Here is a 122,093-nt window from a genome sequence, read left to right as displayed (position 1 = left end):
CTGGCACAAGAAGAACATCTCGTGCGAATTGGGATAGCACAGGAAATTGACGTTCATTGTCTTTCCACCATCCAAGGAGGTCGATCTGGTCATCATCCTGAAGTAGTGGATCATGAGAGACATGATCCAACTCGAAGTAGTGGTTGAGCTCTGCGCTGGGGTTCCAGGATGACTTAGCTGGCTGAGTTGAGGAAGAAGAGTCCTTGCCCTTCACCTTCTTCCACATATTAGCCACCGTAGTTTTTCTTTTCTCATTTTGTGCTGGTTCAGACCTCGGGTGAGGTTGACCAAACTTCTTATGGTACATACCAAAAACTCGAAATATCTCAGATTTAACATGTGAGTAAGCAGCTGAGTAATCAAGATCAAGTGCATCGCCAATAAAACGGAAAGCAAGATCTAATTTCTCCAACTTCTTACGTGGATCAAAGACGAGAGCAAAACAATATAAGTGTGGAATAGCATCGAAATATTTTAAGTATTTTTCCTTCATTTCATTAACAATAGGGACTAGCATTTCTTTTGTACTATGTTCATTAAACGTGTCAACAATTTTCATAAGCCATTCAAGAACTAGAGGAGATGTAGGGTAGTAAATACCAGACAATTGTGTTGATGCATTATAGAATGGTTTTAAGAGATGACGTAAACTTGTAGCAACTTCCCAATCCGTGTTAGTAAGCAATATGCCTATACCTTGAGCATTGATAAAATTGCTGAAAATGGTCTCGTACCCTTTCACCTGTTTTAGCATAGTGTATGTTGAATTCCAACGGACTTTCATGTCTAGGCCGAATTTTCTTGGTTTCAGACCGTTAATCTTGCAGTACTCCTTAAATTTGCTGTATGCCAATGGGGAGCTCGAAATAAAGCGAATAGCACTACGGATATTGTTTACATATTGACTTACCTGCGACATACCTGCCTGTACCATGAGGTTGATGATGTGGCATATACATCTTTGATGGAGGACATATCCACCAATGTAGCTATGCATATATGGTTCCAGTGTCCTTATGGCCGATGTGTTCGCCGATGCGTTATCCAATGTAATAGAAACAATCCTATTTTCTATCCCATATTCTTTGATAACCTCTAGAATGAGTGCGGCTATAGCCTCTCCAGTGTGCGACTCATCAATAACCTTGAATCCTATGACCCTTTTGTTTAGCTTGTACTCGTTGTCTATGTAATGGGCAACAACACTAAGGTAGCATGTCCTCTGGTGTGAAGACGTCCAAATGTCTGATGTCAAGGCAACAGAAAAGCTTATAGCCCGAAAACTTTGTTTTAGAAAATCCATTTTTTCTTGGTACCTTCTCATTATATCTCTCGTGGTGGTTTTCCTAGACACATTACTGTACTGTGGACAAAAGGCTTTTTGTATCATTCTTTCAAAGCTAGCACTTTCGCCCATCCTAATGGGTAGATTTTCCGTAACTATATGCCTAGCAATTTCGTCGCGAGCTATTTGAGGATCATAAACCCATGTACTTACAGAGCCATCTGCAGAGATGTTCAGTTGAGTTTGCACTTTTCCGCCTTGTTCTCGCATGGCAAACTTTTTCAAGCATACCGGATAATGACGGTTTAGATGCCCCGTACCACCACGTGAGCCTGCAGAATATTCTTTTTTGCAATAATTACAAGTTGCAGACACTACAACCAACTTACCATTGCACATTTCTTTATTCTTAGTGAAATGCTTCCAACATTCTGCTCCCCCCGTCTGCGGAGCAAATGACCCAGCAGTATCATTGGTCATCACCGTCTCTGCAACGGGGTAGTTGGTTGTTGCTTCCTCCGGTATGGAATAGCCTTCGCCTTCGTGTTGCTCCTCCTCCTCGTAGCCGTCCACACCGTCCGTATGATAGTCGTCCATCCCATAGTCTCCCATGCTTGGGGACAGACGACGTGGATCAGGAACCTCGGGCATGGACGAACCAGGACTTGGAGAGCTGTTGCGCACATAGCTCCTTATTACTCTTTTTTTTTCCTACCAGTTCTACCACTAGGGAGCATATTTTGGTGTGTGAGGTTTTGATGGTGTTGCTACTTGCTAGTGTGAAACTGTGGACTGTGAAGATCGTCAACAAATGAGCCGCTGACTTGGTGACGAAACGAGTAACAAAAATATAGATTATATAGGCATTATGTGAACGTTAGTTTTTTTTTACCTGTTGTCTCTTTACCTGTTACCTCTCTAGTCATATCTACTCTCTCTTTAAGTCACGTTACCTCCCTCTTTACTACTGCTTCCGGTCAAAAGAGAGCAAAAAAAAAAATGGCGACGTGACTCATGCTCAGCTCATGCTGTCTGCACTCTGCACTGGCGTCATGGCGTGCGGAGCGGGCCGATGCTGGCGTGTGGGCGTGTGGCAGGCAGTCAGCACTCAGGCTGTCAGGCACCACCTGGTGCTGGTGCGCGCCCGCCACCTGGTGCTGGCCGGATGAGGCAAGCGGGTGGCGCCGGGTTGGAGCCCATGGAGTGGTTTCCTGTTTGGCTGTGTGGTGTGATGGGATCATGGGAATGTGTGCTTTGGATTTTGCTTTCTTTTTCTCTGTGACATGAAAGAAAGAAACGATTCTCTGTGAGACTGTGACATGGAAGAAAGAAATGATGGGATGCATTACAGTATTGTCTCGATGCTGCACTGCTGGTAATTTCTTTTTTTACTACTCAAAGCCATCAATGCTTAAAGGCTGCTTAACCTCTAAAGTCTAAACGAATTTTCGTTGGTACTTGGTACGCGTTCAAATGCGAGCGGCGGGCAGTTCAAATGCTGACGGGCCATTTTCGTGCCGACGGGCCATTTCCGTGCCGTGCCGACCCAGGCACGACCCAATATTTGGGCCGTGCCGTGCCGCCCACCGTGCTCAGACCATGGGCACGGCCCGGCCCACGTGTCCGTGTCGTGCCAGCCCGGCCCAGATTTTCTCGTGCCGTGCCGTGCCGTGAACAGTGCCAAATCTTCGTGTCATGGGCCAAGTCAGCCGAACACCTTAGCAGATCTGCCTATGTGGAATGCCATGTCAGCTAACCTAGCCCAGTTAGCAATTCAATCTTTTCTAATACAAAAATAATTCCAAGAATTCCAGGAATTGGTAATTTTGCAAATCAGCCCCTGTACTTCTCTGAAATTACAAAAAGCCCTTGTCTTTTTACAGTTTAAACTCTAAACTTTTCCAAAATTACTTTTAGGTCCCTATTGTTTTTACAAAAAGGACCCTAACCTTTCTTTTTTATTCAAGATAGGTCATTTGCCTTTTCTGATTAATCCTAAACTTGTTTTTAGCATATCTTTCTCGTTCTAGCTCCGATTTAGGTGATTTTCGCACTCTCGCGTTCGTAGCAGCGTGTACTATTGTTTAGTACATTTTTCTTAGATGTTAGATATTGTTATTGTACTGTTCTTAGTTAGTTTTATTGTGTATTTTTCCTGTGTTTTTCGAGAGCAGACGAGGAGCAGTTCGAGAATCTCCAGAACCAAGTATTTAAAGAATCTGAGTAGCAAGTTGGAAGAGACAAGTGTCCTTGAATATTTTGATCCCAGTTTTCAAATGCATTCTTTATTTCAAACATACATACTGTTAATTCTGAATCCTATTTACTTATAGTATCATGTTCCATATATTGTCTTGTTGCCTAGTTGTTAGAAATGGATATGATGGGTAGTTATGCTTAGCTTTGCATAAGGGGATGGAAGGGTTAATGCTTAAATATGACTAATAAACTATGCAACTATGAGTTGGGAACACTAGAGATGGTATAGCAACATGAAACCTAAGGTTTTGAGCAAAGTAGTGTTGTTGATGATGTTAGTTATGATGTTGGCTTAGTGTTTGCTCAAGCAACTTAAGTAAGGACCGGTTTGTGGAGCGACAACCTAAGAAATATCATACCAACTATGAGACCTGGTATGGGAGAGGTCTAGCCTATTAATTAGTGGATTCCAGTTTTATGCGTGCCAAACGAAGAGTGGATGTGTGGGGATGGCAAAGGCCATAACCATTTGGTTAGCGGTATGAGATGGGTAGTGGAAGGGAAGGGTGAAATTTTCTGGAGACTACAAGGCGCAAAAAGAGACTTCTGGGTGGTGTGAATGCCACTTTGACGGTGGTGAAACCTAGCGGACATGCACATACTAGATGAAATTTTGTAACGGCTTTGTAGTGGCTTTCTGGACGACACACCACTGACGTGTGTTAAGTGTTTCGCGGACACGATAACAAAAAAATTCACGACTCATAGGGAAAACTGGACAACCTCTGCAGAGTGTAAAATCTGATATATCAGCCGTGCTCACAGATATGAGAGACTTGGATCATCATATGATTAGTTGGATGGGTTTGTTTTGGTTCGGTTGGTTTGGGAACCTGATGTGGGATTCAGGTGGTTGGGAAACATGTGGAGATGTTTCTTGCAGTTGAAAGTCTAGAGATGATTCACCTAGTCAAATAGGATGCTTTTATAACTCTTCGTTAGCATAGTTGGCTTTTATACAAATTTAAACTGTTACAGGTTGTATGATATTTATTTCCCACACTTGCGGAGTATGATATGTACTCATTCTTGCTGTTTCTATCCAAATGTCCACCAGGCGCTACTCAGATATTGAAGGAGAACCAGAATTCTACGTCGATGAAGATGAAGATTGCTAGGTTGGTGGTTCCCCCGGTCAATTGCCTATGGAAGTTAGAGCTTCACCGTGTTTAATTTGTGTGCTTTTGTTTAAGACTTTGAGGTATTTCTGTTTCTGTTTAAGTTAAACATTGTAATAATGACACTGTGTGTGATACATTGATAAAGTTACTGCATGTATAAAACTTGATCTTGACATATATGTGGTTTACATATGGTTTTTTTCCCTTTATAAAACCGAGTGTAACAAGATGCGACAGCAAGATTGTTCCTCTGCTCCGAATGTTACTTTGAGAGGCATTGAGACGGCAGGACCCCCCCCCCCCGCTCCACGATCGTTGCACGGTGCAATCCAACGATCTGGAAACTGATCCATCGGTTGGATCTGCGTGCGCATCCAAGATCTGCACGGGGGAGGGGCGGCGCGGTGTGGAGAGGGCCGAAGCTGCACCAGTGAAGGATGTGATGGCGGCGTCCTCGGGTACGGTGAGGTTTATTCCTCCAACTCAGATACTAGGAGATCTGTTCCTCGGCTCAGTCCTCATCCTCCTCGAGTGCGTGAAAGGGAATGAAGAATCTGGTGGGGTTGCGCGGAGACGGAGCATCGGCGAGAGGAGAGGACCGGCATTGGGGCTGGAGGCACAGGGCAAGCGTGTGGTGCAGCAGGGGGATGGACAGGATGCACGGGCGAGGGAGGTGCACGGTTGCGGAAGGCGAAGTAGTGGGTGGCATGCCGGAGGGGCAGGAGGAAGGAAGGAAGGGGAGAGCGAGATCTTTGGGGCACGTGGATCGCGGACGGGGTGGGAGGAGCGGAACGAGCGAAACCGACAGGGGAGCGGAACCAGATCGTGGCGGAATGGATGGGAGCGGAACGCGGACTGCGGGGGAGGGGCGAAACACGGAGAGGAAGACGAAACATGGAACGAGAATGGAGTAGAAACAGGAATCGGGTAGCGAAACGGGAATTGGGAGAGCTAAACGGGTTTGAAGTGGAACGACAACGCTCTATACATTTTTTAAATAGTAAAGATAATCATGGATATGAAAAAGAATTAAAGAAAAAAATAAGTAATGAATAAGAGGTAAATAGTTGAGATAAGCTATGTGTGCACATGCCTATACAATTTTGCATTATCAGTGTTCATGGACGGTGACAGCATATCAGCGTCAGAGTTTCGTAGATGGAGAACCCGTGCACCCCTGGACATTCCTTAGGCCATCTTCAACGGAGCCGGCTTTCATCCCGTAAATTATTGTGTCGACAACTTTTATGTCCTTTTGCCGATCCCAGCGCAAAGCACTCCAACAACTCCCGTATCAACCTCTACAGGGATACGGGTTGGGGTTGGAAGCCGGCAAATTTGCGGAGGAAAAAAAGATTCCGTATTACTATAGCTAGAGTATACATGTGAGTTCGAATGGAGAAGGAGAGTAATAGAAGGTAGGAAATAGAATAGTTGTTGGAGATGAAAAAATAGAGGATGCTGTAAGAGTATTAGGGGATGCTGTAATAATGTTATATAGGTCAATTTTTAAAGTATCTGTTGAAGATGATCTTGACCCGTTGGGTCACGACTCGCGAGACGAGGAAGACACCCACCGTACGTGGAGAAGACAAAAGTTGTATGATGCCGCGCGAGCGTAACATGCCAACATGGCAACTGTGGCAGGAGCGACAGTAAGACAAGCGGAGACTCCCACCCGCCCTACGGGCAGGTTGGACGAACCGTGCGACGGTGACGGCGGCTCATGTCGTCTAGCTCGCTTGCGTTGTCGAGACGGGTCGCGCCCGCACCGTGCAAGTTGGCATGTGGCCACATGCAGCGGGCAAAAAAGCATCTATCCGGTCGGACTCGGACCGTAGCGCATGTAGGGCGCATGCATGCATACGCTTCGAGGGGAGGTTGGCGTCGGCGTAGCTGGAAGAAAAGGAGATGGCAACAAACGGCGGAACGTGCCGAAGACCAGCAGTTGGTGTTGGGATCGGAGGGGCCATGCACGGGCGAGCACCCTGCGTTGGCGTTTATGTCGCTCGCCGAACCCTGTGGGCTAGCCATGCCAACATGCAACCGTGTGGGCTCGCTCGACTTATGCTAAATATTATTGGCTTCTCTGCGGAAACTGAGGAATTTCGTATGTTTTCAGAATGGGATGTGGAAGGATACCTCATGGATTTGGAGGCGAGTCATTCGTAAGGGTCGGATACGAATCGAGTATTCTATTTTTCATATTGCTATTTATATTTTAATACGAGTATGTATCGGATTATTCGAAGAATCTATATCTGAATACATATTAGATTCAGTTGTATGTGAATATCCTACGGCTTTAATAACAAATTATAAAATAATAAATTTATTTGATACTAGCATGATACTAATTCAATATTAGAAAGTTCATTTTCAGTGGATTGATCATCTACCGTAAGACAAAGAGCTATTTTTAATACAATGTCATGATTTTAAATTATTTTGGACCGTTGGATGGGAGATAAAAATACCATATTTATTGCTACAGTATACATAGTATAATAATACCAAACAATAAAATAATAGGCATAATCAAAAGAATTAATTAAGAGAACAAGATAAACGAATAAAATTGACAAAATTAGGTGGATACCATCGCAAAAGTATCTATATTAAAAAATAACATCGGCTGTGAGGATAACATATGAGCCCAAAGCACACATATCATCCTTACACCGGTGTTATTTTTCAACTTATGCGATTTTTACGATAGTATCTAGCAAATTGCCATAATAAAATTTTATGTTACTCATATTTATATTCTATAAACATATACGAATACGGATATTATCCATATACATTTCTGTTAAAACAGAATCTGATATATATCCACATCCATTTATGAGTGGAACTAGTCGACAGGTCATAAGTTACTAATGTATGGGCTCAAATCTCTTGCTCAGGTTTGAATGGATTTTGGGCTAGGCCTGATTGACTGCCTGAGTGGCCGAGCCCACTAGTAAGTAGTAACTATCGGATTTTTCGCCACTAAACACGACATAATCAACTAAATTAAGTGTCAGAAATCACATGAGCAACTAGCCCATCATTCCACCACCACCACCACGTTGATCGCCACGCCTGCCTCAGGGATCTAGGGTTTCATCCTTGCTCATCGGAAGTGGTCGTGATGGCCGATGGCCGGAGCCGGACTCGATCGAGTTCGTCGAGGAAAAATAAGAGACTGATGTCGTGCTCATCCATGATGCCAACCTGCTGACCCCAAATCCTATACGGGTCGCGTCGAAAAGCTGCTGCCTTCCATACCCGTGAGCACCAGGACAATGACATTAGAATATATTAGTTTAACCCATTATATTTAAGTAATTTCAAATAAATTTTAAAGACTTATTAAGTCTCATCTTAGTAGTGAAGATGAAGAGAGACCGATTTAAAATGAATTATCTTATCCACCTATTTAATATGTGCGGATTAGAGGATTACGAGAACATACACGCTTGCTTGCCTCGTAGGGACGGGGCGAAAGGTGCTAAGACACCTACGTGAATAGTCTATTAAAATTAGGTCCAATAGCTTTGCGTATGTTAGCACGTAACCGATTCCGTTCATAACATATCTTAACCACGTAATTCTCTCTCTATATATTTATCTGTCGATCGTCACAAAGTATCAAAGTATATACACAATTAGGGTCGTTATTTGGATCTTGCATCGGGAGATGACAAATAAGATTTTTAGAAAATACTCGACACGATTGCTCATGATCTGGTTCCTCTAAATCATTGCGGCCTGCTTCCTCTACGTCCTCTTCATTATCGTTTACTGCATCGCCATTACGAAGACTTCTGCCACTTGCCATAACAATATTTTACAAGATTAGCTCTAGGTCCCGATTATACAGTGATGACTTGTATCTTTACCAATCCCGTAGAAATATGCTGATACACTTATATTTTGGATGATAATATAAATATTGGCATATAACTACCACATCAAGATACGGATTTTTTTATCACTCAAAATATTATCTTTATCTCCACTTTTTCTTCAAACTTAAATCATTCCAATAGATTACCTCTCACCATGCCTGTTCGTGAAAGACTTTTTAGTCCACCAACACTAATTAGGCCATTGAACGAACGAATCAGCCTGGATGTTCGTGAAAGACTTTTTATTCCACCAACACTAATTAGGCCATTGAGCGAACGAATCAGCCTGGATGTTCTTCAGAGACTCGAGTACATAGGCATCAGTGCTCAATTTGGATGTCTTCCTCAGATCTGGCAGTCAAAGGCCCAAAGACCAATGGACATTGGGCCTAGTCTGATCCAACGTATACGCTGGATTTGGACGTTCCCATCTTGACTCTCGAATTCTTCCGCTGCATGAAAATTCCATATGCTCTATTACCCACAAGGGCCGATTTAGATAATGATGAAAATTCCATATGCCCTATTACCGACTAAGGCCGATCTAGATAATGACCCTGATAATATAGCTTCCTTAAGTACTACTACGTCAACAAACTCAAATCATGCTAAATATTTCCGATCTTTTTTTATTTATTTGTCAAATATGTTAACACCATAAATGTCTCTGAACTAGTACATTTCACCTTAACCAGTAGTTTTTTTGTTTTTTTATTCAGCACTTGAGGACTACTTCAACATCAATCCCACCGAATAGAGTCAACATGTTGTGCTGTGAACACTAATTTGTCTTTCTCAGCTGCTTTTTGGAGGAATATTTAAGGACATTTCTCAGTTGCTACTTCAACTCATCTTTCTGTTGAAAAGTATAGTAGCCTTTTTCTCATTCTGACCATGAAAAGTGCCTTTTGTTACCTGGACGGATCCTCGGTGCTCCAGTTGAAACGGACATTTTCTTTTTGCAGATTCCCCGACGACTCATGAAAAACGATGAATCATTATCCACACACACAGTACGTTTTTATTCGTTGAAGGAGCAAAGGGATCACAGTTTGTAAGTTCAGTCTTCTGACCGCTGGAGGGGAATTACTGCTTCATTTCCACGCGATCTATTTCGTCATAGCTGAGATCTCAGTCTGAACATTAGCATGCCTAAACCAATAATGTTTCTTTGATTTAAAGCACAGTTTGTCCAAATTGCAGATTATTAGTTTGACATCTGCAGTTTGTTAGTCTAAATCAGTTTGACATCTGCAGTTTGTTAGTCTAAATCAGTTTGACATCTGCAGTTTGTTAGTCTAAATCAAACTGGAATAAAGTAGAGTCGTGTCTTCCCGTAGGCTCTCTTTCATATGTGCTGTCATTTTGCTGTATGTTCAGACTGCGTGTCTTGTTGAAGAGAGTTGTATTGCTACTCATGTAAGACTGGTAACCCCAGACTTAGGCTTTCCAATAAATCAGGCCGATGAGCCTTTTTACAACCTAATGAACAGCCCACAACCTAATGAACAGCCCATGGAGCTCGGCCTATGCGCTTTGTAAAACTAGGCTTATTTTGAGCCACCCTTCTATAAAATTGATGCACAAAGCTTTTAAGTGTTCGAAAAAAAAAAAAAGGCCGATGAGCTTTTGGTCTAAAAACATTTTTTCGCCGCAACGCTTCGGCCGACCTCGCCTCTGTCGAGCATTGCCGTGACTACATGCTGAGAGGGTTGCAGACTGTCTCCCTCAGCTTCACTGTCGACTTCGCTTCTGGCCTTGCCTAACGCTTCGGCCGACCTCGTCTCTATCGAGCATCGTTGTGACTACATAATGAGAGGGTATTGGATTGCCTCCCTCGGCCTCCTCATCGACTTCACCTCCTGCCTCGCCGCGACGCTCCGGACGGCCTTGCCTCCATCAAGCCTCACTTCGTTTGCCATTGAGGGGGTCACGGACTGCTTCCCTCAGCCCCGCAGTCGACTTTGGTTCCGACCTTGTCATGATGCTCTTGACGGCTTTGCCTCCGTCGAGCCTTGCCGCATCTACCGCTAAGGGGGTCGTGGACTGCCTCCCTCAGCCCCGCTGTCGACTTTTCTTCTGGCCTCGCCGCAATGCTCCGGCCAGCCTCGCCTCCGTCGAGCATCGCTGTGACTACATGCTGAGAGGGTCACGGATTACCTCCCTTAGTCCCGCCGTCGACTTCGCTTTCGGCCTCACCGCAATGCTTCAGTTGGCTTCGCCTCCGTCGAGCATCGCCGTGACTACATGCTGAGAGGGTCTTGGACTGCCTCCATCAACCTCGCCGTCGACTTCATCTCCGGCCTCATTGCGACGCTCCGGATAGCCTTGCCTCTGTCGAGCCTCCCCACATCTAGCGCTGAAGGGGTGGCAGACTGCCTCCCTCAGATCTGCCGTCGACTTTGCTTTCGTCCTTGTCGCGACGCTCCGGATGGCCTTGCCTCCGTCGAGCCTCGTCGCGTCTACCGCTGAGGGGGTCACAGACTGCCTCCCTCAGCCCTACCATCAACTTCGCTTCCGGCCTCATCGTGACGCTCTGGCCGGCCTTGCCTCCATCGAGCCTTGTTGCGTTTATCGCTAAGGGGGTCGCAGACTATCCCCCTTAGCCTCACCGTCGCCTTCACCTCTGGTCGTTGCCGCGCGACTCTAGGCGATCCTGCCTTCGTCGAGCCCTATCGCATCTACCGCTGAGGGGGTCGTGGACTGACACCCTCAGCCTTCGCCATCGCCTTCACCTCCGATCTCCGCTGTGAGATCCCGGACGATCCTACCTCTATCGAGCATCGCCGCGTATATCATTGAGGGGGTCGCGACTGCCTTCCTCTGCCTCGCCATCGTCTCTGCCTCTAGTCCTCACAGCTGTGTTTCAAACAACCCTGCCCCCATGGAGCCCTACCGTAGTGGCACTTCGGGTGATGCAACTCCGTCGAGCTATGCCACCGTTGCTCTTGGCAGACAAGCCCGGTGAGATTTGTGGTGCTTCACTCCTTGTCAAAGACATCCACGTCACAATGACAGAGAACGATCTGGGATGGCCTGACTTTAAAAGGGTTGGAGCTAGTTCTATATACATCCGCTCGCCTCTCGGAATCTCACAACTGACGAATGAGGGTGTACAATTGGGGGAACACCCCAGCCTGAAGGTATTTAGATAATGTACTATGACGTTACTATAGCGATCGTAGTATCTTAGTTACCACGTCATATGTAAATGGGTGAAATACCCAAAATACTCCTCTAAGCATATGATTGTAACATAATATCCTAGAGATACGGTGGTAATTTCCCCCACCCCTCTTTCTCTATAAATAATCTCTCAAAGGGCAGGGGGAGGAGGACTCCCGATTCCCCCCCCCCCCCTCTCACATAACAAGCTCTCACTCTCTCTCTTGACAGATTGACATAGCTCTCTTTCGGCTTCTTCCTCTCCTTAAGGCTATTAGCAATACCTAAGTTTGAGCCTCCTCGTTGGAAGAGGCTCTCGCCGCACTCTGTTCGGGGCACGCTGTTCTTGCCCCAACAAGGATCCTAAAAGAGGTCAAACTATAATAATCGAAGAAGTAGCGATGCGCATCAAAACCATGCAACGCGAATATCCAACTATCCAGGGATATAAACTATTTTGGAGCAAGGATTCTCCTGTCAATTAGTGACCCCAGAAGGCCAAAAGTGAAGCTCCCAGTGAGCTACTTGCGCGCCATAATGGAGCTAATCCATCCATCCGTGGACGAAGAGGACATGGCAATGGCATTCTTATGTGCCCTGGTCAAAGGCATCTAATGTACTCCTTCTAGCGACGTGGTCCGGCTAGGAGCTCGCTCGAGCAATCTATCTATCTATTATCTTAATATTTAAGAGGAAAAGAAGACACCATGTTCGCTTTTAAGGTCATGAAATTACCACATAATCTGGAAAAAAAAGGATCTAGACCATTGATTTTCATGGGACCAAGTTATAATGGTGGATACTAATGTGATGACGATAGAGTTTGAGAACAAAAACATATGAAGATAGACTCTGAGAACGAATAGAACTCTATTTCTATGTATATAGAGCTTGAACCAAAAACTATCTGCTAGATTAAAATAGATTCATCAAAGTTAGGCAATGGTAGCGAACGAGGGCGATGAAGGGTATGCAACGACTACAGGAGAGCAGTAGTTGCAGCAGGCAGGAAACACCAACAGGCAGCTACGAAGCAGTTGTCCATGGCTAGCCAACGAAAGATATCGTAGAAGAAATAGGCGACACCAGACCTATCCAAATAGGTCACCCAGCCCAACATGACCCGAGCCTGTTAGCCAAGCAGGCCGTGGCATGACAGCTTGCATGCCGAGCCATCGGCCCAGGCACAACCCACTTAAGGTCGAGTTGTGGCATGCCATCCCATGGCACGTGGGGCAGGGTGGCGGTAGGGAGGCTCGGTAGGTGGGGTGGCGGCGGGGTAGGGCAGTGACGAGGCGAAGCGAAGTGGCATGGTGTGGGCGGGCAGAACGGGCTGCAAGGGCAAGACGAGATGGCGGGGCGATGGGGTAGCGCAGGGTGGGTGGCATTGCTAGGTCGGGACGTGCCGGCATGGCGTGCCATTTCCTCAGCCTAGGCACGGCTTGATAACACGTGCCGTATCGGCCCGACCCATTAGACCTTGGTCGTGCTGTGCCTACAGTAGCGATCCCATACTGACCCAGTAGACATGTCCCAGTTGGCCACCTTTAGGTGGAACTCTGTGACGAGGATTCCGGGCAAGGATAGCTAATAGATGTATCCTATAGGCGCCCAACACTGAGTGCATGCGATGGCATTGGTGCATACACCGACGATAATGACGCTAGTGAGTATGAGGGTGACATGCACGACACTGATGGTCTCGCCCTCGGTGACGCAGCGCATGAGCCACCACATGAGCGGGCGCACGACACGTAGAAGCAGGCGAGAATGAACACCCATAGGACAAGAACTCGAGAGGTCCAAGCTGTTCACCTCTAGCGTCTGCAGACTCTGCACTGGGAACATAGTGATTGCCTAGATCTCCACCTGCCCCATTAGTCCATCACTTACGGCCCAAGGTTCACGCCCATATACATAGCAAAAACGATGTGTCGTGATTAGGCAGATGCATGGTCCTGCAACTTTCATAGGAAATTAGCGGACGATCATATTAGCGCATCAATTTGCCCCAATTCAGTGTCTCCAAAGCAGTGAGGTTGCTGGACAGTAGGAAGGTTATGATCATAACATGTTCTATGTATTAAGTGTCTGTTTGTTTCAGACTGTTTCTGGCTTATGTTTCTGTCAGAAGACTAGAACCCTAAACAGACGAGTTTGCTAAAAAGTGATTTCTCGAGCAGTTAAAAGTCTGCTTCTGAGGAAATGAACTAGAAACTAAGAAGTTCGCTGAGAATAGCTTTTCTGAGAAGTAGTGTGCTGATAAGTAAAAAATGTTATAAAATCCAAAAGTAGTTTTTCAGAAAAAAAAAAACCATAGCTTTTTAGAGAAACCAGAAACATAATTTTTTAGAAAAATCAGAAACACAAATCCAAATAAACAGATCCTACTAGAAGTAATACAACTCTGACTCCACGCTCGGTCGAACTCTCACCGCGACCGCCCATGGAGATGCTCGATTATCTCCACACAAGTACCGATCCAAACATCAAAAAGGGTAAAATGGAAAAAGAAACGGAGAAGGGTAAGAAAAGAAAAAAGAAAATAGAGGAGATCGATCAAAAGCATATCAAGTAATCTATTGGAGATCTAAGTCTAAGCTCCTGGAAACAAACGATGGAAGAGGATCTCTACCGATCCAAACTTGGGCCCTTGGATTTGAAGGGCAGCGAGAGGCACGCTATTAGCATGGAGATTTTACGACAACAGGACCGATCTAGCGAGAGAAATGAGGAAGGTGAAGGAGACGACACTGACCACGAAGTGCCAGATCGAGCACGCGGTGAGTGACGACACAGAGGGGTGGGTGGCGCAGGGAGCACAAAAGTGATAGTGCGTCACCGTGAGTCGTGGTGCACAAATACGTCAGGTATGAGCATGGGAGAAGATTTACGGCGAAGAATTAGTGTACGTGGGTCTCATGGTCCACGGTAAGAACACTCTTCCGAATGACGTTTCGATGGCTGTTCTGGCCAAAGGGCGATTGAGGGCGAGGCAGCTTTGTTGCCTGGAGATCGACACAGGGGTTGAGGAGAATGTAGACACGTTTAGTGTGGCTCACATGGACTAGATGGCAGCACGAACCAATCTGGACAACAGTGAGAGAGAACGAGCGGCAATGTCGATACGAGATCTGGCGGTAGTGTCGAGGCAGGCCGGGCTCACATCTCGCCAAGCCTGAACAACAGGTTCAATTCGACATATCCGGTTGATGACAGCATCAAGGGCGAGAGAATGCGACGGTCAGTCGATAATTTAGTACTATCTGAAACTTAAAATTATGGTACTATCTGAATATGTATTGTTCTATCGTATTTTAAAGGTCAAAACATAGTAGCAAACCTACCAATGCAGTTGCGTCGGCACGTTGACTAATTAATCTATGATAAAGTCCTAGAGGTATTAGACTTCAAACTTGAGATTACTAATCCTAATACACATTTAGATACTAATCCTTTCCATGTTGGCAAACAAACAAAATCAAATCCGGTAAACTTTCATAGAAAAATCATATGGATACGTTTATCTATACATATGAAAAATCCATTAGCGGTAATGCAAATTTAGAACGTTTAGACACAACTATAGCCCATACGATTCACTGAGGGAAATACTATTGAAACCAACTTGCAACTCTTAGAGCTGTAAAAGATAAAACTGACATATTTTCCATCAGGTTTAACACCAACATCTCTTCAATGGTGTCAAATACCTACTAGCATTGTTGACCATGGAATGCATCACCTCCAACGTTGTTTGATGCTTCCAATGTGGCTTTCAGTGTATTTGGGACCATATAATCTAACCTAGCACTCTATTATATGCACTCCCTACTCACACACTATGATGGATTAATTTGTCTTTTAGAGTGCCAAAACAAAGTGTTAGGTTTCTATGTTGCATTGAATGGAAGGGATGTTGGATGGCGTGCTAGAAGCCATATAAACGCTATATGTATGGCCACCATCTCCGGGGATATGAAGAGAAAAGAAGAGAAAAGAAGTAAGAAGAGGCCTACATGGAGTGGTCAGCTTTTCATATAAAAATACATGCCATCGATGAGCGAACTCTATACTTGCACGAGCTATTCAAGCCCGAACAAATATGACATAGGCATAGATACAAGCCGGAACAAAAGTCCAATAAATTCTAAACAAAAATAGTGTAGATGCAAAGATATGCAAAGATACGAGGCCCCTATGTTTGAAGCGTTAAAATGTTAATTTGATAAGGTTGGTGCTTATTTCCCATCAAAAGGAATTGGACTTAGATTGTTTTATCTATACACTTCAAAACTATATCAACTCTAGTCGTGCTATTTATGTGGGCCACTTCGCTAGTTATATTATTATTTGAGTATTAAAAAGAGTCATTACGTTCGCTCTTAAGATCATAAAATTATCACGTTAACTGAAAAAAGAAATGTATCTAGACAACTCAATATTATGAATATCTGACAGTCTAAATTAAAAAAAATCTAAAAAAATAACTGTTCGATTTTCATATAGTCTAAGAAGCAAAATATATAAATAAAAAATCCAAATAAAATAAAATAAAAAATAAAAAAGAGACTAATTTTTAATTAAATATGACTGTAACAAAAATAGTATGATAAAACTAACCACACTTTTAGTGTTTACCTTGTCTCCAAGCTAAAAGGAGCATGGCTGATGCCGAGCAAAAATCTAAAATTAGACAATATATATGAACATTTTTGCTGAAATAGATAACATGTTGTAGTATTTATAATTTTAGTATTCTTATTCGGCACATCATTTACCGAAAATAGAATTTCAATACACCGTACGTCAAAAAACCGCGAGTCCAATCATATTCGGCACACCGTGTACCGAATATGGCACTGTAGCTTATATTCAACATATCATGTGCCGAATATCAACAGTATTTGGCACACCGTATACCGAATATGACAACAGTGTCGTATTCGGCACACGGTGTGCTAAATATGGCATTTGACTATCGTGCGGTCACTAATTCGGTACACATCATATTTGGTACATCGTGTGGCGAATACGGCACTGGTACACGGTGTGCCGAATACGGACTACAGTGCCGTATTCGCCACACGGTGTGCCGAATATGGATTTTTCGGCGTACGGTGTACCAAAAATTCATTTTCGGTAAATGATGCTTCGAATACGGATGCTAAATTTGTAAAATACGATAACATATTATCTATTTTGATAAATACGCTTATATATTTTTTCTAATTTTATATTTTTGCCCTGATGCCGCTTCCATGTCAAGCTAGCATCCGGCCGGCAAGCCCAAGCTGAATGCATCTTGGCCGCGGCCGCTTTTGCCCGTGCGTGCCCTCGCTTTGCTACTCGTCAATTCGTCATCATAAGTGCATCTGTACCGTGCCGCCTTTTCGTCATCCGTCTTTCTTAGAAACCAGAATCGCTTCGTCCTCCCAGCACGTTGTTCTTCTTGTTCCAATGAGCTTCAGTGTTAGACCTGATCCTGTCGGCTGTGTTCTCTAGTCGTTAGGCCATACATTTTTCTTCCATGAAGGATTTCATACTGCATGTCGTGCTCGTTTCTTTTTACTGTGTATATTTTCAGAGATATTCGAGTTCCTTTCCTGCTTTACTGCTGCCAGTGCGGGGTGGGTTTGTTTGAGGTTCGAATGGTAGATTTCAGTTTTTACAATCCAAAGTTCAAATAAACAGACAATTTTTTTTACAGTATTTTATAATCTGTTTATTGGATTATGGGAATGTAAGAAGTTAGTTTTTCTCAGTTTTTTTTTATAGATTGTGAAAGTTTATTTTATTAAATTATATATATATATTTTTTAAATCTACAATCTAATTTTTTTTTCAATCTACAATCTACAATCCACAATCTACTTTTCACAATCCATAACTGAAATAAACAGGCCTATAGTCATACTGCGTGATACGTCAGGAACAACTTTCTCAGCTAAAATTAGAGCAACAAGAACAACTTTCTTTAGAGCCAGGGAATGTCTGGTGGATCTAGAATAAAAATAATTCAATATACTGTACTATTTATTTGGTTAAAACTCTAGTATCTTATTTATTATACTAGAAAATATCGTATAGATTTAATATATATGTATGATGAACCATTAAAAAATGAAAAATTACCCAATACCCCATACAACCTCACCCATAATGTAGGTCCACCTCTGGTCTCAAGTTCTGGATGTAACAACTTTCACCCCTTAATAAATGCACCCTCACTCGTAACGTAGGTCCGCTCTGGTCTTGAATCCTGCATGTAACAACTTTCACCCCTTAATGACAAAGTTCAGGTCCGCCCCACGTCTACGGTGTCGTTCCTCGAAAAAATGTCTCAAGTCTGACTTTCGCAGTTCGGCATCACATCCTTCTGAGCCATGTGCGGAAACTCCGTTTCATCCTCCTTTTCTCCTCCTCTTGAGCTTTTTCTGATTCGTTGAGATGATCTGCTCAAAGATATCGCACTGTTCGCTGCATGCATCTTCAAACTTGCAACATGGGATAAGATCAGCCGAGTTATCAGTGACCTGAATCTTTGGAAAGAAAAAAAAAGTTGTCGGTGACCTTGAAAACCATGGAGCATTGCAGCATCCCGGTTTGACATCGCCACCTCGTCGGTTTGAAAGGTTGCGGAAAGCGAAGACGCCGCACAAACCGCACGCACGTGTACGGACAAATACATGCCGACTGCAATGGCGTGCAGTTCCATCAGCTAGAGATACGAGAATATTATGAATATTTTTTGTCTGATCCGATCGTGATGTTTGGCCGGCAGTACTCTGAATGTGCTGAAGGTGGCAAAAGAGGATGAAGTCAGGATTCTCAAGAAATCTGCTCGGGAAGATTGAGATTCTCGACTGGGATACAAGTCGATCTTTAATATCCAGCGGAATATTGGATCACGATCACGTCAGTGCCATACTGATTTTGATATGCTGAAATTTTGCAATGTTGCCATATGCTGAAGGCCGGGCCGGGCCGGGCCGGGCCGGGCCGACTGTAAAGACGTCTGGCGGCAGATTCTTAACGGAATTCTGAGAGGTTTAGTGTAACTTCAAAAGCAAAAAGGTTAAACAGAGACGTGCTCCGACATGCTGATCGATCCATTTCTCGTCGAATATGAGAAAATTTCGCATATTTAGTTTTGAATAGTGCTTTCTTCAGTTTCAGATAACCATGCCTGAAGTTTCTGCATGCCTAGCAGACTTCGAAACGAACAGCTGAGTCTGCAATGAGATGCGTACCTAATACATTCTTATATTTACTAATTGGAGGCTTCTTTTGGTGCCTCCATATTAATCCTAGAAAAATCTTAAAAATTCTCATAAAAAAACAAAATATCCGACCGTCGAATTGATTGATTGACTAACTGTAACCATAGATCAATAATAAAAAAAACAAAAGATTAAAAAATAAATCATAGAGTCCAACTCCAAGACTACTTCTTGCCTTACTTTTTCTTCTTTTTTTTAGATACCCTTTGTCCAACAAGGTTACGTTAGCAAACTCCAACTTAGTTACGTTAGCCATCAATATATTTTTCCAAATCAATTAAAATATACCAATTAAATATACGTATAATCAAACATTACAAAATTAAAACAACAGAACGCAAACATATTACGGATTCTCACATAAAAATAATATCAAAGAATTTATAATGTATTTCAAAAAATAATATGAGATTCGGTGATGACATTAAAAATAATAATAATTTCAAAAAATCAAGAAACAAATAAAAATCAATTTGCATAACACATAAAATGAAAATTATAAATTAGATCTATTCACAAATAATAAACATGATTCTAATATTATGAACAAAAATTACATTATATTTTACATTCTAATATTTAAATATAAATAGCTGATGTATCTTAGCATACAACTATTATTAACATAAATATCTAGAATTCAGCTGTAAGCTAAATTCCTAGCCTGTGCAGTCGCACAGATTGATACGCTAGTTAGCTTAAATAAGCCATCTTGTAATGTGAAAGATTACTAGAACTGTGACATCGTTTACACGTCTGATGAAGCAACTTATTACTCTACCTGGTGCAGATATGTGTTGCTAAATCTTTATCCAGTCATGATCGGACATGATGTTTGGCCTGCTTGCACGCAATCAGCTGCTGCTATGATGGGGCTGGTGGCGACGGGTTGAGCCCGGCAAAGTATTCGTATGATTTGATTTTACTGTAAAAACGTGAGCGAATAAACAGTGTCATAACATTAATACTTCTAAACCATTAGATTCGAAACGAACGTATTCAAACTTAGATTACTATATATTTTGATGACTTTACTTTGTAACGTCAGATACCAGTCCGCCCGGCAAATGATAGGATCACTGCGTGCACTTCAGCTCACATGCTGCCGAACACATGTACTCGAGGTACCCTCCAGCACGAGCTCGACAAGCCAGGATGATGCAAGTGATCGAACAGTTTGTCTGAATTCAGATGCATGCAGCAGCTAGCACTGTTTGTGCTCTGCAAGCCTGCACACCAAACAAGAAAGCAATGATTTGCTCCTGGACATTTTGTCAGTTTCCTTGTTGCGAGCAACACCATCAATCGATGACGTCGAGGAGTTTAAAATAGTATCCGGCTTTGTTGAGTAATGAGCAGTAATCATACATGGCGCGGCGACATCGTGCTTATTATTTTTTCTGCTAGACTTTTGCTTTCCGATAACGCTGCAACAATCCAAGTTGGGTATTGGACGCTTTTTACTCGAGTACACGTACTACTGCAAGTCACACAATTCACAAGCTTGCTTACACGGCATCTACTCTTCAGGATGCATTGATCAAGGCGAGTGTTAGCTACGTAGCTAGTTAATTGCACCGACTACCTCGCGCTGAGGAAGGCCTTGATGTGGGCGAGCATCTCCTGCGTCCGCTGCTGGGACAGGTGGCAGTTGTGGAGCACCTGGAACGCGTGCCCGACGCCGCCGTACATGGCCTGCTCCACGCTCTTGCCGGCCTTGCGCATGGCACTGCACAGCTCCAGGTTGCGGTCGCGGAGGATGTCCGTCTCCGAGACGCACACGAGGAGCGAAGGCAGCGGGAGGGTCTCCAGACGCGGCGCGGCGCGGGACAGCGGGTTGCACCAGGGGTGGTCGCGGCTGGCGCCGGCGGGAAGAGCCAGACGCCAGTAGCAGTCCGAGGTGGGGAGTGACAGGGCGGACCGCGGCGGCTGCGGCATGGTCTTCTCGGACGCGGTGCGGGCCTCGCCGCCGAAGAAGGGCTGGACCAGGATGGCGCCCTTGACGGCGAGCGGCGATAGGGCGCCGAGCTGGCCCTGGCCGAGCCGCGCGGCGACGTGGAAGGCGATGTTGGCGCCCGCGCTGTCGCCCATGAGGAACACGCGGTCGAAGCTGCAGCGGGTCCACCACCAGGAGAGATCGTCGGAGGCGGCGCGGCTGGCGGCGGCCTGGTGCCGCAGCCACCGCACCGCCGCGAGCCCGTCGTCGAACGCGGCGGGCAGGCGGTGCTCGGGCGCGAGGCGGTAGTCCACGGACATCACGGCGCAGCCCGCCCGCGCGGCGAGCTGCGCAAGGAACTCGTGGTAGCAGCTCCACGCGGCGGAGCAGACGCAGAACCCGCCGCCGTGGAAGTACACCACGACCGGGAGCCTCCCTCCCGCTCCGACGGACGCCGTCGTCGGCGCGTACAGCCGTGCCCACACGCCCGTGGCCCGGTTGATCACCACGTCCCTCGCCACGACGCCGCCCTGCGCCCCGGGTGCCGTGCCGCCCCACGTGCATGGGACGTCGGGGATCGCGGGGAGGCGCTCGACGTGGCCGTCCTTGTAGACGCGTATGAGGCCGTGGATCTCCTCGACGACGGCGCCTCGCCCGTTCCTGGCGACCTGCTGCTGCTGGAAGCTGACCCTTGGTTCGCCGACGTGCAGTGCCCCCATCCTCCGCCTCCTCATACAAAGGTGCCGGCCTCACGGGCAACACGGCAAGCAGGCAGATGCGGAAGTAGCAAGCTTTGGCCGTGCGATGTGTCACGTCCCGGGGGCCGGCGGCGAGCACAATTATGCAGTCGTGTGATCGTGTCCGGGACTGTGGGTGCGCTCGGTCGGCGCGTCGGGTTTTATAGCGGGAAGGGGGAGGTGGGACAGGTGTTGGCGGGGCCAAGTGGGCTTGGCCGACAAGTGGAGGCGGGTCATTCGCGACGACGTGCGGGTGGGAGCGGGAGCGCCCGCGGGAGAAGAGGCCGTGAGGACACATTCTTTCGTCCGGGGAAGTCCACGGTGTCGGATCTGGTGGACACTTGGAACCCTGTGGTCGTGTCTAGGTCTATCCGTTCGTGCTGTTGGTGGGAGCTCCAGCACCGCGGATTGGCAGGACGCTATGCGTTTGTTTGCTCCGGTCATGCTGGCTAGTATTTCTGAAAGCGAAAAGCCAGTTTAATGTAGCGTCTTCGACTTTATGAAAGTTTTTTTTTGGTACTAGCACTAGTCAATGTTAAAGGATTTGTGTGCCCGTTGAAATGTTGTAGCATTCAAGCATTATTCAACACTTCATGATCCATGGATCTCCTCAACTCAAGAGCGATCTCGTTTCCTCAACTCAAGACCGATCTCAATGGATAAACGGGTGCATCAGCGACAACCTCTTTGTCTATGCGAGCCAGTCGAAAAGACGTAGCCTCGATGACTGTGCGTCGCTTTGGCGTTCGTGGCTCATAATGTGGTTGCGTCCAGAATTAATGTTTAGGGATGAAGCGATACGTCTCTTGACCCGTTGGCCTATGTAAACCACTGGGTGCTAGAGCTTGGCCGCATCAAACCTATACTCGATCATGGAACCTCCTCCTTCACCTGAATACACTCCTTCATTTCCTGACTATCCCCTATCCTCCCCCAAGTACTTACCCCTTACCCCGCTGTTGTCTCCCACTGAGTCTGGTCTGGTGGTGTAGGTTATCGACATCTTCTCCAACGAGGAGGTTGAAGAGAAGGCGACGACTCTTGGCATCCCTGTTAAAGATGGCAAGCCTCTGACATCTCCAGTCCAAGATGAGGTGGACTGGGACCTCTTGGAGGCGAAAATTGAGGATTAAGAAGCGGCAACTGAGGCGGAAAAGATGGAGGTGTCTGATAGCATCTCTGTTAAAGACGACAAGACGCCAGTCGCAGTCATCCTTTCCGTCCTCGTGTTATTCCGGCGAGGATGGCCAAAGGGAGTAGCCAGAGCAGTGACACAGACGATGAATATGGGGAGCCAATGCCTCTACCAAACCCTATTATCGTTAGAGATGTCGATGATCGGGCGGTGACACTGACGAGTTCGGCAGGGGGACGGAGCGTCGATGATCATGTCCTCTCCGTTGGCATCAGTGGTTGGAGAGAAACAAGAAAGTCTCTCCTTCCTCTTCATCGAGTAGATCTTTAAGGACTTCTTGTAATTCTTTTTCCTTAGTTTATCTGTAAAAGAGCTCAAAATCTTGTTAAATAGAGGATTCATATTTCTACTACAATGTCTGTGTATGACAGTGAATCTTCTTGTGAATACAAGAAAGTTTCAAATAAGTGTTCGACATTTGTTTCTTTCGAGAATCCTTCCCCGATAACCAGTCGGGGGTTTCGATATTTATCGCGATCATCTTAGGTCAAACTCTGAGTGAAAACATCTTAGTTCTAAGGCACTTTGGGGGCATGACAAAGTTTTCTACATTTCCTAAAGACATTTTTCCATTCTTGTGAAAAATATGACGCACACAAGTTTTGTAGTCCTAGTGTATGTGAAACCCCCGACTGGTTATCGGGGAAGGATTCTCGGATTAACAGTATTAGAACTCCGAGTGTGCGTATGGGTGTAAGTGCCTGAATAGCGGCTTATCTCAATTTTTAAGGCATAGTCTCGAAATAGGTAAAAAACATATATTGATAATATTGTAACTAATATTTACAAAATATATCATAAATACTTGCAAATAAAACTTATGAACTTGGTCTATATTCCAAGAATTTTTAATGACTTGACCATCCTCCACAGCTAACATATACAACCCCTGGTTGGTTGGATTTGACCCCACTTCGGAGATAGCTTGTTGTTATTTTTTTTCTTTGTACAATCATTGTCGGAGGATGAACTCCTGTCGCAGGGATCCCGAGAGACCTCTTTTTAGAGATTCGGCCGGGGGGATGATCCTGAATGAGTTCGTCGGAGAAATAAATGGAGCCGGAAATAAATGCAACGGCCGGTGGTGGGGGATGATCGACCTAGTGCAAAGAGAAATAAATGCACCAGAGTTTAGACAGGTTCGGGCTGCACGGGGGCGTAACACCCTACTCCTGTGTGGATGCAATAATCTTCCCCGAAGGGGATCCCTCGGGGATATATCTGGTTACAAGAATGTATTGTCTAACTGAGAGCTTGAGGCTCCCTTGTTCTATCTCTGCTCAAGCTCGCTTGCGGTGTCCTTCAGATGTTTTCTCGTGTGTTCGGGTTGTCTTCGTCTGTCTTCTTCTCTTTTTTTTTTCTTTTTGGTTTACCTTCCGTCCCCCTTTTATGCACTCGCCGGCCACGACATACCCCAAATGGAAAAGAAGGGGCACATGTTCTAAGACGCCACGACTGAGAAAGGCGTTATCATTCCCTTTGGGCGAAGTGACAGGGGCGGTGGAAAAACACGGCGCGCATCCGACCACCCGTCGCTGTGGACACCCTGGCGCCGGGCGCCGTCGAGAGGGCCCACCGGGCAGCCGCAGAGGCACTCGGCGCGCCCACCCTGTCTTGTCCCTCTGCCAGGGCAGGGTGGCAGGCGGAACGCTTTGATCCTGGCAAGGTTATCCCGAGATACACCAGATGATACGGGACGGGACCCGTGCAATTAATGGACCCACGCCCCTCTGCCAAAGCATGGCAGGGACTGACACTGCGGCGGGAGCAATTGGGGATGTCAGGATGTCAGGCCGTACGTGCCCATTAAATGCGGCCTTGGACCTCTGACTGGTTGACGCTTCGTCGGTAGGCCCCTCTGGGTCGTCGGGGCTTCGGGTACCCTCGCGCGAACCTTCGGGGAACCGAGTACTCGGGGGCTGCCACGTGCAGCCCCGAGCACTCTCTCCCGAGCACCTCGGTAGAACCTTCGGGGAACCGAGTACTCGGGGGCTGCCACGTGCAGCCCCGAGCACCTCGGTAGAACCTTCGGGGAACCGAGTACTCGGGAGCTGCCACGTGCAGCCCCGAGCACTCTCTTCCGAGCACTTCGGTAGAACCTTCGGGGAACCGAGCGCTCGGGGGCTGCCACGTGCAGCCCCGAGCACTCTCTCCCGAGCACTTCGGTAGAACCTTCGGGGAACTGAGCGCTCGGGGGCTGCCACGTGCAGCCCCGAGCACTCTCTCGAAAGCACTTAGCTCTTCTGCCCATCGGGGGACTAGGGTACTCGGGGGCGAGCGGGTACTTCCCCGAGCACTTTCTTCCCGGTACTTGGACTCTGCAGGTCATCGGAGAACTGGGGTTCTCAGGGACCAGAGGCTGTGGCCCCGAGCATCTTCTCCCGGAACTTAGATTTTCCTCATCCTGCAAGAGGGACCTCGCTGGATGGTGACACGTGGCGGACGGCTGGCCTGATCTCGGGACTCAGGGACCCCCGATTCTTGATACACCGACAATCATAGAACCAGATCTCCGAGTTTGAAATATCTTTTGTGGATGTTTTAGTCATGGTAGCACCGAAGAATTTGCTGGTACCGCGTTGATTTTATCAACACTTGTGTCATTTTTTCTTCGAGAACATTGATGTCATTCTATCTTCTCGGGATTTCATCCTTGTCGACATATAGTTTGACTCTGGGAGATTTGATTTTTATTTCACAGGGCAGCATTGTTTCGGTCCCATAGACTAGAAAAAAAAGGTGTTTCACACGTTGCCCTATTGGACGGGACATCATTCGAAATGCCCAGAGTATGTTAGGCAACTCGGAAGCCTAGGCTTTAGCATAGGCGAATAAGCGGTTGAAGATACATGTTTTGATTCCTTGAAATACTAAGCCGTTTGCCTGCTCAACCTATCCATTACTTTGTGGATGTGTTGCAGACGCAAAGCAGACTGTAGTACCTAGTTCCTCACATTAATTGATGAATGCCGTGCTGAAGAATTGATTGCCATTCTCGGTGATGATCCAACCCGAGATGCCGAATCTTTTCATGATGAACTTCTTGACCGGTTCAATTTCAATCCATTTGATGAATGTATTAATTGCAACGAATAGGAACTTGAAGGCCCTGGGCGCAACTGGGAAAGGCCCCAGAATATCCAACCCCCAAGTCGCGAATAACCACGAGAAGGGGATCATCTAAAGGGCTTGAGTGGGTTGATGTACTCGTCTGCTATGAAACTGACAGCTCATATACTTTTTTTACTAACTCGCTCGCATCATGGAGAGCCATAGGACAATTAAAACCTTATATAAATGTCTTTCCGACCAGGGTTCGAAAGGAAGCATGAGCTCCACACACCCCTCCATGGATTTCTTCGAGTAGTTCTCTAACTTGCTTTTGAGAGATGCATTTAATGAGTACTCTGTGAGTGCCTATTCGGTAAAGAATGTCGTCCACCAAAGTATACATTTTGGATCGGTAGGAAATTTGCTCTGTTAGTGCATCATCCTCAGGCACAACTCGATATTGAATGTACTTGCAGATTGGGTCCATCCACGAAACTTTGCTTTTGAGCTGAGCCACGAGTTCCACCGTGACTCCTTTTGGGCCATTGGTTCCTGGAGAGCGCTCGAGCTAGTTATATTTCTCGTATATCACCACTCATTCGGTTGTATCCTCTAATGATTTCATAGATAGCTTCGAAAGTTTCTCTATGAAAACCTCGGGTTGTCCTAGAGATCGTGAGGATGCTAGGCGGGCAATACTATCGGCAAGGCATTTATCCTTCCTTGGGATATACTTGATTGAGTTCGATAAATTTCTTTTCCAGCTTCCTCACCTCTGCAAGGTAGTTCGTCGGGGTCTTATCCGAGGTTCGATACTCCTTGCTAACTTGCTTCACCACCAACTGTGAACCCCTTCCACAAGTAGGCGACGAATGCCAAGACCAGAAGCTACTTAGAGATCAGCGAGCAGATCCTCGTATTTGGCTACATTATTCGTGGCCAGCAAATCGATCTGCAAAGCGTATTGTATGCTTTCTCCTATTGGAAAGATCAGTAGAATCCCAGCTTTCGTGGCTTGAAGCGTGAGTGATTCGTTGAAGAATAAACTCTATACATCTGATAAGTTGTTGCGGTCATCTTGGGGTTGATCTGGCTCTGTCTATTTGACCACGAAGTCAGCGAGTGCTTGCGACTTGATTGTTGTTCGAGGCATGAAACAGACGTCAAATGCTCTGAGTTCAACGGGCCACTTAACGATTCAGTAGATTGCATCACTGTTGTGCAGAATCTTGCCCAGTGAGAATATTAATGGTATGATAATCTTGTGAGTCTGGAAGTAATATCATAACTTACAAGAGGCCATCAACATAGCATATAGTAGCTTCTACGCATGTGGATAGTGTTCTTTAGGACCATGAAGCACTTCACGTGATGTAGTACACCGGTCGCTGGCATTTCTCTCGTTTGTCTTGCACTTCTCTTTCCACCAGCAATACCCACCTTACAGCATGTGGTTCAGTTGTAACGTATAAGAGCAAGTCTTCATTAGGGTTGGGAGCGATTAGCACTTGGGGGAAGAAAGATACCTTTTCAAATTGTTGAATTCCTTATTTTCTTCTTTTGACAATTGAAACTTGTCATGTTTTTTTAGTAACTTGAAGAAGGGAAGTCCTCGATCTCCGAGCCAGGAAATAAGCCAGTTGAGGGATGCCATGCATCCGGTTAGTCTATGAACTTATCGCACTGACTTGGGAGGTTGCATCTCTTAAATGGTTTTGATCTTCTCAGGACTGACTTCTATTCCTCGGTAGGTCACCAGGTAACTGAGCAGTTTCCCCATGTTAACTCCAAACGCGTATTTCTTCGAGTCTAGCACAACTTGATTCTTGCGCAGATTGTTGAACGTTTCTTATAGATCAGAGATGAGATCTTCCTTCTTTTTGGTTTTGACGACGAGATCAATGACATAGGCCTCGACATTCCAGCCGATTTGATTATGGAGTGTTATCTGCATTCCTTGTTGGTATGTAGCACCGGTATTAAATCTAAAGGGCATTTTAACATAGTAATAGTCTCCAAATGGAGTAATAAAGGAGGTCGTCTCCTCATCCTTTGGATGCATGCTAATCTGGTGAAAACTGGAGTAGGCATCGAGAAGCCTTAGATAGTCACAACCAGAGGTGGAGTCAACTACCTGATCTATCTGTGGCAGAGAAAAATTGTCCTTCGGGCATGCCTTGTTAAGATCAGTGAAGTCGACATACATTCGCTATTCGCTATTTGCCGTTTGACTTTCTGACAATGACGGGATTTGTGAGCCACTCGGAGTGATCCACCTCCTGAATAAAATCTTCCTTGGTGAGATTTTTGATTTCCTCTTTAACGGTTTCTTTCTAGTCAGGTGCAAACCAGTAGAGTTTCTGCTTAACCGGCTTTGTGTTGAGCCGGATAGCTAGTTTGTGCTTAATCACCTCCGTAGGGATCCCGAGCATGTCTAACAGTTGCTAGGCGAACACGTTAGTGTTTGCTCGGAGGAAGGTGATGAGCGTGAGTCTTATTTGGGATCCAGGTTGGAGCAGATCCGGACGGCCTTGGACGACTTTATTGGGTTCAGAGGAACTGCTTTCACTTCGCCATGGGACTACATGATAGCCTTTGGTCTCGAGTTTTTTGTCTCCTTGTTGGGTTGACGCTGTGTGGCTATATTCTGACTCTGTTTGTCACAGCGTAGGCCTGCTTTCGTGCAAACCTGGACGGTAATGACTCCTCATGTCCCAGGATTTTCACACACCAATAAATATAATACATGACAGCCATGAATTTGGAGAGAAGGTCTTCCTAAGATGACATTTTATGTTGTCTCGAAGTCGACCATGTCAAACAAAAATTTTTCTGTCCAAAAGTTGTCATGCTTCCTGAAGGTAATACATTGTGATATCTGGCTAATAGGAGTGACCGAAGATCCAAGTTCTATACCTTGGAAGGTTTGAGTAATCGGCTTGATGGCATACTTGGATATCTACATCCCTTCGAGTGCATTTACGAAAAAGATGCTCAAGGAACTCCCTCCATCAATAAAAACTCGGCACTGATAGTGATTTTCAGTACCGGTTCTATACCCAGCACTGATAGTCAGTGACTATCAGTGCCGAGTAATCAGTGTCGGTTCAAAATCCATCACTGATGACGATTTTGAACCGGTACTGATGAGGTGTTTTGGTATAGTATGTACGTCCTTTGAAGTTTTCCTTTCTATTTTTTAGATAAATCTTTTTGTTAAGGGATGCCCCGGGTATCTTCGTTTCATCCCGGGATCATTTTCATACAGATAAATGTATATCTCAAAAATTATGAGAAATATAAGGTCCCGTAAATAGTTAATGAGCCCAGCCTCCCATTGTCCAGCACTTAATTCTTTCTCGCCAACCACGGTTAATGAGCTAACTAATTGATAGGGTTAGCTGGGGCCAATCCAAACAAACCCTTAATTGCCTGTCTTCTTGTACGCGAATTTTCCCAATGCCGTTGCTAGTCCCAACTTAGCTTTCCTCCTTGCACCACCCATTACCAGCTGCCACTCAGCCGAATATTATCATTTGCATTTGGGAGAATCTGAACATTGTTATCTGAATTATTACTAGCACGTGCAAATAAGCAACCTGAGAGCTAAGTTGGCCACAGACGAACAAATATCTCAGATCGTTTAGAACGTCAACACGAGAGTTTCGACATTGCCGTTGACTCTAGCGTTTGATTGACTTGTGTGGCAGTGGTTGTAGAGGATCCAGCACTCGGTCATCTGCCGATAGAGGCAAAGTTGAGGCGGGTGGGATTGTGGTCTCTTGAGTGCCTTTTGGCTTCCAATCGGCTGCGTCCCTTGCACTTGCACACCAACTTTTTTCCCCGCGCTGTACACGGAAATCGCACTGTAAAGCACCAAGCTAACAAAGGGGGGAAGGTTCGTGTCTAGTTGGTCAACATTGCAACAACTGCACGAGCGCGAATAATAATCCTACTAAAGATTTGTCTGCTGCCTGTACAGTGTGTGAGAAAGACATAAAAGGCAAAGGTGTATCGTGTCATTAAAAATCTCTGTTTCTTTTCATCCATCTGCTGCAAATGCAAGACTCCCTTTGATGGTCTTTAGAATGAATTAATCTTTGATCACGAGTTCCTCATGACATGTTGTTGACATACATAAGGTGATAAGAACAAGCTTCCAAATAAAATCAAATTGTACGTTCAACGTCTATGTCACCAAACAATATTGTACTATACCATTTTAATGGACAAGCCGTTGGCCAAAGTCCAAAAATGGACTTTAGGAATGGACAAAGGAAATGGTGCTTGCTCCCATATTAGTTTTTGTTTTATAACCCTATTTTTCCAAACATATCCCACTACACCTGTAGCTTAGCGACGGTTCTCCTACCCTGACATAGATTTATGAGATCAATGACAGTCCTCCTACCCTATCATTAACTTATTTAAGGTAGCTCTCTCAGTCCTCATATTATACTAATCCTTAGCATATCAGTTCTTAGCTAAACTACTCTTAAGGGAGTAGGAACCGGCCTAACTTTGACGTCCCTCCAAAATCCAAATCAAGCTTAAAAGTTAAACCTTCTCCGGCTCTCACCAACACTAGAAAACACGGTCATTTAGGCTGGCACGGGACGCGCGATCATCGCCGTCGTCGGGACAGCCGATGGCGACGCCCCGAGTTCCCGCTCCCACACGCAGGCGACACCACCCACGAGCCCACTTCCTCACCGCCCCCTTCAGGCTCAGCTCCCGTCTTCTTTCAGTTCGGCGTCGCATCAGAAAGGCGAGCGACACACACGGCGCAGCGGGAAAAGGCTAGCTAGCTATACGCTGCCCTGTGTGTAACCCTCGCGCGGGTTCGTGGTTCACCAAACCAAACCAGGGTGTGGCACAGTGCTGCTCTGGACTGACACCGACACTGTTGTTGTCCAGGCCCGGGCGAAAGGAAACGACCATAATTAGGAAGCATTTGCAGTGGCCCAAGCCATGGCTAGGCCCCTACCGACGTGGTTATCCGCTTTCTGCGGCCACATCACAACTTCTGATAATTTGTAGGAGCAGACAGAGAATATCTTGAAGAAGTAGTGGTGCTACCCTGTAAGTACCAAATCGAATGAACGATGCTCAGTTCCTCCGGGACAAACAAGGCCGAAACATTCGACAGCCATGTGCTGCTAATAAGTCAAAAAACTAAGGCGTAATGAAGCACCAAAGCAAGTGCAGAGACCTATACACTCCAAACCACAACCAGCCAGTTTAGCCAGGCATGCAGTCAGATCGGCGTCAACTTCACTCACCACCTGCAAGTTGCAATTGACAATGGCAGAAATCATTGGGCGGCATTCATGTTGTCCACGGGTTGCTTGCTTGCTTGCGCGCACGGGGGAGGGCTCGGCACCCCCTGCCGGAACCTGTCGCCCGACGTGACCTTCCCGACCAAATCACTCGCCCGGGCCCCGGCTGCCTCGCATCAGCTGGCGTCTCTCCAAAGGCCACGGAGCAGCAGCGCTTGCCAACCATTTGCGACAGCGGCAGGCCAGCGACACCGCTTCGAGCTAACGTTTCGGTGATCTCAAGTTGGATCGGTGTCCAGTGTTCTCCATCGAGGAATTCCTTGCCGGCCATAGCAATTAGTAGTGATCCGATCATAAATGTCGTCGTGCCTTTGCGCCGCGGCATTGCTCGGTCCAAAAGGCTGTGGGCTGGCTGACAGTCCGGTGGACAGGACAGCCTGACGCCTCGATACAGCCCCCCCCCCCCCCCTCCGTTTTTTTTTTGGCTTGGAACCTGAAGGATTAAGGACCTTGCCACGGCGATTAGGGAGGGGATCATGTCCACATCCACGCACTAGGAGAGGATGAAGGGCCCATCTCCAGCGAAATTAACCAACTTCTATCGATTTATGGTAAATGGTAACGCTAACCTGGCACTCAGCAGCAGGGCACGAGTACGCAGGTCAAAAGGGCTTGCTGCTTTCTTAAGAGATCTGAGTGGCGGAACCATTAGGCCTGTTTAGGATGGACCTCACCTATTTAAGGAGACCAGCTATATTTCCACTCAGCTCGAAAACATCAAGCACCTCCAGAGAGTCATCTGGAGATTTCAGCGGATCTTGGTCAAATTTCGAGGCGTTCTTGTCCTGGATTTCCATTTTGTGGCGAGGGAGGGAGATAGAAATTCAACCCAACTGTAGCGGTGCATATTAACTAACCTAAGGATATCCACTAACGCTCTTTAGTTCAACTAATAATATTAGTTTTATTAAAATTACTCAAACTAAAAAAATAGTGTTATTGATTAAACATAAGAGGGCCGACAGATACTTCAGCTTTACCAATTTGCAACCCTACTCAACCGGAAAAGAAGGTTAACGGAGCATTGTTGTAAGACTTGGGCCGGCCTTCTTGTCTTGGGCCTTACAGAAGAACTTCGACTTTTGGGCCCAAAGAAGATCGATGCCGTCGGCGATATGTGTCGCCGAATTTGTCATGTCTGGTCTTTGCAATCGACATATTCTTCTTCTTCTTTCAGAAAAAAGAAAACAGGAACGACAATTGACATGTTCAGTCACTGCGACGTCTGCATCAATGATTCTGTTGTATCAGGGCCAATAAAAAGTTACTTGGTGCAACCAAGTGACTACAAACTTCCTTTCCAAAATCCAAACAGAGCAGACGAATTCAACTTAACGTCGCAGATCATAATCTTATGCCCAGTCATGGTGTGAAATCTAGACTACTTACCTATGGGATGAATCAGTGCAGCTTGCACTAGTAAACAACAGCAGAGAGCAGACTCTAGTCGCCAGTCAAGGAACGTCACTACCCTGATCTTACTGGAACTTATTAAGGGCGATCACCAACCATGAGAAAGAAGCCGTTGACGAGTTGGCGAACACGAGAACGGCAGAACTAGGATTCCGCATGCATTCTTGCTCTAAAGTAATGTGGAATTGTGGATAGAGAAAGTACTCCAACTTGTCCGTCTCCACCGGTGAAACACAGCAAACTGTACCGCTGTTATGAATCGGTACTTTTTAGTGTTATCATATGATCAATTATTAAGAGTAATATCTATTGAGAATGAATTTCTTCCCGATAGATATGTTCTTTCATCACTTCTACTCATCATGCATAAATATGTAAACACTCTATAAATCAATACAAGATTATCTTTCTCTACTTATTTATCTCTCTATAATTACTTGTAATATATTATTAGCCACTCATAATTCTACACTGAGCGATCGCAACAAGAACACAGAGGCACGAAAGCCTATGCACACATCACGTAGAAGAACACTTCCATGCCTCTTATAGAGAGATCTACCGAGCGACGCCGACGTAGAAGAATATGAGCATGGCGCCCGATGGCAGATCAGCAAACCGCACGACGGTGGTGCCCATAACACAACAAGAAGCCACTCGATGGTGGTGCAGAGGAGGAAGAACACCTACATGCTTTTACACTACGCTGAGAAGCCAATGGCACAACAGAAGGTTCTGGAGCGTATATTCCTCGGTGGAAATCGCACGAATAGCATCGACGGCCGGCCACTCCAACATCCAGGCAAACGGCGCCATCCATCACCATCGAGCACAACGAGGACAATCTTCAACAAAACCCTCGATTGGACGAACACCGCACGGTAAGCATAATCATAGAGTCCTCCAATTTGGCAGAACACCATCATGCAATTGGGGATGTGCTTAACACAACGATAGATCCAGTAAACGTCGTCCTCCATCTCCTTCCTCATCGGCTTTCCAATGGATGGTCGACTCCTTCATAAAGCCAATCCCTGTGCATCTCTATATGAGCCTTCAACGGCTCAGTTCCCAACCACGGCGGCCACAAGCCCTACGGTAGCGGCCTCCATGCGGCGGCACTCAACGCGACGCGGTGACGTTTCTGCTTCGGTGCCGCACACCCGGGGCTATGACCCAACAACGGCTAGCAGTCTGCGCCACCCAACGACGGTCGGCGACCCTACAACATCCAACGGCGCTCATCACAGCGCGGCGACGCGCCCGCAATGGCACCACACATCACGGCAACACGGTCTCCTTCCCGGCAGACGCGATTGCTCCGCGCGAGATCCGGCGGCCCACGGTCGACAACCCTGCCTCCTCCCACATCGTTCTTCGGTCGGCGCCTCGCCCCATCCCACGGCTTCCACCAGGCGGCGGCAGCATCTCGGCACGGTGGTAGCGACATCTCGGCATGACGGCTCCATAGGGCGTGGGTTGGTGGGGGAACAGTAATCCTACCCCCCCCCCCCCTAAATTTATTTTATATGGGGCGGATCCCCCCCCCCCTCACCAGGCCAACAAGGTCAAGGCCCATTTGGCCGGTAGCTTGAGGCCATTGGCCATTTTATAGAAAACACTTCAATTTTGTAATACAATATTGTATCAGCACTGTGATACTAAATAAAGTTTGTATGTATTCTATATATCTGATAAGAATTTCATATTAAATTCTTTATTTTTATATATAGATTTCTGCGAGAGTTAATCCGATGGAGAAAGAAATGTGCCTAGTGGACATATGCACCACAAATTCTATACTTAGGGAAACCAAAATATTTTCAAACTCTTACTAAGAGATAATGATGACAATTGCTAGACGCAATGCGATAATTGTTGGCTCTGGTCAGGCCATAATTACTTTACCTATGGGTAATCAAGTCAAAATCAATGATACTCTATTATATCCTGATTCAATCCGTACCTTACTAAGTTATAGAGATATCCATCAAAATGATTTCCATATTGAAATCTACGAGGAATTTCTCATCTTAATCGATGAATATGTCAAACTTTCCTATACACCATCTAGATTGTACTATACATATATCAAATCCGTAACACATATTGCGTACAAAATAATTTTTCTATCTTGATCAAATCAAGACTCGACATTATTGCCTTAGTAACTCTACCTTAGAGATGATAAGAAAAATTATCAACAATTCTATTGGTCACAATATCAATTCCCAAAATCTTCATATTTATGTGCACCACATGTGTCACAGAGAATTTAATTTTAAGACCCTATTACCTTAAAATTCATAATGCGCTAACCATTTTCTTGAACACATTCAAGAACTTACATGTAACTCTATTCAATAATTTTATGGACCATCTAGATACTCAATAATACTGATTGATGTATCTATAAAATAGTCCCACATGTGTTCTTATCCATAAGGCACCACACTTTTACCGAACTCATTGCTCAGTTAATAAAAAAAATAGAGCAAATAGTCATGGACGCATGATCAAATTCATTCACATAGATAATATCGTTCCTTAACATGCATTAAATTAATATTTAGTTGTGGGCACCATTAGATTAAGTACCCTATGTGCACATTCATAATCTAGCTGAATCTCTCATCAAGAGAACCAAATCATTTACATGATCAACCATAGAATTACAATTTGCCAACATCTTATTGGTGACATGCGATTTATACACCGCACAATTAAACTAAATTCATCAAACTGCAATCATACGGCTCCCTCTGTTGCAATTAATATGTGGAAATTTGGCATCAACTAACTATTTTCCATCTGCGAATCAGTTACGCTCTACACATACAGATATTACCACCCTACAATATACATCAAAGGACATTGGAGATCTATATGAGGTATTATTATCCGGCAATCATATAATACCTTGAGTTCCCCAAAGGGGATATATTCATTGCATGTATACTCATAATATTGTGAGGACAATTCCCGAAATTAGGGGGAGATAAATACCACAAAGAATGCCATGAATTATAAGAGAATGTCATACATGTTCACATTCAGTCCTCATAACCACGTAATAGAGATTTGAACCCTTATTCAAAACATCTTATATTTGCAACATATTGCAAATAATCTGCTAGATGTATTTACTCGTCATCAAGGTGTCATCAAATCTGATTCTCACTATTAATGTGCCAGAAAGAGTGAATGTACCTAACAAAAATCACTCGACTCCCAAATCAAAATAAGATGGGAGAAGTACGACCACAAAGGATAAAGCTTCTTGTAAGCTACCGCAGAAACAGAGAAATCCCTCCACAATAGTAAATACAAATCAACATCAAGTTGATAGACACTTTATGGATATTCATTACCCAAATGCCTATGGATGCTCAGCATCCAAATGCCCGCACAAATATGTACACAAATGCAGACGCTGGCTCATAGGAACACCCTAACTCTATTATTTTAGAAAATACACGGAGTTAAACCGGATAATGATTCCACAAACTATATTGATTCCATAGAATCAATCAGTACAAAGACTACAAATTGTCAACATATATTTCTCCTCAAAATAGCCGAACATCTTCAATTGGATCCAGACCAAAAGTTCTAGGCAGAGTGCTTCAACACTCAACTTGGTCAAAACAAAGGTGGTAATTGAGGAGAATCTCTTTCTCTCAACAATACAATGTCTTCCCTATGGAAACAAAATAGAATTTTATTCAATAAGATGGTGAAATAGCGAGGCATGCAGTATAAGGGTCCACGCAGAGATCCGATATCAATTACGATGCTACATACCCTATAGTATGTGTGAAAATTATGTTATCATATTCAATATCATTGGCATATCAAATGAATTGGATAGGTTTAGACATGTAAGTCCCTAATGGACTTCGTATTCTGAATCTAAATACAAATCGCAATATATATTGTGTACAGCTTAAAGTCACTCTATGACTTTAAACAGTCAAGTTGATTGTGATACAACTGATTAAATGAGTTCCTTCCATATAATAGTTACTCCAACAACAACGTTTACATATGTGTGTTCATAATGAAATCCTAATTAAATTTTGTATCATCTCTAAAACACACACAACAAAATATGTAATCATCTTATGACGGAATTTGATATGAATGATTTGGTTAAAACCAAATTTCGCTTAAATCTACAACTTGAGCATATTCCTTCTAGACTATTCATCCACGAGTCTACCAATATCCAAATGATATTGAACAATCATATCCATCAAAACACTTACGATCATTCAATCCCTAAATATGAATCAAGATCAATTCATACCTTAGGTTGACAATGAAAAGATATTGAACCTAAAGTTCTATATTTTAATGTCATCAAAGCGCTCATGTATCTTGCAAATCATAACAGACCTGATATTGTATTTACAAATAACTTGCTAGCTTAAATAGCGCAGTTCCAACAACACCATTATGTGAGAGTCAAAGATGATATCCATAAATATCTTTATGCCACCAAATATCTTGATTTTCAATCAGAAAAATCAAGATATGATCATAGTGGGATATCCAGATACTGGCTATATAACTAATTCACATAACACTAGATCAAAGATTGATTTCATGGTGACATAGCCTTCTCATATGAGTCATCAAAACAGATTTAGTGGCTAATTCCATCTATCATTCTGAAACATTACATACATATATATAGCTTTGCATAATGATAAACCACATATAACTATCATGTGGTATTAGTTCCATTGAACACCAACCATTATCTATGAAGATAATTCTGCATGTATTTTTCAAATGCAAATAGGTTATATAAATAGCAATATAACCAAACATATTGTCACTGATTTATTCTATCCTCATAAATTGAAATAATAGGGAGATAGAAATCTTGCAAACTAAATCATGTGATAATCTCATATATTTATTCACTAAGTCTTGACCAACTTTCATATTCCAAAAATATATTCACGGAATTGGTATGCTGACAACTATGAGGTTCAAGGGGGTGGATCCCTGATTAATAACATGTTCATATTATATCACAGTATTTTCCTTTCTGGTTTCTCATATAAGGTTTTTTAATAAGGCAATACCTACACAAGATTATATGACATATCTCTTATTTTTTCCTCTTAGGGTTTTTAAAAGGGATATCAAAGATATATTTATTGTTCTCTAAATTCTCTTATGGGGTTTTTCTTTTAAATATTTTCTCATATTAATTTACAAAGAGAAAATAATTAATATATAATGCATCATTTTCTCCTTATTTTTCATTGGGTTTTAAATGAGTTTTTAACAGTATATCACTATTATTCTTCCTATTTTTCCAAGAGTTTTTTTTTTGAGGTTTTAATATGATCCATAGATCATAATTATTATTCTCTACGTTCAAAACTGAGTTTTTCTTATCTAAGTTTCTCATATGAGCTTACAATGAGACAATAACGAATATATGCCATATCATTTTATCCTCATATTTTTCTATTGGGTTTTAAAGGAGTTTTACTGGCAATTAACATATTAATATATTATTTTTTATCATATTTTCCCACAGGGTTTTAAAGAAGTTTACAACTAGAATAATTGATCAAGGGGAGCGTCATGAAGTGTTAACATATGATCAATTACTAAAAGTTATATCTATTGAAAATGAGTGTCTTCCTAATAGACATGTTCTTTCATCATGTCTATTCAGTATCTATAAATATGTAAACACTCCATAAATCAATACAAAATTATCTTTCTCTACTCTTTTGTCTCTATACAATTACCTGCAATACCGACAATGAGACAGACTAATGACTAGCGAGACTTAGGAGGTGTGGAAAGAGAAACGCTAGAGTGTTTCAAAGATCTGTTTTATTGAGGAAAATAAAGGACTAAGTGAGAGCGTGGATCTTAACAAGGGCATGGAGATTAGATAACTTGTTAGACCCGGCCAGTAGTGTTCTCTTTGTTGACACGGTGTAATTTCCCACCGCTCAACATTCGCAGGGCTTTTCACTTTGTGAAGAACTCTCTTTTGCTCCCCTGCTATATAAATTAAGAGGCATCCCTCTTGCCTCTGTTGGAGGTGACCTGTGGACGGAGGTCACTGGAGGAGCATGACCTGCAGGATAACCAGGTTGTGCTGTTGGATTGGGTGCTCGATCACTGGAACAGAGGAGGAATTCTTGATACAGTGGATCCACGACTCAGTGGCGAGTACATGGCGGAGGAGGCGAGCTCGGTGCTGAAGCTGGGGCCGAGCATGCGCAAGTCTTTCATACCTCCACGGCACCTTGACAGTCCCGGAGATGGCAATGACGAACCTGGACTATAGTACTCTGATGTTTGTGCAGAATGAGAGGTTCGACTCGTATGCCATGTTGGACGCATCATCATTTGCAACGAGCATTGGTCCTGGGTCTGACCTCTCAGGAGGACGGTGATGTGAAGTGTGAACTTGATTTCCTATTGATGGTCAGCTTTTGTCTGTTGTTTCCAGTTCTAACGAATTTGCTAGCGGTAAGATAAATTGGACAGAGCACTGCAATTTGCCGCCTCTGCTTAACTTTGTACGAAACTCGTGAATTCAAATATTCCCAATGATGTGACTCTGAAGCTGAACAATGTATCTTCCACACTAATGTTGAAATTAGAACTGACGAAACATTGGAAACAAAAAGCAACTGCATTCTCTTCATTCATACAAAATCTATTTGGGGGTGAAAATTATAGCAGAAGGTAGCATCTGATATCGTACATTCAACAGAAACCTTGAGATTATAACAGGTTATGCATGTGGGTAAAATCAATGTTTGCAAAAGCCCCCATGAATTTAGCATCAATCAAGCAAAGGTAACCAGTAAACAACTGCCAAAATTCAAAGGACTACAGTGTACATACTAGCACGGAAAAGCTCACGATGCCCATTATCCATTGCATAATGCTTATTGGTTCCTCTCCTTGCTCTCTTGCTCAACCATGTAAGCCTTCTTCATTTCTTCCAAGATTGCATCATTAGTGCTGCCAAGGATACAAAGCGCACTGTGAATACTACATGGATGTGGTGTCTGTCATGCTGATGGATGATAAGTTAACCAATGCAACAGGCAACATCCATAAAAGAAAATGTAAAACGTTAGCATCTTTCGATATAGTTATACTTCCCCAACAAGACGGAAACAGAGCCCTCTCAACCAGTGAGCAAATTCTCTAGCACAGCCCGTAACTGGTTCTAACCCTAAACCAGAGAAAGATAGACAAAGCATTAATGGCCTTTCTAGATTTACCCCATTTTGAGATCAGCAAACATGTTTAAATATGAGGATCCTCAAATTGCAAATCTATACCCCATGCAGGTCAGGACTTAGAATCTACACTGCACTCAACTCAATCAAATTCCCAACACATGCATACAGATTGACCATATCAAAATCCAACTCAACCCAGTGCCTAATATTGTAGGAAGGACCACTGTATTAGCAACAAATACCAGCTAACTGGCACCTGTCACTGAGACAGCTTCTAAACTCAAATCAACCTCCAGAAATACAAAATACAAATGACTAAATGAAACATGTTACTGCCAGTAATGGAAATTTCAAAAACCTAAAATAGGAACAACCTTTAACGCTTTATTTCTATAAGGAACAACTACAAATATATAAGGCAGCATATTAAGTTTTCCTGATTAGACTACGACACTACATGTGACATTTTGCTTATATATCTTGCAGAGCATTGTGAAAGTCTTCAATGCTGAAAAGTGCTACGTATATAAAGAACTTTAAACATCAACTGCAAGTGCATTTTTACCTCACACAATGAAATTCAAACAATAAAAGATGTGTCACACTGCCGTTTGGATGATTTGTCCACACATAAACAAATTACAATACTGACACACTGAGCACTTACTATTGATGAAGGCAATTATTCAACTCTTTAGCTTGTTTGCGGCATTGCCATACAACGGAGAATGTTCTTCCCCGGGCACACTCGGCATATTTTGAACAGTAGAAATCACATTCCTTAAGGGCCTTTTGTTTCATTTTGCTTCGCAAAGCTGGAAAGCAAAACAGGTAGCAGGTCAATTTAACACATAGACATAAGGACAAGAATCTTTAATGAACACCTATAATAAAAACAGAACAGAATTTCCCCATAAGTCGGACCCAAATCTACATATTATTGTCAGATAATACTGAACAGTAAGATTTGATTGAGAGAAATCTGTTCACATGAAAAAGCATGCCACCAAATTTGCAACATGCTCTTTCTTTTCATTCTTATGCACATCAGTATTTGGGAGGTCTAGATATCGAAAGGAACATGTTCTTCGGTTGGTCTTCGTTCCTTCAGCTTCAACAATCGCTAAACGGCTCGCTGGGGCAAAAATCACTAGAAGTAATTCTTCAAGAATAAAATTCTTCCAGTCCATTGGACATGGAGATATATTTGCACGCTTCCATAAGAAAGCTACCCTGTTATCTTTATTCCCAGAAAGTAAAAATGACTAATACTATTCAAGTATGACAAAATTGGCCTATAAAGGTTGTAATAATGGTTCAATATAAGGCTTGAACTTTCTGCAAATATCCCAACCAGCAAACGCTAAATCAGGTGATCTCCTTCCCTGGCTCGGTGAAACCGCAAACACCATTGTCCTCGTCGCTTGGTGCATCATTTCACGAATTGTGTCCAAATTTCAAGAACCAACAGTGATGGGGAGCACCTTCTCGCCAATTCCTCATCTACCGCAGAACTAATCCGAGCTTTGCGTACTTGAATACGACAAATCAACAGCAGATCAAAAGCTTAAGAAGCACGGATGCTGCTGGACTCACCTTCCTCGACCTTCTTCTTGACGTGATTCTCCCTGGCCTCCTGGAGGTACCCCATGTGGCCCGCCCAGATGCTACCGAATCGGACTGGGAGAGAGATCGAGCAGTCGGGGTTAAACCCTAGCGCCCTTGGAAGGGAACGCGGACATTGACGGCTAGGTTCTCTCTCCTCTTGTTTCGGCGGGTGAAGGCGAACGGGCTATTGGGCCGATGGAGTAGGCGGCCCATAAGGCCCAAATTTTGTTGATCCCACTTCCCAGGTTATACGCGTTGGATGGGCCTCGCCGGGTTCGGTGGACTTGTCCACAACTAAGATCTGAGACTGGCCCAAGAAGTTGGGCCAGGCCGAGCTAAGGCAAAAAAAATTGTTGAATTAGCTGCGCTGATCATCTCCCCTAAAAAAAATGTGCTGATTTAATCTAAAAAAATGTGCTGATCATTTTGTTCTTGAGAACTGTAAGGTGGCTCACGCTAATGACGTAGCTAGTCTCGATGTAATATTTTATCAAGATAACATTTAATTAATTGTATTTTACATAGACTTTTTATTTAGGTATTTGATTTTTATATTAATTTAATTTTTTTCTAAGATTATATTTGATATGAATACTTATTTTCTATATTCTAACCACAATTTCAATTTTATTTTATTTTATTTTATTTGGACTCTTTATTTAGATATTTTGCTTGTCATACCATATGAAAATTGAATAGCTATTTTTTCATAATTTTAATTTCGAATTTAACTATTTATAAATCATATTTGATATGGACTCATTAGTTTAACCTAGACGTTAGATATTCATAACAATAAATAGCCATTTCAATTAATGTGATAATTTTATAATTTTAAAAATGAATATGATGACTCCCTTTAACACTCAAATAATAATAGATATAAATAGATTTGCATCGTTGTCCCATTGTCCTCTCATGGGACCAACGGTGATCTCAAATTCAAGGATTGCTTGCAGCCCCACTCAATCACACGAGCTTGTTGGATGGATTCTCTCAGGTCGTGGGTGAGGACAATTCTACCGATCCGTTCACCAACAACGACCGAGTCATGAGCAAGTCCTGGCAGGTACGGCTAACCGACGAGCGCGTGTTGCCGCCGAGCTCGACACTTTTGGCACCAACCGGTCCTAAACAAAAACGAAGGACGGGGGCAGACCGGCAATGGCCATCGCCAGAAGGCCGCGTACACCCGTGGAATACTCGGTGCTCACTCCAGGTTCTTAGGTGAAAAGGCGTTTCTTGATGCGCGCGTATTTGACTCCCGCGGTAAACTTCGTCCGATTTTTGGCGCTCCAGGTGGATTGCCCGACGGTACAAGTTGGAGGAAAGAGGTGGCGACGCGTGCACTAGACATGGAGGTAAATTTGTTTTGTCCTTCTTATTTTTTCTGTCTTTTAGGTTATATGCATGGTTGGTGGTACAGAAGTGGAATGAAATTGTATCTACTTGTTACGATGATAGAAATTAATAAAGCTTTATTTATTGAAAAAATCGTGATGAATTTGTGCTTGACCAAGGACTGCGCATCAGACATCATGGTGAATTTGCATTGTGCTGCTCATCACGGATCGAAGGCACGTGAAAGTATCTGTCGTAGTTATCCGTGGTAGGTAATGTTAGCTACTGGCCTCCACTGCTTGGGTTTCCATTTTGCGGAGGATTCCGGCTTTCCCATCAGAACCGAACTGTGGTCTGTGGACAGCCTGATATTGTATCAACTATCAATCCAAACACCATCGGACATCGGTGACACCACATCAGCCGGTTTCCTGCTGTGCACCAGGGGGGACACCGCGATAAGAATGAGGTTTCCCCCAATCGCCTTCAGCACCAGGCAGCACGGATTAGGACGGGGACGACGGCCGGGGTCCGCGTCAGCAAGGGGACGGGCGCGGTAGAAGACGAGCAAATGGGCTCCGCGCATCGCTTTGCACCCATGAACAACGAAGGTGCGCTGGGGCCTTTCCGGTCCCCCTAGTTTTTTATTCTGCTGCTCCGGCGGCGCACGCAGCCACTCGACTCGTCTCGAGTGACAGGTAATGGTCCCTTCTTCGCTTGCACCTATCACCCACGGCTTTTCTAAATATACCTATTTTTAGGCTCGATCTTCTTATTCCGGAGTATTCTTTAGAAATCTTTTAGTAAGGTGTAAATTCGGAGTTTGAACTCTGGACTAGTGAAGATACACCATTGCATCTTACTGATGAGTCACGTGCTCGTTTGCTTTCTAAACCTACCTATGAGTCCATAACTTTTTAAACTTTAACTATTAATAATTTTTAAAATGTTCTAGTTTAAAAATATAAAAAATACATGTATAGATTTATTTTGAAAATAATTTCATAATATGATAACGATCACGCCGCTGTTGTGTTGTGCGCCAAGCCTGCACCCTGTCCCTGTGCCATGCATGATAACGTCCAGTCTTTTCCCCTGACGTGGCATGGCCTCCGCATGGAGCGGTCGGATTTGGGGGCGGTTTGTTTGACGCTTGTGTGCTTCTTGTCCGATTTCAAAGCTTTTATTTTCCGGTGATGGAGACCGGGAAGAACGCCCCGGTAATGTTTTCTATCGAGCAGTAGAGTTCTAGCACTTGTTTTCGCTGCTGTCGGATTTTGACGTGACGTCAAAACCACAATCAGAAGAGGGGTGTCACAGTTAACTGCAGTGCAACGATTAGCCATGGGTATTCCGGTCACATGAGCGAAAAACTAGGATTTTGCTTCTGCAAATGCTCGCTGTTTCCCCGTCGAGCTCACACCAGACTAATAAAGTTACGCCGTGTCATTTTCACCGTTTCACGCTATTGATAGCTGACGGCCGGCTCCAAGTGGACTCAACGACGAGGTGTTCCAAATAGATGCTTCTCAATTCTCAGAGAGTACAACATTTTCGTCGTTCCGGCCAGACTCTCCACGAGGCTACAGACGCACCATCTCCAACTCCTAGCACGTACGTCGTAGAAGATCAATCCGAGCAGGCGCTCACGAAACGCAACGATGAAAGCGGCATCAATTGCTAAACTAAGTGGACACAGGCCATGATGCGTGCATGCTTTGCGTTTGCCACTCGTCGGAAATTCCTCCTCTAACCATCATCGAAAAGCGCTTCAGATTTTTATTTTATATTCTATACTCCGAGCATACAACTGCCTATGTTTTATTAAAAAATACAACTACCTTATCAGTTGTTTTTTTACCAAATCCTTCGGGTTTTCTTTAAAGACCTTTTAATGATGTGTAAACTCGAGATTCGAACCTCAAACCGGTGAAGACGTGCCCTTACGTCTTACCGGTGAGTGATGTGCTCGTTTGCAAAAGAATGCCTTGTCAGTTGTTACTGGTCGCCAAAGGTTTTAGCTGTAAAGTGGCTCGAGTGCTCAACCGAATCCTTTTTCTGAGAGGCATCTCTAAAGGCGCAGTGTAGTGCCATGATGGATAAACTTAGGGCTCAAGCTGGATAAATAGAACTGCGTCGGATGAACGCCAGCCCGAATCGGCCCATTTACGAGAGAATAATCTAATGTTCTATTCCTTTTAAAAAGAAGAAGAAGAACAGGAAATATTCTGCAGTGAGTATATAATAGCGTCCTAGTGGATCAACATTTTGGAGTCAGGATTTAGTCGTGCTCGTGCATCAATCGACGTTTGAACAATGATGTTTGTACATATATATGTCGCTGTACACGTAGTATATAACGGGAGTCTCAAGTCAATTAAACAAAGAAGAAAAAGCGAGGCGTCAAACCATGTTTTCGGATCGTCCTCCACGATACTGTGAACACACAAGTTTCACGATTCGTGCTCCGGCCTGGAAGAAACGACCCTTATGATTGCCAAATGACGAGACACTTTTAATTTTGGGCGTCTAGAGATCGCAAGCGCGCTCGTCTACGACAAAAACGCTGCGCCAGCAATTGATTATTCAGCGTTGCACGACGTTGAGGTGGCTATGCGAAAAACAATCACCTGGACTGGAGCAGGCAAAGAAAGGGTTCGTGGCTTCGTGCCATGGAAAGCTACCAAACAAGGCGATTAGGGACACGTTAGCGCGCAAGCTACGAACGAATTTCTGCGCTCGGCGTCGTGTCTTGTGCACGGTAGGGAAATTTTTTTAGCCGGTATATCCCATATATCTCGTTTAACGGGTCTATCAATAAATCCTAGTAAAAAAACTTATTATTATTAGGAGATAGTCCAAATAGCTCAGGAATAAACTCACGTAGATATTTGATCCAACCATATGTAATAGAACAAGTTGTAGTTCATGTATTCCAGCAAGGATAAAAGGGAGATTTATCTATCTCTCCACTCATATATATAAGACTCCAAGGGGTCATAACCTCTCAAACTCATTTGGACACCATTATATTACCTCACCTGTTGAGAAATTTTTCCTAACATTGGCGCTATCTATGGAGATCGAACCTATGAACATGTAGAGATTTGGCCCGATCATGTGCAATAACATAAGTTGTAATTCATGTATCCCACCAAGGGGTCATGAGCTCCTAAACTTATTTGGACACCACTCCATTACGTGGTCTGTTGGAAAGTTTTCCCCAACAATCATGTTTACCAGCATTTTACTTGTTTTTTTTTATTTTGTCTAAAATTACTTAAATTTTGTTCAATATATTAATAAATCATATTTATTGGTGATTTATAATAAATCTTATTTACAGGTAAAAACCCCCGTCAGATTGGTCATCACGATTGCCGCCCAACTGCACAATAAACTAACATTAGGGGAGTAAGCAAAGCATCAGAGCCTGTACACGAAACGTAGGTGTTCCCCCCTTACCTACTTACAGTGCCCGCTGATAGGGCAAGCATGATCCAAGTGTATGAAATGAAATATAATCTAAATGTTGTGCTTTCTTAGTACGCACATTGAACTAATTCGGTGAAATGGAGGGAGTACTATTTAGTTATTTTTCCGTAATGAATATCTGATTTTTTTTCTTTTTGTTATTCATTTTGGCCGCCAACTGATGCAGAATACAGGTTTCCAAAGCATGGTTATTCCGAGCCTGAACCACACCTGAAATCAACCTCTATCAAACTTCGAGCCTACCCAGTTCCCAAAGAAGAATCAGCTGCACAGCAGCACAGCTCAATGTTGGCCCCTCCAAAGCTAACTCCGTAGTCTACAAGCAAGTCAGGTTTCTTCGCCACAGAGCACCAATCCAGAGACCAATATAAGAGGGGGGAAGAAACAATCCGTCACCACCGCAGCGCCAATAGAACCACCGCCGGCGCAGCCTAGCAGGCCAGCAGCCATGGGTCTCTTCGGCAAGAACAGCTCCAAGCAGACCGCCAAGCTCAAGTCCCTGGTCAAGCTCGCCGCCGCGCGCCTCGCCGTCGTACGCCGGCCGCGCCTCGGCCGTCGGTCCATCGCCCGCAGCGACGTCGGGCAGCTCCTCGCCATCGGCAACCTCGACCGCGCTCTCCTCCGCGTAAGTGCACGTCTGCTCGCGTCGCGTGTCCTTCCCTTTGCCAGTTTGCGGTAGTGATCCGGAGTTGCGTGTGTTCCTGTCGCGCAGGCGGAGCAAGTGATAGAGGAGGACAACACGCTAGAGGTGCTGGACATCATAGAGCTCTACTGCAAAATCCTCATCGAGCAAGCCGCGCAGCTGGATAAGCCCAAGTATGCACGCGGTCTCCTCGTATTCGTGTTCTCGATTTGTCGATTGATTCTGTGTTTCCTCGGTTCTCCCGTCTCACAAGGCAAATGTTGCAACTTTTGTTGGATGCGTTCGGTGGAACCCAGGGAGTGCAGCGAGGAGATCAAGGAGGCGGCGGCCGGGCTGATGTTCGCATCGGCGCGGTGCGGCGAGCTGCCGGAGCTGCTGGACGCGCGGGCCATCCTGGCGGACAAGTTCGGCCGGGACTTCGCCACGGCGGCCAAGGAGGGCGCCCACGGCGTCGTCGACCCCACTGTAGTAGCTTTAACTTCTTTCAACTAAACTCGTTTAGTTTACAAGTTGTCTCGCCTACTGTACGTGTTAAGGGGAGTTGGAATTTAAGATTGTTGTTTGTTGGTTGCGCCGTTTGTTGCAGTTGGTGCGGAAGTTGTCCGGCGAGAGGGCGAGCTTGGAGCAGAAGAGGAGGTTGGCCAAGGAGATCGCCGCCGAGCACGACATCTTGCTGGACTTCCCTGAGACTCACCGGCAGGTTGGTTGCACGACCACACAGATCAACGGTCATAGTGTACAAGCCAAGAAGGCGCCAGCCAAAGAATTTATCGAAGAGAGTGCGGTCAAGACGGATCATCATGAGGTTTGTGCCATGATCTCAGTACAGGATCATCAGAAATTCAGAATATTTTGTGGTACATGATTTCAAGAATCGGTGTGTACCAGGTGCAGGGGAAGCAGAATTCTGTTGATGGCAAGGTGAAACCCAGCCTTGCGCAGCTGAGCGTAGAAGAGAAGGTGTCGAGGGAGTCCAAGAAGTACCTCGACGCAAGGATGGCGGCGGAGGCAGCCTTCGAGTCGGCGTCGTTCGCCGCGATGGCCGCCCGGGCGGCAGTCGAGCTGTCGCGGTCGGAGTCCCAGGGGAAGGGATCGAGGGGCGGTGGCTACGACAAGGTGCATCCCGTGCAGGTGCAGACCTCGGCAGCCACGGAGCAAGGGGCGGCGCCGCAGTGGAGACCACAGAAGTCCCCATCGCCGTCACCGTCGTGGAGTGACAGGAGCACGGTGACTTCGATCGGGTCGGGCCCGGCGCACAAGGGGAAAGGCGTCGTGTTCGACCAGAGCGACGTGGAAGTGGAGGACGAGGTGGTGGACGACGTCGTCTGGCCGCTGCCGCAGCTGCGCCAGCCATCCTACAGGAGGACGGCCTCCGCAGTGGGCACCGGCGGCGCTGCCGGCACGCGACCGTTCCAGGACGGCGCGCCCTACAACAACCTGCAGCAAGCGCGCCCGCCGAACAGGCGGCACGCCACGGAGTTCGCCGGCGGCAACGCGCATGCGCATGCGCTTCACAACGCCCTGGCCGCTCAGCGCGGCCAGTACGTGACCCCGCCGTACCGGAGGAACCCGACAGCCAACACAAGAACCAACGGCGGCGTGGCGCGGGACGGTGACGCGTACGAGAGCTCGGCGTACGCCCACCCGCCGTACTCGAGGATCGTGTCCGCGCTGGAGCGCAGCAACGAGCACATCGCGCGGCACGAGGAGGTGCGCAGGATCGGCACGGACGCGCGGGTGCTCCAGGAGAGGGTGTACGGCGCCGCGCCCGGACTGGGGCACGGGCCGCTGAACCCGGAGAGGAGGGCCAACTCGGTGCGCACGAGGAGATGAGAGGGCTCTTCGGTTGCAGAACGGCAGTTAGTTCAGGCTTCAGAGCTGGAATACTACCCGTTGAGCTGAAGTTCCGGCGCAGGAAATCGGGTCCGTTGCTTCGCCGGCAGAGTGGCGGTTTCAGTGGTTTGGTGCGGAATCCCTGGAGATTTCCTGCCTCTGGAAAATCACACGAGTATAATCAAATAGAACGAGGGGCTGTGCGTGGCGCGGATGATGGATATCTTTTTGTACAGAGAGAGAGAGAGAGTGGAGTACTGAGTGTGAATGTGTGATAAATTGCCAATTGTTTTCTGTAAAAAGTGAGGAGTTTTTAATTGTAGGTGTGCTTCAGCTGCAGATTTGTATGCCTTCCAATGCACAACGTCTTCTGACTAGGTTCACCACCAAGGATGCCTTTGTCCAGAGCTCGAAGACGACTCCAAGATAGAATCGGGCTAAAAAATATGGAGAGAAATTTTGTGAGACTCATATGTATAAGATCCCGGTGAGACTCTCATCCGTATCGTATACACGCGATCGCACGGTACGCACGAATGCATACCTGCACACGCGAGAACACGTGTCAACACGCTGCACATGTCTCACCGAAAAACCTGATCTCATAAAATTTTCCTCCCAAAAATATGAAGCAAGACATGTGCCCATGGCTTCCACGACCAGCTGAGCGGCTCCGTCGATCCGCCTATGGCATGGACGTATGCAAGTGGTACTTAATAGGTAGCTTTTAGATCACTGTTTAGTTTTTTTACTTAGCATAGTTAGGTAGAGTAAATTTATAATTTATTCTTTTAGTTTTAGATCGGCCAAATGAAAAAAATATAAATCTTGCCTGTTGCCTTGTGTCGAGCACGACTGCTACTCGCTCAGTTTGTTTCTCCCACCCGATTGCTAGGCGGACACGCTGGCCCGCCCATTAGCCAGCTTAGCACCGAGGTCGATGCTGGTTGCTCACTCACATATGTGTATAGTATATTGTTTATATTTTCAACCTCGTTTTATGTAAGAGGGTTAATCCAAGTACTATGTTTAGAATGTAACGGTTTATATGCTAATCTTCACCCACTAAATACCTAAAGTGGTATTAGTCCCACCACACCAACACCTAGCCCATATGAGCTATCGCCGCTACTAATAAATTACTAACAGGCTTGAGGTGTTACACTAACATCTCAATTGTCGCCCAAGTGGACCGTCGGAACACAATCGAGCGTAGAGCCACAGGTGGCTAGTCCACCGTTTCAAGTGTTGCAGCATGGCCGAGGGATCAAGATTTGTAGGTGGCCTACCCGACATGTTTGGTTCTGTTTGTGCATCGCAGTACGTTAACACTGCTTGCTCTTACTATACCTCATCGACTTTCATAGCCACTGTTGCTTTGGGGTTCTGTGTCACATCCCAAAATGCTAATCACGTGATTAAGCATTCATAATCTTTATGATATTATATTTATGTGCATTCGTTTGATAACTTGAGTTTAAACATGTTTTAAAAATACTTTGGAGATAGTCTAGAGCTCCTTAGGGAAGCCCTAAATACTTTGGAGAAAAGAAAAAAATACAAACATGAGAAAATTAAGAAATTTCAGCACAAGACTCTTCTAGCGGTCTGACTAGGATTCCCTGTAATGCCTCGGATTCTCACAACCCGGATGGCTACCAACCATCATCTAAAAACCTATCACGATGAACAAATATTCGAAATTTCGGTAGAGTTTCCCTGAAACTGCGCACAAGCAAAAATCTATACATACACCACATGCATGATATTCATAAACGGAAAGTAAGCATAACCATTTACAACTAGGACCGATGCAACACATGAACCAGATACCTTACGCCAAAACAGCCACAAACTGCAACCGACTAAGTTAACTAAGTATGGCATTAGAATGTGATGGAGACAATTACTATGTGATTGAAGTGTGATCACTGTCACTATGTGATGCTATTTCCCCCTTCCACACATGCCACAATCATTGGTACCTACAAACCAGATGACAATCATTGGTACGTACAAACCAAATGATAATCATTGGTACCTACAAACCAAATAAGAACACAAGAATGAGTAAAAACACTCAGCAAGTACAATTTGGACTCGGAAGAACAAACGCATCGGCATCATCAAGGAAGAACGATACATTCTGAATTTTCTTTTTCCTTGAAAACAACAATAAACCTCGTAGTTTCCGTCCAGACAGACATCCTGAATTTCAACAATAAGCCCGTAGTTTCTATCCGAGGCGAACATCCTGAATTTTAACAATAAACCTGTAGTTTCCATCCGAGACGAAAATCCTGAACTTCCTTTGTATTTACCGATAAAACTGAGCAAGTGGGGCTGACACTTACTCATAGGAACATGAACATAAGAACAAAATTGCACAACCGGTATTTCACCGGGAACTTGAATGGAATGTAAAGAAATACATGAACTGAAAACCAGAATCTTGAAACACATTCTTGAACTTGAAACACATGAACATAAGAAATCTAGAATCTTGAACAAACACAATCGGACCAAATCAAAGAAAAACAACCAAATTTCCTGGAACACCGAATCATGAATAATAGATAAAGTAGAACAAGTTGCGAATGGAATCTCGAACTTGAACATGAATCACATGAACATAGGGGGATTCGAATATTTAATAAACACAATTGAAAAGAATCAATAGAAACCACCAACAAGCGAATTGTGCCAAAGCACGGATTCATCATGCACTTGCCTTAACCATGACGAGAAGTTGGTCTCTCACCACTAACACCGACACTTCCGACACCTGAGAAACAAGATTGTACTCAAAATCTATTCCGAAATGACCACGTGAATTTACATTGGATGCTTGAACTACACACTCGAATCGAACTCCAAAGGAAACACGCTTAGAAACACCTTCATCCAGAAAACACCCTTCCTGATGGTCCAACTGCTCCGCGGGCGATGTGACTGTCAGAACGCGCAGTTCCTAGAAAGTCTCTATTCGCAGGCGGTCTGACCACACCGTCTTGTGGTCCGACCATGAACCCGGGCGGTCTGACCACGAGAAACACTTAGAACCCCCAAACTTTCTGTACGATTGGCGATCTGACCGCCACGCTCGCGGTCTGACTGTCGGAACACATGAGGGCATATTGACTGCTTTGCACTATTTTGGGCACAACTTTTAAACCGTTTATCCAAATATGGTAAATAAATACATCAGGATATCTAGAGAAAATTATCTACAACTTTCATGTTGTGCGAAACCCGAATTCTACCTCTATCGCGCCTAGATTTAAAAAGATCTGCTGCGCAGGTTTTCGGTTTCGAACTATGGTACGGTTTTTGCGATAACATCCAAATCGCTTATCCAAATTGAATGAGACCAGCGCCATCGAAAATACATCGGTGAGACCTACAACTTTCATTTTGACGCCATATTGAGATTCTATGCCCTTTAATCCCAGAAATTCGATGAATAAATCGACATAATTAACGTGTACCAACTTGATCTACCAGTTATGAATTTCAAAGACAAAAACCACCATACAAATTAATCCACAACACTCTAGGGACTAATTATAGGTTAACCTTACAGTGTGAACCACGAATTTGGAATGAATCCGACAAAATCCCCAAAAAAATTCCTTTCTTCCTCTTTCTCTCCTTTCTCTTTTCTTCCTTTTCTTCCTTGCTTCTTCTCTGTTCCTTGCTTCTCTGCACTGAGGTAGCGGCCCGTGGACTCAACATCTCCAGCGACGATGAGTTCCAGCCAGGGCAACTCAGGACGCAGTAGGGACAGCTCAGCGAAGGAAGAATTGGAGGAAAAAGTTCGCAGAAGAGGAAAACACTACAACTAAAAATTCAGTGGAGCAAAGGTGACGAAATTGATTGGAACTTACCCAAAACTTCATGCATGCAAGAAAAGCTTGGGTGAATGTGTAGCTAAGGGGTTAGGGATTTCAATGGTGTGACATGAATATCTCAAATCCTTGCTCTTGAAGGAGAGATTTGAGGGAGAATGAGAGAGCTAGAGAGGGAGTAGCAGCACCTTGCTGCTCGGTTGGAGAGGGAGAGAGTGGCATGAGAGAGGGGTGAGGAAGTGGGGTTGCAGCTGAAGAGAAAGAGGAGGTGGTGGGCCAGCCGCTGGGGCCTACTTGCTAGAGATCGGCGGAGGGAGCTTCCTCGAGCTCCCCGAAGGCTTCCTCGAGCTCATCTCCTTCACCCTTGTCGTCGGTGAAGTTTACACGCGAATTAATCCACCTCAAGCCTCTACTCCACCCTAGAGCCTGATCTCTAAATCAAAGCTTCCCCGGTGCGAACCCCTTCAATAGAAAGCTTCCTTACACTAAGGTGAGACATCCCTTACCGATTTTCTCTCATTTTCAAGCTCGAGTCGGTCCCCATGTTGTTTAGACCTAAGCTTAACCCTAGCCTAGGGCTTATCTATGGGATATTTTGAGTTTAGCTCGGCGAATATTGTCCAAATCACTTTAGAAGCACCCCCCACTAGTCCCATATAACATTTTGGTACCTTTTGTGGTCGAAGGCTTCATCGGAGCCTTCGCTGGCAGCCTTGCAAAGTGGCGTCGGCAGGGTCTCACGATCAGACCGACATTAGGGCCGGTTTGACCACTAGATGTCGGTCTGACCACCGACATACCGTCGGTCTGATTGCCAGGCGCCAAAACCTTCTGTAGGCCTACGGTCAGACCGCCACCTCCATGTCATTTTTACCGCCAGCCCTTCAAAGCTGTATGTACTTAGGTTACCTTGTTCAGTGTTTCAAACTTCGGAACCCTAATCATTTGGTGATCTTTTGCAAATATTTTTGAAATACGTCACCTTCATGTTAATTGTCAAGCATGCATCATATGCACATTTTTTTCATCGTTTGATTATTTTTGCAATACATTCTTGATTCGTTTAGATAGCGTTACGCTGCCGGTCTAAGTGGTTGAGGGCGACACTGGACCCCCAGAATTTTGTGAGTGTTACGCTGATAGTATCAGGCAACCGTCAGAGCAGCAAGACAAGCATCTAAGCATACTTAACCTACTATTTTGGATCTCATATTGTATAACTTGATAAATTGCACATTTTATATGTTTGCATGAGTAGTGGGTCCATTGTCGGGTTTTGGTGGGTAGAGCCTATGTTGATGAATTGCATTACCTCTACCTTGAGTTGTTGATTATCCATATCTTTGTAGCCTTGATAACATTGTTGATATCTAACTTAAGAGTTATTTGAAATGTTTAGCAATAGATAGATCCGTAATAGAAGTCAAGCGATGGTGCAACTATTGTTCATGTGCTTACGGCTCACTTGTTGTTTACAAACACAATGACAATGATGACAGTTGTATGAGGTATGAGAATGAGGCGAGATGTGGGCGGTGTTAGGTGTATGTTCTGCACCAGAGGAGTTTCTCGGTGTAGTTCGGGAGAAGAATCCGGATGCCATAGACCGCTTGTATCGGTTAAACACTGATCGTCGGTGTTGTTAGCTCTAGCACTTTTCGATACTTAACATATACTCGGATATGGTATGGGTAAGCCAAGTACTATAAGTTGCTGTGTTTGTTTGACCTATGTGTTCGGGGTATGAGCAAGAGCTTGTAGAGGCACCGAGAAGCACCGGTAAATTGTAGTACGTTTGGGATTTCGATGGCCTTCACATACATCAGGCATGGGGATAAAGATTGGGAGTGGGTACGTGAATGTTTGGTACGTGAATCATCAGTCGCAGCTAACGGGTTGTGTGGGCGGTGGTCTTGTGTCATGTAGGTCCAGGAGTACCCTCCGCAGGGTGTAAAATCAATTCGAATTAACGCGCTCTCGATTATCGAGCAAGCTTCTGTCCATCTGCATCGGTCGTAGAGTTCTGACTTTGGAGTTTTGGTGTGCCATGTTGGTTATGATGGGTGATAGTAGTTGTTTATATGAGATGGTTCCATTTACTTTCTTGTACAAGTGGTTAATTACATGGTAGAAAGGTAATTGTGGTTTAATATATATGCTCATACTTAGGTGTTAAGGTTGCTTATGCATATAAATTTTACTTAACCTTGTGGCCTACTCCTTACTAATGGCTCGATTGCATAATCTTTGGAGCCGAGTTATTATATGTACCTAATATGGATTAAGTCTTGCAAGTACTCACGCTGCTCTTTCAAGTTTGCAGGCGAGAAAAGGTTAGTTGCCGGCTACTTCATATCCGTCGATGCTGACGATGGACAAGAGTAATGTTGTTTACTCGAGTGATGTGCTTTTGGGTGGAGCCTAAGGGCATATGGTTTCACCTAGTTGTTGTTGTTCGTAAATATTACTTTTTCACTGTATAGTATCCCTGTAAATTGTTGTAAATGATATCTTCTAAATATTTGTAATATAATTTAATTACTAGCTCTTTCTTACGCTTTATTGTGATGTTACCTGTTGAAAATGTATGTGTTCCGATATTAGGTATAAACCACATACTGGAACTACCGGAATAATATTCGGATTAAATATTATATTCTTGATTATTTAAATAATTAACTTAACAATTAATTAAAATATTATTTGAACAGTTCCTCGTATTCTGATGCCCCCCTTAGCAAACATACTATCAATCCAACATTTTGTAGTGTTCCAAAATTCCATAAAAAATTATATGCATGTAGCACACGTAGAGTTAGGTATTTAAGAAAAATCTAATTTCAAATTCAGCTTTAATATTTAGATTGAAAATACACAAGTGGTATTGTTAGCACATGACATGCAAGTGGCATTTTGCACACGTAAACATACTGCTTGTTTGTTTTGTCCTTTGACATCTAGGATGAATTTGACATTAAACATATGCAGATTTATTTTACTTTATGTGTACCACATACATGATATTTTGACAAATTTTTTTTTTGAAATATCACAACATGCTGAATTCGCCTAGTGGGATAACGGAACCCCTAGATACTAAATGAACTCAAAGCAATACTCAATTTCCGTTGTAAATATTGGATAACAAACAAAACCAGAGACATAAGTGTCTCGATTATGATCCAATTCACAGTAAAAATGAGCTAAACAAAGAGCACCTTACAAATAACTACATTATTAAAAAAAATCACGTTCAATTTGATTTATCCCTGTTAAATCTTTTGCACGTTTTGTTTGCTTTACCTCCACTAAATCCGTGCCCGTTTAGTCATTCTTCAGGCACGTGTTGCAACAAGGCCTTATCTTGCAAATGAAAAATGAGTTCGTTTAAACCAAACTGACAGCAGAAACACTAAAATTAGACTTCCCCAGGCCACTAGTATGGCCCTACAAAAACCTTTGTCCCTCCAATGCAGACTTCAGATCAATCCACAAGCAAGCCACCTTCTTCCGTCTTCCCGTTCCTCTCCATCAAGCAAACGACCAACAAGCAGACAACATTTCGGATCAGTTCGGCAAGAATCGATCAACCATGGGCTTCTTCCACAGAAAGACCTCCAAGCAGACCTCCAGGGTTAAGAACCTTCTCAAGCTCGCCTTGTCGCGCCTCGCCATCGCCCGCCGTCCCCGCCTTGCTCGCAAGTCAATCTCCCGTGGCGATGCCGGCCAGCTCCTCGCCCTTGGCCACCTCGACCGTGCTCTCCGCCGCGTAAGGACCTGTGATCTCTACACGCACATCGAATGTGGCGCCGTACTCTTCCAATGCGGGAGCACTAACGCTTGCATGCATCTTCTCTTAGGGCAGGCCGAGCAGGTCATAGAGGAGGACAACATGCTGCAGGCGTTCGACATCATAGAGCTCTGCTGCAAGCGCCTCATCCAGCATGCCGCGCAGCTAGACAAGCCACAGTAAGTATATTCCTCTTTACACCTTAGCATCTTACTTGATCTTGTTTCCTTTACGGTTGCATGACTATTCAATTTGGTGTGCAGGGAGTCCGGCGAGGAGGCAAGGGAGGCGGCGGCCGGGATCATGTTTGCAGCCCGGTGGTGCGGCGACCTGCCGGAGCTGTTGTTCGCACGCAACATCCTGGAAAACAAGTTCGGCGACGACTTCGCCTCCGCGGCAAAGGAGGGCACCGGCATCGTCGATCCCATGGTAACAAGAACATGATCGTTTCCAGCGCGTTTCAATGATTCGGGTTTGGAATGCGGGATAGCTGGAGTTGACACTGTTGGATTTGTGTTGCCCTTGCAGTTGGTGTGGAAGTTGTCTGGCGACAAAACAAACATGGAGCTGAAGAAGAAGGTGACCAAAGAGATCGCCACCGAAAACAATATCCTGGTAGACTTCTCCGAGCTCCAGGAAACAATCGAGCAGGACGGCAATGGCAACGGTCCACACTGTTAGGAATTCGACCACGAAAAGATGCGACAGGAAGGAACGGACGAAAGTTCAGAGTCAGACTATGGCCGTCCTTCCCCACACAGGACTAATGCCTTAGCATTGGAGTCTGGAGAGCAGCGAGGAGAATCCACGCTACATAATTTCCAACTCTGATGGACTGGGCGATGGGCAGCTGAAACCGAAGAAGGTGACAGCTTCGGTGCGCACAAGAAGATGAACTTTCAGTACGTTCAGCTCTTCAAATGCGACATTTTTTGCTAGAAACGAATGGCTTGCGCATGGAACGATTGAGGATAGGGGTAGCTAGGTTCTTGATCTTTTTTATACTACTAAACGTACATATGTAACATACGTGATTTAAATCGGATAATGCTTTACGAAGAATGCACCAAGATGGTAATAAAAATTGCAATAAACCAAAATAGACAAATATTTGAAGATGACCAATATCTCAAAGAGATGTTTATATGATAATGCATAGGTTATTGAAAATGGCTAGTCACATGCAATCCAGTTTTTATTTATTTATTACAATGATAACAATAGGACTCTGGATTTTTTTAGAAAAATACACCACGTTAACCATCATTAATTGTGTGTGTTTCTACCAAATACCTGTATGACATAACAAAGAATAAGATGCATTATTTTAGATGCACGATCATTGACAAATATGCAGTTGTATTTTAGATGTATCCCTCCTGCATCATTATACCCATACACAACTAAGGTTGTATTGTCGCTGATGCAATGTCTTATACTTTGTATATTAGAAAAAGTGCTACGTCTCAACTCTTGATTCCTCAATCATCCTTATATCCATGGGAAAATTTAAATTAAAATCAGGAAAGAAAGTGCTATTTTACATCATATCTTTCTTCCATGCTCGTATATCTCTCTTCCCTCTATTTCACCAAAACACATTATCTTTCTTCTTTCCTCTCCCCCACGCCAAGCCAAGCCGGGCAACATCCAAGCCAATTTGCGAGAACAAAATTCATTGCTTGTTTCTAAGAAAGTATTACATCCATTCTCTTTTAGATATCGTTTTAGCCTTCGGCACACAGAACAAGTTGCGATAAATTTTTTCATACATGACATGTATACCTCTTTCGATTTCTCCCACATTCAATCAATGGCACATAAGTTAACAATCCACCACACTCATTAAATTAAAACTCCACTTTCTAATAGCCTTTAATATGAGCACTCTAGTAAAACATCACCTTAAAAATCTAAAACTATATCTATTTGAGAACAAAATCAAGTTTCTAAAATGATATTTATTTCATAACGGAGGTAGTAATAGTTTAATTAGCATCCTTTGCAGTTGTGAACCCAGAAAAGCATTTTTGAGATGGAACAACACCAGATTGAAGAGACATGAAATATTTTACAAGATTTGCCAGTGCCAGGAAAATACTGGTCAAACTCACACTATTTGATATATCATGCTTAGAATCTGTATACACAAAAGAACTGTGGACAATTTACTTTTCAAATACCTGAAGTTGCTGCTGTCATATAATCCAAACAATCCAGGGCATGAAGATGTTGACCTGGCGAGTTCTATCTCATCACAGTAGGATGCACTCGAAACTGAAGCACCTGAACCGCAATGGTACTCATTATCATTTTCACTCTCATGAGCCTCTTCAGAAGCTTCTTTAACAGAAGAATTGGGAGAAAAAGTTTCTTCAAAGGGTATGCCACCAACATGCTTAGGTGAAAGTGTCAAATCTTCACAATCACCCACATCTATTACAGGGGCAGAATTGTTGCTCTCTCTGCATTTAGCTTCAGATCCATCCGTTGGTTTTCAACAACGTTGCTTGTGCTTCTTGTTTTTCTTTTTGCTCTTCCTTCTTGCGGTATATCTTGCATTCACGCTTGGCTTGGTAAATGTGTCGCCTAAGAAATCTGAATTGGACATACTACTGGATGTTGTGGATTTGTCCTCTAGTATGGATTATCTTCTTATCTTCTGTGAGATTCATCTGGAACGTTTACATGAAGGAGAATAATTGGTGGCGAGGATGATAATGATAATGACGGCTCAAGGCTCACTTCTAGAGATATAGGCTCAGATGAGGGGTGATTATTTCCATCTTCCGCAAGCAAGGGCAATTTGAAATCGCAACAGAAATTGAAGGGGATAAATGTGAAGATAATACACAAGAAAAAGCCGCGATCAAAGTTCTTACTCAACAAAAAACGGATTAAAAAATAGGGAGAGGAAAACCTGAAAAGATATTCTGATAAAGGGCAGCATGCCAATACAACCTCCAGCTGGAGGATAAAATTCTTGCAAAAATATGTTTCTGTAATTAATCTTGTAAATGATAAATGAAGGAGAAATAAAGATGGAAAAATCATGAATTACTTTGTAGTATGGCATTGTTCGACATGTATAAACAGGCCGAGTTAAAAAAGAGCATCTCAATACCTATGTTGCTGCTGTCTTGATTCAAGGCGGGCTCAACTTCCTGCCGTTCCTCAAAAGGGAGCCCAAGTCGGAGCCGTCGTCACCGGAGCACGGGCTCCTGCCACTGCCTGCGCCCCCACCCACGTCGGCGCAGCCGCAATAGCCGGTGTCAGCTGCGGTTGACGCGGCCTTGGCGCCTCCACTACCGGCAACGCCTCGACGCCCCATCCCAACTCTTCAACTGATCTAAAAAAAATTGGATGTTCTTGACAAACATGAAAAAAAATCAGTTTGATCCGGGAGAGCACGAAGAGGCTGCGCAGGGGGCCCTCATCGTCGGTGTCCACGAACGACATGGTGGGGGGAGGAGCGTTTGCCGCGGCACGTGGAGAGAGCGCGGAGTAGAGCGGACGCTGGGGAGAAGTGTTGGGTGTGGGCGTCAGCGTGGTAGTCGTGGGTCTGAGCGGAGGCGGAGGCTTCAGTGCGGTGATTTTTTAATATTACTTTTTTCTACAACAATTTCAAAAATATTGCATAAATTCAAAATTTTACAAAAAATAACCCACTGTCATGAGATAGTCCGGCAAAATCTAGTTTTCGCACAATGAAAGAGCGAAAACTAGATTTTTACTCTTTGGATCCAAAAAAATTGAATTTTTACTCATTGAAGAAAATATTTTCTATGATTGAAAGTATGAAAATTATAATTTTTGCAGTTCGGTCAGCAAAAATTTTATTTTCACAAATTGGTTGTGCAAAATTGTTTTTTGTTGGACCGTTATGCGAAAATTATCAATTTTCACTGGACCATTGCATGTCGCGTACCTCACCTACTCCGCCTATCCATCGCGCCCGTCCGTGCCCATTGTGCATTCAGCCAAGAAGAGGAAAGAAGAGGGAAGAAGAAGAGAAGGAAAAAAGAGGAAGGAGAAAGAAGACGGGAGAAGGAGGAGGGAGGAGGAAGCTAAAAGAAATTTAGCATGTTTTTGTTAGTTCTGTTTTTTAGGTTTGATACATTTAATTAGATATTTGTTAGTTTTAGATAACTGTAGAAATATTTGTCAGATTTAGATGTATATAGAAATAATTTATGTTTGGATAAATGAGTAGGGGAATAAATTTAGATGTACGTAAAAATTATGTTAGATGTATGTAGAAATATATGTTAGTTTTAGATGTATGTAGAAATAATTTATAGTAAAAATAATTTAGATCTATGTAGGATGCAATATTTACTTTAGAGGGAAAGAAATTATAGATTCAGTTCTATTATCTTGTAGATGTGCCATTCAATTTGCGATATTTGTTCTGGGTTATGCATATTGAATTATGTATTTTTAGAATATTTGTACTGATATAGACTTAGTCGATATAATTTATGATTTAGTCTAAGAATATTTTTATAGTTCATTGTAAATTATGTCATGTCACATATTGTAATTAATGGGAAAAATCTTAGGTTATGCTGGTTCATTATGTATGTAAGATTGTGCTTTTGAAAGATTAATTGTAGCTTACATTTTAGGTTGCAAATATTTAATTATGGTATAGAAATTAGAATTTTGAAGAATTTTATTTTTAATTAACGGGAAAATAAGTTGATAATTTGTTTTGATATAATTGTTTACATTGCAATTATGTCAAACCTTATAAGTCTCAGAATTTTCTATAGAAATGGTCAAATCCATAACGGTCCATCTGGTGTTGATTTGAGTAATTTTTCTTTTACCATCCTTGAGCATCCAAACCCTAAAAGTACAAGGATGAAGAAGATGGTAATGTGGTTCACCCGATATTTTCAGCAAGCCCTTGATATTTATTATGTTACGGTACAATACATATGAACTCGTACGTTAGATCTAGTTTTTTGGGAGTTATAATCGGTGTATCGGACAGACAAGTGGTTGAAATGATGTAGGCGGCGCGGGGTTAAGTACATTATGCTAGTGTAGACATGTCCAAGAGAAGTGTATGGCAGTAGTAATGCAATGACATTGGTAGAAGAAGATGATAGACAGGGGTACACAGTGTCGAGGGAGGAAGTTGAGCAACGGCAGACGACTAAGCCAGAGGTCGTTGTGTTGGTAGAAGAAGAGGATAGGAAGGTGGGAGAGGTTGAGGGTCAGATTGACACATGGGAGGAAATAAAAAAAAGGTTCTTGAGCTTGAAAACGTAGACCGTAACGTAGTCCATGAGGAGAAAGCTTTATTGCAATATGTAAATATGATGATGATGATGATGAAGAAGAAGAAGATGATGAGTCATCTAATACTATCATCCTAGATCAATGGAACTGACCTCACAACACGATGATGCAATTTATGGAGAACCATGATTCCCCTTAGGAGTATGGTTTAAGTATGGTTCAGCTCAATCAGGTCTTTCCCAATCAGTCTAAAATGAAGGATGCAGTGGTATGGTGGGCAGTGACATCATACAAAGAGGTATGTGTTGTTGCCTTAAGCCTAAAAAAGAACAATATCAAGTGCAGAACTCCTGGATATAGCTTTTTCTATTCATACATACAAACTGAAGCATTCAATCCATTGGGTAGCCTCTAAAATGGTTCAACACAGTTGTAAGCTACAAAACGTAGGTCGAAAGCACCGCAACCTCACTACTGCACTAGTTGTAAATGAATTGTTCATTAAAATTATTCAGAAGCGGGACATGGAATGCTTGTTCATTCAACGAGCAATATTAAGATAATTCAAATATGAGATTACTTATCAAAAGGCTTGACGTGCGAAGCAGAAAGTCTTAGAGAAGTGATAGGTACCTATGATGCTTTTTATTGCAACCCATGATTTTTTGAAGGAAAGAAACTCTAGCATATACACCACTTTCAAGGACATTGAGAGTGATGAAAACCAACCCATGATTTTTGATGTGCTTTCATTTCTTTGGGTCAGTGTATTCAGTATTTTCAGTATTATCGTCTTTTGCTTTGTGTGGATGACATATTCTTGATTGGAAAGTACAAAGATCAGATTCTCATTGCAATTGGAGTTGGTTCGAATATCCAGATACTTCCTATGGCTTTTGCTTTTGTGGATGATGAGAGCAGGTTGAGTTGCCTCTGGTTTTTTTAGCATCTTAAGGTTAGGATTGTCCTTGAGTGACCAAGTGTTTGCATCATATATGACTGACATACTGGGATATTATCTGCTATAAAAACACTACAGAGGATTCAAGTGAGCTATTTTCATGACCTGATTTATAGAATAGGTGGTGTATGCATCACATGAGAGCAAATGTCTACAAATAATTCAAGAGCAATGCATTAATGTACATATTCAAGAGGTTCTACAGTCAGAACCGTGTAGAAACTGGGTAGTGATTAATTGCCTTGCTGTCAAAAGGAAGGAGATTTGTAGGTGTCCTTGAGCTGAGATTTGTTTTTCCCCTCCAACACACGAGACTTTGACTTGTTTATCAGTTGTCACAAAGGAAGGATGCGTTTGACCAGAGCTCAAAAATGGCTCGAGGATAGAACACGGCCCTACCCGCCTATGGCTTTGGATGCCATTATCGGGTGACGCTGGCTGCAGCCTGCAGGCAGACACTCGTTCGTTTCTCGCACCCGGTTGCCATGCGCCGCCCAGGCGGGCGCGTCGGCCTGCGCGTTAGCCAGCTCAACGCTGAAGCCATCTGCGGGGGCTCCGCCGCGTCGTTAACCCACGCCCTGCTTGGCTCTTGCGGTCTTGCCCGCACACCCGGCACAGTTGCAGGCCTTGCGCACGCCGCCTCCCAAGTGCTCCGCGTACCATCAGCGAAGCCGCGCAGGCCACCACGGCTCGTCAACCTCCGCCTCGTGGTCCCATGCCAATGCGGCAGGCAACGTCGAACCCTGTTCCAAGGTGAACTGGTGCAGTTCTCCAGTCTGCATATGTATGCAGATCACCGCGCCAGGTTCCACCTGTTGTGTTGCTACCCGCCGTTCTCTGCTGCCTAGCTATGCAGGCAGCGCAATGAGGAAGTAAATCGCCGGCATAAAGGGACTGGACTGGATTAGCGCAGGAGAAAATAAAACGGGAAGATGCCAGCTTGAGATGGAGAAGGGGGCATCGATGTTCTTTTGCACCAGCAGGCACCTCTCATGTGACTAAACTACCAAACGTATATTCCGCTAGTATCGCGTACTGATGCCTCATAAATAAATTTAAGTGCATCTGGAAATTATGAATTTCACGCTAACCAATGTTACTTCTACATTGACTTTTTTTTTTTCTAGACCGCCGAGGATGTAACACCTCAGCCCCCAGGAACCCCAAAAAAATCTGGGATGCAACCCAACTACACTATAAGAATACTAAGCTATAAAATTTTAGTAGCATATACTTAGGAAAAACAGAGTAACAAGGAAGCAACAACGTATGGACATATTAAGACATGATATTGCTCAAATTGAACCATATGAAACACACTTACATGATTAACCTCTCTAATTTTTTATTTAAACAAGGTGCGAAAACCTGAACCTCTAATATTTTATTACATCACAGGGGAGGTACACCAAGCGGATGCAGATGTGCTTCAGATGTTTGGAACAAGATCGCAAGGGTCATCGTTTTTCTTCATTGATGTGTTTCTTCCTCCTCGTGGTAGGTCGTGTGGAGTAGATAGCTGTGTAGTGACGAATGCAGATGAGAGATGTAGGGGGCTCATCCACCTCTTTCTCCCTCTTCTTCCTTTTCCTTCTCTTCCTCCTCTTCTTCTTCCTCTCTCTTATCCATGGCAAAAAAAATATTGTGGGGAGGTAGGGGCTCAAAGGGGCTTTTATTGGCTACGAAACAGTAGGGGGCTGGAGCCCCCCTGGATCTGCCCCTGACCATGTGTGTTTCAGTGCTGCTATGAGCTCTGAGGTTTAGCTTCCAGTTGGCAATGTAATAACAAACATCATTCTGATATATTCTTAATAAAATACGTGCATTGCATGTTCTCGAAAAGATACTACTTCTACATGTATCCTATGGAAAGAAGCTACATTTGATACTAGCCAAAAGCCCAACAACTGTTTAACGCGGCATAACTATGATGTATAGTTTTTACTTGATTCCATTCGGTTTTGCTCTTGAGTTCCATACTAAAACCAACATCAAAATCAGTGACAAAAAAATATCAATATCAATAAAACAGACAGTAAAATCAAACTTAAGAGTAAAGCCGAGCTAACAAAAAAAATCTGACAACTTACAAATAGGAAAACCATTTTTTTTGCATGTTCCATTTGCTTTCTCTGGCAATATTTTGCACTTTTTATTTTCTTTACCTATAGTATTTTTTTTCCACGTTTACCTCATTTTCCTTCTTTAGGCATGTGGTGCAACAAGGCTCTGATCTTGCAAATGCAAAAGGAGTTCGTTTACACCGAACTGACAGCAGATTCACTAAAATTAGACTTCCCAAACAAGAAGAATGTTCCAATAAAATCTTTGTCTCACCGACAGACTTCCCCATTAGTCCACAAACAAGTCACCTTCTTCTTCCCCATCCTCTCAACCAAGCAAAGGACCAATAAGACAGCTAAGTTCGGTGTTTACATAACATAATAACGAAGCCAACACCCCAGGAACACCTCCCGAACGCAAAGGATCGATCAACCATGGGCTTCATCCACAGGAGGACGTCCAAGCAGACCTCCAAGGTTAAGACGCTTCTGGGGCTCGCCTTGTCACGGCTCGCCGTTGCCCGGCGACCCCGCCTTGCTCGCAAGTCAATTTCCCGCGGCGATGTCAGCCAGCTCCTCGCCTTTGGCCACCTCGACCGTGCTCTCCATCGCGTACGGACCTGTGATCTCTAACCACACATGAAATGAGGCGCCATACCCTTCAACATGGGCTTACCGGCATAATTATGTTTCCATCTTTCTTCGTGCAGGCAGAGCAGGTCATAGAGGAGGACAACATGCTGGAGGCGTTCGACATCATAGAGCTTTACTGCAATCGCCTCATCGAACACGCTGTGCAGTTAGATAAGCCTCAGTACGTGTCTTCTTAACACTCTAACATCTGAGTTAATCTTATTCTCATGTTTGGCTCTATTGTTTCCTGCTCTTTTACGGTTGCATCATCATTCTATTTCGTGTGTAGTGAATGTGGCGAGGACATTCGGGAGGCAGCCGCCGGAATCATATTTGCAGCCGGGTGGTGCGGCGACCTGCCGGAGCTGCCGTTTGCACGCACTATTCTGGCAAACAAATTCGGCAGCGACTTCACTGCGACGGTAAAGGAGGGAACCGGCATCGTCGATCCCATGGTAATTGGAACAGGATCTCATTCATTCTTGGCACGTCTCAATGATTTGGAATTGGAAAGAGGGATAGCTGGAGTTTACACGGTTGGTTTGTGTTGCCCTTGCAGTTGGTGTGGAAGTTGTCTGGCAACAAAACAAACATGGAGCTGAAGAAGAAGGTAATGAAAGAGATAGCCGCTGAGAATAACATCCTGGTGGACTTTTCTGAGTTCCCAGAAGCGGCTGAACAGGACGGCAAAAGCAACATTCCACATTATCACGAGTTCGACCACGAAACGATGTACCAGGATGACATGGATGAAAGTTCAGAGTCAGACTTTGCCCATTCCACCCCCCATCCACACACACACACACACACAAGATGAATGCCTTGTATTTGGAGAGCAGCGAGGAGAATCCGTGCAACATTTCCAACTCTGATGGATCAAGCGATGAGCAGCTGAAACCCAAGAAGGTGACAGCTTCGGTGCGCACAAGACGATGAACTTCCAGTGCATCCATCTCAAGTGCAACAATCTGGGATGGGGCAATGCCATGTGTAACTTTCAAATTTACCAAGTTATGGATATGCACGTGTTAAATGTGTCAACTAGAAATCAACTAACGATTTCCAATTAATTGGGTCAGCAAGTACTTTCATTTCTTCAATTTTTTTTTGGAAAATAAGGCAGGAGCCCTGCTGCTCAATTTACATTAGACAAATACATGGAGCAGGAAGCTGTCCAGCCACACCACAAAATAAACCCACATAAACGAAGAGGAAGAAACACACAACCAAAAAAGATTATCCAAAACAAACTAGCTACTGAGTGGTTATATTTTGATGAGCTCTCCACTGATTTATCTCTTGTTTTGCTAGAATGACCACCTCATCTGCTCTCATTGAAACTGCCTGGAAGATCCGGCAATTTTGTTCCTTCCAAATGCTCCACATTGTGTATATGACGATTCCGTTGAACATTCTCTTTTCTTCTTTGTGGAACAAGTTTGACGCATTGGACCACCATTCGTATATGCTCTTATGGGAAACCATGATGATGTTCTATATCATGCCAAGAAAGGATGATGTCCCAAACTACTAGCGAACGAGTAATTAAGGCACATATGCAAGCTCGTTTCTTGTAAGTCGTTGCACATGATGCAACTTTGTTGGTGTGGCCATCCCTGTTTGACAAGGTTATCCACCGTGGGAAGTTTGTCATGCATTAGAGTCCAAGCATAAAATTTACATTTATTATCCGTTCTTGCTCTCCAAATAAGTTTCATGTTGTATGAAGAGTAGGATCCTCAAAATTGGGCCTGGTAGGCTGACTTGGTAGATTATTGACCATCTGTTGTCCAGTGCCAAAAGATGGAGTCTGCAGCATCCCATATGAGTTGGACGTTCTGTAACCTTGCCTGGAGGGTCACAAATTCTTGTAGCTACGTCGAGGTAGTAATTCTTCCTTGAATGGCTTTGATCCAGTTATTATTTGTGAGCTCTTTACACACAATCTTGCTTTTCCTCCTAGATATTGCGTACAAGGTTGGTGCTAAGGGTTTTGGCGCTTCCCCCTCCAGCCATCTACTATGCCAAAAGCTTGCCTTATCCCCGTTTCCTAAATTCACTGTGGAGCACATATTAAATAGTAGTCTATCCGTGTTGTCGCATAGTAATTCTGTGCCGATCCATGCTTTGTGGGGGGCGGTCCATTCATAATACATCCAAGTCTTAAAGCCCTACCAAATCTCTGTAAATCCAAGACACCAAAGCCCCCTAGGTTCTTCGGTCTACTCACAATGGGCCAATTGACTAGGCTATGCCCACTGTGTGCTATGTCATCTCCTTTCCAAAGGATGGAGCGGCAGATATTGTCCATCTTTTTTTGCCCATTTCGCAAGCGGCAAGATTGTTAGGTGGTATGTTGGAATAGAGGAGATGACTGAATTGATTAATGTTGTTCTTCCGGCTTTTGTTAGGAGCTTCCCTTTCTAACCCAGTAGTTGGGCCCCCATTTTCTCAACCATTGACTACACATGCACCATTCTCAATTTCCTAGTGTGTAGTGTAAGCCTAAGATAGCGACAAGGAAAATTTTCCTCCTGCTCGAAAAGGATTGCAGTACTACGTGAAAGTCAATATCCTCGCATCAGATTGGATATGATGCACTTTTGGAGAAGTTGGATTGGATTAACGAAGATGGCAACATCATTTCCATAAAGGGAGGTGCGCATCTTTATTGCCTGGGACTGAATCATTGTGAAGATGTTCTCCTGTGTGGCTAGATCCATGATCTTTTGTAGTAGATCGATTGTGAGAATGAACAACATCGGGAACAAGAGGTCACCTTGGCACCCCCCTCACCCATGGTCAAAGGATAGCTCCGGGGATCCATTTAGCAAAACTTTAGAGGAAGCAATACCAAATAGGATGTAGATCCACTCGCACCATTTGTTCCCAAAACCGAGTCTCTGCAATAGATGTAGCAAATATCCCAAATGAATTGAGTCAAAAGCCTTGGCGATGTTCAATTTGAGGAAGATTGCTGGAATTTTCTTTTTGCGAAGGTCTCTAATCACGTTCTGTGTATAAAGAAAATTATCTTGGATGCAACCTTTCTTGATAGACGCATTTTGACATGTGGAGACTAAGTCATCCAGGCTAGGGGGCTAATCTATTTGCCAATAATTTGATAAAGATTTTTGCAATACTATTCATAAGGCTTATCGGTCTAAAATCCACCACCCTCATAGCATCTGGTTTTTTGGGAGCAGCACCATGTGTGCTGAGTTGAGGAGATCAAACTTGTCCCGTTGCAAGCGTGCGATTGTTGGAAAGCTTGTAGAAGGTCATTTTTTATGATTTCCCAACATATTTTGAAGAAGAGTCCTGTGTAGCCATTGGGACCCGGAGCTTTTTCTAACGACATCGAAAATATTGTAGCTTTGATCTCTTCTTTAGTAAATGGGAGCTCGAGATGGCTGAGGTCAGTGGCCTGATATCCAAGATAATCCCAGTCCAACGTGTACATTCTAATCGGAGGCCAACCAAGGTGGGCACTACATTTTGATAGAAGTTCTTGTTCTTTATCTTCTTTTGAGAACATGGTCCCATGGTTGATTTACAAACACTATATACAATTCTTCCTTTTGTGCGCTGCAACCCTCAATTGGAAAAACTCTGTGTTATCATCGCCGAGCCTAATCCAAGTGAGCCTCGAGCGTTGTTTCTTCCTCGTCTTCTCAATGACCACTAGGCCCAGATTGTGTGCTTTGAGGCGCTGCAAGGGTTGTTGTTCAGGAGCTGGTTTCTTGTGCCGTGTCGAGCCTGAGGATCAGCTCTTTAACAATCTCCAGCTGCAAGCGTGTATCTCCAATTGTTGACTTTCTCCATTTCTTGAGGGCCTTTGCTGTGCGGGCAAGTTTGATGTGCAGTCTCTTGATGGCATTTGGTGTCTTTACTCGCATGTTCCATGCTTGTGCGCCTGTATCTTGGAAGCCAAGCATTGAGACCCAGAAATCCTCAAAGCAGAAGTCTTTGTAAGGCTGCGAGGATATCTCACCATGAAGGAGTAATGGACAGTGGTCGGACATGAGCGAAGACAAAGGCTGCAGGAAACAAGATGGGAAGAGAGCCTCCCATTGCATAGTGTAAAAAACTCTATCAATGCGGGTGAGAGTTGGGTTGGCCTGGTTATTACACCAGGTGAATTGGCGCCTGTTAAGTTTAATCTATTTCCGTGCTAGATCATCAACCATTGTCTTGCAAGAACCCATTAGCCTTCTATTTAGAATGTTATTATTTTTGTCTTCCGCTTGGTAGATGAGATTGAATCACCCATAATGATCCATATTTCGCAGTGAGAGGGATTGCAGTTCCATCTCGATTGCCTCCAAGGAGCTTGTAGGTTGTCTCGTTGTGCCACCACCTGTGTGCCAAAGGGAGCAAATGAATCTTTAGGTGAATGCTGCTGCTTACCCAGAGGCGTTGGAGAGCTTTCGTCGTTGACGAGGAAAACACGGCGTGCATTGGAGCCTAGAGACGTCGGTGATGCCTCTCCCCCTGCGATGGCGATGGCTTGCTCTGTGCCGTCATCGCTCAGTGGGTCAGCGTCATCATCCTAGCAGGGCCCCCAACTAGCCCCACTTGGTGTGCCATGACTGCGCCCTTGATCACAACGCTGAGGTGAATGGGTGCGTTCGTGAGGGTATCCCCTATCCACTGTCACGGTACGACAGGAGAGGCATCGACACTAGGAATTGGAGGCGCAATCACGCCGCCCGCCCCGGCATTGGTCGTCTTCATCTTCATCCCGACGATTATCACGTGGGGTTGTCAGCAGTCATCGCAGTCGTACCAGGCTTCTTCCCCATCCACTCGACCCTGGTGCTAGACTAGGTCTCGGACATGAGGCCAAACTGGTGGTGCACCTGTGTAGTCCTCCAACAAGTCCAAGTGCACTAGCACCCGATAAGTGAGGCCTTGTCGACCGTACGCTTGGTACGGGGTCATCGCCAGAGGCAGGTTGAAGGTGTCCCGCATGCCCCACCTAGGAGGAGGATGATTGTGCTGTTGCTCTCGCATTTCCCTAGCTCCATCTCTAGGTTGGTGTTGGAGTTGATGAAGGTGCGATCCTCTACCTTCTTGGTGCACGGGTGGATGTAGGGGCGTGATCAGGCTCGTGCTGTTGAGTGGCGCTGCAGACGAGGTTGAGGTCGAGCCGAGGGAGGGAGGCGCTATATATGAGAAGGATCCCGGATCACCACTGGTCGTCGACGGGAAGGAGCAGATCTGGTGGGGCGATTTTGAATCGCACCCCCCCTCACACCGCGCCTAGCTGAGAAGCTGCAGCATTAGGCTAAGAGAGCCGAGAACCGGGTGTAGGGTAGGTGGATCTGGGCGCTGAGGAGATAGATTGGCCATCGGAGGTGGGCAAGGGGCATCGACACCATGGGTGGTGGCCACAGTCACTGGGGCGACGAACCGCGAGAGCGAGGTGGATGTTGGGCCTAACATTTTCCTGATGTAATGTTGCATCCCCTTCATTTCTTCATGAACCACTAGCCACCACCAATTCTATAATCCACAGGACACTGCCCTTTCTTCTTATCCAATCCATCAATTCTCTTAAGACAACGGCCACATTGCTGCACATGAAGTACATAGGGCTGGACAAAAAGCTCGAGGCTCATGAGCTAGCTCGGGCTCGTGGAAGCTTTACCCGGCTCAGCTCGGCTCGTTGTCCAAATGAGCTGAGCCTGAGACACCTTACTGGCTCGTTTCTAAATCGAGCCAAGCCGAGCTAGCTCGCGAGCCAAACGAGCATGTGCCTGTCTTCTAACTTCTAAGTATGTCGGTCTCTCATCTCCCTCCCTCGTCCCTACTGCCCACTCCCTATTCTCAACGAGAGAGATGGCGTCGGAGGACGTGGTGGGGAAGAGCAAGGGTGACACGGCCGTGAGCCCGTGACCACCATCGTCAATCTGGCGGAGGAGGCAAAGCTCGCGCGCGAGGGGGTCAAGGGGCCTGGCCACCAGGTCCTCATCATCTGCAAGTCGCTCATTGCTGACAGCGTCACTAGTGAAGTGTGAGTTCAATCTCCGCTCTAATTCTCTTCCTTATCCACCATCTCGTTGTCGTCGTCGCTGGTGGAGTGTGTCTGGGTGGCTACTGGATTGGATTCAATTTTGTTAGGCCGTCGTTGCCTGCGCCGTGAAGGCCACCGTTGCTCGTGCAGGGGAGGCCCCCGTCGCTCGTGCGATGGAGGTCATCGTCGCCCGTGTCATGGAGGTCGTTGCCTGCGCCGTGCAGGTTGCCGCCGCTCGAGCGGTCGAGCCGTGTTGGCAAGCTTGCAAGCCCTCGCAAGCTGGCTCAAGCCAGCAAACGAGCCGAGTTGAGCCAACATTTTAGCTCAGTTTGGAAACCAAGCTGAGCCGAGCTAAGCCAACATTCCACTGAGCTTTCACGAGCCGAGCTCGGTTCAGCTCGTTTCCAGCCCTAGAAGTACAATCTCCTTATCCAGGCTCTTGATTAATAGTGCCCGTAATAATATGTAAAACATCTCTAATTCATGTGGAGTTTTGTGCTTTCAAATACTGTGTGAATACATATTTGTAGATTTCAATCTCTTGTGATGTACTTGATTTAATGGTCTGACTGGAGAATGTTAAGAGCGTTGATATATTTCTTATGCACTGATCACCAAGAAAGTGTTACTATCACGCAGACCATGACAGATTTATCTGATGAGGCTAGTACAGAAATCAAAGTTATTCAAACAAGACCTGATAAAAATATAAACAGTCGAAGGAGACAAGGAAGCATAAACTAGTAATAGCACCAGCACCATGCTAAGAGCACAAGTTGGCAAGGAGGGGAGGGGGCAGTGACACGCTTCTGTGCAAGACACAATAACGCACATCAGCCTGTCAATTGGCTTTGTAGCGACATGAATACCAAGAAAGAGATATCGAGTACATTTGTGGAACAACATTGGTGGCAAGAAACTAAGGAAGCATGATTTCACAGCAACCCAGTGGCATCTACAATTGCACTGACATGGAAACATGTATGTCAGGAGGTGTTGCTTCATTCAAACAAGGTGGGTTTGGCTGCCTGAATTTGCCCCAGCCTGACTCGGTGGATATGTATAATATCAGAGAGAAACGTGTTTGGTTGTCCGTATCTACTGTTCCAGCTGCCCTGACAAATGCAAATATACACTTGTGAGTTCACTCTACAGGGGCCTGCATCCACTAATGCAGACAGACCCACTGCATCCGCTCATATAGACGAACCCACCGCATCTGCTAATGCAGATAGACCTACTTATTAGTATCACAAAATCATCTTACTGCAAGTAATCAATCACAATTTCAACTCTTGCATCCACTTATATGGCCTCGGATGTGGTCAACCAAGCGAAACTCAGCTCAACCTGTCTAAACAGACACAACCAACTAAACACTCTTCTTTTCAATCAATATGACTTCACTTAGTCTGCTTCTACTCAACCAGACTATACGATGCAACTCTATAAAACTCTATCCAGAGAAACAAACACACCCTCAATCACCATATTGCCTAGGGCTAGAGTTCTTGTTATAAGGGCTTTCAAATCTGGCAGTCGATACAGGTGCGACCTTGTTTGGTTCTAGTCCCCAACAAGCCTAACAGTTGGGCAGCCAAAATTGGGGCAATGAAAATAGTGATTGGTTTGAGACAAAGCAAAATTTTGCGTGGCCAAAATTGGCCTCAAACCACAGCTGCACCACAGAAAGTTTCTGTTTGGTTTAAGGCTAAAATTGGGCCGACGTTTTGCCCAGCTGCACACAGAAAATTTTTGATCAGCCAAAATTGTTAAGGGCATAACAAATTGGCCTCAAACCAAACAGAAACTAAATTTTCTAGGCACAGCCAACATTTGGCTTGGCTCGCTGGGGGTCATAAACCGAACATGCCCAAATTCTAATCAGGGGGAGAAATATTCAAGCCATAAGCAATCTAGTCTGGTTTTGGCTTCGTAATTGAGATCAATGCTTCAGCGCAGAATTTCACCAAACAGTTGATGTGACCCCAATGCAGCCTTGCCAATTCGGCGCTGTGCTCGGAACCAACACCGTGCAACATGCTAGAAGTCACACGCAAATCCGACTCCATTTGCAAAGTACCGGGGCCAGGCGGCGAAATAACCGCAGCATCGTAAGCAGATTGCTTTGCAGGTAATGGTATATGAAAATAAGATATAATGGCAGCAGAATTTACAAATTTATTGCACAAAAAGCATCGATATCACGACAGTCATCTAAGGAACACGATAACAAATCAGTTATAATTGCATCATCATCACATAACAAGCACGAATCCGAAAAGGGAAACGAGAAGGAAGATGGCAAGAGCGCAGCACCTCTCCCCCTCGCCCATCACTGCAGCTTCATCTCCATCACGCTCTTGGCCTTGGGGGCGTAGAGCGAGTACACCAAGGCCTGCCTCTTCGCCACCTCTAGCTGCTTCTTCCCCTCCGCGAACGCCGCCGCCGCGGCCGGCGCGTCGGCGAGGGCGCGGTTCTCGCGGAAGGCGTCCGCGGCGCGGCGGCGCGTGTACTCGCGGATGTTGTAGTCGGAGAACTGCCTCGCTGAGCGGAGGAAGGACCGGAAGAGAGATAGCACCTCCGCTCTCGTCGGTGCCGCCGCCGCCGCTGCCGCCGCCATACTTGCGTGCCGAAAGCTCTCGAGACGGGGAGAGACGGAGGCCTGTTGCGAGCTGGTTTCTGCAGTTTTAGCGGATGCACCCGTGTCGAGAAGTTTATTTTGTATGAAGCCCCCCTGAGTGCCTTTTTCTTCGCAGAACTAGTACCTACCACCTCTTGTCCAATTTTTTGAGGAGGTGATTGGAAAAGTGATTTTTAGCTGAAAATAATTTTTTAGTGATTTTTAGATAAATTTTATGGAGAAAATAATTCTATAGAGAAAGTGAATTAATAAAAATTAGTTTTTTATATTAATAAAAATGATGACCATCATGTGATACTGCACAAGAATATCTAGAGCACCGCTGAATAGAATTTATTTCCGGTCGGCCGACTCTTTTGCGCTATCGATACCTAGGTGGCGCACTGGTGCAGTCGGTGGAGGTTCAGGGCGGGGGGAGCTATGGGTTCGGTGTCGGACTCGCAGGCGAATGGCAATCACCAGCCGCCGGCAGCGGCGGAGGCGGCGGAAGCCGTCGAGGAGGGCGAGACCGGCGAGACGATGGAAGGCGTCGCATCCATCGCGTTGCTGCCTTCCGGCGCCATCTCCGGTCACTTCATTCGTCTCCCGGACTCCATCTGCTACGGTCTCCAGGGCACCCGTATCCATCTATCTCCATTCCCCTCTTACAGTTTTTGTTTATTCATTCCAAGGTTTATGCTCGAGAATTATATTGTTATCTCAAACTGCGAATAGTTTATTTTTCTCGTTTCTGATCTCACCGAGACCCCTTTTTGATCATCGCACAAGGTGAATAGCAGTGGTATATCATAGGAGGGTTTATCATCCGTCGAAATTATGCTCTTTTTTTTTTGTGCGCAGTTCCGAGCAATACCAGACCATTATTTATGCCGTCACAGCAAAGCATTGCAAGATACAGTGTGTATAAAATGGCATAACCTGTTGAATTAGGAGGTCACCTTTTTATGCTACTGAAAATGTTAGATTAGTCTCATTTAAAAAAAAGGTTAGATTAGTCAAGACGATTTTCCTTTGGTAGATATTGGTGGGCAGCTCGGATGATACGGTGAGATAATGTGCTCTTGATTATACCAGTGAATTTGAGTTGGTTGGATTTGGAGCTCATTGTTCTTTACACTAGTTCACCATCTGTGTCTTTGCTGTTTGCCATATGGAAGAGAAGACCTTTGAGTTATATTTCATCAGAAGGCATAGCTAATGTTGTTATTGTCTTTCTCTTTTCTATTATGAAAGCAATATCTTGCGAGAGGGAATGTAGCCGAGGAGAGGATTACCGCCTTATAAAGCTCACCATAATTGATTTTAAGGTGAGACATGTCATATCAAGCATATCTAGTACTAATCAACTATCCTTTTCTATATTTGTTCTATCATAGTTAAGATATAAAGATTGTAAACCTAATCATATGTTTTCATGAAACGATAGAATGAAAGATAGTATGCAGGAGGAAGGAACTACACGTATTTTTTTTTTAGATAAAGAGAATGGGGGCCTTGAAACCATACATCAATTACAACAATTCTGTGCTCTATCAGTAGGCTACATTGAGTGCCTTCTCATAAAACCGTGAGGTCTGTGTGACAGAGCCAATAGAGGTTATCTTTTCTCATGAAAACTATGTGGTTTTTGTGATAGAGGTTAATTTTTCTCATAAAACTGTGCACAGAGATTATCTTCCTCATGAATATATGATGCTTGTGCCTTAGGTTAACTTTTCTCACAAAACTGTAATGATCATGTGACAGAGCAAGAGGGAGAAGGTGCTTGTGGTGGAATGCAGGGGCCATGATGCTGCTCGATTACAAAACATTGACCATTTGCATGGGTAAATCCTGCTATGATGGATGGATTTCATTGGAGTTTACAGCTCAGTTTGGTGCTATTGAATTTACTTTTTGTCAAATAATGTCGAGTGATGTTTTTGGTGCTGATACGTGAGGATCTACATAAATTTCTGTTGATGTACATGAATGGAGAATTTAATGGTTTTGCCCCCATTGTTTCTTAACTTGTTCTTCTAGGAATTCTTATCTTATTTTTTCGGTTTTCTAGGAACATAATTGCTTTCTGGGAAATAACATAACAAAAACAATTGCACTACATTATTCTTTCAGCAAGTTCTTTTGTTAATATTTTGAGGATGGGGACTTCTAGTATTTGCGTGCTGGGGTTATCAAGTGCATTTCTTTACCCGACATTTAGAGTAATCCAATCTAGAAAAGACCGTGTTGGTAAGTCTTCTGACCCACACTTGACCTCTAGTATCCAAGCTGCATAACAGATTAACAGTAAACTCTTCACATTTCTGGTGGTGCATCCACTCCATTAGCATCGATGCACATCCCAAGTTGCTACCACATCTCAGTCTCGATAGCGGCAAGGCACGAAGTAGCAAGTGGATGCTAACGGTGGGGAATCCGGATGCACCACTAGCTATACATAGAGTTCGCTGTTATGCAACTTGGGATGCTGGAAGTCAGGCATGGGCGTGTCACAAGTGACAAGACTACCAACGCACAATCTTTTCTTGATTAGATTACTCAGGATGTCTGATAAGACATGCGCTTGATAACCCAGCACACACACTGGAAGTTCTCTACATGTAGAATGTAACAGCTTATTTTGGGATTTTTTTTTTCCGATTAATTTCGTACCAATGTATTATTCAAGCAAGCAAAGAGCTATGACTATAGTAAAGATTATATTTTAGTCTTACTGGAAAAAGTTCTACTACTGCTATAACGCTTTGGCATAGTTTATAACAGCTTAATAGGTGGTGTGGCATCTTTAAATGCACCATGAGTCATGACTGGCACTTCAAAGGCAACAAGTTTGCTTCTACATAGTGCCACATTAATCAAACAGTAAAGCAAAGCTTCAGCTGCACTAATGGACAAATGCTTAAGTCCTTTCTTGTTCACTTAGCTCAGGTCTCTACTTTCTTTTTTCTAAAGTCTAACTTATGAGGATTTTATGAGAAAAGGCCCTTCAAACAGTTCTTTTTTACAAAATAAAAACACTCAGCTTTTACAACTTAAAGAGGTTCATGGTGGTGCCTTTTCGTAAATTAAAATCACAGTGTTAACTCTGATATTTCTGCTGTGTTAGCAATCTCATGTTCAATTCTCTAGCATATGGTTGGCACGTGCTGCTTTATATTTAAGATGCATTTCAACAAGACTGTTGCTCCTGATGCTGTGAGTCATTTCTAGTGTGATTTCAGTTCTCCTAATGCAAACAATATATATGCAGGTGGGAAGATGACATTGTTGGTTTGGTTGAAAATAAACATGGAAATCAGAAAGTCTTGCTCTCTTTCGAATGTGAGACGCTGAAGGCTGATAAAGATGCAGAAGAGCATATTATCAAATACATGCCAAATCTATGTGGACTGGATGCAGTTGGTAAGCATTAAGGCTACAATTTCTGCATAAATAATGTGAAATGTTCAACATGAATATCACTAATTCCATGTCGATATGACATGTACGTGCAAAATCTGTTTGGATGAACAGCATTAGTTAGCATGGATAATAAGTTGTTCTGCACCAAGTGTTGTGCAGTGCGCCTCCCCTTCCCAACAGCACAAGATTTCCATTTGACAGCTAGATTTTCCTACTTTGTGGGCAGACTCTTAATGCCTGATATTAATTCATTCTTTCTACCTTGCACTGCAGTAAATATAGGAAAAATGAGCATCTCCGGCATCAATCTCAATGAGGATGACGGACCGAGAGGAGACAACTGAGAGCAGAAACACTTTGTCAGAGTGCGTTAACAGCGGCGGCTGTTCTCCCTCCTTGTGTTGCTTTTCAGAGTCACTGATAAACATGCAGCAGCTAGTTACCATAAAACGCTTACGTTGCACTAAAATCAGTAGTCTGATAAGTTTATGCCTCAGTACCAATGTTTGTGCTTAAAATGACGTGGTTGTGGGCAAGACGTTTCAAGTTAAATTAGCTGCAGTCTGCTGCAGCTGCAGCTGCATCAGGCACTAATCCTGAGGGGTTGTACACTAAAATTTGGTTGCTGCTGCTGGTGCAATTCTTGTCCCTGGCGGTACTATTTGTCACGCTTGTACGGACGTCTAGCATTGCTTGTCTGTTCATTAGAGTGGTACTGTGGTTCTTCAGTTCTATTGCGACCGTGAAGAGGGCCCCGGATTCATCTGACTCTCACATGGCTTTGCATGGGACATCAGGTACTAACTTATCTGTAGACTGTAGGACTGAAGAGTCTCTGCCCTCTTGCTATTGCATTGCAGTGGGGTGCCTGAGCCGTCCGAATAATTTAAATGGATCAGATCAGGCAGGGGAGCGTTTCTGACGGAGTAACGCCAGAAACGGGGTTGGTTGGCTGGTGGAACACATTTGGGGTTTTGATGATGCTTCTGGATAGTTGCTCGCACGTTTGTGATGAAATCATTTTGGAATCATAGATTGATCATTACCCAAAGAGAACATATACTGTACTAGATACTCAGCAGCGACAGGTGAGCAGAGGAAAAAAATGTGGCGTCTGGAGCCCACGCACCAAGACAGTGGAGAATAGTAAATATAAAATACGAAAAATCTCTACTATATAAAACACAGTGATTTCTTATGTTATTTTTTCTTCCTATTTTTCTCTCATCTAATAAAAACCTCTAAAACTTGATAATTTATTTACTTTTGTCATCTATCTTCGTCTCATTACTAATTATAGATATAAGATCCGTTTTACTAATAAAAATAAATAAAAGAATAATTAGTGCATAATTTCCTTCTACTTCTTCAAATCTTATTTGAAATCAAACTATAGCATCGTTCTCGATATATTCATTCGATAATGTTCCTACGACATATCCACATCTTTATACTTAAATTTATATTTAATATTATCATATTCAATATTTATATATTTTTTTAAATACGGACACTTAGCTAATTAAATATTAATCATTCAGGCGCTTTCTATGGGTCCATAGCACTGCCACGTTCACGACATGCTTCCAACTACGCCCGCACGCGAAATCTCCCCGGGATCCCATCATCGGTTGTCACGTGTCCCCCGTCCTCACTCCAACGGCCCAGATCGCTTCATCCCCCTGGGGATGGGACGGGGTAAAGCGAAGGGAATCGGAACGTTGCACTGACACGTCGGGTCCCGGAGTCCGCGGGCCCACGCTGCAGTGACACGGCCCGTCAGCTATTTCCTCGGACTGCTCGGCCCGTGCCATAGGAATTGCCCGGAGAAAGTGCGGGGCGAGAGGGACGAGGCGGACGAGCCCGAGCGGCGAGCGAGGAGAGGAATAGAACGGGGTGACCAGAGAAGAGAGATCGAGAAAGGCGCGGGAGGAGGAGGTGTTGGTGGGATCGATGGCGCGCGCTGCCGTGAGATTTCGAGCGCCGCAGGTGAGACGCATTGCCGCCTCCGCCTCTGCTCTTCGATCGGTGCGCATTGCACATTTCGGGGGGCCGGTGCGCTGAATCCTTCTTAGGTTGGGGGATCAAGGCGGAAACGGATGGCGCGAGACAGTTGTGCTGTCGCGTGTTCATCTGGATTTGGGATGATGTGCAGGCTACATTCGTTTTGGGGCACACGTTTGTGTGTCGGAAGAGCCTTCTCGGTGGTGTTGCATCCGAGAGGGTGCCTTCCTGATGTGATGTATTAGTGCTATCTTGTGAGCTGCATGCGGATCGTTTCGTGTGTACCTGAGGAGTTGATCCACGAAATGTTTCCTTACCTGTTGAATTAAGCGACCCGGGGTGGGTTGATTTCACTTTTATTAGTTTGGGTGCAAATTTCTCGGAACCGATCTGTTCGAGATTTGAAGGGGAGGTGGATAATGGTTTACCATCGGATGTCTTAGCATAGCTGTATGGTCAGTTAGGAGGCGTGCTTTGATGCAGTGCAAGTCGAACTCTCTGTAATATTTTCAGCTGGAATTCAGTCAGCCTATTGATGAAGGCGAGATATAGCAATGCATGTGAGCGAAATGTTGCTTCAGTGTCCCGCAGTTTTAGCGCTATGAGAAAGAGCGATATGTTATTTTCGTGCATATAAGCACCACTTAGAACACTAATGTTGTTCACATTTCCACATTACTACTATGAAGCAAAGTCCGATTATTTGCGGGCTTCATGGAATTGGAACTCGAGCTCCATGCTACCAATCTATCATTTTAGTGTAGTTTTTGTTCTTGAAAAAATAGTACAGTATTATATATTAGCAAGTGTCTCAATAGTTTCTTGAATTTTACCTCTCTTTGTGACCATGCTTGTGCTATATAATACCCCAGGTCCAACTAATGGCTTAAAAAGCTCAAGCTGATACCTAGTGTGGTCGCTGAAGCCAACTGAACAAATCTGAAGCTACTCCATGGCGGATGTAAATAAGTTAGCATGCTTCAGTTTCTTCTGGTAATTCCTGTGAAGAACTAGCTTCGGGTTCATAAGCTCACATCACATTTTCCCTTCCTTAGCTGATGGATTATGGGTTTATGATATTATACATAAACTGGATTAGTATGTCGGGAATTGGGCGAACTGGATAGTTCATGCACATATTTCTAGTCACTGAGCACAATCATAACTTAGTTAATGTAAAGAAAAAAACTCAATGTGGCTCTGAGTTGAGTGAAGTCTTCATCTGAATAGTGAATACTGTACAAATTAGGGGGTGTTTTGTGAGGAGGATTACTCCAAGAATTTTATGGATTTAGTTCGAAATTTGAGCTGATTCCTAAGGATTTGGATCCAGATCCCCCTATCCAAACAAGCTTTAGTAATTTCCTATTGAAACCTGGTAACGTGGTTGTGCCAGTTTCTTATTTTCTATTATTCTTATAGAGAATGAATCTCATGAATTTATCACTAGTAACATTGTACACTGCAACTTTCTGTTGTTGGCGAACATCAACTCATCGGTGGGACAGAAATTATCCTGAGGTCTTCATAAGTCAGCCATTTAGAGCAAACAATGTCAGCTTCAGAATTCAGGATTTCTTACCAGCAAGTAAGTGGGGCATATGTTTAACTTACATTTTTATTTTGTCTATCATCTCCATGTTTCTGATCCTGTTTATCCATTTATCTGAAGTTTTTATTGGACTTCAGCACTTCATCATTCAGCCAATTTGGTGAAGTTCAGCTGATTTTGAGTTATAATTTCCCTATTTTGCAATATAAAGCAAGATTATAGAGCTCAGTTAGGTTGTTCAATGGTTTAATGGCAATTATGTTATTCTTGTAGTTTATTATAGTACTGGAATGTGATATTGTTCTGTCTGAAGGCTCTCCAGATTGTTTGTATTAACAGTATGTACATACATAATTGCTCATGTAAAAGCTTGCTCTCTTCCTCTTTTTCTTAGCTAGAGTGAAGTTCAACTAAGTCTTAAATCACTTGATTGTTGCATTTTCCTAAGTATTCACTCCACTCTGTTTCTGAAAGCAAATGAGATTGCGTGGAAATTGTAGATTAATGATTGAGAGACCGGGTATGCAAATATATAGGGGTGAGGAGATCTTGTGGTTTATGGAAACAGCACCATCAAGATCTCCTCATATCTCTCTAACCAAAAATACACAGGGCCGGCCGGCGGCTAACGCCTGAGCGCTGGACCCATACACGCATGCCATATATAGCTGTCTAACAGTTTCATACTCTTGATAGGTATCATCTTCACAGCCCGCTGAGAATATCGGTCAGTTCAAGATCTGCCGATGTGGGGTGGGAGACCCTAACTTCCAGATCAAAAATACATCTGAAACTGGTGGCATTTCACCAACTACTTGTCCTAACTGTCAGGTTTGTGGGATCTTCTTGCACTTAAATGTTTTTTCATGAAGCTGTGCTTGGTAGTACCAAAAAAAAAAAAAAAAAAAGATGCAAAGGGCATCCTCCAAATGACCTTTTCAGTGTTCTATTATTTCCTAGAGGAAATGATACTTTGCTTGATTCATTGTCGATTTGTTAGCTTAGCAGACTGGCTATCTATACATATTTGCATATGTTGTCGTTCTATGCATAACTGCAACTTCAGATTTACTGTTCCTAAGTCTCAGTTGTGCTTCATCGAGCATATAGTCAATATGGGAACTGTTAAATTGCTGTTGCATAATCACACTATTAATTCAGAATTAAGTTGAGGCAAAAAGGAAAGATATTTGGTTGTCTTCTTCATTTACTCTGATGAAATTTTTCACGATCGAATCCACATATTCTTTTACTGCAGATTCTTAAGAGTGGAAATCTACTGCTCTCATCTAAAGGTATATTTTCCTGCTAATATGTGTTAGATATGCATAAATTCTGTTTTAGCATGGCTATATTGACTTGTGGTAAGGTTCATATATCTATGCTGTAGGAATATTAGTGGGAAAATATTTGGTGGGAACCACCCCTTCAGTGGAATCACGAAAACCCTCCCAAAAAACTTGTTTAGAAGTTTTGAGAAGTTCTAAAAAAAAACTCATACATGTAGAGGAGGTGGTGATGTGATTAGAGAGCTTATTCACGTCGTTAGGGTGGATGTGTATATATAGCCATGAGATGGGCCAATATGGGCCTAGATGATGTATGGGCCTTACCCCCCCCCCCCCGGGGGGGCAAACTCAAGGCGGATCTGAAGCGTTGAGTTTGAGCAAATGAAGCCGATGTTACTCTCGAGTTTGTGCTTTAGTGAAAAAATCTACGACTTGCAGTTCGGATAGTCAGATAGCACATACTGAAGAGCAATTGTTTTCTGATGACAATGAGACCGGGTGAAGGAGGCATAAACACCAATATGCTTTGTAAGTTCATCCTTCACATGATTACTGGCAATCTGTATGGCTCTAGTATTATCACAAAGAAGAGATGTGGGAACATCACAAGAAATACCAAAATCAGCCAACAACCATCGAAGCCATACAATCTCAGAAGTGGTAGTGGCAAGTGACCGAGATTCCACTACCTGTTTCTTGAACTTCAATGCAAGAGAAGAACCAAGAAGAATGCAATAACTAGTGACAGAACGACGATCTGTCGGATCACTCGCCCAAGTGGAGTTCGAGTAAGCATGAAGCTGAAGCCGATTATCACGGGCATAAAACAAACATTGAGATGATGTCCCCATTAAGTATCTCAGCGCACGAAGTAAATGTCCAAAATGAACCGAAGTAGGAGCGCTCACAAATTGACTCAAGATATGGATAGCATGAGCAATGTCAGGTCTGATTACAGTGAGATAAACAAGGTTGCTTGCCCGCAGTATGCCTATATCGAGAGGGATCCTCAAGAGGTGTACCATCAGTAGGACGGAACTGCAAGTGAAGATCCATAGGTGTTGCAACGGTCCGGTTGTCAGTAATGCCAGAACGAGAAATAACATCTTGAATGTATTTGGACTGAGAAAGATAATAGCCCTTGGCAAAATGTAAAACCTCAATCCCTAAGAAATAATTGAAAGGACCCAAGTCAGATACCAGAAATTGCTCACTAAGTTGCTTCTTCACATGAGAATATGTTCCACATCATCACCCATGATCAACATATCATCAACATACAGAAGAAGCAAAGTATGTGCACGTGAAGAAAGATGAATAAATAAAGCAGGATCATGATCGCTAGGCGAAAAACCAGTAGCTTGTATCACAGGGACAAAGCTCAAACCAAGCACGAGGGGCCTATTTAAGACCATATAAAGCCCGACGAAGACGATAAACATGTCCAGAAGGAGCATCAACACCTGGGGGTGGCTGCATATTGTCGGACCCCTCCTTTGGGGTCACCTCGTGTAGCTCATACCAGTTCCTGGATCAGTATCTGGTACGCACGAACTCCAACAGAAGTAGACATCATAGTCATACATCGGATAAATACGATAATAAAGCACAATACATAGTTCATTACAATAGAAGCCCGAAGGCATAATCTTACAAACTCTCAGAACACAGCGGAAAATACACAAAAGCGACCCAAGCCCTACAGGCAGCTTGAGTGCAGACGAAACCGGCTTCTCTAATCTTCATCTCCTTCTTCGGCGAAGTCGGCCTCTGGATCATCTGGATCCACAATTAGCAAGTATGAGTACATAAGGTACTCAGCAAGTCCTACCTCAAGGGGAGAAATTAGATGCTTAAGGGTAGTTCAAGGATAAGGCTGTAGAGTCTTTTAGGTTTTGTGGAAAGCTAGTTTTATTGATGCAGGGTTCATTTTGCAAAGACTAACTTTTAATAAAAACACCTTCAAGAGAAATACATAAGTTGAGCTTATGGGGGTTGACGGCCCTGGGGGAGGTACACCCATCCCGCCAGTTCCCACAAGACTTTGCCAGCGGACACACAGTCCAGGAGGCTTAGGGCACAAAGCCAAAACCATTCTTTTAGAAAACACGGGCACACAGCCCACTCACACGCCAAGGAGTTACTCACGCCAAAAAGCTAATCATTGTGACCAAACCATAGCATGTCCTTGACCGAGGACACGGCTATCCGGATAGGTTTAACACTCTGCAGAGGTTGTACACTTTACCCACAAGATATGCACGGGCTCCCACCTTAGCAACTGGTGAAGCCGTCATAACGAGACGTAACGACCTCACAACGAAGCCACAATATCCACCCATGGGGCACTAAGATACCAGGGGCTTTAGAAGAATTACGGGAAAGATCACTTAGCAATCCCAAGGCTTGACTTAGCCTCAACAATATCACCAGCCAGACCTTGGGCTACACACTACCCAAGTCTTCTCCTGGTCCCCATTGCCACTACCGGCCTCCGGGTGGGTACCGCACTAAGTCAGAGGGGTTAGGTCAAGTCCTGCCCATACAGGCCATGTGGTTGTACGAGAGGATACTAGGTGAGATGTCACAGCGAACCGGTCCTTATATGACCGAGGTAAGAGTCTCCCAGCAAGAACACCACAAAGGCGAACCTTGCTCCAAGGTGGCTCCCACCTTTGTGGGGCACCTTACTCACCCTCGTCAACACTACTCTAAAGTTTTCTCAAGAACACAAGTTTTACACGCACCAAGCACCAAGCACACACCATTCATTTTGTAAAGCATGATTATCACATGTAAGTAATCTAGTTCTTTCTTTTGAGCACAAGCAATCCTAAGCATACTAGTAAACAAGCAATCTTCCAAACAATCATTATAGTTGATGTTGGGAATCTTCTAGGGTTTCAACGAAATAATGGTAACAATGACAAGGCATGGGATAAACAAGCTGGGTTATAACTATTCTAGCATTTCTTTAAGAATCATAACTATTACTCTAAACATGCATACTCCTATTATTTGAAACGATGGCTCTACGGGTTGTGTTTAAAAACATAGGATCAACATGGTCAACGGTTGTAGGACTTGCCTTCGTTGAAGTCCTCGCCTGCTCCTTCAAATTCCGGGTCCTCGGGGTCGTCCTCGAATGCTCCTTCCTCTAATAGCCGCAACAACGACAAAGGCACGATCAATCAAACAATTAAAATAATGACCAAACAATTTACAAAAATTATGAAATTGACATGATTGGATAGATCTCGAATTTAGATGAATATCGGTGGAAGAACCGACGAAAATGGAGTTAGGACGGAGGAGAAACGGGCTTCGGAAGTTTTGCCGGGAGAAAAATTCAGAAAAAGAAAAGAGGGAGAATATTCCAGGAATATTCCACTGAGTCGGCTCGGACTGGACTCGGCTCGCGGCTCGGCTCTGGGATCGGCTCGGCTCGGGTTTCGGCTCGCGGCTCGGCTCGGGTTTTCGGCTCGCGGCTCGGCTCGGTGTCGGTGGGCTCAGCAGCCGGCGGCTCGGCTCAGGGAACCGGGCCCACCTGTCAGTTGCACAGGGAGAGAGGGTATAAAAGAGAGAGAGCTGAGCAGAGAGAGAGGGGCGGCCAGCTCGGCTGACAGAGAGAGAACGGAAGGGAGGGAGAGAGAGGGGCGACGGCGGCGCAGCGGCGGGGGCCGGCGGAGGCTGGCGACGGGGCGCCGGCGGCGGCGGCCGTGCCGGCGGAGGGCGGCGGCAGGGCACCCGCCGGGGGCGGCGGCGGCCGGAGAGAGGGCGGCTTCGGCCGGAGAGGCAGCGGCGGCCGGACGACGGAGAACGGCGGCGGCCGGCGACAAAGGACCAGGTACGCTCGGGGAGAGGAAGAGAGAGGAGAGAACCGGGGGGGACTCACCGGCGGCGGGGCGCACAGAGAGAGGGCGGCGGCGGCGGCGGCGGTGAGAGCTCGGGAGAGAGAGAGAGAGCGATGAGTGAAAGGGAAGAGGCACTGTTCACCGCTTATATAGCGGCCGGCGGGGCTCGGGGCGGCGCGCGGAGCGAGGCAGCACGGGGCTCGGAGCGGCGCGGGGCGCGAGGCACGGCGCGGGGCGCGAGGCTCGGGCACGGGGCGCGAGGTCTGCCGGTTCGGCGACGGGACGGCGAGCGGCGCTGCGCGCGGCGATGGGACGGCGAGTCACGGGGAGAGAGAGAAGAGAGAAAGAGAGAGAGAGAGAGAGAGAGAGAGAGAAGGGGGAAATTTAGGGATTTGACACATATAAAATTCCTAAGGCAAATTGTGAAGCAACCTTATACCAATGGACTCAAAATTCTGCCCTTACCCCTATGACAAAGCTATATGTGAGAAACTTTTCAATAAATGTGTGTGTTGTACAGTCCTCTGCTGTGCGTTGAGGTACCATAGAGATCAAAGGGCCCATCAAACGATCAAAAGCAGAGTAGTACTCATCAATAGACATCATTCTGTTGCATGAGAGTATACAGAAGAGCACCATTGTCCTGAACATAGCGCCGTTGAAAAGAAGACCACATGGCCTTGGCTGTCTTAAACTTGGAAAGACTCATAATCATAGATTGCTTAGTGCTATTTACAATGGCAACCATCACTTTTCCATCATTAATTTGCCATGTTTTAATATTAGCAGTATTAGTATCATTAGACTTATGGACAGGTGGATCTTCAGTTAAGTGAAAAGCTAGACCACCTTTAAAGTAGTCTCTACTAAAAAAGCCCACTCCCGATAATTGTGACCGTCAAGAGTGATATTGATAGCAATGGCATGGAGCTGCGACATGATTGTAGTATAGAGAAGATGAAACAAGAGTTACCACCAACAGCAGCAGGGCCACGACAGCCAGTAGTAGTAGTCGCGGGTGAACAGTAACACAGTAGTTGCACAGTGGCGCACCAGTAGGAATACCTCCTTGGTCTATGCAAAGCAGCAAGAGAGGTCGAACAAGCAACCAGTACACATCACCCAGGCGAACACGACGGTGTCAATGAACCATGACGCGTTCCACAAGCGGACAGCAACCGGATCCACAGGGGGACGGCGGTGGCGCAGATGCACACAGGCGGGCCCAACTGCGACAGGTGAGATCCATGACGGTTGGATCTGTTCGCCAGGCGGCTGGATGCGATCGCAACGGGCGGCGGGGCGGAGACGGCCACGACAGGTGGCAAAGCGGAGATGGTTGCGATGACGGCTAGAGATGGGAGGTCGCGACAATGGCTGGAGAGCGATCCGCAACACGGCTGGGTCCGACCGCGATGAGCAGCGGGGCGAAGATGGCCGCAACAAGCGGCGAGGCGAAGACGGTCGCGACGACGGCTATCGATGGGCTGCGACAACCCAGGTTGGATCCACAATGAGCAGACGAAACGGATCCGCGACGAGATGGGCTGGCACGACCATGACATCAGACAAAAAAAGGCAACGACAGGCCGCGACGGTGGCCAGATGGTGACGATCCACGACGGCGGACAAAGATGACGGTGACGAATAGACAAGGGTGATGATGATAGGATCGTGGGTGGTATTAGATTAGCCTAATCCTAACCCTAAACCTTGCTCGGATTCCATGTTACTAACCTTGGGGATTAGAGAACTTAATCACGTCATTAGGGTGGATGTGTATATATGGCCATGAGATGGGCCAATATGGGCCTAGATGATTATGGGCCTTAACAATGTACATGCACATAAAATTTTATGGCCAAACTCAACTTCATTTGCGAGATATGAAATTGAAAAAGAGTGGAAAAAGAACGAAGAAAAAGACAAAACAGTGTATGTGCTGAATTTTTGTCTCTTTGTTTGCTCTTCGTCAGTTTCATATAGCACAAACGATTTTTAAGAATTTTTCAAAACTTCTAAACATGTTTTTGGAGGGGGTTTCATGATTCCACTGAAAGGGTGGTTTCCACTGAATATTTCCCCGGAATATTATCCTTCCAATGAGCTAAATAGGACCAACATAACCTTCTCAGTTCATCCTGAATGCATTACGTGATTACTTCGATAATACTATTCATCGTACAAATTTTGGAACCATGACAAACTATACCGTAATCTGTGTTGTTATATTGTCATGATTTAGTTGATTGGACATCGATTAGCATAATGAATGATATATTAAAAGTTAGATAATCATTTTGAGTGGCGCGCTAAGTTGGAGGAGACCGTAGTTCAATATACTCCCTCTAAAAGACCTGGACAACAATGTATCTGTTTATTTTTCTGATAACCTGGAGAGTTTATAGGCCTTGCATTCCTATAAAATCAGATGCTTAAAAATATCAGTGCAGAGTAACTAAGCTTTTGTCAGATGGAAAGTTTATAGGATAATTGCTTCAGAATGTTTACATCTACACTAAGCCCTACATAAAATAGAGTCAAGGCAACAAGTATTCTTGTCTTTTTCCTTACCAAATTAGCGAGAAGCTTATCTTTGCAGTTTAATTAGGTGGATCAGAATATTTCTGCCTTTAACTCCAACATCTTTTTTAATGTTGAAATTTTGGTAGAAGCCTGGGTACTCCATTATCTTTACATTTGATCACTTCTATTCTAACATGAAATTTTACATATTTCTAGCTACACTACCCTTCCCTGTTTCATTAAATTTGATAAGTAACAGGGATCGGCTGGACAGTATGGAAAAAGCGCTGGTTTATACTTACAAGGACATCATTAGTCTTCTTCAGAAGTGATCCCGTAAGATATATTGCTATAATTCCTTCTATTTTCTTTAACTAACACTGTTTTGTAGGACAGATGTACTTTGCTGTGTCTCTTTGCTTCAGTCACATATTTGTAAATCCGCTACAAAATATTTTGTTGTTTGGACTAGAATGAATTTCGTTGTAATAAAGCACATTCTAAAGTAAAATATATTCAGAAAGAAGACATTGGGTGATAACATACCTTTTTCCAGTGAGATTAGACACCTTGTTATCTGTACCATGTAATCAGCAATTCAACAATATCGACAACTCCATCATGGGAGGCTAGAATGTCAGCTAGGGAAGCTACAACCTGGACTTTCCTTGTCGTGTACCTGATGGATCCTCCGCATACTGATTATGGGAAGCTAGCACATGCAAGCTATCATTTAGGCCCCCTTTGGATAGGTTGTGGCTTTAGAGCTTCTGGGGAAAAAGCTCTATCTAAGAAAGCGGCTGTGGCTGTTGAATTTTAATTATTGGTTTCTACAATAAGCTTTTAGCTTCTCAGCACGTCAAAAGCCAGAAAAGCTCCTCTCAGCCCTGCTTCTCAGACTTAGTTCATTTCAGTCACAACCGCTTCCTTAGCTAATAAAAAATCATCAAAAGCCAGGGCCAAATGCCAGCCCTTTGGATAACTTCTGAGAAAAGCCTGACCAAAGGGGGCCTTAATCTCTTCTGTTCTGATGTTTTATCAGTGCATTCAACAGTTTTAGCCTTATGGAAATTGGAATGTGGTATAATTTCTGCAAATTCGTTTTGAGGAATTATATGTATCCAACTAGTAGAAACTACACGTAACCTTAACAAAATGTTTTGAACAAGAAATTTGTGCAGCTTGTTATCCCATCTGCTTGCTTAGATTGAGTCAGAGCATCATTAAAGTTCTCATAAGAGTACCGGAGCTGGCATCAAGTAAAACTATATCTAAGCCAAGTTATATCCACTAATTGCATTATAACAGATAACCGACAAACTAGCATCCTGAATTGGTCTAGGTCATTACGTAATTAGCTATACCTACATAGTTTATGGAAAACCGAATGAACCTACATGTTAAGTGGTACTATAGTTTGATATAAATTGTGACAGAAAACAAAATGTATTGGCTGTCTGTGTAACTATTTTCAAGAGGTAAACATAATTGCAGCCACATGTACAACTGCTGAAGTATGATTCTTTTGGATTTTTGGTGAAATTTTCTAAGGAATTGCTTGGTAATTTATGCAAACTGAACAGGTTAGGTTATTCAGAAACATGGTAATTACTCCCAATTTTCTGCTTTACTTGCAGAATGCCCCCCCTCCCAGAGGAAGTGAACCAGTTGTTACACTTGGTGGAATTGACTTGAATAACACTGGAAGGTACGAAACTACAAGTTGAAACCTGACTTTTGTTGAAAGTATAAAGCTCCTTCAATACTATCTATAAGCTTATAATCTGAGCAATGTTTCAGTATTATAGTCAAAGAAGAAAGGAAACTTTTAACAGTGGTCTTTCCTGATGGTCGTGATGGACGCACTTTCACTCTTAAGGTTGGTTGTGTACCTCATTCAGTTTCTTGGTTACTGTTATGGTGCTTCGAATGGGGGAGTGTTACTGGTGAATGCAAGAGGCAGTAACTAGTAGGGCAACAGGTGCAGCAGTGGGATCGGAAGGTGGCAATGCTTGCTGTGATCGGGAAGAGGCGTGCAACAATAGTTAATATATGGCTTATGGTATTGTTTAGTGATTTAACAGTATGATTTTTCACAAAGCAGGCAGAAACTACAGAAGACCTAAATGAATGGAGAAGTGCATTAGAGAACGCTCTGGCTCAGGCACCCAGTGCAGTGAATACAGCTGGGCAACATCCAATAGTCAGGACTGACGCAACAGAACCTGTTGAAGTTGCCGTTGAACTGTGTAAGCTATGTTTACTCTTCTCGGAAGTTGCAAGTATGGGTCTCTTGTATTTACCAACAAATCATAATTCTCTAGATCGTAGGAAATCCAGCTTTTGTTGCAAACAGTAGGCTAGTCACAATTTTCAATGAATATATCAATTCCTTTGCATTCTCTTGATTGAAGTTAATGATAGCTCTCGGCTCCTGTTCAATGGAAGTGCACCAGTTGGTCATTTTTCATTTCTGTTAATCTGTTAAAGTACGTCAGTAGTTTTTCCAATTTGATGTTTGGCTAACTTCGTTGTTCACGTCCTGAATGCAATGATGATTTAGAAATTCTGTAAGACATTGGGAAAATGACTTTGTTGTTGCTTTGGAAAAAGAAGACTTTCCGTGGGATAAACATCCCAGTTTGATGTTCAACTTTGTTTGTTTGTGAGATTGAGAAACTAGAGTTCTGTAGGACTCTGACTTAAAGTACACACTTGCTCCCTATGGGACATGGAAAGTCACTTGTTGCTCAACATACTTGAAGGAGCTTACATTTTTCATTAATATCACTGCATCCAGCCATCTCAAAATTTAAAGAGGAGAAAGGAAAATGTGTACAATTGCACACTTTATTGTGTTATCTATTAGTATAAATAAATAGAGTTATGGGCCTCATGAGCCAAGATAAGCTACAAACACCAAGCTACCCTGTATACATATACTACAGTTGACATCAAAACGAAAAAATTTGCATTCAGTGTCAGATAATGGAATATATATTTGCTTACATCTTAAAACCAGAGACATCTGGAGAAACAGTTTTTTCTGTCACAGCTCATTTTCCTAGAGTAAAATGAGGATGTCTGGTTCTTTTCTCACTCTATTTTGGTGGGGAGGGATGGAATCCTTATCTTGGTAGTTCGAATACAAATAAGCAAATTAGATTGTTTCCATTGCAGCGGAGGATAACTCTGTAATTGGCAGACCTGCAGAATTTGCACTTGTAGATGCTGATGGCAGTCCATCTTTCCTGGAGAAGGCCTTGAAGTTCATCGAAGATTATGGTAAATGTTTTTCCTTATTTAAATTACTCAGTACACAATCTTGCCTCAGTTTTTCTTTAGTAATTTGTTTATGTTCATAAATATCCTGGTGAACATCGAATAACATCAAACCATCATACTACAAGTTAAAAATATTTACAAAGCTTTTTGTTCAACGATAAGTGGAAAAATACTCTGTTTCCAGGTGTCAAGGTAGAAGGAATCCTCCGTCAGTCTGCTGATGTTGAAGAAGTCAAACGCAGGGTTCGGGATTATGAACAGGGTGATTTCTTGTGGTCTGACTTTTTTTTCCCTGTGTTTGGCATTTGACAGTGTCTCAACCCTCTTAGGATTTACCTAGAGGATGTACGTCAAAGTAATAAAATTCTTTATGTTTTTATGTTGTATTAGATTTCGATGAGCTTTTTAGAAGGGCTGTAAGTTTTGGATAACCTGTGAGAGTTGTATTTGCTTTGGCTTATTTGCCAGCTCTGACATGTGAGTTTAAAACCACATATTTAATGTGAATCTGTAGGAAAGAATGAGTTCTCCCCAGAAGAGGATGCACATGTTATTGGTGACTGTATTAAGGTATTTATCTGGCAAATGTTTACTGTGATCCCACAATAGGAATAGATTGTGATTATATTCTTTTCAGTAACATTTGTTGGTTCTCATTTTCTGCAGTACGTTCTTCGAGAGATGCCATCATCTCCAGTTCCTGCAACATGCTGCACCGCCCTGGTTAGAGCTTACCGTAAGACTGACTTGAAACCTAGTTTATTTATTTAACAATCTGTGCCATCTTCCATTTCTGAGCCTAGCTACCTTTCATGGAGTACATACCAATATATGAGCTCAACATATGCCCTTATCGACAAAACATTCTGTTATGCTCAGAATTATAAACTTATCAAGACAAGTGATTATACAGGAACTGACAAGACAAGAAGACTAGATGCTATGAATAGAGTGATATATGAAGTTTTCCCGGAACCAAATCAACAGTTGTTGCAGAGGTATCTTCCTCCGATGCTTTGTTTCAAATGTCTTATCAACTAAACTGTGTACCGTACAAATTAATTTTCATGGTTTCATGGGTCTCATGTCAAAGATTGTCATTCTTGAAAAATGTGTACTTCTCATTCCTTAACATTTTCATAATTAATTTGATCATGAATTAGCTTTAGACTGTAAAACAATAACAACATCAAATTCCACGAAACTCATTACTTTTCTTTTAGGATTCTCAAGATGATGCAGATTGTTGGATCGCACAAAGCTGTAAATAGGATGTCTCAATCTGCTTTGGCGGCTTGCATGGCACCACTTCTTCTTCGGCCTCTTCTTCTTGGTGAATGTGAAATTGATAGTGACTTTAGTATGGCTGGGGATGGTTCATTCCAGTTGCTTCAAGCTGCTGCTGCTGCCAACCATGCTCAAGCTATTGTTATTATTATGCTTGAGGAATATGATCAGATATTTGATGTATCTCCTTTTTCCTTGACATTTTTTTTCCACGTAAGCAAGTTCCATTTGAATTTGTAGTGCATTGTCATTAATTTTAACTCAACATTACATGTATAGGATATAGAAGATGGTTCCTATTCTTCAGACGCTTATACAGAGTCTGACAGTGGTGACATTGACAAGGAATATTCGACAGACAATGGCATTCCTGAAGAGGATGGTTCTTATGATTCTAAAGATGACATTGCAGAAGATTTGGATGATAACACAGACGAGAAGGTACTTCACCTAATCACTGTGTTCATTTTTAACATTATTGAAAGGAGGATATTTCCTTTTCCGCGAAACCTTTATGATCAGACCCTTGTTTTATTATGCTATTATTTATTGATCATTTTTTATTTCTGAATTTGTGTTATAAGTTATCTTCTTGTCTTGCTTTTAGTGTTGAGTGATTATCTTGTTCTCCATTCCTAAATATAACTGCCTATAAGTCTGGTCAAACTGTTGCCATTTTGATCAGCATGATAGTGGATTTTCTGTCAATAGTACTTGCATTGTTCACTAAAATATTATGATAAAATTCTGTTGCCGGAATTTTATCTTGGTGACCCTGAAAAATCAACAAGGGTTTCTTAATAATTTTCTGTAGAATGAATTAGTGTTCAGCTCACTAGAACACCCATTATATCTCTACTATTAAAAAGAGTCTGTTCAATACTGTTTGTTCATCCACCTCTGCCACCCCCACACAATATCTTTAGAAAAAAGAGAAGCTGCTGCTTTATGAATTAACCCCACGGTGCCTCTTCCTCCCTGAACAACAGAAACTGCTAAAAGAAACCAGGAAAAAATTCCTTCACCCAACAAACTCCTCAAGATAGAGCTTCTGAGAAATTCCCACCATTACCTAAGCATTTAGGTCACAACAGCTTTGTGGCCGCTAACTAGTTAATAATATTGATATAAAAATGTTCTAGTTGAATTTTGCAAAGCAATAATTTCTCTATGGAGTAACAGAAATTGCTGGTCTTGACAATGGTCTTTGTCCTAGTCCTCCTTTATCTTAAGTACATTTAATGAGAAGTCAGCACTCAGAAGGCCTTCATTCTCTGAATTTCTGCTCAATAGTGGGTTTTCATAGGATCCAATTTTTTAGCATAATATCAATAATCCTAATGCGAACTTAGTTATATTAATTGATTGGTTAAAGAAAATTTTGCAAATATACTTATTCATGTTTCATCCTCTATATCACCAGTATTAATTATAAAAACTTCCCCATTGCACATAATTTAAAACTTGATCTGGTGAATTATATGCTGAGCATGTTCATTCATCAGCCAGTACCTTTTTGACGTACATTTAAACAACCACTAAGTTATTCTTGATCCAGCATGATGAAGAGTCTGTTAAGAACACAAGTTGTTATTTGTTGTATTTGAAATGACTTGAAGATTTTATGCTTTCATGTTCAACTGATAGCCCATAATCCCATTAGGTGCATTCTGATAAGGCATGTCAGCAGTTTATTCAGTGTTTGAAGCTAGCATATAACTGAACTGCTAATAAGTAATCTTTTATAGAGACTGCTTATTAATATACCCCCTCCAGTCAACAAAAATGTAACACTATAGAATGTGCGCAGTTGATCCCTCAAAAATCCAGATGTATTCTTGACCAAATATATACTAAAACATTGTCTATAATTTTAGGTTGACATATGAAAATGATGCGAGTAATTTTCAAATGAAAATACTTTCAGTATATTACACCTTTGTAACTTTTTTCTAATGTAGATTATAAAAATTAGTGGTTAAGGTAGCATCCTTTTTACTCTGAAAAGTAAGAAATGCCAGTTTTTTTCCTGACTGCATGGGCTACTCCAGGTATCTTCTTCAAACTTGTAATTTTGGTCTTAGATGAGAAAAACCTTGGTCACAGTAACTCAATGGTCTTGGAAATGATATTGACAAGACTAAAGATTCTGATCCATAACTCTGAAAGAAGTCTTGAATAACTAACTCATGTGCTTCAAATGTATAGATTGTTGTTTCTGAAAAATGCTCCTGCAACCTGTCCATTGCCTTCACATTTTTTCATTGTCCATAGGTTAATAACAATATCTCGGGCACTGCATGTAATGACAATGATAAAGCTGTTCAACCTCCTGTGAGGGCCGTAAGAACAGAACATGGTGTGTCAAGGGAAGGTAGTAGTAAAATTTCTTCTCTTCTACAAGTGGATGATACCTCTCAAATGGAGAGCAACAGTCCATCCCAGTCAAAACAAGAATCATGTGAATCAAATGGGTCCACAGATCATATACGAAAACCAAATGCTCATTCTTCATCATCTTCAAGAGCAAAGTTTATGGAGAAAACAAGCAGCTCATCTAATGAGAGCACACGGACCTTATGGAGCCATACTTCAGTAAGTTTATTTGTTATTCACATAGTCCTGTGTATTAGTACTACTAGGATAATCTTATTGTTGACTGGGATACTTTATTTACAGGCAAGAAAAGACATGTCAACAGAGACTGCCTGTTACAGTGATGATGATGAGTAAGTATCCTGTTAGATCCAATGACCTTGGCATGTGCTATGTATTGAAAGAGTTGCAAACATCCCTTGAAAGAAGCAAATTCCTTTTTCACATGTTGTTTTACCTTCTCTCTGTGCTATTCCTTACCAACAACTAAGAACTCATCCGATCATGTCCCAAAGAGAATAATGGGAATTGCTCACTATTGTTAGGGTTAGTAATGGGATACTTGCAGTTGTTACATGGTGGCACAGCCCTCTTGCTTGACGGCTGGCTGCTATGGAATAAACCACTTTAAGCTATAAAAAGGTTTCCCAACATTCCTTCCCTATGGTCTAAAAAAAAAAAGCACGCTTCCCCTATACTTTTTCCTACTTCCCTCCACGCCCACTTGTAGGATGAGTAGTGGTTAGTGCAAAAAAAGTGTACGTGAAATGCATAACATATGAGCATGTTTTTTCAATTCACTCCTGGAAAGTTTGCTTTCTTCCACTGCATATATTGGTTAATTTGCCATGTGCTTCTGCAAAATTTGTATGTTCTATAACCTTGCCATACCATTTGGGATTTTCCTGTTACCTTTGGCTAATCCACTTAAAAGTATATAAAAAAGGAACAGCTGGAAAAAGAATTTTAAAAAAAAAAAAAACAAGTTAGCCTTTTGAAATTACATTGTTGATATTTTGATTTACTTGTTCTTTTCTAATTTAGCTTATTAACTAGGGCTCATATTGAGAACCTTGAAAACAACAAGAGTCAACTCCATTCTAAGATTACAAAGGAGGTACATACTCTCCCCTAGGATCACACAAAAATCATGTTACCACATTCTTCTATGTGAAATGATGCTATGTATTTTTTAGGTCAAGGAAAATGCAATCCTCCAGGGAAGTCTAGAAAGGCGAAAAGAAGCATTACACGAGCGCCGTTTAGCACTCGAAAAAGAAGTAAGAGCTCAAACTTAAGGTCTCTTTTTTTTTTTGTCATTGTGGAAAGAGAATACAGCCAGGTAGCTTTTAATATTAAATCCCTTTGTCTCCATAAAGCAATCTTTTATGCCATCAAGCAGTAAGAAAACTTGCATAAGCATAACTATATATAAAAACATAAAGTGCTGTTCAATATGTCGAACGTGAAAGATTATTCTGCTAGCAGCAATGCCACAAGTACTATCCAAACATCTGAATTCAAGCAATAGCCCAAACAAGTTTGAGGAATGGGTCCTTGCATTCTTAGAGTCAACAAATGGACTCCTTGCACCTTCTCAAGGTTTGATCATGTAGTTACATTCAGATGAGCTGTTAATTCATGCCAGTTTTGATGTCAGGTACAACTGAAATGAAGTATCATATTAATCCCATAATTCCTTCTATGTTTCCTTTTCGAAGCACAGGTATCTTTTATCAGAATAAGAACCAGCTTGTTGCCCATATTTATCCACTGCAGGCACGTTTTATTGTTGTAGTACACTCTCCTAAACAACAAAAACGGCAAAGTTTTGGTTCAGTTTGATGTACTGATTTCATTATGCAGCCAGTTTTACCTAAATGCATCATTTCTTTGCTGGACCCATGAGGCAACAATGAAGCATCAGTTGGAGCGGCAATGCACATGCTTTCCACTTCTTTCTTCCTTCGAAATAAATCAACGAATCTTGCAGTCATGCTAATCTGTCCTGTACTCCACTGACCGTGATGGCCCAGATTGAATAATACTACTAAAACTTTTAAATGACACTTCAATGTAGCCACACATTGGGCTATTGGAGACAGAACAAACACTTAGAGATGGATACTTCGGTCCTTGTTCTTTTATCAGTTGCTGTTTGATGTCCCAGCCCCTCCCTGTTTCATATTTGTTCAACAGGGGGAGTTCTGACTTAGAACTATGTAGCACTTCCTTGTTTCTGGAAGTGTTTCTGTGTGTTTGTAAGAGTAAATTGTACATTTTCTTTGTTCAACAAGAAAACTTTGTGCATTCAATAGGTGGAAAACTTGCGGGACCAGCTGCAGAAGGAGAGAAATCTGAGGGCTTCATTGGAGTCTGGGCTGATGAATATGCGAAGAGGACAGGTGTCTTTCCCGTCAACAATAGACAGCAAGGTACTCTTTCTAAGATCTGGTTATTGAGATATAGTGTTTTCACCATTTGAAGTTTTTTTTTCCTGTTCATAAAGACTAAGGCTGATCTTGAGGAAGTTGCTACCGCTGAAGCTGATATTATGAACTTAAAGCAAAAGGTTTCTGATCTTCGTGGACAACTCAACAACCAGGTCCAGCTGAGTTCCACCTCATTATGTGAATCATGCAACAAGCGAATCCTAAATACTGACAAACTTGCCAAGTAAGGTTTTGTTGGTAGTATTTTGTCACAGTTTTTATTATTTTGCTGTCTCTTTAGAGTCCTTAGTTGAAACATACTTGAGATAGAGTTCTACTGAATCGGGCTCCCTTTCTCCAGAGATGAACAAAATGCTGCCCTTTCTCCAGAGGTTAACTCCTCAGTTGAAACACCACCAATTGTAGGGCCTAATTCTGTACCTGGCATGGTCTCGACTACAGACATGGTAAGAGTGCGCAACACTCCTGCTTTGCCAGAAAAGGTCTTCCTGGGATTGCTATGACCTTTCTCTGAATGTTGCATGTAACTCTCCCTGGAAATGGGAAACATGTTGTCAAAACTATATAAATAAGTCAATACATAAGTTAGATATGCTCGTATATACAATAAAGACCTGAAGTGTCTGATGTGCCAGTAACGGGTACACCAAAAAGAATGAAGCATCTGTTTTATTTCACATTTTTTTATGGTAGTTTCGTCGCATATTTCAAAGCTGTAGACAATATCTAAGCCACTAGATTAAGAAGCAAATAATCCAGCTCAGTGAAGTGAAGGATGCGAACAGAACCAGTTCGGGGTGTGCTTTAAGTTCTTCATTTGCTCAGTTCCATTATTCATTAAAACAATGGCACATTTCAGGCAGATATTGAGCAACCAAGTAAGCAGGCCACACACAATTCACCTTCTTCAACAGACAAGCCGGATCACCAGAAGCAGCAACTGAGTACTAACTACAAATGTAATACAAGTTCAGGTAGTAGAATTGATGAATACATCATCGATCTTCATTAGGAAAAAGGAAAGTATGCGAACAAGTAATAATTGATTACAACAATCTTACTAGTTCAAAATCTTGGATTTTTCCTAGGTGTCACATCTACTGAGCAGGCAGGCACAATCAACCAAAGGGCTCAAAAAGTGTTGCCTTCGAAGGGTGAAGTTGCGAAGGACAGCCAAGACGGATCAACTATATCGAGGTGGAACTTTGCCCAGAGACAGTACTCAAATAGCCCACTTATAGGCAGGCTTCAAGGATCCAGTGCCTATTCAAGTACTAAAACAGAGGTAATCTCAATGTGCGCCATAACAATGATTCCTTACGCTCTTCTTGGTCACAATAAATCCTCCCTTTTCTGTGTCTTGCTCTAAGTTAAGCTGACATTAATATTGCCACTTTATTTGACTGAAGTTGCGACTGCCACTTAATATCTCAGGAATCTGGGTCTGCACCTTCTGCATTAGCCAAGCTGACTAGCCGACTCAACTTTTTGAAAGAAAGAAGGGCACTGCTTGCTAGTGAGATGCAAAACTTAGATCTAGCTCGCCCCCAGGGGCCTACAGCTCCTCCGAAAAGAGACTCCAGGTGAGAAGCAGGATTGTATTATTGCATCATTCTTTGGCTACAAGAACCTTGTGCTATCAAAATGAGACGCGACTAGCTTATGATGGAAGAAGCCCAGATGCAGTCTTTGATGATGCAGTGATGTATAGTCCTGGAAAAGGCTGCTGGCAGATTATACAGAAACCGTTGATTGGGCAAACATCCATAGCTCTAGAGTAACGTGATCTGTAATTTGAGCAGGTTAACCGTGTTTTGACAATGACGTTTCATGTGCCAGTTTAGCAGCAATATTGACGGGTAATCTGGTTTGTATTATTCTCCAAAATCTATAGGCCGAAGTGCTGTCGGCTGTCGCCCTACCTCTTTCGGTAGCTTGACTGCTTGTGGGAGTAGCAACGGATCTCCTTGCTGTACATCACCACCACCACCACTTGTCAATTGTGATCAAGCTTTGCAAATATACTAGTATATTCTTTAAGATAATGTATGAGCTAATGGCAATTCAGTGCTAAAAAGAGCGACAGATATATCAGGCTGAACATTGAACTCCTATTTGTTTTTGACCATTCGACTGTTTTCATTATCTGTGACTTAGGTCGGTACAGCCTTAGCTCTAAGAATTCTTGAGTTAGGTTTTTTTTAGCTCTAGAAATTTAGGAAGCTACATAGCTTGGTTTAGATATCTTATTTTTATTTGAACTGAAAATAAATATTTAAATTAATTTATTTTATCCTATAAACTTCAAATCCTGCGTGATCTTGAAGCCGAAGTTATGTCAAACGCGATCTTAATATTTTGCGTTGCATATGCAAGCCTTGCATTTTTCAGGAGTGGCACTTATGGAGCAGGCAGGTTGGGCCTGTCTCCGAGCCCACTTGGGCGGTTGGCCCGCCCCGCCAAAACGATACTGTATTTGTTTGTCTGCAGTTGTAAGCTAGCCCGCAAAGGCTCGCTAGGGCGCTGCTAGTGCGCGCACGTGCGTTCTGAGCTGGAGTTCCCTCCTCCCGGCGCCGCCGCTTCGCTCCCTGCCGCCGCCTCCACCGCCGCAGGTAGTAATGGCCACCGGCGCCGCCATCCACTCAGTCCCCTGCTCCGCCGGCCGCCCGAAACGGAGCAGCCAGCGCCGCGGCTCCGCCTTCCTCTCCGTCCGCGCTTCGTCCGACGCAAACAGTAAGCACCGCACGACCCACGCCTCCCCTTTACCTTCCGGAGCTCGAACCATTCCGCCCGTGGCTTCACGGCTTCCGCTTCGCTTTTGCCTCGCCGCAGCGGTGACGCTTCTGGACTACGGCGCGGGCAACGTGCGCAGCGTGCGCAACGCCATCCGCCACCTCGGCTTCGGCATCCGCGACGTGCGTAGCCCGGAGGACATCCTCGCCGCCGACCGACTCGTCTTCCCCGGGGTCGGCGCCTTTGGCTCTGCCATGGATGTCCTCAACAGCACCGGCATGGCAGCCGCGCTCCGGGAGTACATCCGCAAGGACCGCCCCTTCCTCGGCATCTGCCTCGGCCTCCAGCTGCTCTTCGATTCCAGTGAGGAGAACGGACCGGGTAAGCTCCTTGTATGAGGCCCCCTTCGTCTGCTGCTTGCTTGCTAAGCTGTGGATAAACAGTATATGATCGTTGCATTTGCCATTGCAGTAAGCGGCCTTGGTGTGATACCAGGCGTGGTCGGGCGATTCGATTCCTCCAAGGGCCTCATAGTGCCTCACATTGGCTGGAACGCTCTCGAGATCACCAAGGACACGCAGCTGCTGCAGGGAGCTGATGGTCACCATGTGTACTTTGTTCACTCCTACCATGCACTGCCTGTAAGTAGCAACTCCATTTAGATGCTTGCGCTTCGGTTGACTCATGAGATGTGAGTTGTTTCTTTCTTTCTACATGCTTAGTCAGATGCTAATAGAGACTGGATTTCTTCGATATGCAACTATGGCGGCAGCTTCATATCATCCATCTCAATGGGCAACATTCATGCAGTTCAATTTCACCCAGAAAAGAGCGGAGGTAAATATGTACTCTAAATTCGGATTTCCTTTATTTCAAAAAAGGATTTCCTAAGTTTAAACCTACTAATCATATAAACGTTATTTCTTTTTATGCAGCTACTGGTCTTTCTATATTAAAAAATTTTCTAAGTCCTAACTCTTCAAGGGCAAAGGTATTAGTTATAGTTTCATGTTGGCACTTTCTTTTGATTTGATCTATTTTGAACATGAATGTCACACTTATATTTGCAATGTAGATCCCAGCACGGAGGAGAGCATCAAAGCTTGCAAAGAGAGTAAGCTTCATATTATCAAATATTTCAGTGTGAACTACAGTTTAGATTGCCATCCTCCTTATTGTCTCAAACTTTCTAGGTGATAGCATGCCTTGATGTTCGGTCAAATGATGAAGGAGATCTTGTGGTAACAAAAGGTGATCAATATGATGTAAGAGATGATACTAGCGGCAAAGAGGTACAAAGCATTATCGTTGACCCTAAGCATGGTTAAACTTCTTAAATATCAGGACTAATTCTAAGTGGCGCTTTATGGCTAGTCCTAAGTGATATTTTGGGCATAGTTCATTTCTCAAGGAAATATTGAATCTGGAATTTATCTGATACAACTTTTATTAGAATTTGGCTGATACACAGCTTGCTCATTGCTTGAACATATTTACATTACATTATCATAGGTAAGAAACCTTGGCAAGCCCGTTGATTTAGCAAGTCAGTACTACATAGATGATGCTGATGAGGTACTTTTGCACATAATTTATTCCATGTTTTGTTTTTCTTTATGTAAATTTTTTATCTGATATCATGAAGAACGGTCCCCTAGGTTAGCTTCTTGAATATAACTGGTTTTCGCGACTTCCCATTGGGTGATTTGCCAATGCTAGAGGTTTGTTTAAGATCTATACCTTCCAAATTTTATCTTTTTTACATTCCTTTGTCTGATGAATGACATGGGATCTTTGATAGGTACTGCGTTGTGCCTCTGAAAAGGTTTTTGTGCCACTTACAGTTGGTGGAGGCATACGAGATTTCAGAGATGCAAATGGAAGGTTATCTCCTGTTCTAATTTTTAGCGATGGGGATCCCAGAAACTATCTGCTTAGCAACCTATTTTCCTGTTGACTCACTGTGATAATTTTATTGAAATTTTGTAGACTTGATTAGAGAGATTTTATTGAAATTGATGCCCGAATGGCCTTAGTTTGTTATTTGAATATGCTTATTTTATATATTCGTTATTTTTTTGACAATCTTCAAGGGGTGTAAGAAGTATGTCGTCTTATTTCTTCATTCCTTTGCAACTCTGCATGCTTCCTGTCCTTGGGTTCTAACAACCAAGGGGAAGTATTTGTTGTTTTAGTCAATACTAAGAAGGGGGGAAAATGACGCTGTAATCATGTACATTACTTTCTTCTTAGATACTATTCAAGCTTGGAAGTAGCATCAGAATATTTCAGGTCTGGTGCCGACAAAATTTCAATTGGAAGTGATGCTGTTTATGCTGCTGAAGCCTTTTTACAAACTGGTGTATGTATTTCTCTTTATTTTTCCCCACAATGTTCAGCTATTTCCCCGTTATATAGTTCTTTATGTGTATCAGGTAAAGACGGGGAAAAGCAGCTTGGAGCAAATTTCTAGAATATATGGCAGCCAGGTTTTCTTTATTTCTACACCGTCGTTTTTTTCAGTTTGTTAGTTGGTTCGTTACGAAACATAAACTAAATGATTGTATATGGTATTTATATTACTACCTAGTTTTCACGATATGTGAGATGTTCCTTTTGCTATACTTCTTTTTCTGAAAGAAGTAACATCGCAACAAAACATATTTAAGTTTTCGTTCTGCCATTCATATGTCATTAAATTTGGGAGGTCATTTTCATGTTTATCTTTTACCTTTGGCTGAACCACTATTTGTAAATTTGTAACCACTTATCCTACACCATCTATTGACATGATGACTGTGTATCAAGGTTCAACGAACCGGAGTTTCTTATCTCTCAAAATCAGCAAATAAGGATCAGACTAATTCAGAAAGTGGAGTTAAAACCAGACAAGATTACATTTGCCATTGAAGACCGATTTGACCAAAAGCCAGCAGCAACCATCTGGTTCCTGCCGGTTTTATTAACTGTGCTGCTTATACACTGATGAATCAATCCAGTAAATATGGTACTTTTATACTTGCCCAATGTGCTAGAAAAAATTACCAATATCCGCAATCTGCCTTGCTGTCTAGCATTCACCTGAAGCATCCACATACCAAATATCTATTAGTATTGTAGCAGAATCGTTATGTAACCTATAAATCACTCATTATAATGAGGATATTTCTCGTTATCAGGCTGTAGTTGTAAGTATTGATCCTCGACGGGTATATGTCAATAGTCCACAAGATGTGCCATTTAAAACTGTAATGGTGTCCAGTAAAGGTATATTTTCATTGCTTATCTTTGTTGTAAATCACTATTTGCATTTTAAACATTCTCACATCTCATGTAATTTTCCAGGTCCATCAGGAGAAGAATACGCATGGTACCAGTGTACAGTAAGTTCTTCTTCCTTCACTGTATAGACTATTTGAAATTTGTGCTCCCTTCATATTCTTGTTGGACTTATTCTTTTTTAGGTCTAGTACTAGTAGTAAGTTTACTAGTAGTAACTACGATTTCAATGGGCACGATTGTTCATTTATTTTCTGTTTCAGGTAAATGGTGGACGTGATAGCCGACGTATAGGAGCATATGAACTAGCAAAAGCTGTGGAAGAATTGGGTGCAGGAGAAATACTACTTAACTGCATTGATTGTGATGGTATGTTCACAAATGCTGAACGGTTTATGTTTTGTAAGTATGCTATAACATATTTACAACATTTCAGCTTATTGTACTCTGAGTACAAGCTGGGTGGCACCCTTCAATATGCCTTTGTTGAGCTTCACATATAATCAGAATAATTGGATCATTTTTTTTCAAGAATTTTGATTTTGTTTTTGGATGCTTGTTTGAGCAATTTGTTATAGGATCATTTAACACCCTATTCACTCATCTCCATAAGAGTGGTTAGTTTTTTACGTTGGCTCACCAAGCCAACTACAACCCTCCTTTATCTGGGCTTGGGACCGGCCATATTAAAACAGCATAGGTGGAGTTGCCCTATTACCTCTTCACATATAATCTTATTGTATAATTGCAGACGTGAAAATTGTTGACTAAGTAAAGCAATTGCACTGTGACCTTGGATTCTGGGTTGCAATGTGCCTGTGCAAATCTAGAGTGAAATAAATAACACCATTAGCATTTAGTTCTCTTAAATCTTTAATGTATATCACATGTTTCAAAATTTGTGGTCAAAGTGTTGGTTGCATGTTTGCTTGAATTTGTTACTCCTTTAATAGTGTTATATAGCCATGATTGCATTATGACATTTTGTCTTGCAGGCCAGGGCTGTGGATTTGACATAGATTTGGTCAAAATGGTGTCTGATGCTGTGACAATCCCTGTCATTGCAAGCAGTGGTGCTGGTGCTGTCGAACATTTTTCTGAAGTATTTGAGAAAACAAATGCTTCTGCTGCCCTTGCTGCTGGTATTTTCCATCGGAAAGAGGTAGTGATGATTATCCCACTTTGTCCTTTTCTATTGGAATGCTATGCCATAATTTCTTTTCCGAGAAAATTGTTTTTGCTGGGTAACTTGCATTTATCCAATCTCTTATTATAGAATATCTCGTACACTCCATTAACCAACTTACTGTACACATTCCCAATTATGTAAAATAATGCCTGTTCTTGTGCTTAATATAGAGAACTGATGTGCAAAGTTTTGCTTTATAACAGGTCCCCATACTAGCAGTGAAAGAGCACCTGGTAGATGCTGGTGTGGAGGTCAGAGTGTAGAATGGAAATCCTTCCATTGTTGAATGATTCTTGCCTGATGTTGCAACTGCAATCTGTTCTGTTTCGGGGGCATGTTGGCAGTGCATAGGCCCTGGATGGGAACTGCAATTTCGTAACAATTACTTTGCTGGTGCGGCCTGGGCGCCTGGCCGCGTCCGACTGGCAAGAGGGCTGTGCATGAAGCATGTGGCCCGGCTTTCCGAAGTTGCAGAGTCGTCGTCGGCGACTGCGGAGGCAGCCTTGGCGCATATTCGTCTGTTGGTCATACGGATCGGATTTTAGATCGTACACTTTTTCTTAGGCTTGTTACGTTTGTCTTTAAATTGTTATCCAAATTAATGGTTGCTGTTAGTTACATAATGCATAGCTGGGCGTAGTCAATCAAACAATTATGGATAAGATTCCGGATATCTTGTGGGATCGATCTTGATTGTCGAGTAGTCATTCATCGGATGGTTTACAAGAGGATGTAAAGGATCTAGTTCGACAACGGAGGCCTCACATTCCGCGGAAGCCATTAGCATGTAAGCTTAAGTGCTTAACTTTAACAGGCTAGAATTTAAAGAGCTCTACGGGAGAGCTTCTAAATCAATAGCAGAAGGAAGTGACTTAAGCCGGTTGCCTGAAAAATCCACAATTCTATTCGTTGGTTGAGCATCCAATGTCCCTAGGTCTTCAACCGTTCATCTTCTCATGAAGGGTTCATCTTCTCATGAAGGTTTCTGTTGGTGAAAGAAAAAGTCTTTACAAAAGTATGGTGAGTTTCTTTTAGAGAGGAGATTTAAGTTTGGAGAAGCAGTGGATAAAAAAAAATATTAAATGTGTTGTTGATATTGATAAGAAAGATCTCCTTTTGGTTTGATGACTAAGAATTTGTATTTATGTACTGTTAGAGTGTAAGTATACAAGTTTGTTCTTACAGAGATATTGATATCAGTTATCGTTATACCACATGAACCTAGGGTCGATTGAATCACACAGTCTAGGTCTAGGTAGCATATTTTTATCCTTACATAGAATATATTATCCACTATGGTAAATATAATGGTTTAAGTAGTTCTAGGGGCGATGTACTAGGTCGGCTGCCTATTACAGTGCCGCACTGTCTAAATTTGTCAGATCGACCACCACTTGCGCTAGGATGTCAGAATGACCTCTACTTGTATAGGTATTAAATGTCAGTCACTTCCTTACAGGTGGAGGACTTCTAGCAGGTCCCTCCTGGCTGATCTTTTGCTAAGATCTGATGGCTCACCCTTTAGGCTCCAGAGAGGTTGCCCTGTCCTTCGGAAGATAGGGGCTCCGGAGAGCTCGCCCAGGCTTCGGAGGGCAGGGGCTCCTGAGAGCCTTTGAGCCTGGAGACCTGAAGGGCCTTCGGAGATCTATGATCTGAATGTCGTAGGCTGGTGGGGTCAGGGGCGTCGGGGTCCTTAATGACGACCCCAAAAAGTAGCCCCTTGTAAGGGCGGCCAATGAAGCAGCCGACCTCACAATTTTCGGAGCAGGGCCTCTGGCAGTCCCTGGCTCCACGGCTGACGGCTTATGGTCTTTCACTTTGTTCGGGTTGTTTTGGAAAGTCCAGACCAATCGATTTGAACTGGCTGTCTGGTAACCCCTGTGAAGGGGCATTCAATGCGTCATGCGTTTAGCGGTGTGGTCACGCCTTATCGAGCAATAGTGGGACACGTGGTGCCTTGTCGTTGCAGGGTCGTGGGGCGGTTTTGCTCGGCCATGACCGTGGTGTCATAGGTGAAAGGAAGGAGCATGTGCACGCATTCTCAGGAGGAAATAACTCCTCCCACAATTTATAAGATGGAGGTCCCAGCTAACTAGAGGCACTATCTGATGCCTCTGCTTCCATTTGCATCTACTTTAGCCCACATGCATGACCAACCATAGCACTTTCATCTTCCACTGTAGTCCAACACTTCTCGCCGCCCTTCAGTGACCATCATGGTTAGCTCTGGTGCTCAGGATAGGGCTATCGAAGTGCATGAGGCGGTGGATGCTCAAGCGATGGAGATTCCTCTGCCACTACCTAGGCCGTCGCCAAGTATGGAGCTTCATCGCGCCTCCTAGTATCCCTAGCAGACCAGCACGCTGGGGGAATCTGCTATCAATGAGCCCGAGCTCGACCAGATGGTCGAGGAGGGAAGGATCCCCTCTAGGTCTATCGCCCGAGCACCGTGGAATGAAGCAGTTTCAGGCCTCAGGGCCACGAGACCGTGGTATTCAAAGCCTTTTTCAACACGGGCCTCGGCTTGCCAGCAATGCCGCTTCTTGATGTAGTGCGCCACCTTTTTTACGTAGAGCTGCCATAGCTCGTGGTCAACGTGATTGTTCGCCTGGCCATCTTCGAATGGGCCATGCGGGCGGAGGGATGTGAAGGGAGAGCGGAACTTTTCGCCTCCACCCATGAGGCGAGTTGCCAGCCGAGGACCCGGACAAAGGATGGAGTGACGAAGGCCCTCAGCTTTGCAGCGTGAACTTCTAGCTCCGCCCGGAATATTAGGATGCATTTCTGGCGAAGGACATCAACAGCTAGTGGTACTCCAAGTGGCCGGAGCAGTGGTTTTACTACAATATTGGCATCGGATCCCCTCCTCCGTTCTACGAATCGGGACATTGATTATGTTCGGACCCCAGTGGCAGAGATCTCCGATGCCCAGCTCGCTTCGCAATTGGCACTTCTCTAGAGGGTGGCCTGGAGGATGAGCATACGTGATCTCGTGGAGGAGTTCACGGTGCTACGTATCCTGCCCCTTCAGACGGACTAGGAGCACATCTTCGCACAAGGTAGGGACGACGAGCTGAACGTGTACTCCAAGCCCACCATCTGTTCTAGTGAGTCTTCCTCGTTGTGTTGCTTTGACTTCGCAAATGCAACATGTATTTTTCTTTCAGAGGATTGCCTTTTGTTGGAGCGAGTGGCTGAAGTCGTGTAGGAGTTCTTGCACTTGCTTACCATCGTGGAGCGGGGCCAGCGTATGGATTTGGTTGGGAGCTGGGAGCGATACAACCGCATCTACTTCCACCTCGGGGTAGTGGCTCTGGCGTGGCCAGATCCGGCAAAACCCAAGGTTGCTGGGAAGTGAGGGTGTAGGGTTTCTGGCGCCGCGGCCTGTGTGATCCCTGCGAGCCCTCTCCGGGCACGGCTCCCTCCTGCTTCCGAAGGTTCGCAGGCCAGCTCAGCGGTCGCGTTGTCCGAGGCAGAGATGGACGGTGCGAAGTGCTAGAGCAAACCAAAGATGTTGATGTCACTTGCGGCAGGTCTGGAGGTGAGACCCGGCTCAGAGGAAGAGATCGTGGAAAGGGTTTGGCCCCTCCGGACCCGTCTGCCCATGGCCAGAGCTGAAAAGGGGGTGAGGCCTCCCTGGATTTCGATATAGATTAGGGTTTCGTCGATTTATACAATGAAGATGTCACAGGCCCCTCTGATGAACAGACCAAGGGCCTTGGTGAGACGTTACTCCATTGGTTTATATCCTGCCATAGCGATGTACCAGGATCCTGACTTGCGTTCTTGGGGTTTTTCAGTGGTCACCAAGATAGACTCATCTGTGGCCCCCGCTCTAGAGGTTCTGGAGCCCCAACAGACTGTGATGACCCCTCTGGAGGTGTCCATGATGGCCACTCCGGAGGTGACAACTTTGAAGCCTTGGGATGTCACGCCAATTCATACTCTGGCCCTCGCGGTCGGTACCAAGGGAGTTGGTTCCTCTGTGGCAACTACTACCGCATTGGTAGAGGGGGGCCTTGGCTTTGAAGCATTAATTCTAGAAGACTTCGCGCTCTTGTATCGTGTTCCACAACAACTGCTTTTAACGAGGGCGCTAGGACATGCACGGCGCCAGGCTCTCGCCGCGGCCCATGATGCGGTCTGGACGAAGCAGCAAGGCTCTGTAATGCCTTGGAGGAAGCCGAGAAGGGAGCAGAGTCTACGGAGGGTTGTTTGCATGAAGAGGTGGCACGGCGGGAGCGTGAGGAGGGCCTCCGACAAGAGGAGGTGGTACGGCGGGAGCGTGTGGAGGCTGAGGCGCATAAGACTGCAAAAGCTCTCCAGGAAGCGGAGGTGTCCATTGAAGCGGCTGTTACAACCCGTGTGTCAGCAGAGGGTGATGGACAAGTCCTCCGGATTACGATGGCCGATGTCAAGCGAGAGCTGGGGCAGGCTCGGGCGACGGAAAAGATACTATACGCAGAGCGCCACAGGCTAGCCGAGCGTGCATTGGAGGCATCCCGGGCCACTCATGATGCCTTGAGTGGACTTGGGGCTGATGGTCCACCAATACTGTCGGTGACGTGGGAACCAAGGGTCCCCGAGTCCCGAGGTCAGAATAGTAGAATGCCACGTGGCGCCTTCCCTCGGGGACCTTCCCCCTAAAGGCCGAGAAGAGTCAGTTCCAGGACGGGTGCTCAGGGCCATGAACTCAGTTCCGGGACGGGTGCTTGGGGCCATGAACAGTGGTCCCCGAGTACCCATAGTTCCTCGAGGACCCTAGAAGAGCCAGTTTCAGGAGGAGTACTCGGGACCATGAACAGTGGTCCCTGAGTACCCATAGTTCCCCGAGGACCCGAGAAGAGCCAGTTCCGGGAGGGGTGCTCGGGGGCATGAACAGTGGTCCCCGAGTACCCGTAGTTTCCTGAGGACCCGAGAAAAGACAAATCTGGGAGAGGACGCTCAGGGCCAAGAACAGTTGATCCCTGAGTACCCAACGAGTTCCCCGAGGACCTGAGAAGCCCCTTGCCGGTGGACCTCACAAGGGCTCACGATGAGGTGTCAATCGGTGGGAGGTCCGATGCTGCATTTAAAGAGGGAGCATGGCCAGTCACATCCAACCACTCCCCCCATGCCTGTTGTACAGAGTACATCAGTCCCTACCACCGCCTGGTAGGAAGGTGTGTGGACATTTAATGAGACGGGTCCCATCGCACGTCACCCTGCGGGGCCCATGAAGGAAACGGCTCGGAGATATTGTCTCTGGGCTCAAGGCGTATCACCTGCCCCCCTGCTGTGTCAGATCTGCTCTGACCGAGAGGGCGTGCAGGGCAGTTCGGCGGCTGCCCAGTGGGCCACCCTGCATCTGCTAAAGATGCGCGTAATGGGCGATAGGACCGGCCGAAGGCGCATTTTTAACCCCCTGTAGCATCAACTGCAGCCCCATGACGGTTTGTTTCCATTTATGGCTCATGGGAACTCGTGCCCCCGTTCTGGGCACGCCGAGCCTCCCTCGACAGGATAAAAGGGGGGTGCATTCCGGAGAAGAGGAGGCTGGAGCATACAGCAAAAGGTCAGAGAGCTCAACGAACAAGTCGGAGAAATCCAAGCCACGTAGAAGCTCAGAGAGATCGGCACTTGAAGACCGAAGCTCTAGACTTAGACAAAAATCCTTATAACACAGAGATCCAGAGAAAAGCATTCCAAGAGCATTAATAGCATATCATACACACATGACTAGGGTATTACGCTCCGTGCGGCCCGAACCTGTCTAAAACCCCTTGAGCATTTACTCTCACTAGCCGACGATCATCCGTCCCGCCTAGATCTCATATATTCGCATTAAATCCACATACGAGGTGGATCCAGAATCAGCCCCCCGGTCGAATCTCAAAGGGGGTCCCTCAGGATCCCCACTTGCGGTGTTCACCCACCGACAAATACCTTTTAGATTGGAGGCGCTGGTCCCAACACTTCGCTAGCTCTGGTCTGCCACGAGGGTGACCACTAATGCTATTGAGCCCTACGCGAAGTCTAGCGTTCTTGTGGCCTCGAGGCTCCAGCTGGCATTGCTGCACCGGGCAGCGCTCTGCCAATTCGAAGTGTTGGAGCAGCCGGTGCCAGACTTTGTGATCGCGGGTTTTCAACCAGATACGCCCTCGACGGATACTCGCATGGCGTTGACAGCTTTTGCTAGGGTGTATGGGCGAAGCATGGCAGCTCATGTGAAGCCGAGCAGCAGAGGGGCTCCCTGCTCAGGCTCTTCCGTGGGGGGGCCAGGATCCTAGTCAAGAGCTCCCAAACGCGCCATCGGCATCTGGATATCCTTTGCATTCGGTCATCGCTGAGAATGGTGCATTGTTGGTGAAAGAAAAAATCCTTCACGAACAAGTGCGGCGAGAGCCTCTTCTAAAGAGGAGACTCAAGCTTGGAAAAGCAGTGGAGAGAAAGGAATACCAAATGTGTTGTTGATATTGATAAGAAAGATCCCCCCTTTTGGCCTAATGGTCAAAGGTTTGTACTTATAGTGCCGTTAGGGTACAAGTATACAAGTTTGCACTTACAGAGATAGTGATACCAGTCATCGTTATACTACATGAACCCAGGACCGGTTGAATCACATTGACCTAGGCAACATACTTTTACCCCTACATAGAAGATATTATCATTATGATAAATACAATGGTGCAAGTGATCTTAAGGGTGATGTACTAGGTCGGTCGCCTATTACGGTGATGCAGTGTTCAAAGGTGTCCGACTGACAACCACTTACGCTGGGATATCAGGATGGCCTTCACTTGCATATGTATTAAATACCGATCACTTCCTTGCAGGCAAACGATGTCTGGCGGGCCCCCTATGGCTAATCTTTTGCCAAGACCTGATGGCTTACCCTTCAGCTCCAGAGAGGCTACCCTGTCCTTCGGAGGATAGGGGCTCTGGAGAGCCTGTCTAGGCTTTGGAGGGTAGAGGTTTTGGAGAGCTCCGAAGCTTGAAGATCTGAAGGGCCTCCTGCGATCTGTAATCCGAAGACTGTAAGCTGATAGGATCAAGAACCTCGGGGTCCTTAATGACAACCCCGGATAGTTTCTTTTTCTCCTTCAACGCTGCCTCCTCTAGCAGCGCCACCTTGGTTGCCTTGAGCCACCTCGCATCCCCCCACCACCACCTCCAGCGGCTCATTCATGGCTCCATGCCAGTACCCCTTCACCTCCCCGCCTCCCTCTAAGCCCCAAGCGCGCTGATGAGCCTCGTAGCAAACCTCTCCCAAACCCTCAACCTCGGCGGCTGTCACGGTCGAAAGCTGCAATGATCTCAAGGATACGCATTTCAATAGCCGTGCATAGAGCGAAAATGCCAGCGTAAAAATATAACCGAATCTTTATTCATCACCCTTGAACCTGAAGTTTTAGCTGACAAATGTAATGTGAACTACAAACGGAACAAGGAAAAAAATAAGGCTCAATATGGAGGAAGGAAATTTCACACGAATCAATACACATCCTGCAGGAGTATGGAAAAATTCCCGTGTTCCTAAGCCTGAAGCGATTTTTTGTTCTAAAAGAGAGAAAATAGTTGTTCTACTCGGGGATACTCTGTTCCACCTCCATCACCGAACAATCTGACCAAAGCACGTCGCCGTCATCGCGCAAAAAAAAAAAAAAAAAAAAAAAAAACACACACACACACACACACAGAGCAAATTTAGCAAGACGCCCTACCTAGACTGCCCCTTCAAGCTCATGCGCACGTGCACAGCACCGCGCACCACAGACCGCGGCTCCCCGCCCGCGTCCGCTGGCGCCGGCAGCACCCAGTCTTGCAGCGGCACCATCTTGTCGAACGCCAGCGTCCCCTGGGCGGAGCTCCTCTTCCTCGCTGCGGCGCCTCTTCTTCTTATCCTTCCCCTCGTCGTCGTCCCCGATCATCAGAGCGTCGAGCAGCCGCACCCGGGCGCTGCCAACCACCGCGGTGTAGCGCGAGGTGTGAGGCCCCCCGCGGATCAACACCAGGTTTCTCCCCCGGGAGTCGTAGTCGATGCGCTCCACGAGGAGGTCGAGGGACAGGTACGGCCAGCTCGACCCCACGGGAATCTCGAACGACAGCTTCCACTCCCTGACGTCTTCCTTGTCTAAGGGGAGCGTCTGCGAGTCGACCAACACGCCCCTGACGCTCACGTCGAGGAAGCAGAAACGCGGCCACGCTGGGCCGGCGTAGCCTCGTCAGGGTGACCTCCAGAAGACCGACGGGCGAAGGGCACGGTTCCTTCACCTTAACTTCTGTCTCGCCGTTGCCGCGGAGTCCCCCGCGTTCTGCTACTGCTCCGCACACCATTGCACCATTGCTTCTGCTTGACAGAACGTGGCATGTATGTTAGGAATCACTCCCGAGCACATAACATACTTAGAGCTCGTTTGGTAAAGCTCTTTTTGATTAAAAAATTTTTCTGATTAAAATTTTTGTGGGGAGTGATTCTTTGTAAAAGTAATTCTGTAATTGAAAGTGATTCTCTAGTTATTTTTAGAATAAACTGTATGAAGGAAATGATTCTGTGCGGGAAGTGAATCAGGAGAAACTGCTTTTTTAAGAACACTCTTACAGATTCCACTCAGGAAGCTAAAAGCTGAAAACTGCTATTTGGCAGAGCTCTCTCTGATTCTAGATGAGAATCTACTCTGAAAGTTCTGCCAAACAGATCTTATAACGCTATTTAGGCACTTACAGTATTTGAACTCTTCTGTGTTTTGTTTTCACAAGTATCTTATCTGCTTTTAAATGAAACCTAGCAGATACTGTAAATGAATATTTTGGAATTTTTTTTTTCTAGAAGCTCATGGAAGACATTGCTGACCACGGTTACCTTGTGGGAAAAAAAAAATCGGTGCAAATATATTGACACGTGTAGAAAAAAAAAGTAGATAGAAAAAGAATCTGTTTCACGCATGGCCGGACTTTGGCCATTGAAGATATATAGCAAAAAAAGGCTGAAGGTGAGCCAACAAAGCATTTAAACTTGGATATAAACACTTATACAAATATTCGAAGTATAAATGGTTTATCACGTAGCATTTATTAGGGGAACGCTATAGCGTGTTCAAGTTTTTTTCCTCTTGTAACACCCGAATTTTTCTCTCCCTTCCTCTTCACCTTCTTCTCCAACTCTAGTGAGATTCGACCCATCTTCTTATCTCTGGTCAGCTTTGACTCCATCTCTGATTCACGTGAAGCTCCAGCGAGACTTCCTTTAATCCTTCGGTTTAGAGGGAAGGTCGACCCGGCGATGGAGACAGTAGGTAGACGGGGTGGCGAGGAAGCCACCAGCCAGGCTGGCGGAGATGGCAGGTGAGGAGGGTTGGGGTGGGGCACCAAAACAAGAGGGGCTAGCGCGGAGGTAGGTTGCGGCTGCAGAGGGTGAGCTCATCGATATGGGGGGGGGGGGGGATGTGAGTCAGAACAAAAGGAGGTAGGTCGAAGGAAGAAGGAAGAAGAGTAGGAGTTCGATGTGGGAGAAGATTTAGATTCAACTGCTGAAAATCGAGTGTTTTTGGCCCACAAAAGACCCGAGCAATGTATAGACTAGGTCTTTATTAGACGCGTTTAATTTTACAAGGCTTTACTTGCGTAACCTTTATTACATATCATTTTTTTCTAATCTTTTTTCTAACCATTAAATTAAGATGCAGCTAAAATTTATCTCCTTTAGCCAATCTAACCATGTTTTCCGTATCTTTTTTATCCATTAAATTAAGATATAGCAAAAATTTATCACCTTTAGCCAATCTGGCTCTAACCCAACCTGGCCCAACCTGAACGAGTTCTCCACTCGGTCTAGCTCAACCAAGCTTGTTGCCTCTCTTCTCCTCCCTCACACTAACGTCTACTACTCGGATTCTCTATGCCGCTCCTCCACCTCAATCGCTTCATTAAGGCGACCTCATCGGCTCCCCTCAAATGGTTCCCCTAGCTCCTCCTTTTTGTTTACTCCTTGGTTGCAGCTTGTATTAGCCGTTGGTGCCGCCGATTGGGCGACCTAGGGTTTAAACCCTAGTTCGGCCAACTATCGGCCATGGCCAACCCTGGTGCCTTACATGCCGTTACAAGCTCATATGGTACTCCTCTGCCATCGGTGCCCTTCCTTTGCATCATTTCCCTCCTCAGCTCGGCTGGGTGGTGGTGCTTAACCATAGGGCCTTGCAGACATCGTCGCCTGCTGGCTTCTTCCTCGACTTTAGTGATACAGTGGTGCTTCGAGGAGCTCCTTCGCATGCCTGACCTTGGCTCCGACCTCTCCTTCCTCTTTCCTCGCCGTGGAGCTTGGATCCCCTGGTTCAGTTATATCTAGCCCGGTTCTACCCCTTTGGCTAATCCCCTGTTTAGTACTCAATTGATGCCTAATGACGCATGAGATGCTCTGTGATGCTTGATTAGGCTAGATGATGCTCTGCTGTCATGAAATGCAATGATCTAGCTAGCCCATAAACATGTATTGATGAAAAAAAAAACCTAGCTGAGAGCAATGTTGCCTTTATGCTATTGTTGTGATGATCTTGCCCAAGATCTGAGCAAGACATACACCTAGATGCTATACACTTGTTAATATTGGCATGCATCTAATTGTTGTCCTAATGGTGATGCTATCTAAATGATCATGCTCTCCATTTAGTTCATTTTTAGCATGTAATGATCTGAGATGAACATGCTTCCTAGGATCCAAGCAACTCATATGCATGCTAGTGTGAACAAACATTTGCTTGATTGAAAACCTGCACATGCTAGTTGCTTGTTAATTCACTTTTCTTATGAAAATAATATCTAATCTCTACTAGAACTCATTTGAAATCAAGATGATGATGCTATGCTTGATGCTTTGATGCTCTTGATGACTCCTTCCACCTCCTCCACTTTCCTCCTTGCTCTCCTTCATGGTGCCATGATTAGGTTAACCATGACCTTGAGGAAAGAAGAAAGAAAAGAAGAGAAGAAACAGGAGGATGAGCTCACCTTGGCCTTGCTTTGACTCTAATGGCATTAGCTTGGCCATGGTGGCCTTCCTCTCCTATTTATAGATGAAAATACTCATGATTTCCTATTGATCCTAAATGCATTTCCCTAATATTGCATGGCTTACATTCTAAGGTAAGTGACACCTAGCATGATGATATGGCATTTAATGGCTCGGTGATTTGGCTAAGTAACACCTAAACCGGTTAGGTGGCACTTGAGGGTATTTTGGTATTTCAACATGGCACTCTTGTGATTTTGGGAATTTTGGAGGCTATTAATGATGTATAAATTTCTGGCCGAATTTTCTTTGTATTGGAAATGTGAAACATTTACATTTTGGCCCTTAGCAAATAATTGATATTTGCATGGGGTCCTTGGCATGGTCAGTTTGCTATTTTTACAAATTTGAGGGGCTTTTCTGCAGAGTAGCATGGCTTGGAAAAATCAAGGGACTTGGATTTGGATTTTGGGAAGGATATTGGGATTTTCTATAATATTTCCTAAAATGTCACGGATATTTAGTTGTAAGGTAATTAATAGTCATAATTAAATATGTATAGAGAATTTAGGAAATAGTTGGCTCAGTGTTTTGCCATGCTTAGCATCCTATAGCAAAATGCTCTCTACCGGGAAGCAGACATTCCAAAAGAACTCTACTCTCCTCCTAGTGCATGTATGTACATATGTATGTAGGCATATATATTAACATATACATATTCATGATTTATAATATGATCAAGAACTTGTACTTGTAGCTGTAGGTAACTGGACTGTCTAGATGATGAATGAGATGAATTGTATGCCATGTATATGTTGTGTTGTGATGAGCAGAAGATAGAGGTCAGATAGGTTAGGGTTCTAACTAAAAAGTTGCAATGAGCTCACGACTACCGTTCAACGCAAAAAAAAAAGTACAATATATAGATATAGGCTATTGACAACATTGCAGCACGTCCAACATGTTCATAGCACCACGTGAACTTACCGTTCAGCGTTAGTAATAGCTAGAATCCTATGATATTACAATGGCATATATAAGTATATGTGTTTTTCTATTATACATGTACCTTCTTTGATTTTTAAGAGATGGTTATCATCAATGTTTTGTGTGAAAACTCAGACTGTGTCTATTAAGCTCTTTTTTCAACTAGCATATATAAGTGCATCATTATTTTTCATTATATGTGTTTTTCTATTATACATGTACCTTCTTTGATTTTTAAGAGACGGTTATCATTAATGTTTTGTGTGAAAACTCAGAGTATGTCTATTAAGCTCTTTTTTCAACTAGCATATATAAGTATATCATTATTTTTCATCTTCTCAGATTTTTAAGAGGCGGATATCATTATTGTTTCGTGTGAAAACTCAGAGTATGTCTATTAAGCTCTTTTTTCTACTGGCATATATAAGTATATCATTACTTTTCTATTATAATTGTATCTTCTTGGATTTTTAAGAGGCAGATATCATTCATGTTTGGTGTGAAAACTCAAACTATGTCTTTACTCTCAGAAATACCACAGTTTAAGATAAGGCTTTATCATGCTTAGGCATCATTATTCATGTGCTAAATTTTTAGCTAAGCCATTTCTAATCATCGAATCCTTGAGTGCAAGTAAACCAGTTTTTACACATGCATGCTAGTAGGACATAGTACATATATGTGTGGAGTTTACTGAGCTTCTGATATTCGAAGCCATGCAAATAATGGGGACTCTATTCAGGTTGGAAAATAAGATGGTTCCTCCTCACAGCCACTGGCTCAACACAAAGTGCAAGTTGACTAAGTTGTTAAGCCGCTGCGCTGATCCAGTAAATACGAGGATATGCATGGCGTCTTTCATTTTCCTCTGTTGATAAGAGTAAGACAAGGGAGAACGTGTTCAGGGCTCCGAGGGGAAGGGAGGAGATGGAGCATGGTGCATAATTTCATGAGCACGGACGACCTGCCTTAAGACTGAGTCAAAGTAAACGGGAGGGATGGGACAGCCTGAGTCTACCCTTGCGGAAGACCTAATAAGAAATCGGTTGCACTCTGCTTAGTGATGCAAAAGTGGATATCTATTAAATAGTTCTTATCACTACTTAGTTCATTTAATTTCTTAGCTGGGTTAAAGTGCGCTCCAGCTCAACTAAGCGAATTTTGGATCCATCCAAGGCCAAAAGAAAAGAAGCAAAACTGCATCCCTATCTGCAATCTTTAGACCGACATGAAATGTATATGTGCAAAAGAAAAGCTTATACCAAAATGAGATCATAAGTTCAACGAAAAATAAAAGACGAAAAAGTGTAACATTGACGTACAAAAGCGTTTACAATTCTTTTCTTTTTAAGTACACAAATGCTGCCTATGATTTTTCATGAATTCTTGCGCATACACATATTTCGACATGCTCTGCATGTATGATTTTTCAAATAAAAAATCCTTGTTGGGTAACGCCTCAATCTGAGATATTTAGATGAAATACCGTGGTATTACTATTACTATAGTAATCATAATATTTCAGTTACCACGTTACATGTAAAAGGGGTAGAATACCCTTCTATATATATAATTGTAACATAATATCTTAAGGGCAAAGTGATAATTTCTCCTACCCTTTCTCTTTATAAAATAAGTTCTCAAATGGCAGGAGAGGGGGCTCCAAAATTTCCCCGTGTCAGATCTGCTCTGACCGAACGGGCATGCGAGGCAGTTCGGCGGTTGCCTGGTGGGCCCCCTTGCACCTTCTAAAGTTGGGCGTAATGGGCGACGGGACCGGCCGAAAGCGCATTTTCAACCCCTGTAACATCAGACTGTAGCCCTATGATGGTTGCTTTTCATTTATGGCTCATGGGAACTCGTGCCCCCGTTTTGTGCGCGCCGAGCCTCCCCGACAGGATAAAAGTGGGGTGCACTCCATAGAGGAAGAAGTTTTTGAAGAGCTCGAAAGACAAGTCTGAGAAGTCCAAGCCAAAGAGACGACTGATAGAGGTCAAGCTTTAGACAGGGCGACTCGAAGCAAGACCGAAGCTCAAGACTTAGATAGAGCGAAAATCCTTGTAACACAGAGATCCAGAGAAAGACATTCTAAAAGCATTAATAGCATATCATACACACAGGAGTAGGGTATTATGCTCTGTGTGGTCCGAATCTATCTAAAATCTCTTGAACATTTACTCTCACTAGCCGACGATCATCCGTCCCGCCTAGATCTCATACATTCGCATTAAATCCACGTACGAGGTAGATCCAGAATCAGCCCCCCGGCCGAATCTCAAAAGGGGTCCCTCAGGATCCCCGCTTGCGGTGTTCACCCACCGACAGCCGTCCAGGGTATTCTGCCTCTTAAAGGGGCTAGAGCTAAATTTATGTGCATCCGCTCGCCCCTTAGAACCTCGAAACCAGTGGATGAGGGGGTGATGTTGGAGGAAACGCCCTAGCCTGAGATATTTAGATGATGTACCGTGGTTATTACTATAGCGATCATAATATTTCAATTAACACATTACATGTAAAGGGGTGAAAGAGTCAGAATGTCCTCTTGTGCACATAATTATAACATAATATTTTATGAATAAAGTGGTAATTTCTCATGTCACTTCTCTTTATAAAATAAGCCCTTAAAGTGCACGAGAGGGGGACTCCAAGATTTCCCCGTTATATTGACTCTACTCTCTCCTTTATGCTCAATGTTCATCCCTAAACTTAAGTCTTCTTATTAGAAGATGCTCTCACCATGTTCTGTTCGGAATATTTTCGTGCCCCAACAATTCAATAGTGCGCATATGCAACATGGTTCATATTCTATAAACTGCAGTTAGACTAGAAGGTTTCATTTCTGCTATGCTAGGGAAGCACACCATTGGTGCTGGAGATATTGGATCTCAAATCCTCAGTTCTCAAGTCAACTGTAGCGGTTGTGCGAACGATACTTATTTTGCTTATTCTTTTCGAGATGCATTAATTATGGTGGAAAAGATTGTCGTTGCAAACATTGCGAAAATCAGGTGAAAGATTTATAAAACATCTATGAGAAGGTCGATGTGTATCAGGCAGGCTATGCTCTATGGCCTCACAAAATTTGAACATCGCACTCAATTGCGTTTCGTGAGTCCCCTACGAAACAAATACATGGTGAACATTGAAAAATTACTAATTTCAGTATTTGTCTTTCCAAATCATGTAGTATATGATACTGGGTCGATATTAAAATTATGTAGATATATAGAACACCGCTTTATCTCTGATGATTAGTGCATTGACTTGGATAAGACAGTAGGAGTGTAACTGGTAGAAGTGGCAGACGCGGTTGGAGCACACGGCGAAAAAACATCACCGTTGACTTGACCCGGACCGCTTGTAAATACACCTTGGATCCCTCGTTCTTTCCACTCTCTCGCATCCACCACCGAGGCTTCACCGGTAGTGATAGATAGCATCCGCTTCAGATCAAACCCATCTGCCCGTAGCTCGCTGCTTCCTAGCTCGACACCGGAGCCCGTGTGTGCCTGTGCCCATGGATCACCAGCGCGTGCACCCAAACGGGGCGCCGGCGGGCGACCTGGAGATGGGTCATCACGCCGTTGTGTACCCGCCGTTGCCGGCGCAGCCGGCTCAGCCCGTGAACCAAGAGCGGCTCGGCGGGCACCACCCCGACAACTGGGGGGGCAACGACGCCAACACGCTGCTGGTTGTGGCCACGCTGATCACGACGCTCACGTACCAGCTCGGCACCAGCATCCCCGGCGGCTACTGGCAGCAGGACGTCCCGCGGTCGCCGCAGGACAACACGGTGATGTACCTCGCTGGCGACCCCATCATGCGCGACCTGCACCGCCCCAGGTACGCTACACACCATGTGTGATCGAAGGTTGATCCTGTCACGATGCGCGATCTGAGGCTGATCATGTCACGACGTTTTTAATTGCCATGGGCGTGGCCTGACGGCATCCAGGTACTACGTGTTTATGGGTGCGAGCTGGGTGGGGTTTGCGAGCTCGATGATGATGACGCTGAGCCTGCTGGTGCGGATGCCCGTGGCCTCGCGCCACGTGCGGTGGTCGTTCGTGGTGGCCTACTCCAGCCTGGTGCTCACCTTCGTGGTGTCGCAGCCAAAGACGCATCTGTCTCTGGACATCATCATGTGGGCGGCCGTCCTCGCCTTCCTCTGGATCATCATCAGCCTCCACCCGGACCGCCGCGCGCGCGTCATCCAAGATCTCTGCTGCAGCGGCCGCGACAACTGAACTGAAGGAGTCGAACTACCGCATCACGGCCGAGCTGTTCACCATCTTGCCTGATTTCTCTCTTCCTTTTTGCTCTGTGTGTTCACCTTCACCCTGACGGATCACCGACTGATTAGTTGCTCACGATATTGGTGGTACGATGGAATTGGTTGCTGATTGACTCGGTTTTCTTCTCAGCTAATGAATCCAGATGCATGAACTGCTCTCATGCGAATTAATTATAGCCATGTAGCCATGGCCATGTGACAAGTCACAAAGATATCTGGTGAAATCTGACATGCAAGTTGTGGGAAATAGAAACTCTGTCCTTGCTTGAGAGGAGATGCAGTACATCCATAGATCATTGGCATGATTATGTGTAAATTTACGCCTCCTTCACTTTGAAAACTAGATATTTCCATGTCAACATGTAAAGAAAAAGAGAAATTCATGGAAATCGTCTGGTTTTGCTATTCCTTGGTTGCCTGAATTTTTTGTTAAACAATCAACCGATCATACTTGTGTTTTGAATTTGCTCCTTAGATGTATGCGTCTGATTGCATGGCATGTTCACCTTATAGATAAACAACCCATAGAGACAACAAATAACACTTT

General features: G+C 44.1%; 10 protein-coding genes across 16 annotated transcripts; 7 read left to right on the top strand and 3 right to left on the bottom strand.

The window, feature by feature from the left end:
• Positions 1-20,331: 20,331 nt before the first annotated feature.
• On the bottom strand, positions 20,332-21,949 carry LOC133912090 (probable carboxylesterase 17). The gene has a single exon (XM_062354663.1). It carries the CDS (start codon positions 21,677-21,679, stop codon positions 20,591-20,593), a length of 1,089 nt encoding a protein of 362 aa, XP_062210647.1. The 5' UTR covers positions 21,680-21,949; the 3' UTR covers positions 20,332-20,590.
• Positions 21,950-39,340: 17,391 nt separating this feature from the next.
• Positions 39,341-41,685, bottom strand: LOC133912089 (uncharacterized). Its single transcript, XM_062354662.1, has 3 exons — positions 41,518-41,685; positions 40,589-40,736; positions 39,341-39,694 (listed from the first exon to the last, which is right to left on the bottom strand). The coding sequence occupies exons 1-3, from the start codon at positions 41,570-41,572 to the stop codon at positions 39,619-39,621; spliced, it is 279 nt and encodes a 92-aa protein (XP_062210646.1). The 5' UTR covers positions 41,573-41,685; the 3' UTR covers positions 39,341-39,618.
• Positions 41,686-46,584: 4,899 nt separating this feature from the next.
• On the top strand, positions 46,585-49,180 carry LOC133912088 (uncharacterized). Its single transcript, XM_062354661.1, has 5 exons — positions 46,585-46,990; positions 47,078-47,181; positions 47,305-47,473; positions 47,595-47,813; positions 47,897-49,180. Exons 1-5 carry the CDS (start codon positions 46,814-46,816, stop codon positions 48,839-48,841), a joined length of 1,614 nt encoding a protein of 537 aa, XP_062210645.1. The 5' UTR covers positions 46,585-46,813; the 3' UTR covers positions 48,842-49,180.
• A 7,101-nt stretch (positions 49,181-56,281) lies between these two features.
• On the top strand, positions 56,282-57,160 carry LOC133910490 (uncharacterized). Its single transcript, XM_062352870.1, has 4 exons — positions 56,282-56,458; positions 56,555-56,658; positions 56,743-56,908; positions 57,008-57,160. The coding sequence occupies exons 1-4, from the start codon at positions 56,282-56,284 to the stop codon at positions 57,158-57,160; spliced, it is 600 nt and encodes a 199-aa protein (XP_062208854.1).
• An 8,028-nt stretch (positions 57,161-65,188) lies between these two features.
• Positions 65,189-66,322, top strand: LOC133910489 (uncharacterized). The gene is made up of 5 exons (XM_062352869.1): positions 65,189-65,365; positions 65,464-65,567; positions 65,676-65,841; positions 65,946-66,148; positions 66,226-66,322. Exons 1-5 carry the CDS (start codon positions 65,189-65,191, stop codon positions 66,320-66,322), a joined length of 747 nt encoding a protein of 248 aa, XP_062208853.1.
• Positions 66,323-73,559: 7,237 nt separating this feature from the next.
• On the bottom strand, positions 73,560-74,107 carry LOC133910966 (uncharacterized). Its single transcript, XM_062353205.1, has one exon. It carries the CDS (start codon positions 74,026-74,028, stop codon positions 73,741-73,743), a length of 288 nt encoding a protein of 95 aa, XP_062209189.1. The 5' UTR covers positions 74,029-74,107; the 3' UTR covers positions 73,560-73,740.
• A 257-nt stretch (positions 74,108-74,364) lies between these two features.
• LOC133912087 (uncharacterized) lies at positions 74,365-78,098 on the top strand. The gene is made up of 5 exons (XM_062354660.1): positions 74,365-74,668; positions 75,283-75,356; positions 75,796-75,875; positions 77,303-77,454; positions 77,728-78,098. Exons 1-5 carry the CDS (start codon positions 74,470-74,472, stop codon positions 77,796-77,798), a joined length of 576 nt encoding a protein of 191 aa, XP_062210644.1. The 5' UTR covers positions 74,365-74,469; the 3' UTR covers positions 77,799-78,098.
• A 1,181-nt stretch (positions 78,099-79,279) lies between these two features.
• Positions 79,280-100,168, top strand: LOC133912085 (rho GTPase-activating protein REN1-like). 7 transcript variants are annotated; one of them, XM_062354658.1, is made up of 27 exons: positions 79,280-79,443; positions 80,331-80,451; positions 80,967-81,046; positions 81,707-81,841; positions 82,269-82,305; positions 88,939-89,015; positions 90,317-90,387; positions 90,480-90,558; positions 90,781-90,961; positions 91,860-91,964; positions 92,149-92,226; positions 92,479-92,534; positions 92,631-92,700; positions 92,878-92,962; positions 93,188-93,431; positions 93,531-93,692; positions 95,526-95,625; positions 95,734-95,846; positions 95,931-95,980; positions 96,684-96,744; positions 96,824-96,907; positions 97,946-98,062; positions 98,137-98,303; positions 98,421-98,526; positions 98,940-99,054; positions 99,169-99,365; positions 99,515-100,168. In XM_062354658.1, the coding sequence occupies exons 3-27, from the start codon at positions 81,011-81,013 to the stop codon at positions 99,665-99,667; spliced, it is 2,679 nt and encodes an 892-aa protein (XP_062210642.1). In that variant the 5' UTR covers positions 79,280-79,443; positions 80,331-80,451; positions 80,967-81,010; the 3' UTR covers positions 99,668-100,168. The 7 variants fall into 7 exon arrangements, with proteins under 7 accessions (XP_062210642.1, XP_062210639.1, XP_062210635.1 ...); XM_062354655.1 differs by having other exon boundaries at positions 95,526-95,846; positions 95,931-95,977; positions 99,515-100,167; XM_062354651.1 differs by having other exon boundaries at positions 95,526-95,846; positions 99,515-100,167.
• Positions 100,169-100,578: 410 nt separating this feature from the next.
• Positions 100,579-106,007, top strand: LOC133912086 (imidazole glycerol phosphate synthase hisHF, chloroplastic-like). The gene is made up of 17 exons (XM_062354659.1): positions 100,579-100,813; positions 100,913-101,194; positions 101,285-101,454; positions 101,536-101,650; positions 101,749-101,804; positions 101,889-101,927; positions 102,007-102,105; positions 102,326-102,388; positions 102,472-102,534; positions 102,615-102,697; positions 103,067-103,175; positions 103,249-103,302; positions 103,993-104,080; positions 104,159-104,196; positions 104,356-104,461; positions 105,088-105,254; positions 105,485-106,007. Exons 1-17 carry the CDS (start codon positions 100,699-100,701, stop codon positions 105,542-105,544), a joined length of 1,707 nt encoding a protein of 568 aa, XP_062210643.1. The 5' UTR covers positions 100,579-100,698; the 3' UTR covers positions 105,545-106,007.
• A 14,630-nt stretch (positions 106,008-120,637) lies between these two features.
• On the top strand, positions 120,638-121,951 carry LOC133912084 (uncharacterized). The gene is made up of 2 exons (XM_062354650.1): positions 120,638-121,095; positions 121,208-121,951. Exons 1-2 carry the CDS (start codon positions 120,770-120,772, stop codon positions 121,497-121,499), a joined length of 618 nt encoding a protein of 205 aa, XP_062210634.1. The 5' UTR covers positions 120,638-120,769; the 3' UTR covers positions 121,500-121,951.
• Positions 121,952-122,093: the final 142 nt, after the last annotated feature.

Source organism: Phragmites australis, chromosome 3 (genome assembly GCF_958298935.1).
Source record: "Phragmites australis chromosome 3, lpPhrAust1.1, whole genome shotgun sequence".
NCBI classification, from domain to species: domain Eukaryota; kingdom Viridiplantae; phylum Streptophyta; class Magnoliopsida; order Poales; family Poaceae; genus Phragmites; species Phragmites australis.
The sequence above is the reverse complement of the archived record's forward strand: the minus strand, read 5'-3'. Positions and strand labels throughout refer to the sequence as shown.

What these genes read in the sequence shown, in the direction of transcription:
- LOC133912090 (XM_062354663.1), bottom strand. Translation starts at nt 21,679, where the DNA reads ATGAGGAGGCGGAGGATGGGGGCACTGCACGTCGGCGAACCAAGGGTC.
- LOC133912089 (XM_062354662.1), bottom strand. Translation starts at nt 41,572, where the DNA reads ATGGGGTACCTCCAGGAGGCCAGGGAGAATCACGTCAAGAAGAAGGTC. An exon ending in CAAGAAGAAGGTCGAGGAAG is followed by an intron (nt 40,737 to 41,517) that starts GTGAGTCCAGCA and finishes TTTGCTTTCCAG; the next exon opens with CTTTGCGAAGCAAAATGAAA. An exon ending in AATAATTGCCTTCATCAATA is followed by an intron (nt 39,695 to 40,588) that starts GTAAGTGCTCAG and finishes TATCCTTGGCAG; the next exon opens with CACTAATGATGCAATCTTGG.
- LOC133912088 (XM_062354661.1), top strand. Translation starts at nt 46,814, where the DNA reads ATGGGTCTCTTCGGCAAGAACAGCTCCAAGCAGACCGCCAAGCTCAAG. An exon ending in TCGACCGCGCTCTCCTCCGC is followed by an intron (nt 46,991 to 47,077) that starts GTAAGTGCACGT and finishes CCTGTCGCGCAG; the next exon opens with GCGGAGCAAGTGATAGAGGA. An exon ending in ACGGCGTCGTCGACCCCACT is followed by an intron (nt 47,474 to 47,594) that starts GTAGTAGCTTTA and finishes CGTTTGTTGCAG; the next exon opens with TTGGTGCGGAAGTTGTCCGG.
- LOC133910490 (XM_062352870.1), top strand. Translation starts at nt 56,282, where the DNA reads ATGGGCTTCTTCCACAGAAAGACCTCCAAGCAGACCTCCAGGGTTAAG. An exon ending in TCGACCGTGCTCTCCGCCGC is followed by an intron (nt 56,459 to 56,554) that starts GTAAGGACCTGT and finishes CTCTTAGGGCAG; the next exon opens with GCCGAGCAGGTCATAGAGGA. An exon ending in CCGGCATCGTCGATCCCATG is followed by an intron (nt 56,909 to 57,007) that starts GTAACAAGAACA and finishes TTGCCCTTGCAG; the next exon opens with TTGGTGTGGAAGTTGTCTGG.
- LOC133910489 (XM_062352869.1), top strand. Translation starts at nt 65,189, where the DNA reads ATGGGCTTCATCCACAGGAGGACGTCCAAGCAGACCTCCAAGGTTAAG. An exon ending in TCGACCGTGCTCTCCATCGC is followed by an intron (nt 65,366 to 65,463) that starts GTACGGACCTGT and finishes TTCTTCGTGCAG; the next exon opens with GCAGAGCAGGTCATAGAGGA. An exon ending in GACATGGATGAAAGTTCAGA is followed by an intron (nt 66,149 to 66,225) that starts GTCAGACTTTGC and finishes TTTGGAGAGCAG; the next exon opens with CGAGGAGAATCCGTGCAACA.
- LOC133910966 (XM_062353205.1), bottom strand. Translation starts at nt 74,028, where the DNA reads ATGGCGGCGGCAGCGGCGGCGGCGGCACCGACGAGAGCGGAGGTGCTA.
- LOC133912087 (XM_062354660.1), top strand. Translation starts at nt 74,470, where the DNA reads ATGGGTTCGGTGTCGGACTCGCAGGCGAATGGCAATCACCAGCCGCCG. An exon ending in CTACGGTCTCCAGGGCACCC is followed by an intron (nt 74,669 to 75,282) that starts GTATCCATCTAT and finishes CTATTATGAAAG; the next exon opens with CAATATCTTGCGAGAGGGAA. An exon ending in ATGTGGACTGGATGCAGTTG is followed by an intron (nt 77,455 to 77,727) that starts GTAAGCATTAAG and finishes CTTGCACTGCAG; the next exon opens with TAAATATAGGAAAAATGAGC.
- LOC133912085 (XM_062354652.1), top strand. Translation starts at nt 81,011, where the DNA reads ATGTCAGCTTCAGAATTCAGGATTTCTTACCAGCAA. An exon ending in GGTTCGGGATTATGAACAGG is followed by an intron (nt 92,227 to 92,478) that starts GTGATTTCTTGT and finishes GTGAATCTGTAG; the next exon opens with GAAAGAATGAGTTCTCCCCA. An exon ending in AATACTGACAAACTTGCCAA is followed by an intron (nt 98,304 to 98,420) that starts GTAAGGTTTTGT and finishes CCCTTTCTCCAG; the next exon opens with AGATGAACAAAATGCTGCCC.
- LOC133912086 (XM_062354659.1), top strand. Translation starts at nt 100,699, where the DNA reads ATGGCCACCGGCGCCGCCATCCACTCAGTCCCCTGCTCCGCCGGCCGC. An exon ending in ACATAGATGATGCTGATGAG is followed by an intron (nt 102,389 to 102,471) that starts GTACTTTTGCAC and finishes ACGGTCCCCTAG; the next exon opens with GTTAGCTTCTTGAATATAAC. An exon ending in AAGCCTTTTTACAAACTGGT is followed by an intron (nt 103,176 to 103,248) that starts GTATGTATTTCT and finishes TATGTGTATCAG; the next exon opens with GTAAAGACGGGGAAAAGCAG.
- LOC133912084 (XM_062354650.1), top strand. Translation starts at nt 120,770, where the DNA reads ATGGATCACCAGCGCGTGCACCCAAACGGGGCGCCGGCGGGCGACCTG. An exon ending in CGCGACCTGCACCGCCCCAG is followed by an intron (nt 121,096 to 121,207) that starts GTACGCTACACA and finishes GACGGCATCCAG; the next exon opens with GTACTACGTGTTTATGGGTG.